The sequence below is a fragment of the Artemia sp. Qi Xiang Cuo genome, chromosome 20, assembly GCF_049724085.1.
Source record: "Artemia sp. Qi Xiang Cuo chromosome 20, ASM4972408v1, whole genome shotgun sequence".
NCBI classification, from domain to species: Eukaryota; Metazoa; Arthropoda; class Branchiopoda; order Anostraca; family Artemiidae; genus Artemia; species Artemia sp. Qi Xiang Cuo.
The window spans coordinates 40,219,438-40,363,616 of NC_142813.1; the positions used below are offsets into that span (position 1 = coordinate 40,219,438).

General features: G+C 35.8%; 3 protein-coding genes across 4 annotated transcripts in view; 2 read left to right on the plus strand and 1 right to left on the minus strand.

The window, feature by feature from the left end:
- Positions 1-3,751: 3,751 nt before the first annotated feature.
- Atg9 (autophagy-related protein 9) lies at positions 3,752-59,656 on the minus strand. Its single transcript, XM_089106095.1, has 9 exons — positions 59,439-59,656; positions 49,218-49,395; positions 45,027-45,246; positions 36,344-36,468; positions 16,905-17,032; positions 13,132-13,316; positions 12,003-12,181; positions 9,808-9,939; positions 3,752-3,866 (listed from the first exon to the last, which is right to left on the minus strand). The coding sequence occupies exons 1-9, from the start codon at positions 59,563-59,565 to the stop codon at positions 3,752-3,754; spliced, it is 1,389 nt and encodes a 462-aa protein (XP_088962221.1). The 5' UTR covers positions 59,566-59,656.
- A 92-nt stretch (positions 59,657-59,748) lies between these two features.
- On the plus strand, positions 59,749-112,754 carry LOC148940194 (eEF1A lysine and N-terminal methyltransferase-like). Its single transcript, XM_089106236.1, has 7 exons — positions 59,749-59,881; positions 75,237-75,359; positions 76,684-76,888; positions 87,273-87,497; positions 95,339-95,601; positions 103,044-103,684; positions 112,352-112,754. The coding sequence occupies exons 1-7, from the start codon at positions 59,790-59,792 to the stop codon at positions 112,729-112,731; spliced, it is 1,929 nt and encodes a 642-aa protein (XP_088962362.1). The 5' UTR covers positions 59,749-59,789; the 3' UTR covers positions 112,732-112,754.
- A 7,717-nt stretch (positions 112,755-120,471) lies between these two features.
- The window catches only part of LOC148940195 (uncharacterized), a 37,062-nt gene continuing 13,354 nt past the window's right edge, over positions 120,472-144,179 (plus strand). The window contains exons 1-2 of one of the 2 annotated variants that reach the window (XM_089106502.1): positions 120,472-120,492; positions 126,659-126,850. The gene's annotated coding sequence lies outside the window, so the exon portion shown is untranslated. Of the gene's footprint in view, positions 120,493-126,655; positions 126,851-144,179 lie in introns of both variants that reach the window. The other variant, XM_089106501.1, reaches the window with a different exon arrangement.

Sequence of the window (144,179 nt, forward strand, 5' to 3'; positions counted from 1 at the left end):
AATTTCAAGCCAAGTTTACTAAAAAGACTTGCAGGTGGTTTTGGCTATCCACAGAAATAGATGCTGTTGTAGATGGTATGAATTTTGTGAAAACAATTGTAAGCAAGGGCGACTAAAGTAGCTGATTTATTTATTTATTTATTTTTTTCTCACAGTTAGTATTGAGTCCAATTAAAAGGAAGGCTTTACTGTAATGTAACTCACACAGGCCTGGCCATCCTCCAGAAGAATTTTTTTTAGCTTAAGGAGCTTGAAAACACTTACCTAACCCCCTGACAATAAAGACCAATATATCAGATTTTGGCGTGTTAGTATCTGCTACAATAGAGGATACTGCCAATGTGAGCCCCTTGACTTCTAGGAAGACAGTCCAAGATAACCTCAGACTGTGGTGTTAAGGATTTATCAGACAAAAATAGCTGTCCTTATGTTTTATAATAAGGCTGAAAAGTTGCTAACTTTTGACTGCAAATTGTGGTTTTAATGCTTAGAAAGGAGGGAAACTGATAAATAAGCGTCAGATCCCACGTCTTGAATATGTGTAGCTCACAAGCTCTTTAATAGAGACAATTTGGCGTTTGCTAGTAAATTCTTTAAAGAAAGCAGAGGTCTTTCAAGGCACAGTATTGGAAATACAATCGATAAATTCGATATACCTGATGCAGTAAAAGATGTTCTCCAGGCCAATAAGATCCCTCTAAAGGAAGAAAGGAACATATTTTGTAAAGATGCTAGAATACTTCAAACCTATAATGTTATCTTAAGTATTGATTGGGACATTTTTGACTGCTTGTCATGGTCTTAATTCGGTTTATTGGGATGGCCAAGAACGGACAACGGATAAAAAGATTTGAAGGAGGTATCAATTAGATTTGGATAAAGATGAAGTGATTTGTAATGTTAGAAAATTTGAAGAAGGTCAACGGACATCCTTGAAGAAGAAGAAATTTATTGCTTATTTGACTGGTGGAGAGTAAAATTGATGAATATCCATCCAATTGGCAGAAGAAGTTATCCGTCTTTAAAAGTTTATGTGACAGAAATTCCCCTTAAATTTTGTTAATGTCTATTAGAAAGGTCTCAGTTAACTTAAGCTAGTAAGCTCTTGACTGTAAATGGATTTGCCTTCTACCCTTGGACATCTACGATAAAGCAGTTTGAAGTAATAGAGATGCCATGGGATTGCTTTGATTATCCCATTCTATGATTACCTAATGCGGTTTGGCGTTGAAAAAATTTCGAAGTCGGTTTGGGTCATTGATTAGGCAAACATGTGTAACACAAAACCAAAATATTTAAAGTTAGTGTGGGAGTGTATGACAAAACAAGTATGAGAAATAATCGGGAAAGTAGTTGGTGTCTGAATAGAAAAGCAGACGTTTGATTTGGGGTAGATAGCTAGAATATTTGTAAATCCATGTGGCTGATATCTTAGATCTGGGAGGAGGGAGCTTTTGGTTCTATATGAGACGCTTCACTTGCAACTATGCAAATTTGACGATAAAAAAATTATTTCATTACAATTTCTCAAATAATCAATCTAAGGTAGCAAATTTGTACTTTTTTATATATTTTAAAGTATCAGAATAGGAGGTATCATGCTAGACCCATCTAAAATAGGATCCATGTCCCCCCTCTCCCCCTATTCACTCTGTGTTTACGTTTGTCTTTTAGATAATGTTGCTCTAAGCTCAGGCTTCCTTTTGGATTAGATATTTTAGGCTCAAGTTGCTTGAGTTGCTTTTAGGTTAAAATTGTATTTCAGGCCAAGAAACACATTTTCGAAATTCAGCAATAAACGGGATGATTTCTGAACCGTGCATCGCTTTTGTACCCCCTTTCCTCAAGTGTTTCTGAAAGGACATCCTTGTTTTGAAGTTTAGGGGAACTTGAAAGTATTCAATTCATATATATCTATTGACGTTAAATATGTCTTGGATTCCTTTAATTCATAAATTTTTTTTATTATTTTAGAAAAGTTAAAACTTGCTGCTGAAGAAAAGCCCAAAATCTATAACTTCGATCGAGTTGGCAGAAATTGTAAATGGCTTCAAGATATTCTTTTGCTAACAGTTCTGAAGATGAAGCATTTAGTGACTCAGATGAAATAGAATATATGAAAGAATGTCAACAAATCCGTGATTTTCACAAGAAAAAATTTGTCACGAATCCAGAAGTATGTTGCTTTTTTTTTCTATTTCCTGTGTAGATATAAACATATTTTTATGGATTCTGAGGTGTTTTAGTTTTGATGGTGACTTTTTATCATCTTAGACACCAAGCTTTACTACCGTACCAAGACTTGGGATCTGCATATGTAATTTCTACAAATTGATAGAAAATGTAAAATACTTGGAAACGCATCCATATTACAAGTACAAAAAAAAAAAAGAAATTAGAGAAGATTTTGATATGGTAAAAAAAATAAGGCCGAAGGTCCTGGCTGAAGGATAAATGAGTTTTTGAGACAGGATAATTCCGAAGTTAGAAATAAGGCTTAGCAAATTATGAATCCCAATTTTAAAGAGCAAGCACCTTGTGACTTTGGAAAACTGTAATTAACCCCTATTTAAGAAAGAATGTCAACCGTTTTGGAAGCAGCTCCAACGAAATTATAATCAAGTGGCTGGTCAATTTTGCAACCATTTAATTTTTGTAAGAAAAAAAAATGATTTAAGGATTTTTTTTTAACAGAATAGCTAAAAATACGTGACACTGCCGAGTGTTTCACACAGTGTCGCAAGTCAAAATCCCAACAACCAAACATTAGATCAAATACTTACTTATGTTGATTAATATTAAGTGATCCTTATATAGTGCGTTTTTAATGTCCCAAGAAAAATTTCAAAGCACTCATATCTAAGCAAAAAGCAAGGGAATTCAAAGAAAGCATCCTTTACAAGCCAAAGAAAAGACAAGTACCACTTGAACCAAATGTTGGCAACTGTGAGAACTGTCTAATTTTTCAGTTTGCAGGGAAAACACCAAGTCTTTAGGGAACAGTTTGAGCATTATAAGTTACACCATCTACACAGAGCTGACAATGTCATGCCCTTGTGTCTTTTGTAGACATGCTTCCCCAGAAAATTGGAAAATAGCAACCCAAAAATGGACCTTTTCAAGCGCAGTTTTTTTTATATTCATTTTTGACCTTAGCCTACTGCAAGAAATGAAAAATAGGGTATTCGAATATAATTTCAAACTAAAAGGTACTCTGATTTAAAATAATTAGTTTGACTTGCTGTCTTTTCGAGCTGGCAACTTATGATATAAAATATAATTTGAAAGGTCAGGGGTATTACATTCCGAAAATCTAAAGTAGTTTGAATTATCAAAATCAGAGCCTAGTCAAAACAAATTTTTTGGCATTCTTTAACTGCCTTTGAACAAAAACCTTATACCACTAGGCTCTGTGTGACAATCCACGGAGATAATTTAATGTTCCAATGGGCAGAACTAAGCATATTGAGATACGTTGTGATTCTCTTTTCTAAGTTCTAAATATTAAGTTCTTACTTCAAAGATTCTTGATTCAGACAACCTGCCTTGGAAAGTGTCTCTTGAGCAATGTTACAGTTTATCCACAGACATCATAAGAAAATTCACAAAAGCCTTTTGAAATGATGAAAAATTTCTCAAGTTTTTTTTGTTTCTTTTTTACTGTCACACTTATTTTAGTCTAGAAAGCTACTTCAGTGACCAGAAACTACAAAATCAGAAAATCTGGAAAGCTTAATAGGCAGAAAAAAAACTATTCGTCTTGACCTTTACCTTTTTGAGCTTTGGCTTTCAATTTGACATCCTCAAGTTCCTTATGAGCTTGGCTTATTTCAGGTTCTTCTTTGGCATATGTGTGGTCAGAAAGCCTAAAATAATAAATATCATTCATAACAAATTTTATCTAAATTCAGAAAGGAGTTTGCACAAATGGTCTGAAGACCATTGGTCACCAGAAATGTAATTTGACTGTCGATAAATTCATTTATTATCAGGACCATTAAAAGTATATAATTCAATTCAAAGACTTGTTGAATGTATAGAAATAAGATCATGTGAAATTATAAATTTCGAACATCACAAGATAAAATGTAATTTCTTAAACCACATTGGTTTGACATAACATAAAAAAACGAGCAAAAATGGGGTTTTTAGAGGCCAAATGAAAATACTGACAAAACACAACAAAGCGAATATTTCGATGGATAAACGCCTCTCTTCTTCAGCACGAAAAAAAAAAATATAATCAATGAGAGTGCCGAAGAAAAAAACAAGAAATAAAACACAGAAAGTCAATGTAAATATGAAAAAAACAATGAAAAAAAAACAAAAAAAATTAAAAGATGAATAAAATTCAATAAAAGCCAAAAATTGGCTTTTTATATTTTTATATTGGATTATATCTTTTCGTTTCGCCCTGAAGAAGAAAGGCATTTGTCCCCTCAAAATATTCGCTTTGTTGTGTCTTGTCAGTATTTTCATTTGGCCTTTAAAATCCCCATTTTCGCTCGTTTTCCTTGCTTTATAAAATATAATTAGAATCTTTTATATTTGAAATACCTAAAGTCTACATAAAAAAAAGTATAAAATACAGATGTCAAACTAGCATATCCTGCAATTACTGGCATATTTAGGATTTCAGTTCGCAGAGGGGGGAGGGGGGGAGAGGGCAAAATCTAAAAGCTACCAAAGTCCAGGAACTTTCCAGCACTAAGTATTCTTGAGCTTATTTGTAACTACACTACTACAAAAAGATAAAATAATCAGCTCAATTTACCAAATTGAAGAGCTCTAATCTTGCTAATCCTTGAATCAGATAGCCTAAAAAAACGACATGATCACTGTTAATACTCCTTAAATTTTAATTTGTCTTGATTTCCTCCCACAGTTGCTTAAACCATTATCAATATCTACCTTGACATCATTATTGATAGACACGTGCATGAAACCATTCAAGCTGCTCTCTTCTGTCTGATTTTGGAGGCATGTTTTAAGCCGTTTTAGCGTGCTAAATGAACACTGCTGATGCCGTGGCAACAGGAAGGGTGGAGAATAAAATCATGAGTGAACGCATATTTGGAAAAAACAGTTGTTGCAGAAACAAAGAGTTTCAGGAAACTATCAGGATGATCAGACTCGGCTTTAGACCTCCATTTGATGTACCAGAGAGTCAGCTCAGCAAGGAGACTAGTCTCAGACAAACAGCACGGCACATAGTTTAGCTGCGTCGTCACAATCTTGGCCATTACAGCAACAACAATAAAACGAAGAAACAGAAGCTGGATACGAAATGCTGTAGCTCGGTGGTTAAGAAATCTCATTTTAAGTTCCTCAAATAGATGATAGAGGTATGTGGAAAAGACGAAGTCCCTCTAAAAAACAGAAGTTTATAAAATGGGGAATATCCTACAATAGCGTCTTGGCACTGAGGCGAGAGTACCAACATTTTCAGCTATCAGTGCTGTTTTTCCATAAATAGAAGGGAAATTCACCTTCAATACTTCTTTTACAGGCAGACTTGCACAAATTGATAGGTTTACAGCAGACAAGTAGATCTGAATTTTCCTTTGGTAGAAAAACAGAAGTTGAAACCAGAATCAAACTAACTTTTTCAACAGAAATCAGAGAGAAAATGAAGTTGAACCTGGTTATGGCTGCTAGTAAGGAGTTGGATTTTGCCATCAGAGCTAAATCGGACTGGTCGTCAACAAAGCTCTCAAGTGCTTCAACAACAGTAAGGAAAAGCTCAAGAAAAGTGATAATACCGAAACAACTCATGTCTTTCAACTCACTATGGGTTGCAAAATCTAAGGAAGACAGTGTTGTATATATTTACACTTTATGCTGTATACAGTTTACATTTCTATGCAATATGTTGTAAGACAGTGCTGCAATGCTGCAATCAATTTATTTTTATGATCAATTTATGTTTATTAAATGATATTCATTAAATGAGAATATGATTAGAAGTGAAAAGTAATAACAAAAAATTTCTGCCCATTTCACATGTTATTTTTGAATATCTTACCTTAAATCGCACTGTCCATCGAATAAGGTATTGTCCTGTAGGTGCTGGTTAGTGAAGATGTTGAGCCAACACGTCAGCTACATCCCATTCTCGAAGCTATGGCTTGGACAACCTACATCAATCATATTGCAGACAACACTACAGGCTTAGTCATGAGAGTAAAAACTCAAACCACTTTCTCAACCCTATCCCCCAGATATTTATGTGTCCTCCTTTAAATAACTTGGGATCACAATTTCTTCTACTTTAATGTGGGATATCCAAATTAAAGATATTGTCCATAGAGCAAATGCATCCATTTCCGTCCTTAAGCTCTTAAATAAATTTAAGGCCCCTCCTCTCATTCTTTAAGGATTTAAACTTCCTTCGTCTTTCCACACCTTGAAAATACTCTTCCAGTTTGGCATCTGCCCTGAAGAATCAGAAAAGAAATGAATCCATTCAAAAAAGAGTCCTGAGAATAGTTCTCAAAAAAGTTAAGGTTCCATACTTGCTAGTTCTAAAAAAGGCCAGGTTGGAGACACTTGAGCACAGGAGAGGTATGTTGTGCCTCTGTTTTACCAATAAATGCAATAACAAAACTTCACACAGAAAACATTTTCCCCAAAAGAAAATCTCCATTCAAACACCACCTGCCATGAACCCATTCCTATCTTGTACCCCATTCGTTGCTTTACCTCCAAATAAAAAAAAAATACTTTGTTCCCTCCATTACTCATAAAATAAACTGTTAGTTTTCCTTTTTTTGGTACTTGCGATACCCAAGTTTTATGCTTGTTTGTTTTGTTCCCTCTCCCTTTTGATACGTTCTTTGCTAAACCTTTTTTAATGTATATTTGATTTCTTTCTTTTTTTTAGTTTTATCAGTTTTTACCTTTTTACTTGCTGAAATTTTGCAGTTTAATATTTTTTACTAACGAATGGATTTTCATTCTGATATTGTTGTTTTGGCATTGTTTGACAGTTTTTTTTTAATTGATGTGGTTTTTTTACTCATACTGTTTTTTATGACTCTGAAATGCAAATTAGGCCCTTTGGGATTGTGACAGCAATTTTTTTTAAATAAAGAAATCATATCTTATATTACTTTTTTTTAGAGCTGGAGAGGGACTACACCAGTGGTTCCCAACCGGTTTTGGGCCAGGCCCCACCTAGGTATTTCTGAAATCCTGACGCCCCCTTGGGATATTTAAATTTAGTTATTTCAAATTTCAATTACATTCTCCTGAAGGAAGCTTAAAAGGACATTAACTTGGTGTAAATAATGCTCAGAGCAGGGGCCCCAACCCTTGGTATCTTTTTTTTTTTGGTTGTCAAATATACATAAAAAATCAAAATTAGACAATTAGTTCCATATATTTGTACTGTAACTGCAATCAGCAGTTTGCGTGAAAGATGCATGAATAACATTTTTACATGTAATTAGATTCTCCAGTCATATTCCTTTCAATTCTAAAAATACATAAGTGTATAGTTGACAATAGCTATTAAAAACCCATAAAATCAGAGAACCATCTATAGCTTTAGCCTATTTATCTTACTTAATTAAATTAATCACAAGTGGTGCTGTTTTTAGAAGCCCAAATCTGAAGACAAAATTTTTCACCAGGTCTTATTTTTCCTTGTTGGTTGGTAATCGATGAAACTCCCTTACTTGAAAAAGTACAAAAGCTAAGTTCTGGATAATTGCATGTGCTCAGACCAATTTAGTGGTGTCTGAAAATTACATCTTATTGTAGGAGGTATTTATTTATTTATTTATTAATACCAAAATACAGTAAGCTTTAACAAGCTTGTCGCACTAAACAATTATAAAAAAGTCTATAACAATGTCAATGACATAACAAAAACATACAGTAACTGAAAATATTGAAAACATAATAACTGAAACCTACAGTAGCATACCAAACTAACTGAAACAGAGCTGTTGATAATTGAAACATACCAAAAAGTAAGCCTACAAAACAACTGAAAACACACTGTCACAAATCAGCTAATACAAAAGTAAAAATATTCTCAAAATGGATTGTGATACGACCTAGTATAGAAATCTGTAGAGGCTAAACTGCTTTTAAAAGACTGGATCGTGGTACTTGCAACTATTTCCGATGGGAGTGAATTCTAAGTCTTCCACACTTGGCTAGACAAAGAGTTTTGGCCTATTCTTTTATGTGAACATGGTGGTTACATTTTGTGTTGGTGTTGATGGGTACTACTGTATCCTGTAAAAGTGAAAAAGTGAGTAGGGGTGGTATTATCAATATTCCTAACAATGCGGAATGTATTTGTTAGGTTGGCTCTATCACGTCTGAACTGGAGAGAAGGCAACTGTAGTCTTTGCATTCTCTGGTAGTAAGGTAGATGACTCAGGTATGGTATGAGTTTGGTGGCCCTACATTGCACTCTCTCAACCCTTTCTCTATCTCTCTTATTAAGGGGATACCATACTGATGAGCAATACTCAAGTATTGGACGCACATTGGATACATAAAGTGAAATCAGTGAATGAAGATTAGACTTAGAAAAAGTACGCTTTAGACGTAGTAATTGGTAATTCGCCTTATGGGTGATATCCGATACATGTTTATTAAATATGAGACTTGAATCAAAGCAAATCCCAAGGTCACGAACATATTCCACACTTGAAATTGATTTACCAACAACAAAGTAATGGTAATGCTGAGGGATTCTATGCAAATAGTCCACAGCATTGCACTTGGTTTCATTAATGAAAATAGAGTTTGCAGTACACTGGATGAATGACAACTTGATCTAAATACAAAAATCAGTCCAGTCGACATTGTCCGTCATGAGTCAACCCCAAAGTCTCGAATATCCCTAAAGTTCTATGACTATCTACCTTAGTTCTGCCATAAGATGGAAAGATGGATGATAGACTATCTATCAACAAGTGAAAATGACATCATTTTTATACATTCCAGAAAAGAGCTTATGCCAGCTGTGCCTCTCGCTCAGACTATCTGTCTTGGCATTTTCTCCAATTAGCCATGGATTAATGACAACTTGATTTAAATTCAAAAACCAGTCCAGTCGACATTGTCGTCATGAGTCAACCCCAAAGTCTCGAATATCCCTAAAGTTCTATGACTATCTACCTTAGTTCTGCCATAAGATGGAAAGATGGATGATAGACTATCTATCAACAAGTGAAAATGACATCATTTTTATACATTCCAGAAATAAACTTATGCCAGCTGTGCCTCTCACTCAGACTATCTGTCTAGGCTTTTTCTCCAATTAGCCATGGATGAATGACAACTTGATTTCAATTCAAAAATCGACCGACTCTTTGTTCTATCAAAGGTAAATTTAACTTCAGAGAGCACTCAACGACTGACATATGCCGTGTCACTTTCAATTTAATCAATTTTGCATCCATGAGGTTTTAAAATACTTTTCTGAATTACCTAGTCAGACCTCCAACGTCACAGTCTTCCTCCATATCAAGACAACTCGCAACCGAAATTTTTTCTAACTTGGTTTATAATTTACTAATTTTAAATATAACATATGACTTTATATACTCTAATAAACTCCCGACTTTACTTTTAATTTTATAGTTAACGATTTAGCAATAATTTACTTAGCAATACCCAAATTTTCTTTTTTTCTATTGAAGTTAAAGTCAAGATACGAGAGGAGTTGAATTTCCCATTGTAAGCAGTTTTACGTGTTTTGCGTAAGGATTTTACGATGAAAATCTTGCAGCCTGATATCTTATAAACGAAAATTTAACAAAGAGGGTGGAGCCAAACAAATACCTGCAAATAGCAACAATTCCTCCAAGACCCGACATCAAAGTAATGACGTGCTCCACTGTGATGACATCTTCGTCCCATAAGGTCAGGCAAATTAATACAAAAAGTAAAGATCCACATATAAACTGTAAGTGCCTGTAAACAAAAGGAAAAAGTATTACTAAAAAAGGTAAAGTATTACTAAAGGAAAAAGAAAAAGGACACAAAAGGGAAAAGTCTTACTACAAAAAAAGATATTAAAAAAGTATATAGCAGAAGAGATAATTGACCAGACAGATTTCCATCAATTGGATAAGTCAATAACAAGGAATTAATCTTGTACAATTTAGGCTAAATAATTTTTCAACAATTTTGACAGCCAAGTTTATATGTTGGTCGCACAACTGGGGAAATTAACTGGATTTGGCACCAATGCACAACAACATTAAAATAAAAAGTGTTCCCCTTTATTCCCCATAATAGCTACCATCGGATTGTCAATTATATGCTAATACACTAGAATACACTTATCATACACTTAAAACAAACTCAGGAATTAAAATTATGCATATAGTCAGGCCAAGATTGGAGCCCCGCCCAAAAAAAAAATCGTCCGACTAGTAAAAACGAACAAAAATGCACATAAACATATCTTTGATGCGTTTTATAATTTTTCTGTACCCCCTCCCCGATCAAAATTCTGGATATACCCTTGTAGTAAGGTAAAAATGAGAACAAGTATCAGTTAAGCGAATTAACAGGTGGCAGGCTTAACCTTTGAAGACTAACGCCCAGGGTAAACTGTCTAGTACAGGGCTTCAGTCGTAAATCTGACATATAATCAGGAAAAATATCTCAGTGAGTTCAGACCACAGAATTTGAAGCATTGAGCTCCTAAAATATGCATACCAAGCTTTATATTTTAATTCTCACCGAGCTTTGATCGGTCTCCAGTAGGCTACCCGACACGCAGTAGGCTAGTATATATGTGATTCTCTATGTCATTTGTCTTCTAACTGCAGGTTAATGTGAATTCTAAAGTAGCTACATAAACTGTACCATAAACTATATTTGCGTTTGGGATTCCTCACGCGGCATGATTTTTCAAACTGCAAATTTCGGTTTGCAACATTTTCATTTACACTTCAGTGTGACTTTCGCTGTCGCTTTTTCCATGTCTTTTTCTTTATTTGTTACGGAGTCAATCGTCACCTTGTAGAATTTAGCATGTGTCTGCTTCCTGTTCAATTGATCCTACTCGTTGTTCCATGTCTTCTAACCATAGACTTTGTTGTCTATCATTTTCACTTGCCATTTGTTGTGACCCTCGCTTTTGCTTGTCTTCTAACACTAGATTTCGTTGTTCATCATTTTTATTGACGAGTCGTTTTGATGCTTGTCGTCACAAGTCTTTTAAGCGTATGTCCCATTGTGCATTATTTTCGTTTGGATTCGTTGTGATTCTCGCTGTTGCTTCTCTTCTAACTTCAGATTTAGTTACTTTTCATTTTCGTATTCTCGCTGTCCCTTGTTTTCTAACGTAAGTTTTCGTTGTTCATCATTTGTCATTTCAAATGATACTTGTTGTTTCATGTCTTCTAACCGCAGATATTGTTGTGCTTCATTTTCGTTCATCATTACCATAGACATTGGTCCATGCCTTTTGTTTTAGCTGTTCAGATTCATTCATCATCTTGTATAATTTTGCATGGCGTTGTAATTTCGGTTGGTCTTCTAACAACAGATTTCGTCATGCAGCATTTTCGTTTGCGACTCATTGTGATTCTGGCTGTCGCTTATTTCATGTACTTTCCGTTCGGAGTCATTCATCGTCTTTTATAATTTTACATACGTCATAGGTACTAAAAATCATACAAGCACCCCCGGGAAAAAATTTATGCAAGTTGCTATTTATTTGCATATAAATATAATGTCATCCAGATGTAAAATGTTATTCAAGAATTAAAGCTCTAGACGGATTTTCCCAAACTCGTGACCTAACTTTATGATTTATAAAGAGATGGCAATTCTTCCCGCAAATTTGAGCACAAAAGGTGCCATGAGGTTAGTACTTTTTTGAGAGGAATAATACTTTGGTGGTACCACCACAGCCTTTGATGAGGATTAACGTGAGGTTAGTAACTGTTTATCATGAACCAATACAGTCTTAAAAGTGCAGGCATACTCAGTTGAAATTGAAATAGGAGAAGTGCCCCTACCTTGCAACAATTGCCATAAAGGGTGAAATAAAGGCTCTTGTATATCTAGATGCATGGTTGTAGGCACGTGACAGGCGAGCATCGAGCTCGTGATCCAGCTCGTTAAAATGGCGCACATAGAACCGACCATACATCGACCACTTTCGGACCCCAAGTAATGATGGATCTCTTTTCAGCTCCTGAAAAAATATTGCACTTTAAAATATAAATATAAAATTGCAAAATATGAAAATATAGATTGATATAAATTCAAGACAAATGAAGACTGACGGCATAAGAATAGAAAAAGCCAAGCAACAAGGAGATGGATTAATTGAAAGGAATGGATAGTGTAATATTTTACTTTTAAGAGAAAATAACTTTTAAGTTATTTTTCGATAACTCTATGACAAATGTCACAAATCATTGAAAAAGGAAAAGAAACTGTATTATGTAACTTTGAAGAGTAAATAACTATCAAGTTACCTTTAGATAACTCTGGGACAAGTGTCATAGCTCACTAAAAGGTAACTGAAAGGAAATTAGATTGTGTTTAGAAACTTTTAAGAATCGGTCCTACTCTTTCGGTAACTCTAGGACTAATGCCATAACTCAGTACGGTTACCATTATAATAAGAAAAATACGACGCCTTACAGCTACAATAAACAACCAACGGTAATCTTAAGTTAGTATTATCTAAATTAGTCTTAATAGTAAAATATTATTTTCAAAACAAATTTAAGGGAATTTAAAAAATAGCCTGGAGCCCCTTAAAAATAGCGTCGAATGGAAACAAAAGTACACCATTGGAATCAACATGGCAAAAAACTTCCACAGGAAACTTACAGTCCCCTGGTTTGAGCATCATGGTGAAAACTGACAACATAACCGGAAAAAAATAGAACTTGACTCAAGGTGTTAGGGAACGAAAATCACATATTTTCAGATTTATTCAGACCTATTTTCAACAACAACAAAAATTTAAGCCAACGCTCAATTTAGAATTTCGTTCATAAACGCCCTAAAGAGTATCAAGTGTCCATCAATTTGAAATTCCATGGTTCACTCAGTTAGAGAAACCAGAATTTGTTTAAGTACGCAACATTATTCTATTTTATTATCACCCAAGTTCTTTCTCTCAGAGTTTACCTCAGCATATCTGAATACTGAATGAAGAAGCTGCCAAATAACAACAAGTGGTGACAAAACTAAGTTGACAAACCCAACAGTGCGCATGCGCTTTGATAATCTATCCGCAAGCTCTTGCCGCTTTGAAGCTCTTTTATATTCTTCCTTTAAATGCCAACTGCTGTCAAACGGTGCACCTGATCCCCCTGAAAGAAAGAAAGGTTAGAGAAAAATTGAAGAAAGGTAAATCAAATGTGATAAAAAGTATAAAATATTACAGAATGATTACACAGTGTGTAAAACATTATTTTCTCAGAAAGAATTAAGAGGCAGAAATTTAATGACAATTAAATTAAATTTTGACGAAAAAGTAATTAAATTAAAAAAAAACAGAATTGAAAATACTAAAAACCACATTGACTGGACACAACAAAAGGTTAAATGACCAGGAAATAAAACAAAACTTAGATTATCCTAAACCACAGCTGAAACTCCCCTAAAAAAAGAGGGCTTAAGAGAAATAAAAAAGAGATATAACAAGGGATAAAAGGGTATAAAATGAGGTAAGATAAAAAGATAGAGAATGAAACAAAATGAGAATAAAGGGTATTAAATGGAATAAAAAAACAACAACATTTAAATGGAATGTATTATTAAATAAAAAAAAACAAACAAACAAAGGTATCACACTCCTCAAAATAACAGAAAATCGATAATAAACTGCGAACATTACAGCTTAAATTTGTAAATGTAAGCGTTGGTTAAAATTTTTATTCGATGAAGAGTGAACAGCTGACATTTACGACTACGTCCTTTTCCTTTTACGTCAATTTTTTCTTAAATATTCTAATGCATCATTTACCAGAAGGATAAACTTACCACAGAGGATAGTCTGACAACTATTCCAAGAATCATTTAAGAAAAATAACAAAACTCAACATATTTGAGCTTTAAGATTTTCTTAACATCAAAGCCACTATTGTAGGATACAATTAAAATCGTATTAGGAGTAAGTTTTTAATGCGATTTTTGCTTTTCCCACGGGAAAGCAAACACGAGAAACACGGGACAACGCGTGACAAGACGGGAAAAAGAAAAAGAGACATTATAGAAACGAGTTTTTACCTCTAGAATAACTTGGTAATTTAACATCACAATTTAGTAACGAGTTTTTACAGTTTTTCAGAATTGAATTTAAACAGCTTTTGGAGGCAATTATTCACTCTAATATAACGTATAAACCGTTACCTATAGTTTAAATAGCCACGACACATAAGCTGTACGAAAAATATGATTCAATCCCACTTTCTAGGGCTACAATAAGAGAAAGGTTGAGTTGGCTAGGACCCGTTCTGTGGATGAAAGATGACAGAACACAAAAAATCACCCTTTTCAGCCAACCATCTAGGGCCAAAACAAAAGCAGGTCGTCCCCATATTGATTGGGAGGAAATTTTCAAGAAAGATTTGGGGAAATTAGAGCTTCCTGGGAGGATGTAAAGAAGGAAGCTTTAGATAGATTGGGATGAGGGAGGATCATGCGTAGCTGTGTTGGCCACAGGCGGTTTGGTAATGAAGCGAGTAGTTAGTTATAGTAGTTACATATACAGCCGTTACTGTAAGCCGTTACATAGTTTTTAATCTACTCGTTTATACCGTTCTGAACTTCATACTATATAATTATCAAAAACTCAGTTTTTTACATAGTTCAAAATTTGTAAATTTCGTACTGAAGATAAGTATTCATAGCATAGGTTTCATTCTATGTTGCTTGGTTATGGGGAACAACACCACAGCTATTTATATTCTGTCTTCGTAAGGATACATACTTGTACAGAAATGCGGATTTGGATACGTAACCTCTATGTAGACAATTCTTACTACCGTCAAAAACTGTCTATGCTAGAAAATCCACCCATTACGCCCAAGAATGCATCGAAATACACAAACTTCGAGTTTACCTATACCCATCCTTATTAGCTGCTCTTCGTTAATGATCATCAGTGTTCATGTAAAATAGGGCCCGACAAATATCGGTCGACAGATATTATCGGGTCGGTATGGGGGTCAGTATCACTTTCGGATATCGGAAAAAATGTCGGATATCGGCCAATTTTTTCCCCTTTTTAGTTTTTAAGCGCAAATTATCCAGAAGATGGCGCCATATTTCCCCTTGTAATTTTGCTTGTTCAGTCCTTGTTATCCGAGCTACCAGCTAATTATCATCATGGTGGAGACAGAGAGCAGCAGAAGTGATTAAAAAGAAGTAGAAGTATATTTGTTGTCAATACACACCTGGTGCAGCAATGTTCAACTTTTAAGAACGTACATCTTCTACCAAAACAACTTAAAAAGATTACAATAAACCATACATTTCTGCTTAATGAATGTTCACTTGCGTGAATGAACGATTCAATCGATTAAAACTATAATAGCCAGTCAAGGGTGTAGATAGGAGGGTGGAAAAGGTGTTGTAAGGTGGGGGGAGGGAGCTTCAAGGTGTCAGCGAAGTGTGCCGACAAATTCCAACTCCGCAGTGAGTTGGAAAATCTAACTATATACCTTGGAAATTTAGCTTATGTGTTCGCATTTCTCGGCATACTGGATGGTTTTTTCGACACATTCTTTAAATCCCTCCTCCAAACTTAAATCTCTAGATGCACCCCAGTAACCAGTGTGCCTAGCATGAAGTCATTAGTGAGACACCATATCATATGACTGTAAAGTTTTCACATTAATGTGTGAATGATTAAAATACAAATTCCATCTATTGAAAATTGAGTTTCGAATAACGAATTTCAATAAATATCTTACACTTCTTTCAATCATGTTTTTACGTATTTGAGTTTCTAAACCGGCTTAAAATAGTTTAACTGTCCAAATTAGAAATTTATTTGGTTTAATGCTTTTTGTAAACAAATATTTTTTGTTGCATTATTTGGAATCCACGGTGAACTACTGAGACTGTTCTTTGGTGTGTAATAGAGCAGGGAGAAACGTGAGAGTATGAATATGGGCAGAGAATACGGGGTTTAAACTTTAGGTAAGTCTTTTTTTGTTCAGAGGGAAATTTATCGGCAAATTATATCGGTACCGTATCGGTACGATACCGATATATCAGTATCAAGCCCCAAAAATCCATACTAGTCGAGCCCTAATGTAGAATTGGTAACTGTCTGTAACACAAAGCTATTCCTTAATCTGAAATCAATCACCTGGTGCTATACGACGGATAGCTATTCCTCCAAAGCAATTTTACATTCAGAGCCAGTTGGTTCTCTGATGCTCAGAGGCGGATGTTTTTTTTTATGCCTGAAACCAAAAGGCAAGTAGGAATGCATTGTAATGGATATTGCATATCATGAGTAGGTTTCATTAAAATGTGGCAAACTTTATTTGGTGAGTATACCCTGTTTTATCACACGGCTAAGATATCAAGGTTACGAGGTTATGTTCTTTTCGGGGTAAAGAGGGGTAAGGGGAATTATAATTTTGTTTTTCCGGCAAAGGGGCAAGCTTTTTTCCTCTATCACTCACAAAAGAGCATACACCAACCTTTTTTTACCTGTCTTTGGCAAGTTTGGTATAAAACAGCAGACTCAGTTAAATTCTATACTGATTTATTTTTAAAACAAATTCAATCTCCAACTCAAAACTTACTTAGGTTAGTGTCAGAATTTTCCTTTTTCATGCAAAGAAACAGAGTAAATGTGGATCTTAAATTAGGTAACAAAATAAATATGGACTGAAGGACTTTCTTTCTCAATGATAGGTCTAGGGTCAAACATTACTTACAGAATAAAATAAGTTCCAAATTGTACTTCAGTCCTTTTGTCAAGAAAACCATTTCACCGAAAATGGGGACTTGGAACGTAATTGGTAAAACATGTTTGTTAACCATTGCCACAAAATAATTTGTAAATCTGAAAGAAGTGTTAACTGCTATAATGGCAGAAACAGATTATCTTCATAGAAAGAGGAGGAGGGGACGTTGATATTATTATTTGTTTGACATTATATAGGTTGTGCTTGTGTCATTTGTTGCGCAGCCCACTGAAATATAGCATTTAAATAAAATTAATATTGCACTAAATTTTTTTGGTAATTCATACGTAGAATTTCTTCATAAAAAGAACCCCCTGCTGTTCTATATGATAAGTTAATAATTTATGTAAATATTAAAACCCAAACTAACAAGATATGAAAATGTATACCTTGGCGTTCTGGTAGGGCAAGGCTCTTGCACCTTTTGGACAGGGCCAAGTCATAAATCTTTGGTCAAATGCAAAGATAACAAGATAAAAATTTTAATTGGTAGTGTAAAAGATTATGTTTTATTTATTTGCAAACGAAAATCGTCTCAAGCTAAATAAAGACAGATAGACGAAACTGATTCTAAAAGAAGAAAAAATTATCCATTCATCATGACCCAAATGAACTTCCCTGCGACAGGCGGGATTGAACCGGGAAACCAATAATTGAGAAACTCAGTCTCCTCCACTGCGCTATCACAAGGTATCATAAAGTATGATTTTTCTAATATTATGTTCATATACTTTTGAAAAACTATTACAATGACTCAGATATTTTTTTTTGGGTGGGGGGGGGGGAGTGTGGACAAAGTAATGGAAGCTTTAGTGATTATTCTATTCAGAAAACATAGAACATACAAAAAAGCTATTATTTGTAAAAATAATCATTCCTTATCATTCCATTTTATTAGCAATTACTAGTATCCATTTGACATATAGTATTATATTGTAGACGGCATAATAGTAAAATATTGTACTGGCACGTTAATAAATTGAGAGGTAGTTGTCAATCCGGACTTGTCCCAGTTAAAGATAGGAATGGGGTGGCAATTAGCGATAAGGAAAAAGCTAAAGCGAGATGGGCCGAACATTTTGAGAACTTGCTTAACCGAGATAAGAGTTGCAGGAAAAAATATAGAGGAAAATGAAAAAGTTTGTGATACCTTGGATGTGAAGGAAGATTTGTTTTGTGAGGAGGAATTAGCAACAGTACTAAAAGGATTAAAGAATAATAAGGCTCCAGGTGCTGATAGGGTAGTAAATGAGTTTCTTAAATATGGTGGCTCTGAGGTTAGAACCTTAATTAACCTTAATTAAGCCACTTTATAAGAAAGGTGATAAAAGTAAGTGGGGTAATTATCGAGGCATTAGTCTGGTCTCTGTAGGTAGCAAATTGCTTAGTAATATGATACTTTTTAGACTGAGAGATGTCGTAGACAAAGTTTTAAGAGAAGAGCAGTGCGGTTTTAGAAAAGGCAGATGATATGTTGACCAAATTTTCACTCTTAGGTTAATAATTGAAAAGTGCCTAAGTTTTCAAACACCTTTGGTCCTCAGTTTTGTAGATTATGAGCAAGCGTTCAATTCTGTTGATAGAGGAGCTTTAGTAAAGGTTTTATCCTTGTATGGTATACCAGACAAATACATTAAAGTGATTAGTGCTATATGCAAGAATAATACTGCTTCGGTTAAGGGAGTATATGAGGTTGGCAGCTGTTTTCTTATTAAATCAGGAGTTAAGCAGTACCGTGTTCTTTCTCTATTGATGTAGATTATTTTGTTGGACTTTGTTTTAAGAAGCACAGGACAGTTAATCGTAGACCATGAAACCAATTGCGGATAAAAAGTCTCCTGGACTTGGATTATGCTGATGATTTAAGCATCCTAGATGAAAGTGTGAGCAAAATGAATGAAGTTTTAGAGGTTTTGCGAGTTCAGGGTACAAGAATTGGTTTGAAAATTAATGTTAAGAAAACTAAGTCACTAAGGCTAGGAATAAGTGAAAATGAAAAAGTGACGTTGGGTAATGAAAAGATTAATCAGGTGGGCAGCTTCACTTACCTTGGTAGTATTATTAGTAAAGATGGTGGGAGCAGTGAAGATGTTAAAAATAGAATAGCCAAGGCTCAGGGTGTTTGTTCACAGTTAAAAAAAAGTCTGGAAGAATAGGAAGATAAGTCTGCAAACCAAGATTAGAATATTAGAAGATACAGTGATGACAGTGGTCAAATATGGCTCTGAAGCATGGACGCTCCGAAAAGCGGATGAAGATTTGCTAGATGTTTTCCAGAGAAATTGCTTAAGGATTGTTCTGGGTACCCGGCTGACTGACCGTATTTCAAACAATAGGCTATACGAAAAATGTGGTTCAATACCGCTTTCTAGGTCTATAATGAAAGAAAGGTTGAGGGGGTTAGGGCATGTTGTGCGGATGAAAGATGACAGATTGCCGAAGATTGTTCTTTTCGGCCAACCATCTAGGGCTAAGCGGAAAACAGGTCGTCCCCGTCTGGGGTGGGAGGACGTCATAAAGAAAGATTTAAAGGAAATGGGAACTTCGTGGGCGGGTGTAAAAAGGGAGGCTTTGAATCGATGGTGGTGGAGGAGCGTGCGTAGCTGTGTTGGCCTCAGGCGGCTTGGTGCTGCGATGAGTTGTTAGTAGTGTTAGTAGTATATAGTATTTATTACAGAATGTCGAATCAAGAGTTGTCTGTAATATATTTATATTTTCCTTTGTCCACACCCTTTTTCTGAAGTCTTGTCCTGGCTGATCTTGCAACGTTTGACTATAATTGCCGTAAAACTTTCAAATATTGAGGATGAAATATAGTTAATTACTTTTATAAGCAAAAACAGGGCTAATTTTACATTGTTGGACGAGATAGCTAAGAAATAAATATACATTTGATACGCCATTCAGGCCTATCGTAAAATCCCTTCCTGTGCGAATTCATTTCATAAATTTATAAAATTCTGTAATTTCCTAATTCTGGAATTTGAAAGATCAAGGTTTTATTCCGTTTTTGGCTTGCTCGGAATTCAGGTCTAGAATAGGATTTGGAGTCTGGAAATCCCAGTTTGCAAAGTCAGAGATTCGAAATAAACTGTTTAACGATGCTAAAGGCCACACCAAAATATTGAGGAATGTACCAATCAATACATAAGGGTAGGTACACAAGGTAGAATGTGTGTTAGATTTGAGGCAGAACATGGTCCGGCTTAATTTTGGCCAGTTTTTCAAAGGCACTGGTGTACTTTTTGGTTCGCGATTTGGCAACACTGAATAGAACTCTGCCTTTAGTGAATTGAATTAATAAACCAAATAGTTATAAAAAATACATATCAATAGAATAGTAATGAAACAAAATTTATTTTGTTGGCGTTGGACCCTCAAGGATGTAGAGAATTTTATTTTGTCAGTTATTGTTGGGTGATAGGAGGGTCGCTGTTTCGTGTGGGCTGTCGGTGAGTTAACTTCTTTTCTTATAGATTTATAAATTAGACATTGTTTAGAATTGTTTATGCCAAGTTTCAATATTAGTATTTTATTCTATGTCGTCTCCCAAATAACGGGCCATTGATCCCTTTGGGATATTGTTTTTGTTATTGTTATTTATGGAAATAAATGGAACTTGAACTTGAAAGTTGCTTGCCATAGCAGTGGCTCTGTAAATTACGCAATTTGCCCATTGTCTCCTTATGGTATTTGGTTTAAGGTATTTACCCCCCCCCCCCACACCGAATATACCCCCCGCTGAAAATACACCGTAGAAAATACCCCCCCCCCCGGAAAAAGCTCCCCCGAAAATACGCCCCCCTTGTGGAAAATAAGGCTTTCCAAATTTGAGAGTTTTTTTTTATTTCCGTAGGGGGGGGTGGTATTTTGGTACTTGTGTACAATGCGCCGCTCACTCAAGTTTACGCTGTTTGAAACTCAAGAACACACCCATTTTTACGTTAGTTTCTTCGTTGCTTTAGAAATAAATTTTGGCTATAGATTTGCATATTAGGGGGGGGGGGGGTAAAGTATAGCGGGTCTGCATGCAGAATGTGTTTGGTACAAGTATGCTTATTAGATAGATAGATAGAGAAGTGTATTCTAAAGCCAAATATACGGCCATGAACATAGTAAAATATCATAGATGAAAGGCTCAAATAACAGAAACTTTGATCAGCGATCATCATAAAACTCTTAAATGAAACACTACATTAACCTAATAATAGTACTTAATGCTTGGAAAAACGGTCATTGGAAAAAAAAACACCTAAAACTTGGAAAAAACACTTAAATAAAACATTACATTTACTTTATACTGGGATTTTTTTTTTTTTTTTTTTTTTTTTTTTTTTTTTTTTTTAGTTAACACAAATTCCAGATACCCCGCTATTCTTCTGTAATTTTTTAGCGTCCATACCTAGAAAGAATTTTTTTCTGACTACAAACTGTCCAAGTGCTTTATCACCCCCCCCCCCTTATGTGCACATATATAGCCCAAATTATATATTTCCCATATATTCTGTCAATTTTCTTTGTGTTGTCTCGCGCTACGCTGAAAAAAAAAAAAAAATTAATGAAGAAACAGGTTTGTTCTCGAGTTTTACACAGTGTAAACTTGAGTGAGTGGTGCATAATACACAAGTACCGAAATTCCTTCCCTCTACGGAAATAAAAAAAATAAACTCAAAGAAAATTCTCAAATTTGGAAAGCCTTATTTTCCACGAGGGGGGGTTGTTGTTGCCGGGGGGGGGACGCCGGCCACCATGGTGTTTGTTGTTGGAAATACTCGGAATTTTTTCATGGTGTGGGGATTTTCCACGGGGAGAATTTTACTTGTCGAGGAAAATTTCTGGGGGGAAGCTTTATAAGAGGGGGGATTTCCAGGCATGAATTAAAAGCAGTAAGGAAATACATAATAAAACAAGTTTTTTTTCAGTTGAAGGTAAGAAGCAACATTAAAAATTAAAATGAAAGGAAATCGTTTTCTTTTTCAGGATGGCTGCCCCTTACCCAACCATCACTTCTTATATCAAGTTTGACTTTTTGTCACCATTCTTTAAGAACGGTTCTTGAAACAAGAGGGCCGTTAAATTTGAATGAAAAGTATTTTGAAGAACTTTCAGAATTTAGCATGAATAACGAGGGTTGAGGAAGGGAAAGCCCCCTCATACACGGAACTAATTCTGTTCTTTTTAAGTTTTAATGCTGCTCCTCACTTTCAGCTGATTTTTTTTAATTTAATTTTGCGAAAGGACATTGTAATTTCAGTTGAAAAAAAAAGATATATATATATATATATATATATATATATATATATATATATATATATATATATATATATATATATATAGAATACTAATTGCTCATTTTATGACTAGAAAGTTCAGGGTATCAGTTATAGTAGTATACGCCCCTATAGAACCGACTGATGGAGATACTAGTGACTCAGATGAATTTTACTTACAGTTACAGGAGCAAATAGACAAGGTCCCAGGTAGAAATATGATGTTATTACTGGGAGATTTAAACGCCCAGGTTGGTAGAAATAAGGATAGATGGTATCCCAGCTTAGGTAAATTTGGTGTAGGAAAAGAAAACAGTAATGGATACAGACTTTTGCAATTTTGTAGGTATAACAATCTAGTTATAACCAATACGGTGTTTGGTCATAAAATGGCTCATAAGTTAACATGGTATTCACGTGATTGTATGACAGCTAACCTTATTGATTATGCTATAGTAAACCGAAGACTGGCGGGATCAATACAAGATACTAGGGTGTATAGGAGTGCCGTTATTGATATTAAAAGTAAAGATCACCATCTAGTAGTGTCAAGGGTTAATTTAAAGCTGAAATTTCGGAAGGGTAACTACCTCCCGGGAAGTTATGATGTTAGTAGACTCCATGATGAGAATTTGAGAGAAACTCTCCAGGAACAGTTGAATACTAAACTTAAGAGTTCAAAATTTGATAATGTGGAAGATGGTTGGAATAATTTTGGAAAAATAATTTGTGAAGTTGCTGAAGGTGTATTAGGGAAGAAAGCTAGAACTGCAGCTAAGAATATTAGTGAAAAAGCTTTATGTTTAATAGAAAGGAGAAAGGACTTGTACAAGAAGTATCTAAGTGATAGATCGCATGAAAACAAAAGAAATGTAAAGAAAGTGGAGAAAGCATTGAAATATGAACTAACGAGGTGTGAAGTGGAGGCCATGGATAAAATTGCCGAGGATTTAGAAGATGCAGCTAGACGGCATAATAGTAAAATATTGTACTGGCACGTTAACAAATTGAGAGGTAGTAGTCAATCCGGACTTGTCCCAGTTAAAGATAGGAAAGGGGTGGCAATTAGAGATAAGGAAAAAGCTAAAGCGAGATTGGCCGAACATTTTGAGAATTTTCTTAATCAAGATAGATTTGCATGAAAAAATATAGAGGAAAATGAAAAAGTTTGTGATACCTTGGATGTGAAGGAAGATTTATTTTGTGAGGTGGAATTAGCAACAGTACTAAAAGGACTAAAGAATAATAAGGCTCCAGGTGCTGATAGGGTAGTAAATGAGTTTCTTAAATATGGTGGCTCTGAGGTTAGAAATAAGTTACTGAAGATTATGAATATGATTTTTGAAAAAAGGGGAAGTACTTAACGATTTTGGGAAAACCTTAATTAAACAACTGTATAAGAAAGGTGATAAAAGTGAGTGTGTTAATTATCTAGGCATTAGTATTGTCTCTTTAGGTAGCAAATTGATTAGTAATATGATACTTTTTAGACTGAGAGATGCCGTAGACAAAGTTTTTAGAGAAGAGCAGTGCGGTTTTAGAAAAGGCAGAGGATGTGTTGACGAAATTTTCACTCTTAGGTTAATAATTGAGAAGTGCCTGAGTTTTCAAACACCTTTGGTCCTCAGTTTTATAGATTATGAGCAAGCGTTCGATTCTGTTGATAGAGGAGCTTTAGTAAAGGTTTTATCCTTGTATGGTATACCAGACAAATACATTAAAGTGATTAGTGCTATATACAAGAATAACACTACGGTGGTTAAGGTAGGAAATGAGGTTAGCTGCTGGTTTTGTGTTAAATGAAAGCAGGATTGTGTTCTATCCCCCTTTATATGGATTATTCAGATGGACTTCGTTTTAAGGAACACAGGAAAGGAAATGGGAGACCACGGAAACAAATGGGGAGGAAAAAGTCTGCTGGACTTGGAATATGCTGATGATTTAAGCATCCTAGATGAAAGTGTTAGCAAAATGAATGAAGTTTTAGAGGTTTTGCGAGTTCAGGGTGCTAGAATAGGTTTGAAAATTAATGTTAGGAAGACTAAGTCACTAAGGCTAGGAATAAGTGAAGATGAAAAGGTGACGTTGGGTAATGGAAAGATTGATCAGGTGGGCAGCTTCACTTACCTTGGTAGTATTATTAGTAAAGATGGCGGGAGCAGTGAAGATGTTGAAAATAGAATAGCCAAGGCTCAGGGTGTATTTTCACAGTTAAAAAAAAAGTCTGGAAGAATAGGAAGATAAGTCTGCAAACCAAGATTAGAATCTTAGAAGCTACAGTGATGACAGTTGTCAAATATGGCTATGAAGCATGGACGCTCCGAAAAGCGGATGAAGATTTGCTAGATGTTTTCCAGAGAAATTGCTTAAGGATTGTTCTGGGTACCCGCTGACTGACCGTATTTCAAACAATAGGCTATACAAAACATTGGTTCAATACCGCTTTCTAGGTCTATAATGAAAGAAAGGTTGAGGTGGTTAGGGTATGTTGTGCGGATGAAGGATGACAGATTGCCAAAGATTGTTCTTTTCGGCCAACCATCTAAGGCTAAACGGAAAGTAGGTCGTCCCCGTCTGGGGTGGGAGGACGTCATAAAGAAAGATTTAAAGGAAATGGGAACTTCGTGGGCGGGTGTAAAAAGGGAGGCTTTGAACAGATTGGGGTGAAGGAGGAGCGTGCGTAGCTGTGTTGGCCTCAGGCGGCTTGGTGCTGCGATGAGTTGATAATATATATAGACCTCTTCCCACTGAATTTTAAGCAGAAAGGTGGGTACGGCAGCTTACTTTAATTTCACATATAATCTAAATTACAATGTAGTATTTCATTTTTTAAGCCAAAAATAAGGAAAATACTGCAAATGTGATTTATAACTATGTCACAAATCTAGCAGAAATCAATATAAAGCATAACAAAATTGACCACAAAATAAGAGTTGGGCTGCATCCCATCAAGCCCCTTTCAAAAGACACAAAAGTCATTTGCGATTTACAGAAAACAACATATATTCGGAGCTGACATTTTTTTTGTGATAGCCATTGAAAAAACACACACACACACACAAAAGAGAAAACTATGAAGTTTTCAGGAAACAACAAAATAGTTCTCGGAATAAATAAAATTGGGGTAATCAATTTAGTTTCACTATTTTTCTTATAATTACATTTCATTCAAAGTATGGAAAACTGATATCTAAATAAAAATTTAAAACTCAAAAGTGCCAATTTTGAAGGAATCGGTTGTTCCCAGTAACGCGCGTGCCTACATTTGACATGGAATGCCCCCCCCCCCCTTGAGGCACACGCTTTGCTAGTAGTTTACTGGGAACAACCGATTCCCGATTTCCTTCAAAATTGGCACTTTTGAGTTTTAAATTTTTATTTAGATATCAGTTTTCCATACTTTGAATGAAATGTAATTATAAGAAAAATAGTGAAACTAAATTGATTACCCCAATTTTATTTATTCCGAGAACTATTTTGTTGTTTCCTGAAAACTTCAGTTTTTTTGTTGTTTTTTTTGTGTGTGTGTGTGTGTTTTCAATGGATATCACAAAAAAGATGTCAGCTCCGAATATATGTTGTTTTCTGTAAATCGCAAATGCCGTTTGTGTCGTTTGAAAGGGTCTTGAGAAGTTTTAGCCCAACTCTTATTATGAGGTTAATTTTGTTATGCTTTATATTGATTTCTGCTAGATTTGTAACATAGTTATAAATCACAATTTATGCATCTAGTCATATAGCACCATCACAGGGAGGCACACGAGACAGCCTTTCGTCGAGAGGCAATGCAGTAGAGTTGTCAACTACGAGCGGTAAAGCATAATGCGGTAGACAAAACTTGAAAATACTGGATTTGCGTAAGGATTTGATTGGATGAGATTGATCGTTCCTGCAGTTGCAGGTGGGGGAAGTGACCAAAAGATCAACTGTACTGGGATTCTCTTGGAAATTTATTCAGTAGGTACCAGGGCTTTAGATACAGTCTTAGAGAATTTCTTCAAAATACGATAGATTGCTGACATTTGTGATCGTGAATCTAGGAGATTTTAAAGTTAATCATAATTGTGATAAAATTCCAAACATTAAAGGGATTTGGTCAAACCGGCTTGTAAATTAGTCACTTAAAAGACCGCGCCCTCGCTTTTGACGTTCGCTGCTATGATGTCTAAACGGGGAAGCGTTGGCTCCTCTCCTAAACCATGTGACCAGAACACCAGTTCCTGCTTCCCAATAATTTTGTAGCCCAACTAGCCCTTATGGAAGATGTCCTCGTTACAATAACTCTTTGGTCGAATTTTGCACTTCCACTCATATAGGGAAAGTCCAAAGCAAAGAAAACGCGATACTTATTTGGGTCTTAATTTCGTCCCTAAGAAAATATAAAACCACGTTAATCAGCAAAATCATTTAATTAATCATACTAACCTAAATAGAGACGTTGTTTTTCCTAGAAACGATGTTGTTTTGTCTACTTTACGTTGGGTGGAAGAGTAGAGAGCCTCTTTGGGCGAAAGAGCATGATATGTATATTTATTGTATATGCTAATGTAGCTTAAAAATAAGCTTAGACCTCTAATTTAGATCACTATTTTAGTAAAAAAGTTAAACTCGCTTTGAATTTTCCTAGTTCACCGGCCTAACGCTGCACTGCTAGTAGTGCGAGTAATATTCAAGTCCTGTTGGCCCATTGTTTGGGCTAATGTTTCCTCTAATGAGTGTCCCATAATCATTTGTCTAAAGTGTTGCTAACTCAGACAGGGTAACAGCATATATACTCAGAAAGGGAACTTATAGTCTAGAGTCTAGGCCAGTGGTTCTCAAACTTATTAAGACACTGTACCCCTTTTTACCCACAAAACATTTTAGGTACACCTTTTCAGTTGCGGGTAGGCCACTAAGTAAAGTATACCAAAAATATAAATAAAATTGCCAGTCCTGGAGATACAGGGTTGGATTATTTTTTTTTTGTTGACCGGCCGTGTACCCCTTAAAAATTTCGTACCCCAAGGGGTACACTTACCATAGTTTGGGAACCACTGGCTAGAGTGTGTGAAAATTAGAATTGTCTTCAGCGCTGTCTTACTAAAGTTAAAGGTTTTCTGGTCATTGCTATACGTTTAAACTTAGGTGTACTTAATATTTTCTGGATGTATTCCAAAGCCCCCCTCTCCAGTTCTAATGGAATTCGTTACCAACGAGTCGTTAAGCATGTCTATAGAAGAGCCAGAGGATTCAGTTTCTATGGCCGTTGTAACCAAGGAGTTGTCGAGGATGTCTGTAAAAGAACAACAGGCATACTCATCTTCTCAAATGCGAAGACGACAAAGTTATGAGGACGCAAGTAATACTCAGCTACATTCAGAGTACGTGAACGACATTTATCCGTACATGCTGAAATTGGAAGTAAGTCTTTTTTTTCTGATTGAATCTTTTTCCGAGTTATTCGAGCCTATTTCAGTTTAGCATTGCCATGCAGCTTGATTTCTATTAAATCCGCCTTTTTGTCTCAAACACCACTGGCTATGTAATTCATTAATTTGGGGGACTAGGTTAAGGCTAAAGTGCAACGCTGTAAATGTCAATTCCACTTTATTCAGAAGTGTAATACTCATCATTGTTTGCTGTATAAAATTGTTTCCTAAGAATATTGACATTGTTTAGCATGGTTGGGAAATGTAAAATTATTCGCCAAAAAATTTTTACAACATAGTAGAGAGGGTTTTCAACATTATAAATTGTAAGAAAAAAACCCCTTTTGAATGGCCAAACAGTTATTTTTCTGATCGCTTCTTATAAACTCAAGTATACATGATATGAATGACTATTTGATGCCATTCATATCATGCCATTCATGCCATTCAATCTACAGCCCTAAGGGTATAGATTGAACATTTGTCTTGCACGTTCTATCTATTATCTATAGATGTCTATCAAACAGTTCGTGGTAACGAACTGTAAGTAAGGAGCGAACCGGCTCAATGGTAACCAAAACTCTAAAAAACGGAATTTTGATACCAATAGATACATCAAAAGAATCAGATTTTAATTCTGATTTCAAATATATAAGTTTCATCAAGTTTAATTTTATCCATCAAAAGTTACGCGCCTGAGAAAATTTGGCTGATTTTCGAAAAAAGGGTGAAAGACCTCCTAAAATTTATAGAACCTTAATGAATATCACACCATCATATTCAGCGTATCAGAGAACCCTACTGTAGAGGTTTCAAGCTCCTATCTGCAAAAATGTGGAATTTTGCATTTTTTGTCAAAAGAAAGATCACGGATGCGTTTTTTTTTTTTTTTTTTCAGGGGTGATCGTATCGACCCAATGGTCCTTGAATATCGTGGGAGGACTCATTGAAATGGAAATTAAAAGTTCTAGTGCCCTTTTTAAGTGACCAAAAAAATAGATGGCAACTAGGCCCCCTCCTACGCTCATTTTTTCCCAAAGTCACCCGATCAAAATTTTGAAATAACCATTTTGTTCAGCATGGTGGAAAATATTATAACTATGTCTTTTAGGATGACTTAATCCACCACAGTTCCCAGGGGAAGGGCTGAAAGTTATGAACTTTACCCAATGTTAACATATAGTATTGGTTATTGGGAAGTATACAGACGTTTTCAGGGGGAATTTTTTCTGGTAGTGCGGGGTGGGGGTGGGCCGGGGGTTACATGGGGGGATCTTTTCATGAAGGAAGTTTTAATGGGGGAAGGGACATTGCTATGAAGGGGGCGCCGGATTTAAAACAAAAGCCAAAATAAAAGCTGCATAAACAAAAAAACGATCAGAAATTAAATAAAAAAAAACAAGCTTTTTAAACTGAAAGTAAGGAGCGACATTAAAACTTAAAACGAACAGAAATTATTCCGTATATAAAAGGGGATGTCCCCTCATCAACGCCTCGCTCTTTACGCTAAAGTTTTTCATTGTTTAAAAAAAATAGAGTCGTGAGAAAGTCAAACTTTAGCGTTTGGATTTTTCAGAGGACACCTCTGAAAAATTTGTTTGGCTCAAAAACACGTGGGTTAAAGACCTCCCCCCCCTCAAATACAATAAATTCCGTCTCTCCAGAACACATATGCACAGAGACACAGCAAAAGTATTATAAGGAAAGACATAAGACCTCACATTCTGTCTACACGTCTCAAGCATATATAAAACACATATTTGGCTTTTCTTGGACGGAGGGGGAAATTTATTCAAAATGCAGAGAATTTAAACGAAAATTATTCAAAAAATCATAAACATCACGAGATTTTAGGAATACAGGCCCGAGGTATCCGTCGTCTCCCCATAAATATAGAAGAAGATTATTATGAGCCAAGACAAAGAAGGTTAGGACATGTCCGTATCTAGGGGAGGGGGAGTGTACCTGGTTTGAACCTCCCCGATTTTTTTTAGTCCGATTCCTACACAAATAGCCAAATTAAATATACACAGCTATATTTTTTTGTGTCTTGGGGGGAGGAGTAGATGAGATAAGCAGCCTCTGCTCATTCGTTTGGAACAGTTCCCCCAATTCCTATCATCATCAATAACGTCAACAGTCTTAGGCTCAGTTGTCCGCTTTATGATAAACTTTATTCACGTGTTTAGGTGAGGAATTCGTTGAGGAACAGAGGAACTGACCAGTTTAGAGGAGCCTAACAGTGATTCTGATTGTCTCATTGTACAGTCCTAATTTAGCACTCTTTGTTCACATGAAATGATTAAACAATTTAATAAGAATATGGAAATATTTGAAATTAAATATTAAACCCTTTGTATATTACAACATAGCATATGGTAAACACTATACTATCTAAATTGGTATAAGTTGTGAAATTCAAACTCTGCTAGACATAGACATATCTATTGACAAACTCGACATAGCACCAAGAAGTACTAAAACTGAGTTGTTTACAAGGTACGTAAAATTGCACAAACACGAGTTACACACAGACCTGTGAAAAAGGGTATAAAAGAATGCTGCTACCACGTTGTGCGGCAAAATACTGGTTCCAACTTTTTCTGTCTTCTGGTGAGTGTGTTTGGGGGGAGGATTCACCTGTGTTTTAAGGTTCTTAAATATTGTCCTCTTAATAAGCTTCTTATATTGTCCAAATTTGATTATAAGATTTTGGCAGCTGTTGTTCGGTGATTCAAGTCCAAGTAATTGAAGGGCTGAAGAATTACGCATAATATTCCTCGAGACTTCTACTATAATTGTGTTTTCAGGTTATATTATACGAAAAAAACAAAAAATATGGGTGAAGCAACTATCGGATTGGTAGTTAAGTATTATAGCGACCACACCTAAGAAGTGAAATTAGGTTAATCCCAATAAAATTTACCAAAATATGATGAAAATATAATACTTCAGTACCAAAATTATGGGAACTACAACAGAGAATTATGGAAATCAGGCCGCACACAACACATTATATTGAATACCTAATTGAACCAACTCTATATATTAAATATTTAATAAAAATATACCTACATAGTAGTTTATCCCACTCAGGCTAAGCTAATTATCTCCGACTGCACATTCTGAAACTTGTTTTACAACAGATCAAGAAAAACATTGTGGTCGCTATAATACTACCAATGGATCATTCTCATTCAAATTGTCGAAAAATTCAAATGTACTTGTGTATTATTCAGCACACACTCGAGAACAAACCGGTTACATAGCCAGAAAACTCATTTAGTTTCCAACGTATAATGATAGAAGATAGGGTCTGACCATGGATGTTCAAATTAACATTTGGGATTTCTACCTAAAAAGTAGAGAAAATGTGGGGTTCCACAAAGCGGAGGAGCAAACACCACCAAGACATAGTCCGCCCTCATTTAAAGTAATATCTAGCGGAAAACATGTGGCAGGTGATAGCAACGGAAGAAGGCAAAGTTCATTTCAACGCGATTCTTAGTGACATTTATGCGTTCTGGGCGCATAATTCTCGGTTATAGTACCCATAATTTTGTTAATAAAGTATTATATTTCATCATATTTTGGTTTATTTAGAATTAACCTAACTTCACTATTCGAGTGTATACTGAATAATATATGCTTACCAATTCAAATTTCGACGGATAACATCCTGTAATGTCTGAAATAAGAGGATTGAACATTTTTGTGCTCCCCCCTCTCGCCTTTATAAGCATTGACTGTTTGGACTTATGAACAAAAATCATGAGTGCTCGAGAATTCTTCTTTTTTTTAGTATTAAGAACTAAGCACCAAGTCCTTAGCTCTGTGGAAAAATATTTTGACGTGATTTCTAAGAGAAATAAATGCAGACTTCCAATTACATAAATTATTGATTTTAGTGTAGAAAAATATTCTCGTGTTTTATTTTAAATCAATAGATAATTTCGACACTTCAGTGGCTGGATGAGGTAAATAGTTTAGATACTTTTTAGAAGTAGTTCCTTTCTTTATTCTCCCCTCATTCATTTCTTCCCTTTTTTGGGCTAAATTAGAACCTGTATTTCTTTTTTTTAGGCTTTCGAATTCGATTTTCAATTTTATTTTTTGCATTAGGCGTTTTCTAGATAATAAAAACTGCTGAGAAATGAGAAATAAAAGTGGAATCCGCTTTCTTTGCTTTAGTTTATTTCTCTTTTTTACCCACAGATAATACTAATTTCCGCAGGAAGGATGCAAAATTCGAAATTGATTTACAAATCGCTTTTTCATATAAATGGATAAATCTATTTGGATAGTCAAAATAGCATCAGTTGCAGTTATTCGTGTCGAAGTGCTAATATTTACTGTATTTGCCATAGATAATTGTAACTAGTAAAATTACCAATATTCAATTATCCCACTGACATTGAAAGAAAGTGCTGCCGTTTAGCGTCCGTTGTGCTGTATGATTATGCATTGCATTACTTCATGGTTACTATATTACTTTAATTCCTGAAATGCTTCGGCAGTATTTAACTTGTGGTAACTCAATAACAATACGTGATAAAGCTAGATGGCAATACGTAATAAATCTAGATGGCAGACGAAGTATCTTTCATGGCTTCATATTTGAAGTATCGGTAAAATTATCAGTTGTAATAATCTGTGCTGCGTAATTTTGCTTCGAAAGACCGATTGCAGTTGTTTTAAAATATACAAATAAGTAAATAACTAAATTAAGTTGTAGTGATACATAATGAGTGGAATAGCTTTGGGCAGAAATACCAGCTTCTTAGTCTAGTTGGACATAACGTCAAAATATTTTTTTTCTACAAGTCTCACTTCTTGGATGCTACTAATACTACTAACAATTCATTGAATCCCCAAGCCACCCGGAGCCAACGTAGCTGCACACGCTCCATCTCCACTTCAATGTATTCAAAGCTTCTTTTTTGTCAATTCAAATGAAGTATCAGTTTCCTTTAATCCCTCCTTATGAGATCTTTCCAACCAATTTGGCGGCTACCTTTTCGTTCGAGCCCATATGGATGGCAAAAAGCCATAATCATTGGAAATCTGTCAGTCTTCATTCATAAGACTTGTCCTCGCTATCTTGACCTTTGCTTCATCTCAACACTACAAAGTTGGATTAGGCAACTTCCTTTGTACATCATTTTGTTGGACAGACGGTCAGTCGGACGAATACCCAAAACTCTCTTTAGACACTTCCTGTGGAGGATTTCACAAATCTTCCTCTGCCTTTTGAAATGTCTACGTTTTAGAATTAACAAATCAGCTTTCTTAAGCAAATATTCTCTTAAAACATAATACATTTTCCTATATTGTAAGGTCAGTGAGAAGTAACAAGAATGATCTTTCAGAAGTCATGTAGCTTAATTTAGACATTTACAGACAACTTTCTCCTGTGTAAGAGAAAGTAAGTTTGAATTGAACAAGCAATGCTAATACTCAAATTGAGCAGGCTTGAATAAGTAGGGAGCAAAAAAAACCTTCTGCAGATATTGCATCTGGCTTTTTTTATGGATAGTAGTAATAATTGCATCCGAAAAAAAATATGAACATTTTTTGCAATGAAAGGCTAGAAGTATTGCTTTTCGCTAACTCGAAATGCTGCTGTGCAACATGTGTAAAAATTACCAAAATAGCCCTAATTAGGACAAATTAAGATCAGAAAAGGTGTTTTCAAGCTCTTTTTTGCACCCTTTCCTACCGCTTGGTATATGGTATTTTTCATATTATTTCAACAGAGCCAATGAACCACGACTTTTTCAAATCTAAAGACCAAGTCTCTCCTTTTCTAGAAAATTTTTGTAAGTACTGGTATTTAAACTCTAATGAGATATAATCACGCAATAGGCAAGACCGAAGAGTATGGGTGATTTAGAAGTGTGAGAACTTGTGCTAATGTAGACAAAAAACTACCGACGCCATCTGGTGTTTGGCGACATTTGGCATATTTTTCTGTATAATAATAAAAATATTTAACTTCGTTAGTGAAATTGGTAAAATTAAGGTAGCAAGAAGTATTTGATCTCAGTTCCTAACAGAAAAATAATTAGAGCTTGAAGACATGCCAAGTATCGCCACATGCTAGATGCCACTGATGTTTTATTTTTATCTACACTAACACCAATTCCAATTCTTATAACTTACCCATACTATTTTGGCAAGGCTTTCCATCATGAAAAGGAGTGCTCATTGCTATTAGCAAATAACTGTAATTTCCTTATAGGTGTCAAATAACAGTACAGAAATAAATAACAATGTATAAAACTTAAAAAAAAAACCGAATGTTTTGTTTTCACATCCGGAAATCCTTATCAACGGAAAGGCGACTAAAAAAACAAAATAGAAAACTATAAAAGGAGAAAGAAAAAATGAATGAAAAGCTTTGTAAATAAAAATATTCTTGTGTCGTCCGTGTGCACCATTAAGAGGATTTCTCATTACTGTTGGCAAACATCAGTAAATCTTTTTTAAGTGTGTCAAATGACAGTATAGAAATAAATCACAACGTGTAAAATTTTAGTTGGCATAGTAAAAAAAACACTAAGCCCGAATGTTTCCTTTCTGCATTCGGAAATCCTTATTAAAGAGAGTGACCAAAAAAAAAAATAATAGAGAAGAAAATGAATAAAATTTTAGAGTCTAGTCTTGCAGAACTAGAGTCCATTTCAAATTTGATGATGATTTGTTTTGCGTGAATGAAAAAAAATGAAAAAAAGTAGAAGAGAAAAAAATATCTGAAAACAGACATAAATTGAGAATTCTGTCTGCGACAGTAATATTCCAGGCAAATTGCGCTTGTTAGCTCTAAACTGTGGGTGGAGAAAATAACTTAAGAGAGAAAAAGAGGCCTCCGCCCTCTTAAAAGTAAGTAGATATTATCGAAAGGTAGGGTTTGAGAGGCTACAACGTTTTTTTAAAACTTCGGGTGGTATTAAAAATGGTTTGGATTGGTAAGACTTGGTAAGGGGGTTTAAGCTGTGTCTTGTCAACTTTCTAAAGCACTGACCCCGATTGCGGGGGATTAGTCCCTCCAGGAGATAAGAGCTAACTGTCAGCTTTCTCAATTCATAACTGTTTGCCCAGTTGTGTTTAACTTATAGTGGCCTAGTCTTTCCAAACTGTAGTCCCTGGGAGAAAGTCTCTCCCATTACCAGTCATTACCTATTCTCCCCCAATTATTACCACGTAGCCCCATATCCCATTATTAACCTGAATTTGCATCAACGTCTATTCCCTAAGGGACTGTCCCAAGGGGCGGGATTCAGAAGAAGTTACTTCATCAAGTTAAAATCTATCAGAAAATGTATGAATATCCTATTCAGTTACTGCTTACATTAAGCTTATTTTATTCAGCTGAAAGTAAGAAGCAGCATGAAAACTTTAAACGAGCAGGAATTATTGGCTCTATGAAGGGGTTTGCCCCCTCGTCAACGCCTCGCTCTTTAAGCCAAAGTTTGAATTTCGTTCAAATTCTTTAAGAACGACTCCTGAAACACAAAGGTCGTTTAATTAGAATAACAAGACCTTTTAAAAGTTATTAATAAAACTTTAGCATAAAACGCGATGCATTGAAGAAAAGGCAACCCCCTCATATACGTAATAGTTTCTGTACCTTTTTGAGTGTTGATGCTGCTCCTAATTTTCAGTTGAATTTTTTTTTATTTAAGACTAAAAAGCACGAAGTGTCTTGACAGCAAGTTCTCGTTCGATAAAACTTTTTATTTTTTTGTACAACTAAGCGAATGACAGCTTAGCGAAGCAGATTTCCCTTGATAGGTTGATTCGTAGGTAAAAAACAAATTGAGTCCCTCACACAACTTGTTTTTGCAAGTTTGACTACCTTATCAAAAATCCTTTATTAAGCAATCATCAAAGGGAGGGTGAGCTGGGATATGTATGTTCAATCCCAATATGACCCTTCTAATTTAAACTGATCCCCCTTTTGGGAACAGGATTAGCAAATGGGTTTTGGCTATCACCCCAGACGCATGGAAAATACGAATGCGAGCTATAGGCTGAACAGGAATGATATATGGAAAAAACACTTTTTTGAGGGTTTCAGAAGCGATTCCCTAAACAAATTTTCAATTAACCCTGACACTTGACTATTTAATATTTAACTGAAGCTATTTATTTAATTATATTTAATTAAAAGAATTCTCCCCCTCTTCAACTTTGAAAAATGCATTTTAGATCTTTGTGTCATGGAAAAGTTTAAAATACAGAAAAAAACACAATAAAATACAGAACATACAGAAAAAAGCGGCTAACCCAGCTTTTATTTTTCGAAAATAAGAAAAAAAATAAAATAAAAACAGAAGAAATAAAAAAAGAAGAATTTTTTTTGCTAACACTCAACAGCTGAGATCCAACTTTATTCATCCATAGAATTACTCTTTGAAACTTGTTTTAAATTTTTTTTTTCGTTAAATAAAAAAGTGCATCGAAAATTTGCTGAAAATTGTTGAAAAATAAGGAAAAAAATCCCGTTTTCTAAGCAAATTTAGATCATTCTCAATGTAAAATTTAAAGTATTATCCTCATTATGGCTTCATGAATGGAAATGTATGAAACTAATCATTCCAACTATATAAGCATATTGTCCTTTTGGAGGAAGTTACAGCTGTAGGCTTGCCGCAAAATGTCTTTTTTCAGAGGGAAAATAAACTATAATCAATGGTAAAACTAAAGCAAAAAATTTATTCCAAACCTCAAAATTCTATGATGTATATCTAGATCGCTCAACTCAGCTTTATGAATGCACATAAGATGGTCTTTTTGCGCCTGCCTTAGCCTGGATTGCACTTCGTTCCATGTAAAATTATCTAACTCGCTCTGAAACACAGTTAAAATTAAAAAATAAATATGAATATATCGTCAGAGCCAAGGAAAAGAAAGAGAGAGAGAGAGAGAGAGAGAGAGAGAGAGAGAGAGAGAGAGAGAGAGAGAGAGAGAGAGAGAGAGAGAGAGAGAGAGAGAGAGAGAGAGACGGAGAGAGGGAGAGAGAGAGAGAATAAGTGTCGTGAATTCTTGGCTTTTTTTACAAATTATTACGTATATGAAAGGGACTGTCCCCTCCTCAATGCCTCGCTCTTTACGCTAAAGTTTTTATTCTTTTAAAAAGTTGAGTTGTGACAAAGAGTCAAACTTTAGCGTAAAGAGCGAGGCGTTCAGGAGGGGACAGCCCTTCCATATACGGAATGATTTCTGTTCATTTTAAGTTTTAATGTCGCTCCTTACTTTCAGTTAAAAAAAAATTGTTTTTTTTTATTTAGTTTTTGAACGTTTTTGAATAAATGCAGGTTTTGATCTTGGCTCACAGTACATGAATAATTAAAAAAAAAATTTCATATTAATTTACTTTTATTTGGTTAAATGGCTTTCTCGAAAATTGTTTCATTTTATTTACGAACGTTTTTATTAGTAATAAATATACGTAACTTACGAATTAACTTAAGTAACGAACTTCAATATTCATATTTTTTAATACGTATATTAGGGGGTTCGCCCCCTAGTCAATACCTTGCTCTTTAAGCAAAAGTACAAATTTTGTTCCAATTCTTTAAAAATGACTGCTTAATCACAAAGGCCGTTAATTAGAATAAATAGCTCTTATGAAAGTACAAAAAAATCTCTGGCTTAAAGAGTGAGGTATTGACTAGGGGGTGAACCCAATCATATATGTAATATTTTCTGTTCGTTTAAAGTTTTGATGTTGCTGCTGTTGCAGTTGAAAAACTTGTTTTTTTATATTTAATTTCTGATCTTTTTTTAAATAATGCTGGGAAGTCCGGCGTCCCCTTCATAGCAATGTCCCTTCCCCCATGAAAACTTCCTTTATGGAAAGATCCTCCTACATATCCCCCGACCCCAGGCACGTACGCAGGAATTTGTTTCGGGGGGGGGGGGGTAATTTGTTTCGGGGGGGGCGCAAATCCTTTAAACCCATTATTCTGTGAGAAAAATCAGAAAATTATGGGAAAATGAAAAAATCGTGAGATTTCGGGGCTCGGGCCCGGAGGCCCCCTCGCATACGTCCCGGCCCGACCCCCCCCCCACTATTAGGAAAAATCTCCCCTGAAAACGTCTGTACTGTATACTACCCAATAACCAATACTATATGTTAACATTGGGTAAAGTTCATAACTTTCAGCCCTCCTCCCGGGAACTTTGGGGGATTAAGTCATCCTAAAAGACATACTTATGTTATTTTCGAACATGCTGAACAAAATGGCTATCTCAAAATTTTGATCAGGTGACTTTGGGAAAAACAATGAGCACGGGAGGGGGCCTAGTTGCCCTCCATTTTTTTGGTTACTTAGAAAGGGCACTAGAACTTTTAATTTCCATTCCAATGAGCCCTCCCACGATATTCTAGGACCACTGGGTCGATACGATCACCCCTGGGGAAAAAAAAATAATAAACACGCACCCGTGATCTTTCTTCTGGCAAAAAATGCAAAATTCCACATTTTTGTAGATAGGAGCTTGAAACCTCTACAGTAGGGTTTTCTGATACTCGGAATATGATGGTGTGATTTTCATTAAGGTTCTATAGCTTTTTGGGGGTCTTTCCCTCTTTTTTCGAAAATCAGCTAAATTTTTTCAGGCGCGTAACTTTTGATGGGTAGAATTAAACTTGATGAAACTTATATATTTGAAATCAGCTTTCACATCTGATTCTTTTGATCTATCTGTTTGTATCAACATCCTGTTTTTTAGAGTTTTGGTTACCATTGACACGGGTCCTAATAGCCGATGCTATATGTTATCATAGGGTAAAGCTCATAACTGTTAGCCTTTGTCCTGGGGTATTCGAGGGTTTAAGTCATCTCAAACGACATATCGTAAATATGTCGGATCATGCTGAACAAAATGCCTATCTCAAAATTTTGATCGGGTGACTTTGGGAAAAAAATGAGCGCGGGAGGGGGCCAAGTTGCCCTCCATTTTTTTGGTCACTGAAAAAGGGAACTAGAACTTTTAATTTCCGTTCCAATGAGCCCTCCTACGATATTCTAGGACCACTGGGTCAATAGGATCACCCCTGGGAAAAAAAAATAAATAAACACGCATCCATGATCTTTCTTCTGGCAAAAAATGGAAAATTCCACATTTTTGTAGATAGGAGCTTGAAACCTCTACAGAATAGCTCTTAGATACACTAAATATGGTGGTTTGATTTTCATCAGGGTTCTATAGCTTTTAGGGGGTCTTTCCCCCTTTCTCGAAAATCAGCAAAATATTCTCAGGCGCAGAACTTTTGATAGGTAAAATTAAACTTGATGAAACTTATATATTTGAAATCAGAATTAAAATCTGATTCTTTTGATGTATCTATTGGTATCAAAATTCCGTTTTTTAGTTTCGGTTACCATTGAGCTGGGTTGTTCCTTACTTACAGTTCGTTACCACGAACTGTTTGATATCTTTGTATTCCTAAATCTACAGCAAAGAAAGGCAGAAGGAAAGGAGGGTAGAGTGAGGATGAGGGGGGGGGGGACGGGTACTACAATACTCCGTTACGGTTTGGAGCGACTTATCAGAAAGAAAAGATTAAAAGAGGAGAGAAAGAAAGAAGAGAAAGAAACAAGTTATTGAGAAAGAAGAAAAAAATACTTTGGCCAAAGGTCTTTTGTCTTTCTCTGTCCAGGTATAAAAATTTATTAGTATATAAATACTAGTATATGATATAAATATATATTAGTATTGCAAATTTTACATGATAAGCAAAAATAAATGAACTATGTTTTCTTTCTGAACTTCCTAGCCAATTACATAGTCATTCTTTTATTGACAAAAATGTTTATAATAATAACAACATTAAGCAAAAATTATTTAAGTCTCACGTTACTAATTTTATTTTGTTTATCTAATTTCTATTTAATGAGTTAAATTAGTTGATATTAGATGGATGATTATTAAAAAAAAAAAAAAATAATTAAATATAGACTTCTACCCGTCGGCACAACTGAAATGCTTCTAAAATCATTCTAAGTTATGTATTCTTTTCATTTCACTAGATTCGTTAGCTATAATTCATTTGATTAATATATATATATATATATATATATATATATATATATATATATATATATATATATATATATATATATATATATATATATATATAATATATATATATATATAAAAATATATATATATACGGGAATAAATTTCTATATTCTAGATAATTTCGAGCCTTTTGAACTAAAAGCTCACACTTAATCTTTATTACATCAAGCGGGTCCTTTATTCCATACATATATTTTAAAGAAGTATTACGAGCACTTAGCGGAAAACCTAGTAGAAATTTAAGATATCTAAAATACACAACTTTAATTTGAGATGAAGTAGAAGATGGAAAAGTTTTCAAAATCACCGCTGGAAAGCTAATGAAAGGTAGAACCATTGACTGATACAGTCTAGCTAATACATCCCTTCTCATATTACCCCGCATATGAACGAGGGAACGGAACGTCTTTCTTATCTTAACTTCCTGATGGCTTATTATTAAAAGAGGTGATAGTCTTTTTACAGAAGAATATGGGACACCGAGGTATATCACCAAGTCCAAAGCATGAAAAATCCGATCATTACCGCAATCAAGAGGAGGAGAGCCAAGAGGGTCATTAATCACAAAATACTGGCATTTTGTGAGGTTAATTTCTAGACCTTTTTTCTTCAACTCATTCGCTAAAATCTTAAAATTTTCAATCAACACAGTCTTTGACCGACTAAGTAAAATAATGTCATCAGCATAAGCCAAATAACTAATTTCAACTGCTAAGTAAATCAGAGAGGTTTTTAATGAAGCAAAACAATCTTTTAGACACAAATTGAAACTTCATCAGCAGAAATTATAGATCCCGAGGAAATGCGAACTTTAAGTCCAGAATACCACGAACGAAAAACATTAACCAGGCTATGTGGTAAACCCTATTTAAGTAAGCTAAGTAGAGCAGATGCATGAGAAAGATTATCGAAAGCTCTTTTAATATCTATTAATAAACAATATAACGGGTCTGCTTCAAGCCATGAAGAATTTAAAATTTGAAAAAAAGTAGTATGTGCGTGATCACAACCCGTACCCCTAGTGAACCCCAATTGATTCGAACCGAAATCAAGCAAAACAAAAAAGAGATTTAACACTAAGTTCAAACATCATACTTAATTGAGAGCCCTAAGTAATAGGCTGAAAAGAATCGCAAGTCTGGTCGCACTTGCTTTTTCCATGCTTTGGAACCGGCGCAATTATCCCTGTTAAAAAAAAAAAGTTGGCACTTGCCCAGACAAAAGAATCAGATTAAAAAAACTCAAAAGCTTAGCAAAAAATGAAGCCGGGGCAAGTTTCAGATGATTGAAAAAAATTGCATCATGGTCCGGAGCACTTTTATTTTTAAGACTCTTCATAGCTACACTCAGATCATAACTAGCAAGAAAAAACTGAGGATCTCGACGAGAAAGTAGTTCATCAACCTCTCGGGATTATCATTACATATAGACATTACATTCAAAAAACGGTCAACCCACATTTTCTCTGTTGGGGCTTTATGAGAGATTTTATTTGAACCAGCTCTTTTCCTATTTTTTAAAGTTCTCCACAATGACTGCTGATCATCATCAACTTTGTCTGAAGCAAGTTTTATCAGATTATCTTTATGCCGCCAGAATTCTCTTTGGAATGCCGCCTTACTTGTTTTCATCTCAAAAAACGCAGGGTGATCTGGGAGCTTACCAATGCCAACGGAGATAATTAAGCTTAGCTAATTTGTTCACCGCTACCAAATCTGCGTTAATAGACCAATAAGGTATCTCAGTTCCTACTTAATATATTTTCTTCTCATAAACTAGACCTGGATTAAATTTAAGGCAATGGACAATCTGGTGAAATGTACAATCTATATCTAATAGTGTAGACTCTGCAGGTTTAAGACTGGAATACTCTGGTACAATAACTTTCGAAACTTCAGAATCTACAGAGACCCTATAAAAATCACCTTAGTTCTCCAAGGTTGATTTTTTCTTTCATTTCTTTGCTGAGGAATTCCAACAAGTGAAAGCGAAAACTTTAAAGGTCTTTGATCACTAATCGGGAAATCTACAACCACTTCAATCGAACCAGAAACCGAACCAGAAGTAAGAACAAGACCGTGATCAAGATTACTTGTTGACCTAGTATTATGAAAACAAGTAAAAGTATCTGTTTTATTTAAGATTGACGGATTTTGTAGTGACGAAAGGAAAAGAGAAGGACCCACACAACTTGGATTGAGTATATTATAGTTCAGGTCACCCGTTATACAAATATTATAATTAGGTGAGCACTTTGGTACAAAAGCGCTCAGTTTACCACACGCATCTTAGAATGAATGGTCAGACAGGTCATTCTGGTAATCTGTTAGAAAATAACAATTAATCAAAATAGATTCAGAAATACGGCATGCAAGAAAATAATTATTATAAAATATCAGGTGAGAATCAAATGTATCGGGTATACGAGTAACTAACCCTCCCGACGGGTGTCCCCCAGTTGTTATAGCAGGATTCGAGTAATGTTTATAACCAGGAAGAAACGTATCAAAAAACGGCAAAGCAAAATCAAGGAGGTGATGTTCCTGTAAACATAGTATTACATTAGTAGGCAAAGGCAGCCTTAACACTTCAATTTTACCAAAAACTGCGCTCGAATTAAAAGACACTACGGGAACAAGCAATTGATCAGGTAAATTTTTACTTTGCATTTATACGCTTACGAATCTGAGGACAAAGGAAACTGAAAGACGGACGGCCTTTAGAGTCACTAATCGCACACTGAACCGGAAGAGAGCAAGGTTTGTCTCTGGAGTCTTCGTGGTCACCCCAACAGCGCGCGTATTTCATAGCACTTGATTCGCACTTTTTAGTATCGTAGGACACACTCTGTCAACGCTGACACCTCCTCGGGAGCTTCCTGTTAGCAGTAATCCGAAAATGCTCATAACTTATGTTTAAAACCATGGCACAAATAATGCTTCATAAAAGATTCTGAATCGAAAGTTATTTTCACCAGATAAGATTGTCCAAGCCGCTTGAAATCACAAATCACCGAATATTTTACTTGTAGGGCTTCCAAATCACAATCTTTCTCAATCCCGTGCATGATACCGGCAAACTCACGTTTTCTCGATTCGACGCAGCAATCCGGATAAACATATTTCATCAAGCTCGATACAGGTCCCAACTTATCCGCTTTAACTTTTAATGTACCAGAGTCTCTATTGCGTCTGACGTCATAAATGTGAGTGACTCCTAATTGATCTAAATCTGCATTCCACCGTAGCGGCTCTGACCAGTAATTGGAAAATGAACTAAATTTCCGAAGTTCAAATTTTTGGCTTGGTCACAGTAAATTTTGCCATTCAGTGGGAATTTCACTAAGGGATGGGGACCTATCGGTGACGATTGCCTGTGGATGCAGGATATCTTTAGAAAGGTTCGTTAACTTCTGTTCACACAAGGACGCTTAGCAGTCAAGTCTAACTGATGATTCACTTTTCAGGACTGGAATTTCACGTATATTCTTTGGCACAATAATAGGCCACACGAAGCCAACCGAATCATATTCAGCCATGCAATCTAGAATTTCATTTAGTGTATTAGTGGCAGCAGCTTTACCCCTCCCCTCGATAGGCTTTATACAACATTTTGTCATATTCCATACCAGCGTCTTTAGGGAGACGAGATTTTCCAAGCTTATAAAAGAAGAGGCAGCCTTAATAATTTCTTCTCGGTCTATTCCACTAGAAAAGCCATCTAGTAGAAAAAAAAGTCCTGAATTAACGACCACCTTTGATTTTCCATTTTCTGTGATATAAGTACCTTGGAAATCATCCGTCATTCTTGATGTCCAATGATGAATGTGCGAAAATATCAATTTATTATTTCACTAATTGCGAAACTGTCCACTGTAATTTATTCTAAATTTAATCCGGCTTAAAAATAAAAAATAGATGTTTACAGGTCAGATGCCAAACAAAAACTGATATATATATATAATCATTTATATATAAATTTAATCATTTATATAAATCATTTATATAAATCATCATTTATATAAAAATTTGATTATATATATATATATATATATATATATATATATATATATATATATATATATATATATATATATATATATATATATATATAAATCAAATTTTTTTTTACCCGTCGATACAACTGAAAAATTTCTGAAAGGATTTAATATTTCCATTTCACTATAATTCTTTAGCTGTAATACATTTGATTAGCGTATAGTATATAAATAAAATAAAGTAAGATCAAATATAGCCTCACCCTTTCGCTCAACTGAACAGCTTTCAATGCATTATAAGTTACTCAACATTTTCATTTTACTAAATTATCTAGCCGTAATTGGTTTACAACTAAAAACAGAAATACATTTTCCAACTGGGGTTAATTGATAACGCCAATCACTGCTGTGACAAGAGGAGACTGAGGTTAAACATTTAAAATCGTATCCTTACTTTCGGAGCAAGATGCAGTTCGGTAAGTTAACTATTTGCATTAATAAAATATAACTTAACAATATACATATTTGAAAAACAACTTTTTTCACCTAAATATTCTAGACTGCCCATGAACTTGCAAAAATAATTTATCCTAAGGGCGTGCCAGGCAGGGACGCGTTCAGCCTCATTGATCTTCCTTGGAATGCGCATCATTCTTCATCCATTATACGTGACAAAACCATCATAGTTTTTCTTTCATTATAAAAAATATTTCATTGTAAAAAATTCAAGGAAGATCACCTGTCAAGTAGGGACATTTATAAGACCTAGAAATCAGAAGAGGGTTAACATAGAAGCTTGACAATATCTTCCCATAGTATTTTTTTGCCCTGGATTCATTACCGAAATTTTCATTTTCCTAATCTAACCCCATTCCAAGAGAGCAAAAAGTAGCTAAACTAGAATTTTACCTCTTGGTAAAAATTTGAAGACTATCTTCATGGTTATCTTCCGTACTGTTGTCAAGTGTTAAATAACACATATGTGCACTCTGCTACACATCTGCCATTTTGCTACAATTTTGATGAATATCGAGCAAACCAGAATTTTAAGGAATTTTAAAGAATTTTTCTTTATTTCTCTGTATCCCTTTCTCTATCTCTTTGCAATCCACAACCACTAACAATTTGACCAAATAGAAGGAAATTATGCAACCTAGTTTTTTGTTTTTTTCTTTAAAATGGCGACATTCAAAAAAAGTGATTAAGTGGAAATGTCTAAGAAACTAAAAAAATAACTATGAAAACCACTAATTGATAACTGAATGCCTAAGACACACCACCAATAAACTAAATAACTAAAAAGAAAAAAATAAATAAATACCTCTTTAATTTTAAGTACTTTCAGGTAAAAACTTCTTATTTCCCAGTAATAAACGATATGATAAACAAATCGAGCTGTTCTAAAAACCCAAAATAGAAACGACACAACAATGCAACCAATCAATACCGGTGGTAATCTTCTTGAACATTCTGAGAGAGGTGTCAAAGCATCCCCCAATCGAATTTTTCCGCCTGGATTTGTGTCATTTACCAGCTTTTCTCTGAAAGAAGCAACATAAATTAGCAGGAGTAAGACATCCAGACTGGCAAATTGTATTATCATGTTTTCTAATAATACTTCCAAGCGTAAAACTACCGCAAATCACTATCAATAAATAATTGACACTAAAAAAGAACAGAAATTGAAATAAACAGCCGAGTCAAACTCAAAACGAGCAAAATTAACATAAGTAAGGCTGATAACCCCTATGCCTTCTCAAGATCAGGACACAATTTGCGGTTTACTGGAATAAACAAACAGACAAATGACCGTGGATTGTCTGGTAAATTGACATATACTGGCATTTCTTCGTTAACGTTTTGATAATTTTCCATTTATGAAAGTAAGAAAAGTGAAAACATTTCAAACGTATTTAGTTTTCAGGAAAGGGCAAATTATGCTCTGGTCTTGAGAAGGCATAGGGGTTATCAGACTTACTCATGTTAACTTTGCTCGTTTAGAGTTTGACTCGGCTATTTATTTTAATTTCTGTTCGTTTTGAGTTTCATTTATTTATTGACAATGATTTGTGGTACTTTAATGCTTCGAAGATTATTTGACTTTCTATTTGCTTATTCTTCGCTTAATGAAGCTCTTTACTTTTCTTTGAAAAACTTGTCTTGCGGAAAACGCTGTTTAAATTAATTTCTGTTCGTTTTTATTGACATAGTCTTTTTTATGAAAAAAAAAATGTAAATCTTTCCAGTTTTCTTCTATAAGAATCCATAATGTGGGTTGCTATTTGTATGTTGGAAAAACTTTTTCAACAATTTTTAATCCTGACACAAGCTGTATTTAATAATTTTATTTTATAGCTTCTGAAACTGACCTGAGAAATAAAAGTTAATATCATTCCCAAACCCTTCAAACTATACTCTTTGACAGCATGGATACACTTACACGCTTTTTATTTGTTTAAACCATAAAATTAGAAGTAGTAATAATTGTATCCTCAAAAGATTCCATTAATTACCCCCAGTCCTTCTTGATATATTGCTGAGGTGTCTTATTGGGGACCATTTAACACAATGTCTTTTGATTTATTTTAAAAGCAACATTTAGTTTTAAAGCGTAATGGGTCAATTACATAATTGTGGTGCCTAATATCCCTAAAGACATAGTTGCTGGACCGTTCTACAATGCTGAACGAAATGGGTGTCTCAAAATTTTGACTGGATGCGTTTGGAAAATGAATGGGCTTGAGGAAAGGACTGCTAGCCCTCCAATCTCTTGTTACTCTTAAAAAGGGCATCAGACACTCGCGCTGTATTTGGAGTGCAAGGAGGTGGACTTCCCCGTTCATATACCTATTAAAAGCATTTTAAACAAGTAAAAACAAAGTGAAAACATTTTAACTGTATTTTGTTGTCAGTAAAGTGCAAATTATGTTTAAGGTATGGGGGTTGTCAGCCCTACTCATGTTTATTTTTGCTCATTTTGAGTTTTACTCGTTTTGAGTTATTTATTGTATGATTTAAAGAAACAAAATATTTTTTATTTTTTTTTTACTTTTTTAACTTTAATAAATTACAAATTATTAAAATTTTAAGGAATATATATGAGTGTGTGTATACTAAACTGAAAATCCACAGCCATTTTTTTCAGTAAAGTACAAATCATGTGCTTGCCTTGAGAACGTATGGGGATTGTCAAAGACATAATTTCCAGACCTTTCAACTACACCGAACAAACTGGCTATCTCGAAATTTTTATTAGATGTGTTTTGGGAATTGAGGGGCATGGGAGGGGGGCGGCTTGTTGCCCTCCAATAACTTTCACTAATAAAAAGGCACTAGCCCTTTCAATTTCCAATCGAATGAGCCCTTTTCAAAGCTTCTACAACAACAAATGGCCATCTCAAATTTTCTATCAGATGAATCAAGGAAAATACGAGGTTAGGGGGGGGGGTTATTCATCATCCGATTACTTTGAATATTAAAAAGGGCACTAGAACTTCTGATTACCAATCCAACGAGCCCCCTCTGAAGTTTATACGATCACCCTTTCTATATATACCTTACATACCCCAGGGCAAAATTACCTTGCCCTGAGGGCTGTGGAGTGGTTGTCATCCTCAAAGACATAATTTTCGGTCCTTTCAGTTATGCTGAACAAAGTGGATATCTCAAAATGTTGGTTGGATACGTTTGAGGAAATAGTGGGCGAGGGAGGGGGTTAGTTGCCCTCCAATCCCTTTCGGTGTGTGGGGGGGGGTATCGACCCTCCAATTACTCTGAGTCTTAAAAAGGGAACTAGAACTTCTGAATACGAATTCAATCATCCACCTCCGAGGTTTACACGATTACCCTTTTTATATATACCTTATATGCCCTCAGCGCACAACTTACAACTCTTGTCCTGAGGGCTGTGGGGGGGGGGAAGGTCGCCATTCTCAAAGACCTAATTCCCGGACCTTTCAATTACTTTGAACAAAATAGTCATCTCAAAATTTTTATTGGATGTTTTTGGGGAAATGTTGGCGTAGGAGGGGGGGGGGTGAGTTGCCCTCCAATCACTTTTGACTATTAAAAAGGGCACTGTCCGTTTCAATTTCCAATCGAATGAGATGTCTTCAAAATTTCTATGACAACAAATGGCCATCTCAAAATTAGATTCAGGTGCATTTCGGGAAAATACAAGGTGCGCGACAGTAGCGGGGTGTGGGGGGGGGGGGTATCCACCCTCAGATCACTCTGAATCTTAAAAAAAAGCATTAGAACTGCTAATTATTAATCCAATGTGCTCCCTTCAAAGGTTATACGATCAGATAAAACAGTAAGCATAGCACATTTTTCAATTTTGCCAATAACTAGGTCATATTTTTACTTAATGATAGGGTTTCAAAGCCAGTATATTTGGAAAAAGATTAATGCGGAATACATTATGAAGTGTAATGGACCCCAATTTTTCTCTTTTTCCTTATGTTAAAAACGAGCATGGATTAATTAAAAAAAAATTATTTGCTCAAAGTAAAGAGCAAATTTGAAACTAATAAAAAAATTTAAAGCTACTTAATACATTATAGTTTTTACCAAATTATTGGTGGGGCAACTATCCCCCGTTGCCCCCCTCAGTGATGCCACTGTTACCTACCCCCCTCTTCCAAAGAGTTTTAAGCATATGTGTCTACAGTGATATAACAAACTAAACCTGCGGACAAAATTATAAACCGTGGTAACAGTAATTCGGATTATATGCTTGACACAAAAATATACTGGGAAAACAATTATGCTATTGATCTTGATCAATGTTTTGTACACAATGCTTTCGATTCAGTCTTCCTCAAGGATTGAACGTCCTTGGGGATGGTCAATGGGGAAAATGGGCATTTATCTATGGCAAAGGGGTGATAAGTTTTTTAATATTCCTCTCCTCAAGAGGAATTTTTCCAGGAAAAGAATATTTTGTACCTAAAAAAAATCTACAGGCTTCCCCTCCCCCTGAAAAAAAATTTGTTTGAATATCCCTAGTTTGAATACATTTCAATAAAGTTAGAATACTTACTTGAATAGAATTGGATCGTCAAAACCTTGAAACAGATAAACAGAGATGCCCCTCATCCAAAAAGGAACTCTTTTTTTTTTTTAGCAAAAACAAAATTTGTAACTCGGATATTTCTGTACTTATCTTCGCCCCAAAAAGAACCCTTTAAGTATTCTATCCCTCCCCCACACAAAAATTAAAAATTTTCTAGCAAACGAGCACTTTGTATTTCAAAATTTCCACAGGGTTGTTGTTCCTCCAAAAATCTCTTTCTTTGGATACAGTTCAATAAAGCTAGAAAACTCATTTGAATAGAATTGGGCAGTAATAACACTGGAAACAGAGATAGCCTACCCCCCCCCCCAAAGGACTTTCATCTGACAAGAACCCTTCATACCTCTATAGATTTTTGCAGGTTTGTTCTCTCCTGGAAGAGAATTCCTTGAGTATCCCTGGTTTGAATGTATTGCAATCAAGTTAGGTGCTCACCTGAATAGAATAGGGTAGTCAACACATTGAAATAGATAAACAGAGAAGAATACAACAAACGCAAACTGAACCAAGTCTAGTAGCTCTTTAGAAAGGATGCAGAGGAATCCGTGACGTCTATGATAGTTATACACCCTAGTAAAGAAACTATCCAGGTCTTCTATATGATTCCACTGAGCTGAAAAAACATAAAATATATGACAATGCACATAACTTACGTATATACAGGGAAAGAGATTTCTCTTCTCTTTTTTCAAACAGCCCATGCAAGGGAAAAATTCGAATCTATAGTATGAAGCTTACTTGTGTTTTCTCCCTCTCCCTCCATTAAAAATCTGCATAAACCTTTGAAAGTAATGCAATAGAGGAGATACCATGTCAAAATTTACTGCAAATTGGATACTAAGTCTAGTAAATAAACAGAAAAAGCATTCTGCTAGCATATTCTATTAATTATGCAAAGCATAATATGAATATATAAAATAAATATATTAAAATCTAAATACATAAAAAGTGACTAGATGAAGTTGCAATCATTGTTTTAGAAGAACACCTTTGAAAAATAATATAGTAGACGAATTTACCAAGTCAAAATTTACTGCAAATTGGATACTAAGCCTAGTAAATAAACAGAAAAAACATCCTGCTAGCACATTCTATTAATTACGCAAAGCATAATATGAATATATAAAATTAATATATTAAAATATAAACACATAAAAAGTGAATAGATAAAGTTGCAATCATTGTTTTAGAAGAACACCTTTGAAAAATAATACAGTAGAGGAATTTACTGAAAATTGGATACTAAGTATAGTAAATAAACAGAAAACAGAATAATAATAATATAATAATACGAATATATAGAATAGATATATTAAAATACATAATATAAATACATAAAAATTAAATAGGAAAAGCTGCAATCATTGTTTTAGAAAAAAAATGTTGATTCATTTTGGTCACAAAAATTAGTGGCAATTTTCTTTTTAGTCAGCTAAAGATAGACAGACAGATTAATTCAACAGTTTGACAATAGATTTAAGCAATAGAAGAAAATACGTCCTCATATATCTTCTGCAAGACTATCCCCAAGAATGAAGGAAAAGAAGAAAAATGAACAAATAAAAAAAAACACACAAAAAAACACAAACACTAAAAAAGGACAACAATGAACAGACGCCCACCACTGATTGCCCACAGAAAACCAAGCCAGGACAAAGTGTCATGTACAATAAACAATACAAACATACATTTCCAACTTGGGCAAAAGACATCAACCAAACAGGGCATTAATTATCTGAATGTTAGCAATATTTCTGTTGGGTGGAGCTTCTTCTTCCCTTTTTTGATATTTTTGGGAATGTTTCACTTAGTCAGCCAGTCTTTTCTTGTAGAAAACTGCTGTTGCAGTATTGTATGAAGTAGCTCATCTATCAGATAACAAAGATTTACTCTGTCTGAATTTCAAGGGGAGATCTATACTTTTTTCTCTAATTGGAGGTTTCTGATGTGGGCTGCATGCAGGAATTGATTTGGGGTAGGGGCTCTTGACACAAACAGTATCAACAACAGTGGAAAGGAATAAATCCTAAACCTTGTGTATCCAATTAGGAAAATATTGCTGATACATTTGTTTTTGCTCCAAGTGGCAGAGATAACTTGTGCTGGTGATTTGTTGAATCAGGTATTGAATAGTTATCTCTTGACATGGTCTGTTCAGTTTTTACAAAATTCGAACAAAAGTTCTAGTAGCTCCAGGCTCAAGGTTAGCAGTCTTCAAATGTTCCTGATAAGTAAAAGAGAAGATCTAGAATATCTTATAGGGAGTCTTAAGGTTCTTGTGTTCTTGAGTGCTTTAAACCATTTCTGGATGAAAAAATCAAAATTTTTTCACATATTCAAGCAATATTAATATGTCATGGAGAATATAAACGTTTTTCTTTAAACTTTTAGACACCTCAATCCCTCCAATCCCTCAAGAGAGTATTTAAAACTAACAAGGTACCTTTTTTGTATAAGGGTAATATAAAATGCAACTTTTATTAGAATCTATTAAAAAAACAATTAAAGTTGATATTTATCTAATTTTGGTCAAAGATGAGATAAAAACTAAAAAAAAAAAAATTCAGTTATCACACTGTTTATAGTAATGAGCAGTAAATCAAAGTTAGTCCTCATTTATAACCACTAAAACTCTAAAAATCAAAGTCTATGATGTATATATTAAACAATATATTCTTATATATTCTCCCAGGCCATTGACATTTTATGTCTAGTTAGTATTACTTCCTTATAATCCGAAATACTTGCAGAGTTTTATTTACCAAGTAACATAACTTTCTAAACTAATAAAATGCTACTAGTCTGTGATTCTACCTAAGTAAAGTTTGGAGACTCTCTGATACAGGACTGAGGGGAAGATATGAATTGAACATGGATGATATCCAGCCATCTTGTGTGCGGTTTACCTTTGGGGTATTTCCTAATACAATAGGGTTAAGGTTTAACTTGCTTGACTTATAGCTCATGCTTGGTAGCATCACCAGCATAGAGGAAGCCAGGTGCCAGTGTAATTAGTCAGGTCTAGAGTGTAGGGGGCTTTATTGGGGTTGATGCTCCTGATAATTAATTGAACATGGATGATATCCAGCCATCTTGTGTGTGGTTTACCTTTGGGGTATTTCCATCCATTTACATATGGATCAAAGTTGATGATGATTCAGGCAGGTGTTTGAGCAGGCAGGCAAAGCAGATCATCATACCAAGCCAGCAAGCACAACTTGGGGCTGCTCATACAGGGGTGGCATTTTAAAGGACTCAAGTATGTCCAAGTTCTAAATACTGTCAAACCTCCCCATTCATTCAATTTTGCAGAGATGTTTCATCTGGACAGCTCCTACCTTTATCATCAACAACTGAATTACAAGTCAAGTTTCTGATGAGAACAGCACAATGCTAGTTACCAAAAGAGAATAGATTTGTGCTTTTGTGAGGCAGCTTATCTAGGGTTTGTAAAATATTGTTCTCAGTAGATACCCAAAGACAGCATTTACTTTTCCTGTCCTTGCTAATATCTTTGCATCTAGATTGCCATTTGAACAGACAAATGAACCAAGGTAAGTGAACTGCTTGACTATCAGTAGGATTCAGGTTACTTTTAAAACATTAAGTCTTTCCAAATACATTAATCACTAGAATTGAAACTGACAAAAATAGCCAGAAAAAAGTTAGGGTGAACTTGGGTAAGTCCAACCCAGAGGTAACTCTGACACCCCCTCTTATCTGGCTCAGTTATTACAGATGTCTGTGTTTCCATATGTCATCTTCTTCCTCTGGCTTGAGTACTTGACATCAGTGTTCAATATTTCCGCTATTTCCAATTGCATTGTCATAAATGAATTTCAAAATTTTTTGGAAGGTGTGTTGGCCACGAGGTAGATTGCAATTTTTAATTGATAGTGAAGAAGAATAGAGAGATGATAAAACGATTCTAAATAGCTGATAAGTTAATAGGATAGTTTAAGTAATTACTTTAATTTATTAGTATTTTTTCTCAGATCAGTCAAGAGATACAAGGGGTGTCGGAATTACCCCAGAAAAACACGAATTTGGGGTAAATCCAACATGTCAGACTTACCCCATACAGGATAAATTCTGACACAGGGGTCTGATTTACCCTTTGATTACAACTGGCTAGTTTTTCGCAAATCCCGCCTAGATATCAGTGTAATGGCCAACTATTCATAATGTTATATGTACATAAAAAGATTTTGGAAATATGTGAGAAGGAATCAAGTTTCACAATCCCCATCATCCACTTCCTTTATAAATCCCAAAACTTTTTTACATATTGATGATGATTTTGTAAAATCACAACTTTTCAATAAGGTATTTGGTTCAGTTTTTACTCAAACACGCACCATAACACATACTCAGTTTATTCCTCCAGATTTAACAAAAGAATTTGTTGATTCAGAGTTTACAGTCTAGCAGGTTTATCTGACACTCCGAAATCATGATCCAGGAAAGACACCAGATATTGATGGATTTTCCAATGTGATGTTACGTGAACTTGCATCAGTGTTTGCTGGACCACTCAAATATCTCTTTAATCTTTGTTTCTCATCTGGCAAATGTCCTTCAGCTTGGAAAAGAACTATCATTAGGTCATTGTACAAGAATGGTTCAAAGTCCCATTTCAATAATTACAGACCAATTTCAAATACATCAATCGTTTCCTGTATAATGGAGAAAATTATGGTGAGTAGAATCCAAGCACATTTTGAGGAAAATAATTTATGGCATTCTGCTCAGCATGGTTTCCGTAAACGATGATCTTGTAACACACAACTTCTTGAGGTGATTCATGATTTTCAATTGATGGCTGATAATGGTATTTTGTTTGATTGTATTTATACTGACTTTTCCAAAGCATTCGAGAAAATCTCCATTCCACTTCTGATAAACAAATGTCAACTATATGGTATAGGCTCACAAACTAAAGCATGGATAACAGATTATCTTACAAATAGAACCCAAGTGGTTGCAGTAGGTGATGCTTTGTCATCACCTATGTCTGTCATAAGTGGAGTTCCACAAGTCAGTTCTCTTGGGCCAGTACTGTTCTGCCTTTTTATCAATGATTTGCCAGGTGTTGTTAGGAATTTGACCATAAAAATGTTTGCAGATGATTTAAAAATCTACAGGCCAGTCATGAGTGAACATGAGATTTCTTTACTTCAAGAGGATTTTGTTGCTCTGGGCCAGCAGTGTACTGCAAACTCTATGTTCATTAATGAAACCAAGTGCCAAGCTGTGCACTATTTGCACAGACTCCCTCAACATTATCATTACTTTGTTGTTGGTAAATTAATTTCAAGTGTAGAATATGTTTGTGACCTTGGGATTTGTTTTGATTCGAGTCTCAAATTTAATAAACATGTATCAGACATCACCCATAAGGCCAATTACCAATTATTACGTCTAAGGTGTACTTTTTCTAAGTTTAATCTTCATTCACTGATTTCACTTTATGTATCCACTGTACATTCAGTACTTGAGTATTGCTCATCAGTATGGTATCCCCTTAATAAGAGAGATAAAGAGAGTGCAACGTAGGGCCACCAAACTCATACCATACCTGAGTCATCTATCTTACCACCAGAGAATGCAAAGACTACAGTTGCCTTCTCTCCAGTTCAGACGTGATAGAGCCGACATAATAAATACATTTCACATTGTTAGGAATATTGATAATATAGCCCCAACTCAATTTTTCACTTTTACAGAATACAGTAGTACCAGTAGTACCAGAATACAGTAGTACTATTGTATGTTTCAGTAATATTGTTTCAAATGTTTTCAGTTACTGCATGTTTTTGTTATGTCATTGACATTGTTATAGACTTTTTTATAATTGCTTTGTGCGACAAGCTTGTTAAAGCTTACTGTATCTTGGTATTAATAAATAAATAAATAACATATATATATATATATATATATATATATATATATATATATATATATATATATATATATATATATATATATATATATATATATATGTATGTATGTATGTATCAGGTGAGAAACTACCACCACTGGTAATTTTCTCAGGGAAAAACACTTGGAGTGCATGGCTACCCATTAAGACCATCCAGATGCATGTTTTTCAGCTACTAAGAAAGATGTATGACAGTTGACCCCTTCTATAACTGGTTTAAAGATGTTTTCCTGCCTCAGGTGAAAAGAAAAGCACTTCTTATTCTTGGCAGCCATGGCTCCCATTTATCCTTGCCTCTTGTAGAGCTCACTTCACAAAAGAACATTACTATTCTCAAGTTGCCAGCCCATGCATCCCATGTTCTGCAGCACCTTGACAGAGTTATTTTCGAAGGGCTGAAATTGTCCTATAAACAGAAGCTTGTGAACTGGCAATGAGCACACCCAGGTGACCTCTTACCAAAAAAAAGGACTTGTAAAAATTTTTACTTCAGATCTGGGAGACTTTCCTTACCCCTCCACTGATTAAAAAATCATTTCAAGCGACAGGAATTTATGATTCTGCTATTCCAGCATGTATCAAATGCAATGTGATTGACAAAAGAACATTACTATTCTCAGGTTGCCAGCCCATGCATTCCATGTTCTGCAGCACCTTAACAGAGTTATTTTCAAAGGGCTGAAATTGTCCTATGAGCAGAAGCTTGCGAACTGGCAACAAGCACACCCAGGGGCCAAAAAAACAAAAAAAGGACTCGTGAAAATTTTACTTCAGATCTGGGAGACTTACCTTACCCCTCCACTGATTAGAAAATCATTTCAAGTGAAAGGATTTTATTATTCTGCTATTCCAGCATGTATCAACTGCAATGTGATTGACAAGGCAAAGTTTGATCCAGCCAAGTTAAAACAATATGCTGAGATAAAGAAATCAGAGAGTCAAAATTTAACAGAAGTGACAACCGCAGTGAATACTGCAACTGATCAGATTACTATTTCAGTGTTGTCCACAAAAGATTCATACACAGGAGAAATCCCTTGAAGAGCTTCTCTTGGACTCAGCACACCTTCCTCCTTTTGATGCCTCAGCACCCAGGACATCCAGCAGGCAGAGAATTTCTTGGAAAGCTGAAATAATCACTTCTGTACAGGCTTTAAGGGTGCTTGAACAAAAAGAGAGAGAGAAAAAAAGAAAAGCTGGAAAGATGATCTTTCCAGTGAAGACTTTGACATCTCTTTTGGTTTCTCAACTGACCTAATGGACATAGGTTATACTGTTGACAGTAAGAATGAAGAAGAACAGAAAAAGAAGCTGAACATACAGTTAAATGAATACTATGCTGTAGCATACAATACAAAACATGATCAGCAAGGCTGGTATATTGGAAGGGTGCTTGATTTTCCTGACGAAAATCTTGTTTGTTTAAAATATCTTTTGTACCTCAGCCTAGCCAACTATTTATATGACTGGCCAAAAAAAGATGACATTGACAAAGTTGAAGAAGAATACTTCTTTACAGGACCATTAAAGCTTTCTGGAGCTGGTCCCTTCACTCTACCATCATTCCAAATTCGGCAGGTCATGAAGCACAAGTGATCAAAAGTTTGCTTTGTTGATTCCCTCCATTTCTGATTGAAATTGTTTTTTCAATAAAAATTACTTTAAAAAAAAAATGTTCTTATACAAATCAAAATTACAATTTTTATCCAATATTTGAAGCATGGTCTTACCTTTTCATATTTACAATAAAAATTTGAAAAATACTATTCTCAGAGACTTCTTACATATATAGGGTAAGACAAAAACTGTCAGAATTACCCCATAGTAAGCAGAAAACCTGTGTTCCTCTGTGGCACATACAAACTATTAACAAAAGTTTTTGTTTTGTATGGTTTCTCTGTACATAGAGGTATCCTCTATCATGTATTAAGATGACATAATTTTTATCTCTGTATACATAGGATCTGCCCAGGGGAGTCATATTTATCCCTGACTAGGGGGCAAGTCCAATCCCTCTGACATTGGAATTACCCAAGTTCACCCTAGTTGTTTTTGTGGGTTTGCTATTATGTTACTTGTTGGGCTTATTCTTCATCAACAGTTGTTTAATAGTGCCAAATAAAGTCAATTTGAAAAAAAACAACAATAAAAATTAAGTTAAATATCCTATAGGGTAAGATACTTAGTTAGGCAACAGGCTTAGTACTTGTCTGTGTAAAAAAGACCTTGCAATTGAAATATTGTTTCAATGACCTGTGTCCCAGCAATAGCTCTAGGGATCTTCATTTGTTTTATCTAAGATGCACAGTAGTTGGACACCTAGTCATTATCTCAACAGTTAAGTTCCAATAAAAATTTTTAAACCACCTAGATTTTTTTACCTCATAGTTTTGTCTAAATTTTATTAATGAGAAATAATTAGTTTCAGTGTTTTATTCATATGCATTGCTAACTATTTGAAATAAACTGATAGTTACTGGTAGTAACTAACAGGTACTGGTAGAACCAAATCACAAATGCACATTTTTGGCTTGAGCATATCATGGAAAATACTTCCCAATTGGACACAATGATCTGAAAGTTTGAACAACATATTTTGATCACTGACAGACAAGTGATGGTGAATATTGTACTTCAAAAGGCTAGGCTATACAGGCAGTTTTTTCCTAGGGTCAAAGGCTTAAAAAAAAAGTTTTTTTCATTATGTGAAAGATTAGTTTCCCAAATAAACTAGTCCACATTGAGGAATAACACATTCTAAATGAGATATCCAGCTTGAGCTTAGGCAATGTCCAAGTACTGGGGGATTTTATCATATAGCCTAGGGTTAAGTTAAATGATACCCCATAATATTCATTTTACCCCTTATATTCTCACAATTTGATGTCACTGGAATGACTGGGATGCAATGGTAATGGCATGAACCATGGTATTTGGAAAGAGCACTGAATGGGGATTTGAATTGTAGGCTGTAATTTGTTTTTCATCATATAATCAAGCTTGCCAATGATAAGGATGAATCCAGGAGACACTAGTCACTGACTGTCAACAGCTAGTCTAACTTAAAGGCTAAAATATTTAGATACATATTTGTTTACTTGCTAAAGGTGTACCATAGGCTAATCATACAGTTGGAGAAAAAAAAAAATGTTAGGCAGACTGACATAAACATATTTCTGGTAGAGTGCCAGGGAATGCTCCATTGTTCTTGAGGAACTATCTATTTGGAAAGTGTTCAGGATGATCTTTTTTATTTATTTATTAATACCAGAATGCAGTAAGCTTTAGCAAGCTTAGCCTCTCACATTATCCTTGTCACAAATCAGTTTGCGCATCATTAATAAATTCCTTTTGCTTATGTGGGTATATGAGAGATGGTCTTTGGAGTCAGGTAGAATATGACAAGTTGTGAACACTCCTTATGCATTTTGTTGCTGCACAGCTTACAGAATTGCTTGATCTAATTATTTAACTGGAGTGGCTATGCACATCCTGAATTCTAATTTTGGTCAAAGCAGACCAAATGGATCAATTGGGTGTTTAATAATCCATATTGGGGATATTTCTGTTTCTTTTTTGTCAGTGTTGATTCAATTTAGGCTTATGGGTACACATGTTGAAACATGAGAGATACATAACATAATGGATGAGAAATGTATAGTTTGGATGAATATTGGTAAAATTCTACTTCAGCTACTTTTGGCTGTCTTGGAAAGGGGCAAGGTTAGGAAAATGAAACTTTCAGGGATGGGTCTATAGGCTAAAATACTTCCCCGGAAGGTATTTTGAAGTACCTCCCTGCACTCCTTCTCTCTCTAGAGGGTTCTGAAAATTGCCTACATCACCTATTGAAATTTGGACAAACAACATTTTACCTTAATTTTCAGTTATAAGTTTCTTTTTCTCTAGCTCTAGTTTTCAAAATGCAATTCCTGTTGTTTGTCTAGAATTTTAAGCCACATCAATCTTCTTTTTTTCAAAATTTAGGAAATGTATTTGCATATCTTCAAAACCTTATAAATCAGGATTGAGCAAAGTTGTGAAGCTGAAAACAATTTTGTTGTACTTCATTTTAAGCAGAATATTTATTTTACAAGGTTTCACTTTTATGAAACACAGATTTTTAAAGGTCATCAAAGGTCAGGGTCCTCTAGAGGGAGAAGGAGCAGAGGTAGGTACTTCAAAATACCTTCTCAGGACATACTTTAGCCTGTAGATCTATCCCTGAAAGTTTCATTTTCCTAACCAAACCCCTTTCCAAGATAGCCAAAAGTAGCTAAAGTAGAATTTTACCTGAATATGCCTATTTATAGATTTGACAGATGAAGTTTAGTGAAAGCACCTTCAAACTGACTCAACTGGGCCTACAATTTTTCTGCATAGGCTAGCCTATTAGGCTATGAAGTAGGCTAGGCTACCCTTCATCTAGGCTAGGCTAAGAATTGTTTTCTTAAAATGTTTCCTTTTCAATAGGCCTAGTCTCAATTCTAGGCTCATACTCTCTAAACTTCTACCAAGGATCAAGCAGCAACAGGTTGTCATCATCTCTATAGCCTAGCCTATCTAGTTGGGAAGTTCACTGTCTGATACAAAATCCTAGAATATTTGTTTCTATCCAAATTACTTAGTCAGATCAGAAACAAGAAAGTATAAATAGGAGTCCAATACAACATTAATGAAATAGAAGGACAAAAAACTGCAACAAAGCTAATTACACTTTTGATTTGTGGGTACAACATGGATAATGGTTCCATCTTCTTGATCATTGACATCTAATGCATCATTAGTATTGCATCCTTCTAATCTCTCATACATATTTCTCGGGCTGCTTGAGCTGAACATATTATAAACTTCCTTTTTAATATCATTTTAACCATTGCTAACTTCGCAGCATTTTTGGCTCGAGGTAGGCTAATTGTATGTGCGCATAACAATGAATTTGGTTTTCATATTTTTTGCGCTTTTCCTTCCAAATATTTTAGCGCCAGCTTTTTTTAATGCTTTTTAAAAGGCAAAACATTTGGATTGTTTTCTCATGGAATAGCCTAAAATTTAAATTTATCAGAATGTCATTGCTACCTCAGCTGTATTCTGAATTTAGTGAAGCTGAATATTGGGAAAAGTTTTTCCATAAGCGTGGTGCCAAAGAGTTTGAATGGTAGGTACATGTTTGATAGGCCTATAGGCCTAGCATAATTTTTTTTGAAAGATGTGTAGCCTAAGGTTCTAGTTGAGGGGCTTATTTTTTTGGACAGTAGTTGAGTTATACAAATAAAACCCTCATAAATAAATCCAGTGCTTAAATATATTCAAGACAGAATAATTAAGATATTATATCCACCATTTCCTTATTTCTAGAGCTTTGAAGAACTTGGGGTAAATTTTTCACAGTTCATAGGCTGTCAACTTACAGGATCCTTAGTGCCTTTAGGGAAGCATCCCTGTTACAGCATCTCTATATTGCTGTCAGTTGGTTCATCAAGTCTTGTTTCTCTGATACTTGGCTATCTGGAATTCTGCAGGTTTCCATGATAAGTGTTTGTGAGTGAAGTGTGGTGTATTTTTTGGCTTCCTTTGTGTTAACAGTTTTAAGTCAATAAAGTCAGATGTTCAAGAGTTGTGTGTGTTCATGTGTTCTTTCCAGAATCAGTTGAGTCCATTTTTGAATGTGTTTAGAGTGTCTGCTTTTGCAACACTTTCTGGGAGACTGTTCCAGTCGTCTACAGCTTTTACGCTCCAGAAGTTGGCTCTTGATTTATTTAGGGTGTGTGGTTTGAACACCTTTACTGAGTGACCTCATGTAGTCTGGGTTTTGGGGAGCTGAAAGTAATTTTTAAAGCTAAGTTTTTCCAACTTGTTTTTCATTTTGTACATCTGGATTTGGTCTCCTCTTTTTCTTCTGTACTTGAGTGTTAGAAGTTGCAGTTTCTGTAACCTCTCTTTGTAGCTCATCTCTTTGAAGCCTGGAAGAAGCTTTGTGGCTCATCTTTGAATTTTTTCTATCTTGGCTGAGTCTGTTTTATAGTGAGGCCCCCATACAACATTACCATACTGAATAGTAGTTCTTACTAACCCATTGTACAGCTTTGCAAAGGTCTGCTGGTTGAGATGCTTAAAGCTCCACCTAATGAAACCAGTGAGTTGAGAGGCCTTTGAAACTATTTTGTTCATATGGTTATGAAAGTTGAGCTGAGAGTCAATAATGATTCCAAGGTCTCTTTCTGATTCCACTGTCTCTAATGGTACCCTTGCACCTGTTCTACTTTTTATAGTTAACTGTGGGACTGTTTCTTTTCTCGTGCCAATCTGTATGACTTTTGTTTTGCTTGTGCTGAAGTTTAGCCCAAGGTTTTTCAGTTTTTCTGTCAGTTTTTTGACGTCTTCTTGAATAATGACTTTGTCTGTGTGTGATGCCATTTTTCTGTAGAGTTTAGTGTCATCTGCAAAAATCTTGGTTGAGCTTGAGATACCGCTGTTAATTTTGTTGACAAATAGTATGAACAGGAGGGGCCCAAGAACACTACCTTGAATGGCTCCACTTGTCACTCTGGCTGGTTCAGAAAGGGTCTCACCAACCCTGACTCTTTGCGTTCGGTTTTTCAGGAAAGACTCAACCCAGTTTTGTAGTTGTGGCTAGAGTTAAAAACCTTGTAGCTGTTTGACAAGATGTGGAAGGGAGATGCTCTCAAATGCTTTTTCAACATCAAACAATACTGCCAGGATACTGAGACCTTCTTCCAGAGCTTGGGTCCATTCATTCAACATGTCTAATAGTTGTGTGGTGCAACTTTTGTTTGGAAGGAACCCATACTGATCTGGGTTTATCAGGTTGTTCTCCAGGACATGATGTAGTATGTGGTATCTGATACACCCTTCCATTAGTTTACCAACCAGTGACATGAGACATACTGGTCTGTAATTTTCTGCATTTGCCCTTTCCCCTTTCTTATGGATGGGTACAACAATAGCTTCACGCCAGATTTTTGGCATCTCCCCTTTGTCTATAGATGTCCAAAAATCTCCTGCAGTGGCTCAACAATGTACTCAGCACATTCCTTTAGCCATACTGCCTCAATTCCATCTGGGCCTTTTGACTTGTCTGTCTGAAGTTTCTTAAGTTGGTTTATTACTTCCTCTTTTCTGAGTGTAATTTCAGGGGTTTACCAAATCATATTATTTAGTTACAACTAAATTGAATATACAACTCAATGCCTTTTTATGCTCTTTACCAGTATAATAGGGCCTAATCATTTTTGTTGGAAATGAATTTTAGTCCCCACCCCTATATATACCAATTCAGGGTATATATTTGCCCATTAGGGGAGTGGAGGAAAAGTTTAAACTTACCTCTCCTTTACATAAGAAATAAAATTAACCCCACCCCCTAATGTGCAAATATATACCCTGAATTGGTATATATAGGGGTGGGGGCTAAAATTCATTTATGACAAAAATTATTATTATATTCATAATGAGCATAAAAAAAGGCATCAAGTGGTATATTCACTTTAGTTGTAACTCAATAATATGATTTGGTAAATATTTACTGCCTTTTGCATGCTCTTTACAAATATAATAATTGTTTCTATCAAAAATTCAAATTTAACCACCCCATCCAGCTAATATGCAAATATATACTTTGAATTGTAATGGGATACCACTAGATGGTTAATTTGAAGTGTATATATATATACAAATCTTTAAATTAGCCAACCAGTATTTTAAGCCTAGGAGTCCAGCTGGACATAAGGAAATAAATTAAGAAAACAATTCTTACTCCATAATATATAGAATAATCCTAGTTAACACATTTTGCAGTGGAGAGCCTTTATCTTCACTTCTTTTCTTCTTTTTTTCTAAGAAATTCATGAATTTCTTAGGACCTATATATTCACAGAATATATACCCCCAACCCCCTAATGTGCAAATATATACCCAGAATTGCATCCTCAATCTAAATGTAGCATGCATTTGCAGCATAGATGAATTTTAATCCCATATTAGCCGTATGGTGGATGTCCAATTGTAACCACACAAAGAAGTTATCAACACTAGTCAAGCTATTGAAAAGTGGTTAAAACATAACTAGTTTACTAATAAGTTGTTCAAGAGTAACATATTCCAAAAATACTTATTTATAACAATTCAAACCTACTCAAATATAAAATATTTTCCTACTGTTTCAAGTTTTTCAAATGCCATCAACAAGAATAGCACTGAATTCTGTGATTGAAAACTTGGCTTTTGAAAATTTATGGTATTTTCCAATTCAGGGTATATATGTGCACATTATGAGGGTAGGGGGTGGATAAATTTGAATTTCTGATAGAAGCAATTATTATATTTTTAAAGAGCATAAAAAAAGGCATTGAGTGGTATGTTCACTTTATTTGTAAATCAATAATATGAACTGCAAAAAATTTACTGATTTTATTGGCCTAGGTTACATGAAAGGTCTATAGGCTTGCCTACTGTTGAGGTTTCACTCCTGTTTCTTTTCTCAGATGAATGACCTGTTTTTGTTTCCTTAATAAAATTTACTTTGATTTGCCTATCAATGATATATTAAAGCCTCATTGCTAAGCTAGATTCTTTTGCAATAAGTAAGCTTTCAAGTAAAATTCTATTTTTGTGTCCCTGATCTGGGCCATTGAAAGATAATATTATTAAAAAAACCAGGGATTTGAACTTTAATTTAGCAGATTGGCCAGGGCCAATCTAAGGTCCACCCCTACATGAAGTTTATTGTATAGAACTAGTGATTCAGTTCTTACTCTAGAATCTAGATTGAAACCCCATTTAGGAAGTCTTTTTTTTCAGAATTGATATATCTATGTTTTGTCAAGTGACCTTTGGAAGAATACATATGAGTTATTTTCTACAACTGTGTATATTATTTTTCCAGGAACCCAGGCAGGGTAGGAAAAGAGCTTGCAAGAAATACTGCCATTAGTATATCAATAGGGGGGGGTCTGTTTATCCTCTAAAGAGATAGCTAGAGATATTAGTGGTGACCCAGGTTGTGGCACCCATGGCCAAGAGCGGTTGTTTGATTGTTCAATCACATTACCATACCTTGGAGCAGGGTATACCATAATAGGGTATTACTGTATCCTATTTATTTACATTGTAATAGTGGTGGCTACAAGGCATTCCACTCCAATACCTACCCATCTAGGTTTTGACAAAAAATGTTTGATCTTAATTTTGGGCTTTCCTTTTCTTTTTATTGCTCTGATTTTGAAAATACAATTCCAATTGGACAGGATTTTAAGCCTTATCAAGGCTTTGTCCCTTAATTTATGACTTACATTTAAGCTAAAAATCTTTAAAACCCTATAAGTCAGGACTGAGCAAAGGAAGAGGCTCAAAATAATTTTGGTTGGTGTCATTAGAGCAGTAAATTAGTTTCTTAAGATTTCAGTTTTATAGGCTAAGACAAGGATTTAAAGGTCAGTGCCATTTGGAAAGGGAAGGAGTAGCTATGACTATTTCAAAATATATTTCTGGGGGATCATTGAGTCTCTAGATCTACTCCTGAGAGACTTATTTGTCTACCTCAGCCACTACCTGAGATCAAGCTCCTGATCTAAAATTTTTCCAAAAGATGGACTGATTTGTAAGTAATTTGTAGACAACTCCACTATGTACATAGTGACAAGGTGAACACAATGCTCAATGTGTGTCAAAATTTGTGCTGTTACATTTGGTGAGTATTTTGTGTTGGTATAAAAGTATACAAATAAAAGTAGTACCATTAGTTTCCTTATTTTATACTATCTTCAAACATCATTGCTGCTTTCCTGATAGTTCACCCTGCTCACCCCAATGGTCACAGGTATAGTTCTAATAATGTATGTGTCCTTTAATTGAACTTGTGATTCTTCATAGGCTCTTTTTTAAGATGGGTCTTTGCTGTCTCAACTCAACTTATGCCAGTAATTGTTTGCAATAGTTACCAAAATATTATTTGAAATGGTTTTACTAAGTAAATAACACTAGGTAGTCAATTAATAGAAGCACACTGTATATTATAAAGTGAGAACGTCATTGTTTTAGTTTTCTTTTAATTGTTATATATTCCTAGGACCATCTTCAGGACCATCAAAGAGAAGGGGGGGGGGTAGGGGGTATTATCAGAAAAACAACCATGGTATTTAGAAATAGCATAATATAAAGAGTCTTAACAGTACTACATATGTTTGTACAGCATGTTTCCTTCAGAAAAGGCTAACCATGGAATATTGACCTTACATTTCTTACTTTAGGCTCTTTCTCAATATAATAGTTGTTTCCGTGACAATGCCCCCTATTCTCCTGACTATCATATATATAGTCCTAAATAATTATCTTAATAACTTCTTAAAATTACCTTAAATTGCAACTTGGAGCAAAATTAAGGATTTTATCCTTGTAATGCTCCGTTATGACTTCAATGGGTTGTTTGCTAAATTTTGGTTGAGGACTCAGCAGCTTCTAAGTTGTACAGGAACTCTTACTTTAGCCATTCTTCGTCTAGATTTTTCTTGAATGCACCTGTTGAAACAGCAGGTACTCTATCTTCAGAGAGTAGATTCCACAAGTTTGTTACTTGTTGGCTGAAAAAATGGCTTCTTTCTTGGACTAAGGATTTCTTGAAGATTTTTTTGGAATTGCCTCTAGTCACAGAATGTTCTGGGGAAGGGGTAAGGAGACAAGGGAGAAGATTTTTGGAAATAATTTTGTGGGTCTTTATCATGTCGCTACGTTTCCTCCTGTATGCAAGAGTAGAAAGTTTCAAGTGATCTAAATACTCTTCGTATGGCATTTGTTTGAGGCTTTTGACAATTTTGGTTGCTCTTCGTTGAAGCTTTATAACCTGATGAAATTGAAATAAGTGGCTACTAACTCTTGTTGAACATGAATTCCCCAAAGTCCTGCAGAGGAGTGTGTTTGTATGTAAAAGATAGACTAGAGGTTAGTGCCATTCATCTTAACTCTCTGACTATTGAGTGGTCTGCCCTCTCTAACCCTACCCTTTTCTGTCTGTCCTCTCTGAATACTCTCTCTGTAAAACATTATCTCTACCAGCTTGTTTCAGAGAGGGTCAATCTTCTAACATTCTTGATTTGGTTTTTCTCAGCAATATATACCTTCTTATTAGGAATGTAGCTTCATTTCCTGTTAGTAACAGTGACAATGTTGTAATTATTTCAGAGCTATGTTTACCTACTAAATAACCTTCTTCTAAACAACAAAAATATATTGATTACAGACTAGTTTCTGAAAGACTTGCTAAAGTCAGTTGGGATCAACATGTTACTGATAATGTTGACGAGAGTTAGTCAAGTATGAATGCTGAAATTTAGCATGTTCAGAAGTCTTGTCTCAGAATTTTTTTTTGGCAAAACAGGCCATAAGTTTACTTTTTTTAACTATGGTACTGAAATTAGTAGGCTAATTAACAGAAAACATCAAGGATGGTATTATTATAGAAAAAAAGAAAACCTCAGGAAATTTTCAGGTCTTCAAAAGTTTTTGTAACTTGGCAACTAACCAAATCAAGGAATTGAAGAGGAAGTTTGAGGAGAAATTGGCTGAGGATGTTAAAGAAAACCTGAAATGTTTCTGGCATTATGCCTCTAAAAAATATTGCAGTAGATGCACTTTCCCTGATAACCTGTATAATAGTCAACCTCTTGCTGATCCTGAGCTCAAATTTTCAACCAGCAATTCTCATCTGTTTTTTTCTGTGATTCCAGTACTGTTTATCCTCCTCCTCCTGTATATGATGTATCACTTGGAGATGGAACCAGTTGTTATCGAGGGGCTGGGTAGGAGCCCTGTAAATGGACTAAAATTGCTTTTTCCCTGATCAGTTTGAAATTTACAGATGTAAGTCCATTGACCATTTTCTGATCAGTTTGAAATTCACAGCTGTAAGTCCTAGGATTATTATCTGGTCCTAATTATATAGCGCCCTTTGCCTGAGCATCAATCTTTTTTTACTTTTTGGGCCCCCTGGTCCCAGAAGTAAAAGTTTCAAGTTAGAGGCAGAACAATGCACTACCTAAGTAAAGAGCCATATGCCTCCAATGTATTATTTATTTGTTGAATTTTTCCCAGCTACCTTTTATCAAAGGGACGTTTTTAGAAACTTCAGAGGGGACTGATTCAGTTGATGGCCTTTTTAAGTGTCAGAAGTGATTGCAGAGTAAATGACCTCTGTCTTGTTCCCTTTTATGCTATCCAACCCAAATTTTGAAAGCATTGTTTTTCTCAAAATGTTTGACAGGTCCAGTAAATGCACCTTCAGGGATTTCATGACCCCATATCCCCTGGGCCATAAATACTGCAGTTTGCTAATTGTTTGCACATACATTTATAATGAAAAAGGAGGGCTTGTTTGATGTTGGATGGTCCTTTGGCTTTAAATTTTAGGAGTTATTTGCTGGGTCAAAAGGATCAAACATTTTGTTAGGGTAGGAGGCCTGCAAATCAACTAAAAATAATTTTTCCTTGATCAGTTTGAAATTTTCAGCTTTAAGTCATTAGACCAAGAGCAATATAATGTACAAAAAATGTCCCTGAGCCAGGGGCGTCCCGAGGATGGAAGGGATGCGCCGCCCCCTCTAGTTTTTTGGTATTCGGTAACATTTTCGCCAAAGGCGAATATTTCGGCAAATATTTTTCAAAATCAGCTGAAATTTAGCAAAATTATTGATTTCTGCAGAAAATTTGGCATAAATCAGTTAGCAATTCGGTAAAATTTACGAAGATCGCACCCCACTCCCCAATAAAAAGAGCCTCGGGACGCCCCTGCCCAGAGCACACACCCTCCTCCTAAGAATGAAGCCAAAAGAAGGGACATTTTTTTCTGGTTGGCCTGAAACTTGTATTCTCAAGTCTGGGCTAAGGAGGCCATGGTGGAAAAGTTAAAATAAATAAAAAATCAGTCCTCTAAACAGACTTGGTATAGGGCCCCAAAGTTTTTTTTTCCTAGTCACTTCTCATTGAAAGGGTAGTTGTCAAAACTTAGGAGAGGGCTCATTTGATTGTAAATCGGGTTTTATTACCTTAACCTTAAATCACATGTCCAGCAATATAAGGTGGCGATGATCCACCTATAGAACACCTTGCTGGTGGTGTGACATGTGTATGGTTTGGCGTCCCATGTTAGGCTGCACTCTGCATTGGCCCAGTCACAATCAAATCCCTTCTTGAATGCATCTATGATTTGGGACTGGATAGTGGCTTCAGAAAGCCTATTCCAGTGAGGGACAGCACATATAGAGGAGAAGTGTTGGCACTCACGTCGATGGCAACAAGGGACTTGCAGCTTCTTTGTTTGACCTCTTGTCAGACTTGCAAGGGATGAGAAGAAAACTTGACTTGAGAGTTTTTTTCAAGCAGTTTGTGAGTAGTGATTGTGTCTTCTCTTTTCCTTCAATAGACTAGGGTGGGCAATTTGAGGGAAAAAAGCTGCTCCTCATGCAGCTTGTCTTGTAAAGCTTGTATGAGCTTGATTGCTTATCTTTGGACACTCTCAAGTGCTTTAATGTCCATTTTATGCTGGGGAGACGCTAGAGTCATTCCAAGTTCCAGGTGTAGATTTACAATAGCTTTATACAGCTTCTTGACCAAAAACAGCTTCCTGGTGGTAAACATTTATTTTATGAGCTCTAAGGCTCAGTTTGCTTAGGCAACTTGAGCTCGTGTGTGGCTGTGAAACTTGAATTCGTCATCAACAATAACCCCCAATTCCTTCCCCTTACTTACAGCCTCAAGTAGGTCATCTCCAATATGGTAGGCTAAGGTCATCTTTGGTTGTCATGTCTTAGATGAAGGACTTTGCATTTTGATGCATTGAACTGCAAACCCCTCTCAGATGATCATCTAGATAGCACATCTGAATCTTCTTGCATTGTTGAGTGATTGGGGTTAATTAAGGTCTGTTCTAGAAGCTTGCATTCCTCAGCATAAAGTGGTAATGGGTTTTGTAGGTGAGTTGTATAGTTGTCAATATACATGCTGAACGACGTGGGCCCCTGGATTGTGCCCTGTGGAACTCCACTAATGACAGGAATTTCATCTGAATAAACAGTCATATTGATGGCGTCATAAACTATGAGGTACTACCCTCTGAGTTCTTCGAGTAAGAAAGGTTTCAATCCAGGCAACTATATTACCATGCACCCTTGGGCGTAGGCAGCATATTGTCTAGGGGGGGGCAGTCGATAGTGTGATGGAGGGCCTTTTATCAACTGCTTTTCCAACCATCTGCTTTTTCAGCCATGTCTAATGTAAATTTGAAGGTTTAGGGGGCAGCTGCCCCCCCCCCGCCCCCCTCCCTACGCCCATGCATGCACCCTGTAAGCTTCCAGTTTCAGGAGAAGTAGTTTATGCTGTACTTTATCAAAGGCTTTTGCTTGATCAAGCAATATGACATCCACCAGAAGACCATCATCCAAGAGTCAAGTCACAAAGTCATATGATTCAATGCAGTTTGTGTTGATTGAGCAACCTTATGGAAAGCTTGCTGACTTTTTGAAAGTGACTGATTTCTTTAGAGATGAGAGAAAAGTCCATCATATATAATGCTCTCAAGGTCCGTCTTATATGATGCTCTTACTTCAGTTGTATGCACCTTGCATGCAACTGAAGTAAGACTTGTAGGGCAATAACTACTGGCTTGGTCCTTTCTCCCTTTCTTGAAGATAGACTTAATGTTGGCCTGGTTCCAGTCACTTGGGAGCACTTTGGAAGTGAGTGGCGTCTCAAAAATTACTGCTATTGGCTCAGCATTTTTTCAGCTGTTTTTTTTTTTTCATAGTCTGGGTTGTAGGTTATCTGGCCCTGTAGCTTTGTTTGCATCCAGTCTTTTAAGCCTTTTCAGAGCATTCTCAATTATTATTATTATTTATTTATTTCTAACCCACACTATACAGGGGTATACCATGTGGAGTATCACAAAGAATAACACATAAAAATGCAACACAAATCAATGTAGAATCTACGCTTATAGTTGTAATCTACACTGGGTCTCAGATTGCTTGCTCTGGTAAAGTGGGTGGAGGGTTAGCTATGGGCTGAATGGGGAAATTTGTACCAAAGTTAGAGTTGAGCAAATCTGCTTTTTGCCTCTTAGGCCATTTATAATGGCCTTTATAAGGGCTTAAAGTGATTTCAGGAAAACCAGCTATTGTGCTCTGTTCTGCTACCTTGCCCCTCCATAACCTCTGTGATATTACATCCAAATTTTGAGATAGTCATTTTGTTCAGAAACGTTGGTAGATCTAATAAATATGCCTCTGGTGTCAACATAACTCTATAGCTAAAGGCGTAATATCCCTATGTTAAGTAAATTAGACATTGTTCTCAAATAGGTTTAAGTAGGAGTCCTCTTAGGGGTGATTTTCTATCTCATGATTCCCATAGCTACCTAAGGGTATTTTCTGGAAACAACACATGTATCTGAGGAAATCAAAGGATAGTCTATTATATGAATAAAATTTTTCAAATCAACTAAAATGTATCAGTAATGGCTTTGGGGATCAAGTTGAAAGTTTTTAAGTATTGGGAGGGTGGGTCAAGTGGGTGTAAAATTTTGACTTGAGGAGGGGATTACTAGGTTGACAGACATCATATGTACCCATATCATCTAAATAGCCTTTTAGCAATGTCTTGGTAATGGTTTTGGGGATTAAGTTGAAACCTTCAGTTACTGTTAGTGAGCTAACAGAGGGGACTTCAAATCTGGTGTTGGGGAAGGGGGGAAGAGGCTAAAAAATTTGTGTCTCTGATTCTTTCAAACTTTTTTGTACTTTGAGCTTCTATTGGACTTCTAATCTATGCACAGTTAAGTAGTAGCATCTTTGGATATGAAATTGAAACTTTTCGGGAGTTTTGAAAGGGGGAGGAGGAATGTAGCCTATATTTGACTTGGGGGAGGAGGAAGAGTTAAATTGAAAAATAATATGTGCATCTAGATCATCAAAAAATATCATATATCTCATATCTCAGGAATGGCTTGGGAGATGGAAGTTAAACCTTTTAGGTGCTGCAGAGGATAGGATGGGGAGCGTAGGGTATGGGAACTTCGAAATTTTTGTAAGGGGAAGGGGGAAAGGAATAAACATTTTTTAATGTGATCCATAAAGCGTTTCTGAACTAAAAGCTCCTACAAGTAATTCATTGTTACACAGCTAAGTAGTAAGGAAGAACCAAAGACCCTATGGTCTGTCGGGCTATAAAAATCACATATCTGGAATATTTTGGGACACCTTAAGGTGAAACTTTTAGGGGCTGTTAAGGAAAGGTGGGAGAGTAAACATTGAAGTGTGATTTTGGGAGAAATAATTCAAAAGAGTATGCACATCCATCTTATCAAAATACAATATTTGCAATATTGCTGAAGCAGCTCAGGGCATTGAGTTAGAAGTTCTAATTAGTGAAGGAGAAGGAAGGGGAGAGGCATGGAGATTTCAAAGTTTATGTTTGGGCAAGGGGCTAAGCATGTTTTTTCTCCAGTCTGTCGAAATGTTTTCAGAAAATCAGCTTCTATGAAACATAGAATATATTCATTGTTAAGTAGTGAGGTAATTGAAAAGATGCTTTGTATTGCACCGTTATAAAAATTCTATATCTGCTCTTACTTGGAAATGGCTTGGAGAATCAATTTGGAACTTTCATGCAGTTTGTCTTCTTTTTTTGGGGGGGGAGGGGGCTGCCGAACTAGAATTTGCTGTGAATTGAGGTAAGACTTAGAGGTATAATTTACAAATTATACCTCAAATTATACTTACACTTATATACAATATTATGGGAATGGCTTTTAAGGATGCTTCTGAAACTTTCAGGTACTGTAGAGGGAGGGCAAAGGAAAATTTTGTGTTTAGGGAGGAGGGGCTGGTATAATTGTCCACCGGAAATTTTGCGCACCATAAGCCCCCACGGGAATTAGTTTTTGTTTCATGTTTAAGTAGTGGGTTAAATCAACAGACACTGTGCTGTATGAGGCTATCAAAACATTGTAGCTGTAAAATTTAGGGAATGGCTTGGGGTATCAAGTTTAAACTTCCAGGGAGAGCTAGAGGCCAAGTGGGCCTTAAGTTTTAACTCGTGGGATGGGGCAGACAATATATCTCCAGTATCCTAGTAACAGGTTTGAGAATCAAACTGAGATTTTCAGGGAGTGTTGGTGGGGGAGGGGCTATAGGGCATTAATTACTTACCTAGGGACAAGGGGAAAGGGTTTGAGATTTGGTCTCCAACCTGTTTGAAGACTTTGGCGCTTTGAACCCTGTTGGACTAGAATTTATGCCTTGTGAAGTAGCAGTGTAGACCAAAGGTAACCATGTGTACACTGGCTATCAAAATTGTGTATATGTATTTTCTCAGGAACAGATTGGGGAATAGAGTTAAAATATTCAGGGGTTCTGTTGGGCCAATCGGGCCATAAGTTTTGACTTGGGAGAGGGACAGAGGTAAGTTGAAAGTAACTATGTTGCCAGGTTATTAAAGTGATATTTCTGTACTTACTTACTTACTTGTACTTATTGCACGTTCAAGCTGCATCCAGAATCATCGTGGCGCCCAGCAGATGACGACATGTCTCCTTCCATAGGTTTCGCTCGAGGGTGGCAGGCTCCACCAGTTCCAGCAACTGGCGATCCCAGCGACGGCCGCATTTTCGAAATCCCCCGATTGGCTCCAGATCAGACTTAACTGTTGCTAGCCACGTCTTCTTTTGGTCTCCTGCCCTCTTCGTTCATGCAGGTAGTGGTAGACATTTGGGGCATTTTTTGCTTATATGGTCATCTGTTCTGCGCATTGTGTGGCCAAACCATCTCAGTCTCCTACATGGGCGCCCATAAGCTGAATTCCAGGGGGGGGCAAACTTCGTCTAATTGCTACTTTTAAATCTATATAATAGAAATCCCAGAACAAAAATATAAAAATAAGGCAGCATCATTCAGCCAGGGGGGGCAAGAGCCCCCCCCCCCCATATGGGCGCCCATGGTCTCCTATGCTTAACAATTTCAGAGACAAGTGGGCGATCCCCACATCTTCTCCTTACTTCTTCATTCAAGATTCTATCTGAGAGGCGGATACCCAGGATATAGCGCAGGCATTTGTGGTTGAATATATTCAAGCTCAACGCTTTGGCTGCTTTAAGTGACCACGTTTCATATCCATAGAGGAGGACAGAGAGAGCCATAGCTTCATGCACTCAGAGCTTTGCGCGTAGTGATATTTCGCTCCGCTTCCAGAGATATTTCCGTAATTGAAGGAAGACACTCCAGGCTGACGATATGCGGCTCCGGATTTCTTCTGAAGATTCGCCGGCAAGTTTTACCATCGATCCGAGGTATTTGAACGACTGGACGTCCTCTATCTGATTACCATTTAGGGTCACAGGGGTTTCATCCATCCCATCTGTTCGCATGGGTTTCGTTTTTGGTTTTGGATTGCCTCCTCGGTATCATCTTGAAGGACAGCGAAGCGTTTTGAGAGTTCAAGGACAAATGCTCCTCGGTACTCATCTACTTTCAGCTTCGACACGTCTATTTTCTGGTTCGGCATAGTAGTCTTCCTTGTGCTAAGTCTGTACTTTAGCCTTGTCTTCAGCAAGAAGTGGTCAGATCCATTTTTCGATCCCGTGTCAGCACCTCTTTGCACTCTCGAGTCCAACCCCATGAATTTCAATCGTCGGGATACAAGGAGATAATCTATTTGGGCCTTTACTCTTCCATCACGGGATTCCCATGTATACGTATGACACGGCTTGTGCCTAAACCAGGTGTTAGCCACAGCGAGATTGCTCTGCATTGTGAACAGTAAAAGCCTGTTTCCATTTGTGCACCTGTCTCCAAGGCCATGCTTGCCGATCACATGTTCCGAGTTATTGAGCTTTCCGCCGATTCTGGCATTGAAGTCGCCTCCAATTAGGAGGATATCTTTCCGGGGAATCTTATCAATGACTGTCTGCATGTCACTGTAAAACTGATCTTTTTGCTGTTGAGTTGCATCTCTTATTGGGGCGTAAACGCTAAGGACCGTCAGATTTTTCGTGCGACCTATTTCTTGCCCGTACGATTCTCTCAGACACAGGCTCATATTCCATGAGCCCAGTAACTGCTTTGGGGGACAACAGGATACCTACTCCTGCTCGGCCAGATCCATCTACTGGTCCCGAGTTATAAAAAGAGACCGCCTTCCCAGGCGAGGATTCAAGGGTCAAGATGCTAAGTCTATTTAGTCTTGTCTCAGAAACGCACAGAATATCAAGGTTATAAAGATGAATATCTTCAGGTACAAAATCTTGTGTCAGTTAGCATTTGATGGAGCACAGGTTCCAGCAGCCGATGTTTAGACCTTGTGCTCTTGATAGGACGGTAGCTAGCATACTTTTCGACAAGAGCGCCATTCTTGTCGCATCGAATAATACCGGGGATGCAGTAGCCCAACTTTTCATCATTAAATTTGTCATCATCATCATTAAGCGTTTCTTGGTGATAAGGTACAGCACAAGGTCTCCAGTTTTGCAGTCACCCGAAGTGCGTTGGCCATCACCTTGCTCGGCGTGAAGCTCAGTGATGTATACACCCCTTCACCACTGTGAGGTGCGCTAGCAGATTTCCTATGCTGCCCAGGGACGGAGGGTCAAGCCTCCTTGCCTTAATGCCCGCCACCACCGTGGACATTTCCCGGCTTAGCTAGTCCTTTGCTCCCACTTAGAATGAGAATGAGGCATTCAATCTCCACCTAGATTGAATGAGGCAAGAGACCTTCATGTTTTGTGTTTAGAGGGAGAAGACTTGAAGGGAAAAAACGTGTGTTTCCAATTCGCCAAAAACTTTTCAAACAATTAGCCCCAGTGAAGTAGCAATGTTGACCAAGTAGCATGTGAACACAGTTTCTCAATAGAGCATATTTGCGTCATCTCAGGAACAGCTTTGGGTATTGAATTGGACTTTTTAAGGGATAGTAGGGCTCCAAGTGAACCTTAAATTTTGGTTTGGGGGAGAGGCAGAGGTTAATCAAAAGAAACCATGTTGCAATTTTTATGCCTTGGACTTATGCATTTGTGTATGTATAGAGGGTTTAAATAAATTATATTATATGCAACATCTTAAGAATGACATCTCAACAATGACTTCGTGCTTTGTGTTTAGAGGGAGCAGATACGGGGGCAAAACATGAGTGTTTCTGATCTACCTTAAAGTTTTTTTTTGAATTTGTTCTTTTGACAGTAATTTTTAAATTTTTATAAAAAGTCATAGACTTGGAACCAAACATATCGCTGATCAAATGTTTAGGGGGGAAACAGAGGATTTATGAACTGGTTGATACTTTTTGCAATAGAATAAGAAGTGGTCAAGATTGCAACAAAATTAAAGCTAGATCAAGTCTACGAATTTCAGCATAATCATTTTATTGACCGCTCCAGCATATTTGGGGTGTCAGGGGGTTGTGTTCACCTCTCATTCAAATGTAATTTTTTTTTAGTAATTTTAAATATTGCTTTTCAGGTATGGTAATTATGAAGAATTAATTGACATATTGCATAAGTACACAAAGAAAGGGGATACTATTTTGCATGCAGGATGTGGTAATTCTAGATTGGGAGTTGATCTTCAAAAGATAGGATACAAGTAAGTCTTTTTAAATGTAGTAATTAAGACCTTGATTTTCCTTTGGCTTTGGTGGGCTAATGAGATTTAATTGGCTTTTATTAGTACTGTAATTAATCCTTCAGCCATGGCAGACTGGTTATATGGTTTCATGAGGTTGAATAAAACAGCCAGTGAAGCTGGCTGGCACTGCCTGAAAAAAGGATTGGGAGGGGTCTTGTTAGATATGTTTTAAAGTTTGACACTTTTTATCTCTAATTGAGCTGAAATTTCAATGAAAGGTTTCCACATACAAAATATATATGCAAAAAATACATGACAAAATGTTCGGTGCCGGGGGAAAAAAATATGCTCTTAAAATGCAAAAGAAATGAACTAAAACATCGGAAATGTGGTCATGATAATAAACATGTGAGAGCTGAAGGCCCAACAAAGCTAAGACACTTTTACGTTGGACAAAGATTTGAGCTCTTGACCACAGCAATTAAAGAGAGTCAAGCATATACATATATATATATATATATATATATATATATATATATATATATATATATATATATATATATATAAAAAAAAAAAAAAAAAAAAAAAAAAAAAAAAAAAAAAAAAAAAAAAAAAAAAAAAAAAAAAAACAGACCATACAGTTAACTTGTGACGTACAACTAGTTACGTGACGTGCAGTTTCATACTTCCAATAGCAAGAGACATGACTATAAAATGTCACTTTCATGACTATATAGCATGACTATATTGCATGACTATAAAATTTCACATAAAATGTCACAATGTGTATTGCAAAAACAACATAATGATAATATTAATATGTTGAGAGGCAACCAAATTTATCTTTCGGGTCCAGGAATGGTTTTCGGTTGCCCTGGTGGTCACCCTCAAAGACAATAAATTTGGATCTTTAGCGAATTAGCATGGGACATACAGATTAGAATCACTAGCTCAATTGATGGCGTAGCGTTTATTAACTTCGTTAAAGCAAAATAAAAAATAAAAGAGAATGAAAAAGTTATATAATTAATCTGCAATGTCATAGGATTAATGCTGAAATTTACTTTTATGACTAGTTGGTATTTCTTCTTGAAGAGTTATTTTAAGATTCAAGCACAATCTGCACAAAGTTAGCCTAAGTCAGCTTGGGAAAATCTTAGCAGGTTAAACAGACTAGTTGACTGTAAGCTGGTAAATCACTTATGATAGACTAAAAGAACAGGGAAAAAAATCACCAAACACTAGACGGCGTTGATGTTTATTCTTTTTGACGCTAATGCCAGTTTCCACACTTATGATTTTCCCTTAGTCAATGGTAATGCCTGCGTGTGTATATTTTCAGGAGTATATTGAATGCTGACGTCAGTCAAACAGTCATCAACCAAATGTCCAGTCAATATCCAGATGCAAAGTTTGTATGTATGGACCTTCTTGAGACAGGAATGGAGAGTGACAGCTTCACAGTAGTTCTGGACAAAGGGACTTTAGACGCTTTAGCTTCAGAGGATAATGAAGAATCACGCCAAAGAGCCATTAGTTATTTTAGAGTAAGTTTTTTTTTTACAGTGCTCTGTCTCCCTGGTTATTTTTTAATTTTCAACTGATCTAATATATACTCTGGTACAGAAATGACTATTTGATTAAAAATAATTATTAAAAAAAATATCATTATACAAAAATAATTGTTTTGAGTGCGTTTTTTGGAGTTTTTTTTTTTCATTGGCCTAAAATCGCTCTTGTTTTGGTTTCTTTATTTATTACATTTCATATCTTTACCAAAAATTTGGCTTTCACGAAGGTATTCGGAAACTATTAATTCAATTCTTTCGTTTTGCTTTTTTTTTCAACTGACTGAAAATCATCCTCGTTTCTTTATTATTTTAATAAAATAAATAAGATTCTTAATTCTTTTTTCTCAATTATTTTCTTAGTTGCTTTTGAGGATTTCTTCTTTTTCACACTAATACTGAGGGTACTCAACTGGTACTTTCAACTGACTTAAAATATACTAATAGTGCTGATCTCACTGATTATTGGATGATCAATAAAATAAATATATACACAAAAGGAAGTAAATAAAACGGATTAGTTTTTTTTCGTGATTTAGAAAAAAATTCTCGTATTTTCTTTAGATTTTGAATAGATGCTCCCTTTACATCCTCAACTCTGCAGGTAAAGAAGAAAAGCGGATGAAGGGTACTGAAAAAAAAGAAGAAGCGGATGAAAGACAAATGGATAACTGATAAAGAAAAAATTAAATAAAGCAAAATTCTTGATAGAGGCTTCTAAACCAAATTAATATGAGAGGCTAAATTCATCAATTTATGTGCCAGTGTCTCAAGAAAACGTCTCGTGACAAATATTATAAATCACCGCCCATGAAGGTACTTGGGTTTTGATCTAAGAATAGATGACCATATAATCCAAAATCCAGCAGTATACTGACAACAACAGGGATCCCGTCGCATAGACAGACTGAGAAATACCTCTAGTTATACTTAGCAAAACATTCATGAATCATCCACATCCCCTTCCAGCCTCACTTGGAGGGCAGCGTCACAAAAGCAAATTAAAAGAATGGTTGGTGGCTCCATCTTGATGGTCGGGGTGCATCTGGAGGCACAGGTCGAACTAAAGGGAAGGGCATTTGCTGGTGTATTTTCTTAATAGCTTTCAAGAATCTCTTCTTTTTCTGACTAATAGTGCTAATCTCATTGATTATTGGATGATTAGGCAAAATTCTTATTCCTCAAACAGTAGGTAGGTCTCTAGACAGCACAGATGTGGGGAATGTTATGACTACAGTCAGAAGTCCAAAAACACCAAGTATGAAACAGAGTTTTTTATTTGAAATCCAACGATTCAGAAACAGCATATCCCTGGTCTCTTGTTTTACCTTTTAAGAGAGATGAAAATAGGCCTTAGTTGTAAAACATGAAAAAAGAGAGAATAATAGAAATAGTGCCATAACTACGTTGGGGTTGGACCCTTATTAATGTTAATTTACCTAAAAATAATAATGTATTAACACAACATAAAATTAACTTGAATAATCAACATAAAAATTAAGATTAACAATTGTTACCAGACGGGGCGCTACCATTTCGACTAACCGTCACAAGCACTAAACGTCATAACATCTAAAAAGAAAAACCGTCAGAACCACTAACCGTCATAACATCTAAAAAAATTCATAAATTTCTATAATTGTTATAATTATATAATAGTTTAGAAACAAATTTCGGCTATATACCTGCACATAAAGGGGGGGGATAAAGCAAAGCATATGTTAAATACGTAACCTAACCTAGGTAGCTTTTCCCCCTTAAACCCCCAAAAAACTAAAGTTGGGTTATGACACCTTCCCTTTCCAGACGACACCTAAAATTGACAATTTCATCAGTTTAAAATCGAGGAGGATTGTTATATATTTAAAAAAAAAAAAACTAAACTAAGGTTTCGACGGTAAAACATACCTTCATATATGAATCTGAAGAATATTCGATCCTAATGCAAAATAGCCTGTCGAATAATTTGAATTTTAGCCTAGAATTTGATGCAATATATTTGTAAATATTAACGCAAATTAAAATTAAGTTATTGATATTCTTTAATTGAACAATTACTAAACAAAACATTAATCATAAACCCTTTTTCGCCAAAAATGCTTAAAACCATTTTATAGTCTAATTGACTAATCTGAGACATCCAGTCTGTGTTTCACCACCTTGGGGGCTGTTTAATAGAAATATTTTAGTTATACTGTATGTGTCAATACAGAGGCATGCGCTACTTACCTAGACCTCTCTTTCATGACACATGTACTGAGGGAGGTCAAACTACTTCTTTCATTATGATTCATATTTGGTACTTCATGACAAATCTTTGCATGTGCAACTATCCTTTGGCAATATATCTTAAAATATATAGGATATATATACATAGGAAGTCTGCTACTCTTTAGGATAGGCCAAAAATCTTAGGGTTTCAGTCCTGAGCCTTGGGTTAAAAGTTACCCATGATATATATATATATATATATATATATATATATATATATATATATATATATATATATATATATATATATATATATATATATATATATATATATATATATATATATATATATATATATACTATCACACACACACACACACACACACACTACTACTACTACTACACTACTACTACACACTACTACTACACTACTACTATCACTATCATCATCACTACTATCATATATATATATATATATATATATATATATATATATATATATATATATATATATATATATATATATATATATATATATATATATATATATATATATATATATATATATATATATATATATATATATATATATATATATATATATACGTTTGTGTGTGTGTGTGTATTATTATCATTGGTTGCAGAGTGGATTGATGCTCTCCTTGGCAATACGGGGCCTAGATCGATTTTCCGTCCCACAGGGTTGGATGACAGACTTACTATTTGTCCCTGTAAAAATAAGATCCAGCAACTGAAACATCAATTCGACGCCCTATGCGCCAGCAATCGTTTTAGAAGATCTGTATCCTTATTCTATTATTGTTATTTAATATTACTCGAGTTAATTATTTAATTTAAATAATGCTATTTTAATGTAACGATATTTTAAAGTGTTATTATTGTATTTAATGTTATTTGTATTACTTAAATATTCTAAGATTTTTCTTCAAACTTTTGGATTTTTTGCAAATCTATTCTCAGTCAGCTAGTAAAGTTAAATTGTTAATTTCACAGCGTCTTCCTTTTCTTATCACTATCCGCCGAAGAAAAAAAAGAGAAAAGTCCATTTGGGCACACGAAAAATGAGACATTACGATAATGTACGTAACAAGGGATTTGCACATAGCAGTTTTGCAACAAATTGGAAATCGAAGACAAAATTTATAATAGTTGAAATAACGAGCGCGAATTGAAAAAAAAAATCTATAATGAACACCCTCAGATTCTTAATTACAGACTTTGCGAAAATCAAGCACATTTTGTGAAATATGTACATATTGGGTCTTTATGTTGAATTTCTAAATTGCAATATTATCCTAAGCTCTGTAATTAACAAACTGGGAAACCCTTGGGTATCAATATTGGCGAGAATCAAACGCACATATGATATGTGTGACATTTATGACACATATGTATGACACATATGATATGTAACTTAATGACATTTATGACTGAACGTTTAATCATTCAAATCAAACGTCTTAAGATTCCCAAAATATACTATAATGAATCAGAAGTCAATTTTTTTTTGTGGGGGGGTTGTTGAAACTCTGCTGCGCCAATAGTCTGACTTCAGAGGTTCCAATCATGAAGTTTGAAAATCTTTTCAAAACAGTTAATTCGTCTGATTGAAAACCGTTGTTTTACTCTGATTTCCAATGGTTGTCATCATTTATCAAATATGTAAATGCTCTTGTCAAAGAGCATTTACAGACAACATTACAATTATAAGGTAAGATTTGTGAGTTGTACGTCTTAGTTTGCAACATTGTTGCCAAGAGTGCATATTCCAGTTTGGTTTAAGATGGAATGCTCCTCCACTCCTGATTTGTAAAAAGGATAGTAAAATAAAATTAGTTTGATAATTGAAATTATCAATAATTATAAATGTTTATTATTAATAATTTATTTTATAATTTTTTTTTTAATTTTTTTTTTACAGGCTTCACGGCTCCATTACAAATGATGATTTGGCGCTTGTCCCGGTAGTTACCTCATTTTTTAACGCTGAGGTACTTGTTATACCTTCCCTTGAACGCGTCAAATTATTAAAGTAATTAAAAATAATTATAATTAAAAAAATGACCCATCTTAGGTCTATTCACACCTGAAGACCCCGATTTTCTAAGATTTTCTTTTTGTTTAGGGTGGTACCACATTTTTATCAGTTTTTAACTTAAAACTTCGCTTAAAAACTTCTTTATCTAAAACAGCCAAAAGAAAGATCAAAGAGACACTAGATTTTAAGGTATGAATAGACCAAGATTGGTCATGGGGGAAGGGGAGAATTTTTTAATTTTAATGTCCTTGGTGCTTTTGGACGCATACTAAAGTGCAAAATATCTGGTTGTATCCATCTTCTTATGTTCTTCGCTCACAACTATAATACCCGCTTTGTTTTGCATTTTTACGTACGGCTAGCAGAAAGCTGCCGAACTACATTCGTCATCAAATGGGAATTAGTTATGCTTGGAAAGTCAACCCTGGCTGCTAGTGGAAAGTATTTATCGTTAGTAATTTTTTTCGCCCAAGTCAGATTAGTCAAATTACTTTTAATTAGTCAATTTTTTGATTAGTCAATTTTTTTGTGAATAGTCAATTTTGTAATTAATTTATAATTAATTTTTTAATTTGTCAATTCTGTAATCTTGTAATTAGTGAATTTTTTGCGCCCAAGTCAAATTACTATCCTCGTTGTTTAAAAAGAACTTATTAATTTCACTGTTTTCATTATTTAGTAATTCAATAATTTTTTCAAGTGATTGGTGTTTTGACATAAGCAACTCCATGCGAATGTCACAGTCCTCATCCAAGAGTGATTGGCAGTAGTGCGGCTTCCACGCACGCCAGTTCAACTCTTTCTTGAGCACAGTTTGCACTGTGTAGCGGGTGAGTCCACTTTCCCGAGCTGCCTGGCGAGTTGACTTTCCTGGACTACGCTGGAACATTGCTTGGACTGCGTGCACTGTCTCCTGGGTCGTGGATGTCGAAGGGCGTCCACTTCAGGGAACATCTACCAAAGATCCTGTGGTCGTGAGGTTTGCGTGACAGTTTATTATTGTTTTTGGATCCACTTGGGCACATGGTCCATGAATAATCCGCCACCATCGTTGAACTCGTACGACAGATTGCCAAACTTCATATCGTGACGCCAGCTGGGCACGCTCCTGAAGTGTTAACTGTTAACTGCTTAGCCATGTTACAGTTTTATATGAAATCAAAAACAAAACTATCAATAAAATTGTACCATTTGAGAGAATTATTCATAAAAATATGACAAAGCAGTAACAAATTATATACAATTTATAAGTAATTTAAAATAGGGAGTTACTTTCCGCCCACCCTGTATATATATATATATATATATATATATATATATATATATATATATATATATATATATATATATATATATATATATATATATATATATATATATATATATATATATATATATATATATATATATTGGTGTGGTGGTATTGGTATTGGTGTTGGTGATTGGTGTTTTTGTAATGCTAATTGAATCTCTGAACTTATTTGGATGCGGGAAATGCGGTTAAATTTAAAATGATCTGCTTTTTCAGTCGATATTCATGCTCATTTTCTCTACACAATTTCGCTATAAGCCAACTTCGCTCTTCATGAGACATTCGTAAATGGTATTGATTTACCGTTAGGACGTGGCGTGTCACGAATGTCTCACCCATGTCTCAAATACTGTGCCAAGATGTTCAAGAAGGTATATTTAATGTGTCCATTTAAAAGAGATTTAGAGGATTAAAACATGACCTTATCCTATACCTTAGGCTGTAGGTTTTATTTGTACGTCTCAGTACTGACTAGAGCCTCATTCACAAAATTTATTTTCTAGTGGTGTGGACGTGCGTGCTGAACTAAATTATGCAAAGAATATGGGAGCCTAATTAGAGGAGATACTCAAGTTCATCTTTGAGGGGAAAAAAACCTTATAGCGATATCCAGTGACATCAAAAATTTGACTATAAAAATCTAAAAAAAATAACTGAACATTATTTAGTTTCTAAACTTTTCTTTATAAATTGTAAAATAGTTTGAGCTATGCAAACCGTATTTTTCATATACTAGGAATATTTGACATAAACCCACAAAACCTACTCATATTTCTTTCTTTGAGAGAGAAAAAAAAGACCTTTAAGCAATGCCCGGTGACCTCGGAAAGTTAGCTATAAAAATCTAGAAAAAAAGAATTTAAGGGACTTTTTCAAATTTTTAAATTCATATAATTTTTAGATGTTTTTTATTCCATATTTCCATTTACTTTGCACTAGCTTCTACTTTACTTTACTGCCTTAGTCTATATGTGTTTTGTTGCACGTCTTAGTCCTGACTAGAGCCTACTTCACAAATTTATTTTCTGGTGATGTGGACGTGCATGCTGAACTCAATTATATAAACAATATGGAAACTCGATAAGAGAGAAAACTCAAGCTCCTCTTTGTGGAAAAACAACGGGTTCTACCAATACCTACTGACATAAGCAAGTCAGCTACAAAAAGCTAAAAAAATTAACTTTATATTTTCATTCGTTTTTTTTTCCGGGGAGCATTTTGAATGCTCATCTTGAGACCTTTCTTCCATAGGGCTTTTCCGTTTACTTTACATTACCCCGAAGATAAGTAAATCAAATTTGCTAGAAACAATATTTTTATACTTTTTTAAAGCTAGCCTATGTTTCGCATACTGACCTAGCTCTAACTATTTTGTAGTAATAAAGAAAAGTTTTGATAGAAATAAACCTGCCTACTTTCACATTTTATGTTAACTCCAAATAAACGTAGCTGGTTTGCAATATGCTGTTGGTGGTGCTAGCAGTTTTCAATTCTTATAAAATCCATACTAAAGCCCATTTAGCACATTAGCCCATTATAGCCCAGCTTACTGAGCCCGTGCTATATAAAAGTCTAGCCTACTCTTTTACCAGTTTCAATTCTAGACAATTATATAATTTTACAGACCAATAACATGACATGACTGTGGATCTGGGCTGTACCCAGGGGGCATGGGTTACGAGATTTACACCCCCCCCCCCCAAAAAAAAATTGTACGATTCGTAAAATCGTAACAAAAATGTATATAAATAAGTTTTTGAAGCGTTTTTAAAAAATTTTTATTGTAAACCCCCTCCCCGAACAAAATCCTGGATGCGCTCTTGCTGCGGATGGACTTAAAAAAAAACTAGTATCCTTTTCGCTGTATTAACAGCTATCGTTGTTGCGTCAGCACTGTAAAAATTACGCTTGGACAGAACTACTCAACATGCGATAATGCATTGAAACAGGTCAACTTCAATCCACTGGACAGTTGTAGACATGATTAAACATATTGTTCTGGAATGACGTGTTTGAACCTTCCAACTCATCGTAGTCTACTACCCGGCCTTGAGAGCCCTTACACTAAGGACCAAACACTAGACTCCAACTATCCAAAGAAAAGACTGTCCGTAATTTAATTATTTACCCAGATTCTAGTACTGAGAGATATCGTAAATCGTTTGTCCCTAATTTTATTTTGCATTTCAGTCATAAAACTTTGGGAAGTATTTGATGCTTGATGTTGTTTATTTTGAGTATTTGCCCTATAAGTGTTAGAGCACAGATTTATGTGCATTTAGTGTTATTGATTTTACTGTATATATGACGTTGCTATTTTGGTTAATAAAGCATCTTAACTATTGTAGTAGATAGGCTATTGTTAAAACTGAATTATATGGTTTTAATTGTAGTGGCGTCAATTGTTGAAATTTTACGGGGGTGGGGATGGGGAATATATATTTTGCAGTATTTGGGAGGGAGTAATTTTTATTTTATTTTCCATTAATTCAACGAAAATATATATAAAAATGAGTACTTTCAATGAAAATACCCCCAAAAAGGTACATTTCAAAGGCATGACGGGGCCATTGGCTTCTCCTTGCTCTCCTCCTCAGTTGATATAAGTTTACACAACATATATATATGTATATATATATATATATATATATATATATATATATATATATATATATATATATATATATATATATATATATATATATATATATATATATATATATATATATATATATATATATATATATATATATATATATATATATATATATATATATATATATATATATATATATATATATATATATATATATATATATATATATATATATATATATATATATATATATATATATATATATATATATATATATATATATATATATATATATATATATATATATATATATATATATATATATATATATATATACATATATATATATATATATTTATTTATATATATATGTATCTATATATATCTATATCATATATATATATATATATATATATACACACATATATATATATATATATATATATATATATATATATATATATATATATATATATATATATATATATATATATATATATATATACATATATATATATATATATATATATATATATATATATATATATATATATATATATATATATATATATATATATATATATATATATATATATATATATATATATATATATATATATATATATATATATATATATATATATATATATATATATATATATATATATATATATATATATATATATATATATATATATATATATATATATATATATCAGTAGCACCCTGAACCCATTCCTTTATAAAACCGAGGAATTTTTTGTTGTTGTTAAAGTAGACAGAATGGTAGTCTATTCAGTGTATGCCGACAGATTACTAATATGAAACATCTGAAGAGCGCTTTAGTGAGGTATGTAGCAAATTGTGAAGCTCGGTGAGCAGATGACTTAGTCAAGATCTTGAGTATATCATAGCTGGTGATCTAAAGTGTGACCTTTCTGACAGGAATAATCTTCGTTCACAAATGTTCTTGGCCTCCTGCGATGGTCTTAGTGTAGCTACCCCTGACCATTGTTTTACGTACATACACACAACTCGGGCTCGACATCCATCCTCGATTTCATGCTAAGATCCCCGAAAGCCCCAGCCTGTGGCCTATGTCATGTCGATGTAAGAGTCTCTGCATCTGACCATTTCCTGATTATGAATGCTTTTCAAGTCACCCGTAGTCTACCTGAAAATCCTCCTAGTGCTAGGAAGTGGGCAGTCAAGACTGACTGGAATAAAATCTATATGTATACTTACCATGCAGCATTAGACGGGATTCTTGTCGAGAATAAAATACCTTTCCAGTTATTACAGCAGAATGCACTGATTCAAGAAGAAGAAAAACAAATATGTCTGAATATATATTACACGGAAATTTCATATGCTTTAAAGTGTGCAGAGACAAGAAGAAGAAAAACAAATATGTCTGAATATATATTGCACGGAAATTTCACATGCTTTAAAGTGTGCAGAGACAGCTGCTGTGCCTAGTCAGAAAGTTAGTTTCGGCACGGAACTCCAGAAGTGGTCTGAAAATCATGCTCTTGGTGACGCATGTGCAAGTGCGAAATTCTGGAATCGGCATTGGATTGAGTGTGATCGTGTTTCAGAAGCTGCTATCCCAGAATAAATTTATATATATATATATATATATATATATATATATATATATATATATATATATATATATATATATATATATATATATATATATATATATATATATATATCATATATATATATATATATATATATATATATATATATATATATATATATATATATATATATATATATATATATATATATATATATATATATATATATATATATATATATATATATATATATATATATATATAAATAAATATATATATATTATATATTTATTTTATAAATATATATATATATATATATATATATATGAATATTGTGTAAACTACGATAGCCTTGCCATCGTGATTCATTCATCCTTAAGTCTCTTTGTGTATTTATATAGTACCTAAATTCTTGTTCCTTTCTGTTTATTTATTTACTTTGTTTGGTGTCTTGTACCGTTTTTTGAATGGGCAATAAATTTATATATATATATATATATATATATATATATATATATATATATATATATATATATATATATATATATATATATATATATATATATATATATATATATATATATATATATACTTTGTAGGAAATCAATCGTATGCTGAAGTTTGGGGGTCGTTTCATTTGTGTTTCCTTGCTGCAAAGTCACGTACTAAGAATGGTCCTTTCCTTCTTTCCCAATAAACATTGGATGATTAAGGTTATGCGTTGTCAGCAAGCTGAAGCAAAGGATGCTGGGAAGGATCAGTTTGTTTTCCCTGTATTCGTTGTTGTCTGTACGAAACTTAAACCAATGCCCAAAGCAATACAGGTAATCTTTGTTATTATAACTATATGTATTTATTATTTATATGGTTTTAATGTTCAAAATATGTTGTGTGTAACTAACTGTATGACAAATTCATAAATATAAACGGAAAAAGGACATACATAAACATGACCGTTTAAAATAATGACAGTTTAAACATCATAAAATAAATGTAAAATGCATATAAAATGACCGTTTAAAATCTTTTGAATATATCTAAGGGGGTATCGAGGATTGTATTTTTGGGGAGGGGTTTTTTTTGGTCTTTTTTGGCAAAAATCTGTTTATATGTTTTTTGTTACGTTTATATGATTCGAAAACAAAAATTAGAAGGAGGGTTCAAACCTGGTAAAGCCCCCCCCCCCCTGGATACTGCCTTGAATATATCTATAAAACTCGTTAATGTTTTTCTATTAAGATTGGATTTTCACTTAATGTTTTTAATGTTTTTCACTTAAAGTTTGGCTGAATATTAATTGAAAAATTGGTAGAATCAATCATGGGCGCCCATAAGCTGAATTCCAGGGGGGGGGGGCAAACTGCGTCTAATTGCTACTTTTAATGCTATATAATAGAAATCTCAGAACAAAAATATAAAAATAAGGCAGCATCATTCAGTTAGGGGGGGCAAGAGCCCCCCCCCTGCCCCTCCATATGGGCACCCTTGGAATCAATTTGCAATACCATTTCCTTTTTTAAACCTTACTATGTATAAATAATAGTTTCTTGGCATCATCAGATAGACTAGATCAAAGTATGGGCAGATTCTAATAGTTGAAACTAGTGTAAGCGTCAAGAAGAACGAACACAAACACCATCTAACGTTTGACGTTTCTTGGCATTTTTTCAAGCTTCGTAATTGTGTTTTAAACTGAGATCAGCCACTTATTAGTGCCCTAATTTTTCCAGTGATGAAAAGGCAAACAATCCTGAGGACAGCTCCAAATCTAAAAAATCATCAAATACAGAAACTCGTACCAAACTATATATAAACCCAGATCTCACGCCCATGCAGAGACAAATGCTCGCCGTGAAGAGACAACAGAAGAGGAATGCCCGCACCCAGTGCAATCGTCAAATGGAGATCGGCAGTGCCATTGGAGGCGAGGTAAAGACTCCAACGAAGAGCAACGGCAAATATAAAGTAGAATAACCAAAGCCAAACAGATGCCACCATCCTTCAAGCCTAACAAAAAAGCGACTAAATTAAAAACACTAAAGATACTACATGTAAATGCTGATTCACTACCAAAACAAATTATCAGAATTAAAAGTAGAAACTGCAGCAAAGAACCCAGACATTGTAGCAGTGGTCGAAGCTAAGCCTTAACACTGTCGACATCTCCCAACTTTACCAGAGTTGGCCATCAACGGCTACAAAAGCCACACCTTGAACATAGATCAAGAAGAAGGTCGGGGAATTATTTGCTAAGTCTTAGACGATTCATCGGTCCAGAAAGTATCATCAACAACAAATGGACAGGAAATTATTCGGCTTCAGATATCAAACACAAACCAAGCAACTCTAAATTTGGCTGTAGTATATAGACGTCCAAATAGCACAGCCGTAAATGACCAAGTACTCTTTAAAGATATTCACGCTATATGTCAAAGATTAACAGAACCAACTCTCATCATTGGAGATTTCAATTACCCTAACATAGATTGGGACCTTTCACGCCTTCTAGAGCATAGCGGGTCACTCTCATAGAGGGAATTTCTGAAGGTAGTGACCGATAATTACCTAGAACAGCTTCATAAAAAACCAGCAAGAATCCGTGGAAGCGACAAGCCAACACTACTGGACCTAGCCCTATGCAGCAATGCGGAACTAATAAAAGAACTTACTATAGGTCCTCCTGTTGGAAAATCGGACCACGCTACAATTTACTTAGAGGCGATTATAAGTTGCGAAACTATGAGAAAAAAAAGGTGGATGTATTCAAAAGGTGATTACAATACCATGCGAACGGAGCTAGAAGTTTTTAACTCGACTGAAATACTAAACAACACAGATCTAGTAGATGACATTTACATAAAGTTGTCATCCTTAATAATACACCACAAAAATAATTTTGTACAAATAGTAAAAATATTTAAACGACCGCCTCTAAAACGAGAGATCCTTGACCTAATAAAAACCAAGCGGCAAGCCTGGGAGACGCTCAAGCAGACCGATACCGAAAGTAATCGTAGAAATTATCGCAGAATTGCCACCAAAATGAGGAAAGCCACTAGACAAGAAGCAAGCGAAAAGGAGAGGAAAGTAGCCGAAAACTCAAAAATCAACCCCAAGGCGTTTTGGACTTTCGTGAATTCAAAAAGAAAAGAACAGCCGGTTGTTCCCGATCTTAGAAACTCAGCAACAAATTTAACAATCAGGGACCCAATAACTAAAGCCAACGTACTAAATCAGCAGTTTTCACAACAGAGAGTGACAAAGATGAAAGGCAAGAAGAATTACAGCCACTAGTCACAGACAAACTTGAAGAAATAGAACTGAAAATACAAATGGTCTACAAAAACTAAAAAATTTAAGCCCTTACAAATTAGAAGGTCCAGATGGCCTACATCTTAGAGTACTCAAAAAGCTGGCACAGGAAATAGCAGCGCCATTGCACTACATTTCGGTCAAGTCGCTACAAACAGGGAACCTGCCTGATACATAGAAGCAAGCAAGGGTGATACCCCTCTTCAAAAAAGGAAGTAAATCAGATCCAAGTAACTACAGACCTATCAGTTTAACCTGTATCACATGCAAAATAGTAGAGTCTTTACTCCACGATAATATATTACAGTACCTACTCGAAAGAAGCCTCATTTCACCCTTACAGTTTGGATTTCTCAAGAAAAGATCAGCATAAAGCCAGCTACTTGTCGCCAAAACGCCTGGAGAAAATATATGGATAGTGGGATGCTGGTAGATATTTTATAGTTAGATCTCAGAAAAGCCTTTGATAAAGTCTCACAAAGTCAACTTCTTCGAAAACTACAGTCTATCGGTGTTGGCGATATTATTCTAAAGTGCGTTCTCAACTTTCTGAAAGGAAGATATCAGCGAATGAGACTGGAAAGATATCTTAGCAGCAATGAGACAAAAGTCACAAGTGGAGTAGTTCAAGGTAGTATTCTGGGGCCTTTACTATTCAATATGTACATAAATGATCTCCCAAATAACATTGATTCTGAGATACTGCTTTATGCAGATGAAACGAAAATCTTTCGTGCAATAACAAGCTTTGAAGATACAGAAATACTCCAGCAAGACTTGCAAAATAGCACAATGGATGAAAAAATGGAGCATGGAAGTGAATACAGAAAAAAGTTGTCATGTTCGGCTAGGCCCAAAACACATTTCTCGGCACAACTGCTTTGAAGGACAACAGATACCTATACAAGAAGAAGCGCGAGACTTGGGAGTGACAATAGACAGTGACATGACTTTCACTAAGCACTACGAGTCAATCATCACTAAGTCATCACAAGTCTTGGGAATTACTCGAAGAAATTTCTCTATTACTGACTCAATACTGTTTGCTACACTCTTCAAATCGTTAGTGAGACCAATGATCGAATACGGTCATACAAAAACCAGATCATTTTTTCAAAAAGACAGCAATGCAATAGAAAAAAAATCCAAAGGAGGGCTACTAAATTTGTTCCATCACTTAGAGACTTATCATACCAAGACCGGTTGAAAAAATTGTCGCTCCCAAGTCTCTCATACCGATTTTTGAGAGGAGATCTTATTGAAATATATAAAATATACAACAGATACTACGACAACATCCCTCCAGAGGAAATAATAACATTCAAGAATAATTACCTGAAAGGTCACGAATTTAAGCTAACCGAAGAACGTTTCAGAAGAGATGCTGGTAGATGGGCATTCAGAACCGCATTGTCTCCGAGTGGAACGCACTACCATCAGACACTGTCAACTCAGATTGAGTCAATGCATTTAAGAACAAGATTGACAATCATTATAGTGAAAAAGCATTTTAAAATTTAAATTTTTGTAGATAGAGGCGCAAGTCTGTTTTCGCAATATATTATTATTATTATTAACCTTTTCATTACACTGAAAAAAAAAAGCCAGAAAATGCCAGATTGATTATTGACCATTTTAAATTCTTATGTTTAGTAGATTACCCTACCCATAGGCAATATGAAGCAGGTTTTATGTCTCCTTACCTACACCAGAGATGTAAAATATCTTGCACTAAGTTTCTTCGTAAATGTTTTATTAATTTACGAATGCTCACGTTATTTTCTCCATCATTCACGCCAATAAGATGTTGGGGTGTTAATTCACCTCAATTTCTCCTCCGAGGGTTTTAAAAGAACCGGCCTCACTCCTCTATATTGTAAAACAGGTAGACACAAATGTCATCTTGTGTGTCAATTATTTATCATTTATTTCCGGTTTCTTGCATTTCTTGCTAATTTATTTTGCTCATTTAGCATTTTGCTTGTTTTACTAAAGTTTTTTAATTGCTTTTTGCTTTGTATTTATCTTACCTCTTTCATTCTTCACCTTCAGTAGTTTAATATTATTTTGTTTTCCTTCAACATCTAACGTTTTTACGGTAAACCTTTTCAGTTTTTAAAATTATAGAACATTATTTTCCTTTTTCTTTAATGTATGTATACTTCCTGTCCTAGTGTTGCTTCAGTTTGCCACATTCCAGACAGGTAAATTAGGTCTGATTTGACACGCTTGAATACTTACTAGAGGAGACCCCTCATGGTGAATGCTAGAAGAACAACATTTTCATACACTAAACGTCCACTTAAAATGTTATAATGAAGGGATATTATCCCTGAACATTTTTCAATTCCTTCGGAAGGATTCTGGACGAACGTAACACTAGAAGAATAAGAAAAATTATATGCAAAGTATGTTTCCTTGTGGCCTATTAGGCCTAATTTGCTACCGGTTGGGTGCCATGAAAGAAGTTTAAGTGGATACACCCTAAGTTTGGGGAGGGGTCCAAATTCTTAGCGTGGTTTTCGAAAAATAGATTTTGAGTTGATAGTGTCTTTTTTTAAGGAGCTGGCAAAAAATTTACAGTATCCATCGCTGTCCTGATTGATTTTACCGCTGCTTTTGACCGTGTAAATAGATAAAATGTAAAGGTAAAGAATACGGCAATGGATTTTGTAATCCCTACCGGTGGTGCCGATTTCCGTTTCATGGCTCTTCAGCCAGGAAGTGCGAGGGGGGTGGGGGGCCAGCCGTCCTGTTCTTTCACACACCCTTTCTGTTTACCTTCCCCAGATTTCTCCGGGTACCCGTTTAGAGCTGGATCTACTCTGGCTGAGCTTACAGAGGTACACAACTGACCCTCGTTGAATCCAAATAACCAGCGACACCAGGACTCCAACCCCTGTCTTCACGGACAAAGGATCTCAAGTCTAGCGTGTTAACCATTCGGCTAGGACGGTAAACAAATATATCTTATATAAAAGTCTATGAAATAAAAATTTCACTAAGAAGGCGGTAAGATTCTTTTTGACTTCCTCTAAGATCGCAGTTACATATTCAGAATCAACACAGAGCATTCTGAAGTGCTCATCTTGAGACCTTTCTTCCATAGGGCTTAGCACTTAGCCTATTGCTCTTCATATTGCTCCAGGTGAATATCCCTCAGGTAGTGATTCTGCCGGCAATATGTTGACAACTTGTTTATGCGGGATGCTTATGAAGATTTGGATTAGTTATTGAGTTACTACTAACAACTCACCGCAGTACCAAGTAACCTAATACCAACACAGCTACGAACGCTCCTAGTCCATCTCAATTTTTTCAAAGCCTAACCAGTAAAATATGATAGTTGCTGGTGTTCTCAATGACTTGTTATCTGCCGATTTTGTCCATAATATTTCACAAGGAAAGGTTCCTTTTAGCCCTAGCTATGTAGCTGAGTGAAAATTTGATCTATTTTGATTTGTCTGCAAAGATTTCGGGTGTTATTTCAGACCCAGACATAACCTAGAAGAATCAAATATTGTATGTTAAATAATCTTTATAAAGAGAAGGTGGATCATGAAGGGACTACCTGGCCCAAAATGGGACAGCTCTTCCATTATGAGGCTGTATTTCTACAATTGATTGACAAACTCCAAGGTCTAGAAACGGCGAGTCTGGCAAAACTTGAAACAGTTCAGGATATAGCGGTAAAATTGACTCTGGGACTCCAGAACGAGATACTAACTTGTAAAGTCAGGGTTGTCACTGGAATGCCGACGTCACAGGACAGAAGAAACATGCTGATTATTAGATATTTTGCGAAGGTCCAAGCAATAGATCACGGTCCTCCGGTTTTAGGATTGAATTATGGTTGCAGTCGTTTGGAAGACGCTGGTATTAAATGGTGTCATGGTTGCTTTTTAAAAATTTATTTTGTCTGGAAAATCGTAGTGATTAGGTACCGTCAGTATCAACAATTTACCGAAAGGAAATTTGATGCTATCTTCCCACGTTAAATACCAGCCAGTGTAGGAGATTTCCTTCAAATATTTACAGATGATTCCATGAAAGGAGACAGCTGCGATGTCTACTATTCCTGGTTATTCTAGGCTTCTACAGGGTAAATCTATCCTTACAGCTGAGTTAGAAGTAACAATTGATGACTTGGAAGTTATTAAGGAGAAGTTCCTGGCTCCAAGAAGGCGACCTTACTAGAAGACCAAGTCAGGCTTATTGCTCATTCGCCCGGTGTGTAAGTCAGTCAAAGATTCTCATATATAAATTGGAAGACAAATATGGAACATTAAGAAAAGGGAATTCCTCAATTTTTTATCTCACCAAGGAAATAAGTACAGCGAGGTGGCTAGTCCAAGAAGGGGATCTTACTCACAGACTGTAACAGTACGCTCGGACCCTGACTATGGTAATTGACTTGACTAAAGTCAAGTTGACTGTAGTTCTGACAAGGTGTGAAAGTCAATAGTTTGCATCTTTGTCAATGAGGCAATTACTACTATATCAGGCAGGGTTTTCAGAGGGACTTAAATGGAGTCATTTGAAATACGCCCCAGACCACCTTTGTCGAAAATTCCAAAATTTATAAGTGATCCTTAAGTAACTATGCTCTGATTCTGCTCAGTAACAGTAGTTACAAAAAGTCGAGTACAGTTATATCATTCGTAAATCTTGACTGTTTTGTAGTTCTACTGCTCTTAAACTTTTTAGTGTCACTCTAGAAAGAACCGTAATAACCTGACTTTAAGTTGTCCTAGATTATTCAGAAATTATTAGGGTAATATGCTTGCATCTTTTCTCTGGTTATGGTAAGGCGAAGAGAGACTGTTATTATAGCCCCCCCCCCTTTTTCTGAATTGAAATCCTGGCTCGGGGCTGTTCTAATCTGTAGGAACTTTACTTGTAATACTCGAGAAGTACGAATATAACTACTCGAGAAGTGCTAAAAGGATAAATAATCCTTGTCGGCCAACTGTCTATGTCCAAACGAAAATTAGATCGTCCCCAAGAAGTACTAAAAGGATAAATACTCCTTATCGGCCGACTGTCTAGGTCCAAACGAAAATCAGGTTGTCCCCGAAGGGGTTGGGAGGATGTCTTAAGGGAAGATTAAAGGGGAATGGGAAGTTCTAGGGAGGGAATAAAGAGCTTTGAATAGATTGAGATGGAGGATGAGTGTGCGTAGCTGTGTTGGCCTCAGGTGGCTTGGTGCTGCAGTAAGCTGTTAGTAGTAGTAGTAATCAAAGGGATATAAATTCGAACCACCCCTAGTCCGCTTATTTGAAATGAAACCATTGTTTTCCCTATTTATTTGGATTAATTAAAATATTGGCAGATAAAATTAATTATTTTCCAGGTTTTGGAATTTTGTCCTGATGGAAACTTGCTTGACCAAAGCGAGCGTCTTTCTTCAGAAGAAGCTTTGCAAAATAGGATCAAATCAGTTCAAGACTTCGCCATGGTGGCGAATAAAATGACGCGGGTAACAGTTGCCGACGACCAGTTTATCAGTTTGTTTGACCCATCAAATTCCACAATTCCGAAATATAGTCTTTATATCACTGATAGAAAACGTAGAGTTTTGAAGAGCATGGCAGTATTCATCGTCACTCAAGGATCGTGAGTCTTAAGCTAGATTCTTGGACTAATCAAATATTCCCTTTCGGGAGCTGGGTTTCGCACCACGCGGCTTAAGAAATATGAGCGAATATTTGGTTTGCTCCTTTTTGGATTAGGTTTGAAAATAAAATCTCTACCCGGAAAATGATCTTCAAAATGAGTAAAAGGCTTTCTGTATTGGTGATAAAAAGTAGACTTTTGTTTTCTTATTTTGTGGCTATTGAAAAGTCTTCTTGCGAGAAAAATAAATAGGAAGGCTTCGAGAAGATTAATTTTTGATAAGATTCTCATTTGAATCAGCCGAAAATTTATTTCCAATTAGTAGGAAACCATTGAGCGTCATCGCCTGGTTTTAGTGGTTGTAATTAAAATTTACCACCTTCTGGTCAGGACTTGGTTTATAATATTTATCAATTAAAAAAACTTTTTCCACAACATAAGTTTTTCAAAGAAAAGTAAAGATCTCCATTAAAACAAAAATGAGCAAAAATAAAATCAAATAATCTACCAAGCGTGAAAATACCACAAATCAGCATCGATAAATAAATGAAACCCAAACGAACAGAAATTACAATAAATAACAGTCAAGCTCAAAATGAGCAGAAATTAACATAAGTTGGGCTCAAAACCCCTATGCCTTCCCAAGGCCAGAACATGATTTGCACTTTACTGAAAAAAAAAATACAAATGAACGTGCATTGTCAGTTTAATATACATATACTGATATTTAGTAATCAAAATGTTAATATTATTTGATTTATTAAAGTTATAAAAGTAAAAAATTTGTATTTTGTTCAGTATAGTGCAAATTATGTTCTGGCCTTGGGAGGGCATTTTGGGCCCAAATTATGTTAATTTCTGCTCGTTTTGAGTTTGACTCGGTTTTTTATTGTAATTTCTGTTCGTTTTGGGTTTCATTTATTTATCGATGCTCATTTGTGGTAGTTTCATGCTTGGTAGATTATTTGATTTTATTTTTGCTCATTTTTTTTTTTTTTATGGAGTTCTTTCACTTTTCTTTGAAAAGCTTATTTTGTGGAAAAAGTTTTTTTTATTAATTAATATCTGTTCGTTTTATATTGACATAGTCTTTTCAGGAAAAAAGAAAATAATACTTTAAATCTTTTCATTTTTTAAGACTTTATAGTTTGGTCTGCTATTTATATGCTGGAGAAAAATTTTCAGCAATCTTTAACAACATAAACCCTTTTTAAAATCTTGACACAAATAGTAATGTTTAATTTAGTTTCCTACCTCCTGTAGTTGGCCTGAAATGGAAAACTTGATACCATTCGAAAAAAAATCTGTTTACTTTCTTTGATAGCTTGGATACACTTACGCAATTTTGATTTGGTTAAATTTTAAGAGCAGATGTAGCCCCGAAAGTTTGAACATAATACCCTCAGTCGTTCTTGGGATACTGCTGAGATGCCTTACTGGGAATTAGCATTAACATAGTGCATTTTGATTTAATATTAAGGCAACATTTAGCTTTTAAACATAATGGGCAAATGGGAGGGGGGCGTGGGAGGTTGATTAGTTGCCCTCCAATCACTTTCAACTAATAAAAAGGGCATTAGCCCTATATATTTTCAATCAAATGAGCCTTTTTCGTAGATCCCGTAACAACTCCTTCAATACGAAGTTCTCTGGTTTAAACAAAAACAACAACAAAAAATGATGCATTATACCCACATCGATCTTTACTATAAAAATGTCAAGCCTTCTAATCACTTTCGACTATTAAAAAGTGCACTAGGCCATTCAATTTCCAATCGAAAGAGCCAATTTTGTGTTTCTACGACAAAGTTTTATAAAAAAGTCGTGTATTACCCCAGAGCGTAAATTAAATTCCTTACCCTATGGGCTGTTAGGGCGGCTCTCATCCTCTAAGACCTAATTTATAGAACTTTCAACAACGTTAAACAAAATGACTATCTCAAAATTTTGATTGGATATGTTTGGGGAAATGGTGGGCGTGAGAGGGGCGTTAGTCACTCTCCAATCACTTTCAACTATTCAAAAAGGCACTAGCCCTTTCAATTTCCAATCAAATGAGCCCTTTTGAAGTTTCTACGACAACGCTTTCAATAAAAACCTTATTTGCCCCAGGGCATAGCTTTCAACCCTTGCCCTGAGGACTGGGGGGGAGGGGAGGTTGTCATCCTCAAAGACCTAATTTCCAGAACTTTCTACTACGTTGAACAAATGACTATCGGAAAATGTTGATTGGATGTGTTTGGGGGAATGGTGGGCGTGAGAGGGGGGTGAGTTACCCTCCAATCACCTTTGACTATTAAAAAGGGCACTAGCCCTCTCAATTTCCAATTGAATGAGCCCCTTTGAAGTTTTTACGACAACTATCTATAAAAAACCTTATATGCCCCCAGGGCATAACTTAAAACTTTTGCCTTGGGGGCTCTGGGGGGTTTGTCATCCTTAAATACATAATTTCCAAAAATTTGAACTACGTTGAACAAAATGGCTATCTCTAAACTTTGATTGAATGTTTTTCGGAAAGTGGTGGGCGTGAGAGAGGGCACTTTCGACTATTAAAAGAGGCAGTTTCAATTTCCAATCAAATGAGCCCTTTTTGAAATTTCTATAACAACTTTCTATATGAACCTTATATGCCCCAAGGGCATAACTTACAACCCTTGCACTGAGGGCTCTGAGGGGGTTTCATCCTAAAAGACCTAATTTCCAGAATTTTAAACTACGTTGAACAAAATGGATATCTCAAAATTTTGATTGGATGTGTTTGGTAAAATGGTGGGCGTGAGAGGGGGGTTAGTTGCCTTTCAATCACTTTCGACTATTAAGAAGGGCACTAGTCCTTTCGATTTCCAATTGAATGAGCCCTTTTTGAAATTTCTACAACATCGCTTTCTATAAAAACCTTATATGACCCAGGGCATAACTTAAAACCCTTGCCCTGAGGGCTGTGGGGGGAGGGGTTGTCATCCTTAAAAACCTAATTTCCAAAACTTTCAACTACGTTGAATAAAATGGCTATAAAATAAATGGCTAAAAATTTTGATAGTATGTGTTTAGGGAAAAGGTGGGTGTGAGAGGGGGGTTAGTTGCCTTGAAATTACTTTCGACTGTTAAAAAGGGCACTAGCCCTTTTAATTTCCAATCGACTGAGCCCTTTTTAAGTTTCTATGGCAAAGATTTCAATAAAAACCCTTATATGCCCCCAGTTCGTAACTTATGACCCTCGCCTTGAAGACTATGGAGGGAGTGCCCTGCTCAAATGTATAATTTCCTGAGCTTTTAACTGCGTAGAACAAAATTGATATCTCAAAAATTTGATTGGACGTTTTTGGGGAAATGGTGGGCTTGAAGGTGTGTTAGTTGCCTTCCAATACCTTTCGATTATTAAAAAGGGTACTAGGCATTTCAATTTCCAATCGAATGAGCCCTTTCTGAAGTTTCTATGACACCACTTTCTATAAAAACCTTAAATGCCCCCAGGGCATAACTTACAATCCTTGCCCTGAGGGCTTTGGGGGGGGGGGTGTCATCCTCAAGGACCGAATTTCCAGAACTTTCAACTACGTTGAACAAAATATCTATCTTAAAATTTTATTGGATGTGTTTGGGGAAAAGGTCGGCGTGAGAGGGGGGTTAGTTGCCCTCCAATCACTTAAGGGCACTAGTCCTTTGAATCTCCAATCGAATGAGCCTCTTTTTTAAGTTTCTACGACAGTGTTTTCTATAAAAACATTATATTCCCCCGGGGCATAACTTACAACCCTTGCCCTGGAGGATGTGGGGGAGTTTCCTCCTCAAAAACGCAATTTCTATTTTGGAAATCAACTATGCTGAACAAAATGGCTATCTCAAAATTTTGATTGGATGAGTTTCGGGAAATGGTGGGCTTGGAAGGGGTATTAGTTGCCTTCCAATCAGTTTCGACTATAAAAATGGGTACAAGCCACTCCAATTTCCAATTGAATGAGCCCTTCGAAATTTCTACACCAACTTCTTCGATACGAAGTGCCCTGCTCTAAAGGAGAAAAATAATAAATAATACATTGTGCCAACATCGTTCTTATATGCCCCCAGGGCATAACTTAAAACCCTTGCCCTGAGGGTTGTGGGGGAGTATCCTCCTCAAAAACATATTCTTTAACTGGAAATCAACTACTCTGAACAAAATGGCTATGAAAATTTTAATTAGATGTGTTTTGGGGAATAATGTGCGTGGGGGGGGGGGCTAGTTGCCTTCCAATCACTTTCGACTATTAAAAAGGGCACTAGCCACTCCAATTTTCAGTCGAATGAGTCATTTTAGAAATTTTTACGACAACTCCTTCGATACGAAGTGCCCTGGTCTAAGACCACGAAAAAAAAAATAATAATACATTGTACCAACATCGTTCTTTACTTAGGCAGCGCTATTGCGCTGCCTATGATATATGAAAGGTTTAGTATTCGATTAAATCTGTCTGCGTTTTGACGTTTACGAAGTACACTTGCATTCGTGTTTCCGTACATTCATTTAAATTTCAATTTTAGTTCTGATTTTAAATTAACCTGAATTTTTAATTCAGTTTTAAATCTGATTTTAGTTCATTCTTACTTCAGATTCTCACAGGCCAAACCTCCGAAATTACGGTTTTCGGTAAGACCCGTATGGAAAAAGCAAAAAAAGCGGTAGACGTGAAACCAGTCATTGTCCTAAACAAGAAAAGCTAAAATTAAGGTATTATATTCGTCGATGAATATAGTTGGAAAGTTTAAAACTAAAAATAAGAAAAAGATGCATAGACGATAAAACGAAATACCAAATACATAAATGTCGGAAGTTAAATATACTGTACAACGCACCGCGATTTAAAATTACTTTAAACATTTTTTTTACACTGTGTTTACCTCAAAATATAGGGTTTTTGAGTAATTTTAAATCGTTTAAACGGATTTTGTCGCCAGTAGGCCTAGTAGGATCCGTAAAACGCCAGTAGGATCCTTAAAAACAGATTTTTTCGTCAGTAGGCCTAGTAGGATCCCTAAAACGCCAGTAAGATCCGTAAAAAACGGATTTTGTTGCCAGTAGGCCTAGTAGGATCCGTAAAAACCAATTTTGTCGCCAGTAGGCCTACCAGATTACCGTCAACTAGCCTTAGGTCTACTTTATGCAGACTTGATTTTGATTCAAAATAATTCTTGAAATAAAAATCCAAAACAGAAATTTCTATTATAGATTTGTCAAGGTTATAAAAGAAAAAACGTTTCAAATATTTTTTTTAGTAAAGTGCAAATGTTGATGTGGCCTTTATAATGCTTAAGAGCGTTAACACTACTCCTGTTTGTTGTAATTTCGTTTTTTTTAATTTACGCTTGTTTTGGGCTTCATTTATAAATTTATAGGAATTTCTGTTCGTTTTAAATTCATTTTATTTTGTACTTTATTTCTCGTCGCCTTCGGTTTAATTTAGCTCTTTAGTTTTTTTTTAAAAAAAAAAATTGTTTTTGGATTTTTTTTTTTTTTAAATGATTTCTAGGATGTTTTAATTGACATCGCTTTTTATCGAATCACAAAAGGAACACTTGTAAAATTTTATTCGGTGTTCCTGCTTTGATTTTAAGAATTTGGATTTTTGTTTGCTATTTTTACTTTGGACAAAATTCTGCAGCTAATTTTAGCAATAGTTCTACTATAGAATTTTATATGAATAGGAAGAGTGAATATTATTTTGATATCTTATCTTTCCTATCTTTTCTTCCCTTCCATTTTCATTTTCTTCTATTTTCCATTTTCTTTTCTACCTTTTCTTCCATTCTTATCTTTTTATCTAGACTAGATATTCTTATCAAGAATATTATCTTTTAAGTCTTCCATTCTGTTTGGTAGAAGCTTGCAAACGCCTTTTTCGACCCTCATTTGGGCTGTAAGTATATTTGTGAAAGTTTTTTTCCCATAGTACGTCCACTTTCCATTTTTTTCTCTCCCTTTCTCTTTTTTACCTTTGCTTCTCATTTGGGTCGGAGATGCAAGAACCATTAAATAACAGTAAAGACCACACTGCCTTTCCATCATACAAACAACAAAGAAGGCAATGCCATGAGCAATTTTTTTGAAGACAGTGAATTGCTGAAGAAAAGTAATTGAATATTCCGGCTATATAACTAATAGGTTAATAATACGGTCTGACTGACCGTATTTTATGCAGTAAGCTTTAAAAAAATATATCTTTATCCCGCTTTCTAGGGCTATAATGAGAGAAAGGTTGAGATGGCTAGGACTTTTTCTGCGGATAAGGCATGGCAAATTACAAAAAAATGTCTTTTTCGGTCTACCATCTAGGGCCAAACGATAACAAGGTCGTCCCCGAATGGAGTGGGAAGATGTCCTAAGAAAGGATTTTAAGGAAATAGGGTTTTTTTGGAGGTGTGAAAAGGAAGGCCTTGAATAGAATGAGCTGTGTTAGCGTCAGGTGGTTTGGTGCTGCAGTGAGTTGTCAGTAGTAGTGGTAGTAACTAATAACCGTCGTCATCGAAACAAAAAGAGGAATAAAGACAAAATTCAACGTACGATAAAAATATATAACCTAAAAATAAACCAACAATAAAAATAATACAACAACAATATTAAGTTGAACTAGCTTCAGCTAACTTCGACTTCAGCTAAGATTAACAAAATTCTAATTGAATTAACTTTCTGGAAGTACCCTGTACACGTTTTTTTTGACAAGATTGTTCTTTGGTAATTTTTTTCCCTTCTTGTGTTACTCCTTCGATAAGTGCATTTAATTTTCTAACAAAAATCTAAACGAACTACCCATTTTGCTTGTCTTGACTGAATTTTCACAGAGTAATGAAGCGAGAACTCTGATATTGTTGGTTTTAATTTTAGTTTCCTTGTTTTTATCATAGGTTAAGTTTTATCTTTATTCCAGTATTTTGCTGAATTGGGTACATTGCCGAAACATTCAGTTACTTCTTTTCTGCAATTGGCTCTTTGACAAATTTCCTCATTGCATTGTCTTTTTTGTTGTTTCTGTGTAAGAACTATTTTGGCCATAGAACTCAATGGGTATATTTATGAGTATTTTTTCAGAATTAGCCAATGATAGCTAGCCTAGCCCTAACTATTTTGCAATAAGAAATAAAAAAAATCAATCTTTTGGCCCAAAAAACTCAATCGTTATAGTTGTTTACATTTTTTCTTCCAAATTTACCAAAACTGTTTATACTAACCTAGTCCGAACTGATCTGCAATCAATAAAAAAAAGCTTAAGAATATTCATACTTCCTGAAAATTTCAGTCAGAATGTCAATAAACTACACCTTTAGCTGAAAATATTATTAAATTAAACCCATATTAAAGCTCAAAATTGTCTTATCCTTTCAGTTCCCTATGGTATCTGGTCTGGTTAACTTGAAGGCTGACAGATGTTTTAAATCAAGCGTTAACTGATGGTTTCTCATTTCAGTGAAACTGACTGGCTGTTTGGGACGCCTACTGGGAGAGAAGAACTTGCTACTCAAGCAAATGCAGATAGGCTAATTGTCGTCCATCTTAACCGAGGTCATAATTTCACTAACATGGAAACAGTCCAAAACGAGCTCAAACCTTATATTGTCAATCTACGTCCTTCAACTTTGCCGGAAAGTTACATCATCAATTTTCTTTCGTCAGGTGGTGAACTGGGACAAAGAAAAGTTGTTTATGAAGGACAAAGTAATTTCTCTGGTGATTTTGTCGTTGAGGATATCAAGGATGACGACGGTATTGTACGGAGACTGATATTTTTGAATAGGCCAAATATTATCCAAAGTGAATTTGATTTGGACAGTAAAATAGCGTTACCATCGTGTGTCCACCACATTGTGATGACATCTAGCCTTTATTGTTTGGATAAAGAGGACAGCAAAACTCTAGTTATTGGCCTAGGTGGTGGTGAGCTTGTAAAATATATTAGGAAATTATTTCCTAAGATAGTTATTGATGTTGCTGATATTGATGAGGCAATGGTGAAAGTAGCAAAAGACTTCTTTGGATTTGTTACTGATGAGAGGATGCACGTTCATATTGCTGATGGGCTGCAGCTGATAGAGGATTCATACAAAAAAGGTTAGTTTTATAGATTTGTTTATCTATTGTGGTGTTGACAAAACGATTCGTTATTGCCAGACATACACTGATCCAAAATCGGGTTAATTTTCATAAACCGTGGTCGTAAATTCTAACTTGGTTGTAATTTTGCTTATTTACTTATACTTACTTAGTACACTTTATTAGTACACTTATTAGTATACTTAGTAGTATACTTATTTAGTATCCTTACTGTAGCTTATTTACTATGGCTGCATGAAGTTTGTAATTGACTCTACTGAGGATTAAACGTTTTCAATGCCAGAAACGTTAAAACGATTTCAATTCGCTTTTCTGCTGAAAACGTTAAAACGTTTTCAATTTGCTTTTCTGCTGAAAAATCTGAGAGAAGTGGGAACTCACTCAATCGTCGATAGGGCTGTGTTATGATCTGTAAGCCATTCCTCTACTTTTGTTTTCGTTATCATAAGGTGGCTCGCTGGAATATCTGCTTTGTTTTATTATTCACTGGCTGAAAATATAATGAAAAGTTAATGAGGGTACTGAAACTCAAATAGGCTGCTTATTCAGTTTAGTCTATGATGCTGTCAGATCTGAATTTTACAAACACAAATAACATAGCCTGATCTGGCATAAGACTTATGACTTACCAACTGGGAAGCCTGAAGTGCATAGTTCACACTAGACAGACCTATAGGAAAAGAGGTATAAGGATATTAAGGACAAGACAGTCAGAAGCTAGGTGTCGTAATACCATCGAATGGGTTTTAAGCCCATATTTTAATGGTCAGTCTTATGAAAGATTTTCGCCTACTCTGCATCTATCCGACCAAGCTCAAGGGTTGTCTCAAGTAGGCCTATACAAGAACCGCACTTGAAAAAGGTAAGTCATTTTACCAAACTGCCAAAGGGGTTTCAGAGTTTTAAAAGGGACATTAGCTTTTATTTTATCTTGAAAATAATAATATAATTATAAAACTAAATAAACACATGCCAAAAAGGCATAATTCAGTTTTTATAAAAGATTAACAACAATATTTTATACGCAAAAACCGCTAAGCAAGGGTAGCAAATAAAAAAAAAGAAATATAGCTTTTCAACAAACGAAGTAAGAAACGATTTGTATGAACAGTCATGTTGGCCATCCATGTTTGTTTGTAATGGTAGAATTTTTTTTGGGGGGGGGGGGGGCGCAGGAGAGCTAATTTCTCCCAGTATCTTTTAATATCCCCCACCCCCCATATATTTTCAAAATACCTGTTTTTTATTGTTTTTACAAATATTAAAAAATGTAAAATTGCTTCTTGTAGCAACACTCAAGTTGAAACTCCGCTCCAACAGATCTCGACAACCAACAAAATTACATAGAAATTTCAACGTGAAGAAACTCGGAAACAAGGATGTTAGGAGACAATTCAGCATTAAACTCTCGAACAGATTCGAGGCACTTGCTGATCTACCACAAGACGTAGAAAAAGTTTGGACGACTATACAACAATACTACACAGAAACTGCTGAAGAAGTTCTTGGCTTTAAAAAGTCAATAAAGGAACAGTGGATATCCCAGAAGACATGGGACTTGATCGAAGACCGCAAGAAAATAAAACAGAGCATGATCAGTAATGATCCCTCTGCTGATGTCATGAAAGACATAGCGTATAAAAATATGGACAGAGAAGTGAAGAAAAGTGCTAGATCAGACAAGCGACAGCACCTGAATGAGAAAGCAAGAATGGCAGAAGAGGCAGCCCAACGTGGTGACACGAAAGCTGTGTACCGCCTAACTGAAGAAATCGTCGGGAAGACCAACGTACAAGATGGACCAGTAAAAGAGGAAAACGGAAGACTGCTAACCGATCCAGATGACCGGAAAAATAGATGGGCGGATTACTTCGAAAGCCTTCTCAACCGCCCGTCCCCTTCTGTTCCACCAGATATTCTGGACAGCCATTTTTGGATCTCCTCATTAATGAAGACGAGCCAACGGCGAATGAGATCCTTTCAGCCTCGAATAAGCTGAAGAATGGAAAATCTCCTGGTAGTGGCCGTATATCCGGAGAAATGGTCAAGTCATCAATCCGTAGGTCCCTATCAGTGTGGCTAGTCTTCTTTTCCCTCGTCTGGCAAAAAGAAAAAGTCCCCAAAGACTGGAAAGCAGGAACCATTGTTAAATTGTACAAAAAAGGACACATAACGATCTGTGGCAATTACAGAGGCATTGGCCTTCTCTTAATATCCGGAAAACTTTTCTGCATAATCATCCTGAAAAGACTTCAAGCTGCCTTAGACCCGCATTTAGGCGAGGAGCAACATGGTTTCCGACCAAAAAGATCTTGCGCCGATCTGATATTCACACTGCGCACCATGCTTGAAGAATCGAACGAGTGGAGGCTACGTCGCTATCTCTTGTTCATTGACTTTGAAAAAGTTCTCGACTCAATAGACCGCCCAGTACTATGGAGGATCCTGATCTTCTACGGTATTCCTGAAAAGCTTGTTCGCCTTATCACGGCAGTGTACGAAGACACGGAATGCTGCGTGAGAACCTCTGAACGAAATACAAGATATTTCAAAGTGATGACAGGTGTCAAACAAGGATGCGTATTGTCTCCACTCCTCTTTATTCTCATAGTGGACTGCATATTCAGACATTTTGATGGATATGGGATCAGAATTGCAGGCAAACTAGTCAAAGATCTCGACTTTGCAGACGATATTTGATTGATGGAGAAAGACAAAAGGAAACTTCAAGACTTTTTATGTAAGTTAGCCGAAAGAGCCGAGCAGTTTGGGTTACATATCAACGCCCCCAAAACCAAAGCGATGTCAACCACTAACTCACAGATGAATATCCAGCTGGGGACTGAAAGCATAGAGCAAGTCACCGACTTCCGATATCTTGGTAGCACAGTCTCGTTTAGTGGCGATTCCGAAAAAGAGCTGAAAACACGAATAGCCCTGGCAAGCTCGGCATTTCAACGACTTCGACCAGTCTGGAGATCAGCGAACTACTTACTCCAGCTAAAACTTTGCCTTTTCAGAAGAAACGTCCTTTCGATCTTGACGTACGCGATTGAATGTTTAAAACTCACAGCTGAGCAAGAAACACGACTCACTGCATATGAAACAACTGTCTTCGACGTATCATGAATACTAACTAGAAGGATAGGATAACAAACTTGGAAATATGCCACTACACAAACCAGCCTGATGTCGCTAATGTAGTGAGGCAACGAAGATGGCGCTATCTTGGCCATGTTATCCGTATGCCAGGATCGACACTGTCGAATATGCTTCTCCAGTGGCAACCAGAAGACAAGCGTCGACGAGGAAGGCCCAAAAACATGCTTCGCAGGACATATGAGCGAGACAGGAGAGCCCTTCATGCATCCTTAATCCCAGAGTAGGAGGACATCTACGCCCCAGCTCATTCCCGGGATGATTAGAGACTGTTAACGGACGCCCTGTGTGCCTCTGGAGGTACAGGAGGAGCTAAGGTCTAAGGTAAGGTAAAATTGCCACCCACCTGGATTTTGAAAAATACATTTTTTTTGTATCTTCATTAAAAAAACAAAAATCCTGACCCCCCCCCCCCCCTCCCTATTTGTTTGTGAATTGGCACCTTTTTTTTACTTAATTTTTATGTAATTTTCATAGAAAGAAGTCTTATCAGTTTCACATGAAATACCAGGAAAATTATTGTTTCCAATAATTTGTCAAGACTCAATTATTCGTTTAAATTTCTGCTTTTTTTAAAGTTGATTTATTAGTCTATAGCAGTATTTATTATTATTTATCTTTGATGTGTTTATTGATTTCAATTTTTTTCGTTTTGGGTTTCATTTTTTCATTGACAGTAATTTTTATTGGTTTTAAGGTTCAATTCGTATTCTTTCCCCTCGAGATCTAGTCTCATTAGTCGGACATGCAGTAAATTTTCCTTTTAAGCACATTGCTTTCTAATATGGACGCACTTCCTTCTTTTTGGGCATATTCCTTTCAAATATAGAGAATAACAGTCGGTAAATCATTCATAGATTCGTCAATTCAATACAGCAATTGTTTACTTGTACGTACTTGCACATGGACCAATCGTTTTCCGCCGAATGAAAGTTCCCTCTTCTCCCTTTAGTCCCCCCTCCCTATGTAAAAATATGTATATGCACCGTTACCTATCATTACAATTCTTTTACTCTGTCTACAATATTTCTTATTTTTATTTTTTATATTTCTATATTTCTTATTTTTATGTATCTTTTTTCTATATATATTTCTTATAATATATATTTTATATATTTCTTATTTCTATATATCTTATTTCAATATTTTATATTTCTTATATGTGTTAGATTTTAGAGCTGTATTTCAGCAGGGTTAACAAAAACTTTCTAAGTCATCCTTGTTCTAATCTAAAGTACCAAGGACAGTGAAAATAAATCTGATTATTTGAATGGGTTAAGTGGGAACTTACACAATTACATATGTCTTAAAAAAGAAGTAAGAAAAATCGCAGTTCAATTTTTAATGAGAAAGACTTCCATATGTAGTTATGCAATTTTTAGCAGTAGCAGGCGCTAAATTTGAAAAAGAGAAACGTGGATAAAAGGTTAGCTATAAACACCTGACACCATACAGCTTAAGAAGGCGGAGCTTTTCTTTTAAGCTGCATTTGTCTTTACGAAATCAACTGATTTTTAGTTTGAATTTTTACGGACTGAATGCGATGAAAAATTTAGCTAATTATTTGCTAATTCATTTTCATGGCTCAATGCGGCGGCTGTGATACTGCCCTAAAAGCTTCATAATTTTAAAACAAAAACAGAAGAACAAATCTTAGAAAATCGTGCTTTTTTGGTATGAATGCTTAGTTATTTGTACTTATAGCAGGACCTGTTGTTTTCTGCCTCCTCTGACAACTGAAATTGAGACGTTGCGTGGGAATCAGTATAGCCTAGTGCTTCTACTAACTAAACAGATTGCTTGAAAGATTACCGATGATCGTCTTAAAGTTTTATTTAGTTAAAGTTATCATCTTAAGATAATCGTCTTAAAGTTATCAATTTTGTATATATTTGAATGGAAAAGAAGCAAAAGGAAAAGTTTGACAAAAAGTGTCCTTTCAAAATACTAAAATTGAAAGTCACAATTGTCAAGTAAAAATCACACTGGTTGAAATATGTATCGTTTTCAGTAAAGCGCGAACGGCTTTTCAGCCCTTTAGATGTTTGGGATGGGAAGGGGGGTTAGCTCCACTCTTATTTGTTGTAGCTCTTATTTCTAAAGATTGATTAGCGTTGTGAGTTTCTTCTGTTGTTGTTGATGTTGTGACAAGTAAAGAACGCGCTACATGAAATACAAATTGTTTTAAGTAAACTGCAAATGACCTTCTAACCTTTACATAATTTAAGGGGGGTGATAGCCCACTCTTAATCTTTATAATATTTGTTTGTTTTAAGCTTGACTTGATTGTTCATTGTAATTGCTGTTCTAGGTTTTATGTAGTCATTTGTAGCAGTATCTGTTATTTTTAAGTTTAACGTGACTTTTCATTTTAAACCTATCCGTTTTTTGTTTCGTTTATTCATTATTAGTAATTTCTTTCCCCTTTTAGTTTTAATTATTAAAGGACATTATTTCTGTTCGTTTTAGGTTTTCTTTTCGCTTTTTACTTTCCTTTGAATTTTTTCTTTTAACTATTTTAATTGATTATCAGTCAATGTCGAGGCTGTTGAACTGACTTGATGTATTTTACGTGTAAATAATAATAAAAAAAAAAATGGAAACAGATGGCGATGCATAAAATATAGGAAAACATTGAGAAGATTCGTAATCAATCAATCAATTTATTTAAAGACATCAGTGAAAAAATTAAAAAGCTTTAGAGCCCCACATAGCCTCTTTGGCCTGTGAGAGTAGGAGACTGACCATTACATTAAATAATAACGCTAAAATTAAAAAAAAGGACAAGAAAAAAAAATTAAACAACAAAAACAAAAATACCGTGCCAATCAAAACAAGTGGATTAAACAAGTTGAAAAGGGAAGATGGAGGGGAAAAAAGAAGGGAGGAGAAAACTAACTTTTAACATAGGGGTAATACAAAAAACAAATCATATTCCTGTGGAAGGCGAGAACAAGGCCCTGGCCCGTCTATACTTATAGCCCTATGCGCGTACCTGATATGTACCCCTGATTCTGAAGTTAATGCAACTTTTCCGGTATAAGGATTAACGAATCGATAGACACTGGTAATTGTACTTGTACGTATTAAAATCTAATCAGCGATTGTGTTCTAACATTTTGTAAATCGAAGTCTTTTTTCTTAACTTATTTAACAAACCATAAACATTTTCTTTTGCTATTTCATATCTTCTTTTGTAAATGTTAAAAGTAATTAGGAAGCACAGTTTTTTTTTCGAGAAAGTTTCTGTGTACTGCTAATATAATGCCCTTTTCTGTTGAATTTGAATATGCCGCCAAAATTCTTCCATCGCCAGTGTTTTCTATTGGTGTGGTTAAGGTAAAAATGTGGGGCAGAAGTTGATTTAACTTGGAACCTGGGGTTTAACAGGGTTGTGTCTTATCCCCATTGCTGTGCATTATTTTGATTGTCTTAGTCCTAAGGAGCAGGCAAAGTTTGTGGAAGAACAGGCCATCAAATAAGAAGGTTAAGTGTTCTGGAGTTAGATTATGCAAATGATTTGAGTTTCCTTGATAAAAAACTGGTAGCGAAATAGATGAATTTTCGAAGGTTTTCAGAACTAAGGATGCGAGAATATTTATGAAAATTAATTTTAGGAAGACTAAATCGCTTAACCTAAAAATGATAAGCATGAAGAGGAGATATTGCATAACGAGAAAATCGACACAAAAGTGATGTAAAAAGTAGAATAGCCAAGTTGGCAAGGTGTTTTTTTACAGTTAAAAAATAGGAGGATAAGTCTTCGAGGTAAGATAGAATATCGAAAGTCAGGTTAATGTCAAGTATTTCTATGAAACGCGGGCGCTTCGAAAGTTTGAGAAACATATGCTACATCTGTTACATATTAGTTACAGCACACATTTTAATTTTTAAGCAATAAAACAGTCTTAGTCTGGTTCGTCTCGCTTGCCTTGGGATTCTTATTTGTATTTTGGTTTTCAAGTCACAAAAGTTGTGATTTTTATTATATTACTACTACAACTACTTACAACTAACTGCAGCACTAAAGCGCCTGAGACAAAAACGCTCTTCCTTTATCCCGATCTATTCAAAGCTTCCCTCTTTACCCCCTCCCAAGAAGTTCCAATTTTCTGTTAGTCCTTCTTTACAACCTCTACCCAGTCCATTCGGCAACGACCAGTTTTTCCTTTGGCCATAGATCAGTGGTTCCCAACAGATTTTGTGCCATGCCTCCCTTGTGATATTTCAATTTTCTTATTCAGAGTTGTAAGTGTATCCACCTAAAGGAAGCTGAAAAGGCCCTTCAATTGGTATCTAATGAAGAAATATTGTCTGAATACAACGCCTTTTATACAATGTGTAGCGTCACTTTTTCGCTCTTTAAATGCATTTGAAAGCGACATCTCTCGGTACTCCTGTACTAAACGAACTCTTTTATATACTGCAATGGAATCCAGTCACGAAAGACCCGTTTTTGACGGGTTAATTAAAGACACCGCTATAGAGCAATGCAATGTAAAGCGTGGTTTTCATTGCGTATACGATATTTAAACTGTTGTTTTTTGGGGTTTAGGGGGGGGGTACCTAGGTTAGGTTAGGTTACTTTATAATATATGCTATGCTTTACCCCCCACCCCTAATGTGCAAATATATAGCCCAAATTTGTTTCTAAACTATTATATATTCATCCTATTTTATTTCATTAGCATTAACCAAACTAGCACTATATAAAAGAGTCCGTTTAGTACAGGAGTACCCATCTTTCACCTGGAAAATGTTTTGAAAACTAAGGCTCTATAGCATAGTCACCTGAGGGGTGCACGTCCTGCTCATGACCCTCCAAAATATTGCCATGCCCCACTGGGGGGGGGCATGGGCCCCACGTTGGGAATCATGGCCCTAGATGGTTGGCCGAAATGGACAATCTTTAGCAATCTTTCATCCTTCATACACAAAATAAGTCCTAGCCATCTCAACCTTTCTCTTATTATAACCTTAGAAAGTGGGATAGAGCCACATTTTTCGCAATTTTTCGTAAAGCTTCTTGTATGAAATACGGTCAGTCAAGCGTGTACCCAATCATATCCTTTGGCATCCTCTGGAAAATTTTTTTTCATATTCTTGGAAAAAATATGAGAATAATTAAAATAAATCGTGGGAGATGTTTAAGACGTAAACAGAATCATTTTTGCTGTTGACATTGATGCTTTGACTTCTAACGTAATTCATGTACGATAGTACAAAGTATCTACGTATAAAGTATCTACGATAGTATAAATTATCTACGTATATAAAGTATCTACGTATACAGTATCTACGTATAAAGTATAAAGTGTCTAAAGTATTCAACTCACTGGGTGTATGTGTCTCTTGAGGCATATTCCTTATGTATAGCCAAAGTAAGAGCGGGTTTTTAGCATACAAAATCCCGAATTCCCCTTTCTTATGCGGAGACAAGAACTGTCTGTTGTAAATAAGTATGACTAATCTAAGCTTTTTTATGATATTTTTGGCTTTTTCTAGGAATCAAGTACGATTGCATTATGTTTGATGTGGACTCCAAAGATAGAAGTATTGGAATAAGCTGTCCTCCAATTCCCTTCATTTCTCTTGACTTCTTGAAAACAGTTCAAAAATGCCTAACAAGTTCAGGCTTATTTATACTAAATTTAGTAGCACGTGATATTGCTTTGAAGGAGGATATTAAAAAGAGATTGGAAACTATTTTTAATTTTGTTCATGCGTTTTCAATTTTAAATGAAGTGAATGAAGTTATTATTTGTGCTAACGACGCTAGTTCAGTGCTAATTACGAAATCAAAGAACAAAGTTGACAAGAAAAATTTCAAACCCAAGTTCCGTAAGGCAGTGGAAAATGCAACCAATTCTGTTAAATTTGGCTAACAAATAAAGTGATATTTTCCAGTTTTCAGTCTTGAAGAAGTAGATTTGTAGTAATGAATTTTGGTATCCCCACTCTAATAGGGGCTGTTTAGGGGTGTTCAGCCTATGGTTTGTTCAGGTCAACTGGAATTAACTGAAAAAAACTCGGCAGGCCGAGTAGAGTATCTTGTGGGAGCCCCGCGAAGATGGACAAAACAATTGAGATTTATAGACTAAACCCAGTTAGATAAAGACGAAGCACCAGTTTTAACTGAAAGTAACTCAACAACAAATTGGCAGGCCAACAAGAGAAGGCTAAGGTGTACCCGCATATTAAGAGTCTCTAAATTTCTATTAAATTTTTTCTAGTGGACTTTCAAGACAAGGAGAGCTTAAAATTTCTGTAGATTACCAATCAATTTGACATAAATGTGATGCATAATTTGCTTAAACAAGTCATTGTCTCTGTTCTATCAAAATCAAGCATAATCCTACGTAATCCTACATGGCAAATAAAATGATAATTTATTTCAGTGTATATAATATAAATAAAAAAAACATCTTTTAACAAATATACGTTATCCCAAAGTAAACCCTTCAGTTATCCCAAAATAAGCTTCACCAACAAAACCGGTTGATTTAGCTTATCCATCTTTTTGCTCAGCATCACATTAGTAATAATATAATATGTTTTTCCCATTTGATTTGATTTCTACAATCACTAGATATGCATTTTGATAAGTGTTTTGCCAATAGTACGCTCCATAGTCCAAGAACAGATTTGCTTTTCGCTAGTTACTTTACCCTATTACACCTGGGCTTCCTTGTTCTACCTCAACAAAATTCCCTATTTTATTCCCAACAGTTTTTTCCACTCGAAGATAGAGAAGAATTTGTCTCTCCTACTTATCATTTCATTTGTTTTTGGAGCCGGTATTTTCGTATGCCATATTTACTAGTTTCTACCTAATTCTTATATTGCTGGCTATTGTCCACCTGCTTTGAATTTAGAACGTGCAATGATTTTCAATCTATGTGGTTTGAGGCACCAAAATGGGTCTATGACTCCTCCGATACGCCCCGCCCATCTCCCCTTCAACTTTTCAGTAGAAAGTTGGACATGTTGCACCTTGTTTGAACCGAAATTATGCAAGACTTTTCAATGAATATAATCACTTGTCAGCTTGAATTTTGTGTGGTAAGTAAGTCTTGGCAAATGGAGCATAAGAAAGACGATTTTCATAGAATCGTCCCTGAATTTTGCACAAAGGTTTTCAGACAAACCTCAGCGGTGCCATTAATGTAGACTAGACAATATTATCTATCGACAGCCCATAAGAGACAACGTTCAAACAAGTATTGCCTGCTGTAGAAAGCCGTAAGGTGTCAGTGTATTATTTTTTCCATAGCCCTTTCATATGGAAGAAGTGGCTGTAGAGACTTGGGGGGGGGGTGGCTCATATTGACAGTTGAAAGTTATACTGCCCTTTTTTTAAAAATCAAAAGTGATTGACTGCCAACCAACACCCCTCCCTTGCCCTTTTTTGCTATCCGTAACCTCTAAAGATATTCGATTAAATTATAGACTAGACCAGTGGTTTTCAAACTGTGGTACACGTAAAAAAAATTTAGGGGTTACGCGGCCGGCCAACAAAAAAAAACAACTAAACAACCCTTTAACTCTAGGCCTGGCAATTTTATTTATATTTTAGCTATAGTTTACTTAGTACCGGTGACTGAGAAGGGATACCTAAACTGTTTTATGGGTAAAAGGGGGTCCAGTGTCTAAATAAATTTAAGAACCACTGGACTAGACAGTCGTTATAACCAAAATAGTTGAAAGATCCAATAAATATGCTTCCACGGATGATATGATCCCCATAGGCCCTGGAGCAGAAGCAATAAATAATGGAAATTGACAATTATTTAAGAATGAATTTTAAAAGGAGTCAGTAAAATATATAATAATGAACGGCTAAGTCTCATTAGTTGAAACTTCCAGATAATGTTAAGGAGGAGGCTGAATCAAGTCAAAAGACACTTTGTGCATCCAGGGTAACAAAACAGTGTATCCGCAATATCTCAGAAACGGCTAAGGGCTATTGAAAGATGCTGTGATTCTAAACTAAATCAAATTTGATAGTAAATTAAAAGATGATACCTGCATCTAGGTTGTCAAAAGAGCGTATCTGCAATATCTTAGAAACGGCTATAAGTATTAATATGAAACTTTCAAGTTGTATTGACGGGAATGTGCATCCAGGTTGTCAAAAGGGCGTATATGCAATATTTCAGGAACGGCTAGGGGTAAAAAGTTGTAACATTCAGGGAATGTTGAGGGGGGGCGCTGAACAAAGTCAAAAGATGCTACGTTTCATCCAGGTTGTAAAAAGGGATGTCTGCAATATCCCAGGAACGGCGAAGGGTAATAAGTTGAAACATTCGGGGAATGTTGAGGGGGGACTTTGAACAAAGTCAAAAGATACTACGTTTCATTCAGGTTATAAAAAGGGGTGTCTGCAATATCTGACGAACGGCTTAGGGTAATAAGTTGAAACATTCTGGGAATGTTGAAGGGGGACGTTGAACAAAGTCAAAAGATACTACATTTCATACAGGTTATAAAAAGGGGTGTCTGCAATATCCCAGGAACGGCTATGGGTAATAAGTTGAAAAATTCTGAGAATGTTGAGGGGGCACTTAGAACAAAGTCAAAAGATACTACTTTTCATTCAGGTTATAAAAAGGGGTGTCTGCAATATCACAGGAACTGCGAAGGGTAATAAGTTGAAACATTCAGGGAATTCTGAGGGGGGGACGTTGAACAAAATCAAAAGATAATACGTTTCATCCAGGTTATAAAAAGGGGTGTCTGCAATATCCCAGGAACAGCTAAGGGTAATAAGTTGAAACATTCGGGGAATGTTGAGGGGGGACGTTGAACAAAGTCAAAAGATACTACGTTTCATCCAGGTTATAAAAAGGGGTGTCTGCAATATCCCAGGAACGGCGAAGGGTAATAAGTTGAAACATTCGGGGAATGTTTAGGGGGGACGTAGAACAAACTCAAAAGATACTACCTTTCATTCAGGTTATAAACAGGGGTGTCTGCAATATCTCAGGAACGGCTAAGGGTAATAAGTTGAAACATTCTTGGACTGTTGAAGGGGGACGTTGAAGAAAGTCAAAAGATACTACGTTTCATACAGGTTATAAAAAGGGGTGTCTGCAATATCCTACGAACGGCTAAAGGTAATAAGTTGAAACATTTAGGGAATGTTGAAGGGGGACGTCGAACAAAGTCAAAAGATACTACATTTAATTCAGGTTATAAAAAGGGGTGTCTGCAATATCCGACGAACGGCTAAGGGTAATAAGTTGAAACATTCAAGGAATGTTGAAGGGGGACGTTGAACAAAGTCAAAAGATACAACATTTCATCCAGGTTATAAAAAGGGGTGTCTGCAATATCCCAGGAACGGCGAAGGGTAATAAGTTGAAACATTCCGGGAATGTTGACGGGGGACTTTGAAGAAAGTCAAAAGATACTACGTGTCATTCAGGTTATAAAAAGGGGTGTCTGCAATATCACACGAACGGCTAAGGGTAATAAGTTGAAACATTCAGGGAATGTTGAAGGGGGACGTTGAACAAAGTCAAAAGATACTACATTTCATCCAGGTTATAAAAAGGAGTGTCTGCAATATCCCAGGAACGGCAAAGGGTAATAAGTTGAAATATTCAGGGACTGTTGAGGGGGAACGTTGAACAAAGTCAAAAGATACTACGTTTCATCCAGGTTATAAAAAGGGGTGTCTGCAATATCCCAGGAACGGCTAAGGGTAATAAGTTGAAACATTCATGGAATGTTGAAGGGGGACGTTGAAGAAAGTCAAAAGATACTACGTTTCATCCAGTTTATAAAAAGTGGTGTCTGCAATATCCGACGAACGGCTAAGGGTAATAAGTTGAAACATTCAGGGAATGTTGAAGGGCGACGTTGAAGAAAGTCAAAAGATACTACATTTCATATAGGTTATAAAAAGGGGTGTCTGCAATATCCCAGAAACGGCGAAGGGTAATAAGTTGAAAAATTCGGGGAATGTTGAGGGGGGACTTAGAACAAAGTCAAAAGATACTACGTTTCATTCAGGTTATAAAAAGGGGTGTCTGCAATATCCCAGGAACGGCTAAGGGTAATAAGTTGAAACATTCAGGGAATTCTGAGGGGGGGGGGACGTTGAACAAAATCAAAAGATATTACGTTTCATCCAGGTTATAAAAAGGGGTGTCTGCAATATCCCAGGAACGGCGAAGGGTAATAAGTTGAAACATTCGGGGAATGTTGAGGGGGGACTTTGAACAAAGTCAATAGATACTACGTTTCATCCAGGTTATAAAAAGGGGTGTCTGCAATATCCCAGGAACGGCGAAGGGTAATAAGTTGAAACATTCGGGGAATGTTTAGGGGGGACGTCGAACAAAGTCAAAAGATACTACGTTTCATCCAGGTTATAAAAAGGGGTGTCTGCAATATCAGACGAACGGCTAAGGGTAATAAGTTGAAACATTCAAGGAATGTTGAAGGGGGACGTTGAAGAAAGTCAAAAGATACTACCTTTCATTCAGGTTATAAAAAGGGGTGTCTGCAATATCCGACGAACGGCTAAGGGTAATAAGTTGAAACATTCAGGGAATGTTGAAGGGGGACGTTGAACAAAGTCAAAAGATACTACATTTCATTCAGGTTATAAAAAGGGGTGTCTGCAATATCCGACGAACGGCTAAGGGTAATAAGTTGAAACATTCATGGAATGTTGAAGGGGGACGTTGAACAAAGTCAAAAGATACAACATTTCATCCAGGTTATAAAAAGGGGTGTCTGCAATATCCCAGGAACGGCGAAGGGTAATAAGTTGAAACATTCTGGGAATGTTGACGGGGTACGTTGAACAAAGTCAAAAGATACTACCCTTCATTCAGGTTATAAAAAGGGGTGTCTGCAATATCCGACGAACGGCTAAGGGTAATAAGTTGAAACATTCAGGGAATGTTGAAGGGGGACGTTGAACAAAGTCAAAAGATCCTACATTTCATCCAGGTTATAAAAAAGAGTGTCTGCAATATCCCAGGAACGGCAAAGGGTAATAAGTTGAAACATTCGGGGAATGTTGAGGGGGAACGTTGAACAAAGTCAAAAGATACTACGTTTCATCCAGGTTATAAAAAGGGGTGTCTGCAATATCCGACGAACGGCTAAGGGTAATAAGTTGAAACATTCATGGAATGTTGAGGTGGGACGTTGAATAAAGTCAAAAGATACTACGTTTCATCCAGGTTATAAAAAGTGGTGTCTGCAATATCCGACGAACGGCTAAGGGTAATAAGTTGAAACATTCAGGGAATGTTGAAGGGGGACGTTGAACAAAGTCAAAAGATACTACAGTTCATCCAGGTTATAAAAAGGGGTGTCTGCAATATCCCAGGAACGGCGAAGGGTAATAAGTTGAAACATTCAGGGAATGCTGAGGGGGGGGACGTTGAAAAAGTCAAAAGATACTACATTTCATCCAGGTTATAAAAAGGGGTGTCTGTAATATTTCAGGAACGGCTAAGGGTATTAAGTTGAAACATTCAGGGAATGTTGAGGGGGGGGGTTGAACAAAGTCAAAAGATACTACGTTTCATCCAGGTTATAAAAAGGGGTGTCTGCAATATCCAAGGAACGGCTAAGGGTATTAAGTTGAAATTTTCTGCTAACGTTGAGGGTAATAATGAACTAGATCAAAAGGCACTATTTACATACAGATTTAATAAGATAATGTAAGTTTTTGTTCAAAATAAAGTGAAAGTACAATGAATATACTGTAGGAATCCCAACAAAGGCTCCTTGTCCTGAAAAGGAGGGGAAAAAATATGCCATATCTGAATTATCTTAGGAACGGCTAAGGGTGTTAAATTGAAACTTTTGTAGAATTTGAGGGGGGTAATAACCAAAATTTAAAAGCACTATGTGCAGCCAGGTTGTGAAGAAAGTGTATCTTCAATATTTCACTAACGGCTAAGGGCATTAAATTGAAACTTCTCTGGAACAAATAAGGATATTAAGTTGAAAATTTCAGGGAATATCGAGGGCCATATTGAACTGAATCAAATGGCACTATATATCTAGGTTGTCAAAATGACGCATCCGTAATATTTCAGGAACGGATAAGGGTATTAACTTGAAACTTTCAGGGAATATTGAGGGGGTGTTGAGCTCAACTAAAGATTTTATGTGAGTACAGTTTGTCAAAATTACCTCTCTTCCACACCACATCAGCCATACGCTCGTGTCAAAGTCATAAATAAAAGATTGCAAAGAGTCAGAAATAAAGAGAGGTGAGCGATGCCTCCAATACATACCTATTCTTTTATTCTATTTTCACCCATACGTACTCCCTAAAGCATTATCCCAGGAGGATTCTTTCGAGTATGTCATGTAGAGGTTGCTGCTGTTGAACCAAAAGGACACTTAGGGTGGTTCAAGAACCGCCCTTAACTATAACTTGGAATTGAACGAAATGTATGCAGTGATTATGTTGAATATAATCAAAGCCAACGTTCAGATCACCTTATCGTCGTGTATCAAAAGGTCGTATCTCCATAATTGTAAATTTTCCGAAGAGGAAAAAAAAACACACAAATTTTTTATTTCCCCACCCATAACCGTAAAAAAAACACCGATTTGTATGTAAAATCAAAGCATATCAAACCGTTTTCTTTTACGGGTATCGAAGGGGACATAAAAAAGTTGTAAGGTTTTTTTTTTTATCTCTTCTGAAAATTTACAATTGCAGAGACACGACCTTTTGCTACCCGCCTGAAGCTATGCAACTTGAGAATTTAAGTTAGAATCTTGTTTTTGAATTCTTAAGCAGAAAACCTGAAAAAAACTTAAAAATGCTCATTGGCTAATATTAACTAATAAAAAAATTTCTAAAGAAAATTTTAAACGCCTTTTCCGAAAAAGATGTTTTTCAAAGAAAAGTAAAGAGCTATATTAAAACCTTAGAGGAGTAGAAATAAAGCTCTATAGTAATTTAAACTTGAGATACCAGAAATTAATATCAGTGAATAGATGAAACCCAAAACGAACATAAATTACAATGAATAATCACATCAAACATAAAGATAACAGATACTGATAAAGATGAATAAATAAACCCTAAAACGAGTACAAATGAAAATGAATAATAAAGTCGAAATTTAAAACGAACAGAAGTTCTTACAAACAGGAGTAGTGTTACTGCCTCCTAACGCAAACCATTTTCTGCGGAGGGGGAGCTTTTCGTAGGGGTGAATTTTCTGGGGCGATTTTCTATTGAATTTTCTTTTCTCTGAGATTGTAGCAACGCGACGGGTCAGCTAACTGTCTATATACTCTTCAGGTGATTACAGCTCGTATAATATGATTAAGAAGCTGTTTAAATCGAGAATCGCACCCTACCCCTCTCCCCTGGCCTGAGTGCTTCAAGCCACCCCTGCATTCCGGCCTTAATAATTTGTAATTTGCCCCGTTTTCGGCACAAGTTTGTAATTGTGATAACACAAAGGATATCAGTTGTATTGAGTAAGTGCTATTGTGTATTGAATCGTAAAAGATGAGGAAGTTTGCTTATTTAATAAGCAATAGGATGTGGTTTTGAGATTACGGAAAAATCTCAAAATTGATGTATTTAAATTAGGTATGTGATGGAGAATGTGGTCCATGCGGATTATTTGGAAAAAAGATCTAAAATAGTAAGTTTTTACTAGAATAGTAAGTTTTAAAAATAGTAATTTTTAGCTAAAGTTGGCGCTTGAATCATTCATTAAAGTTTGAAAGTTAAAATAGATGCTTAAACTTTTAAACCCGTTTATTAGTTAAAGCCAGAGGAGTAAAACCTGACAAAAACCCGCTACATTTATAAACCCTCTAAGCATGAGAATATAGATGCAGTTCCAGTATAAGAGGACAACATTAATAGAGGCAAAATACTGAACAGGAGGTATAGGATCTACAACTGTGTTATTGATTAATCAATTTCTGAAAGAAGCTACTTTAAAATAAACCTTACAGCCGCAAACAAGACATTTTGAGGTCTGCTATAGCCTTTAATGCCAAAAGATGGTGGATATTATTGAGGCCAAATTTGCCTGATTAAACAGTTCGTAGCAACAAATTGTTAGCAAGGAGTGACTCTGCCAAATAGTAACTGAAACTCTAAAATCGACGTTTTGAGTGGCCTTTTTAATAGTCGAAAGTGATTGGAGGGCAACTAGCCCCCCCCCCCGCCCAGCATTCCCCCAAACCCATCCAATCAAAATTTTGAGATAGCTATTTTGTACAGCGTAGTTGATTTCTAGATAGAAAATATGTTTGTGAGGAGGACACTCCCCCACAACCCTCAGGGCAAGGATCATAAGTTATGCCCTGGGGCATATAAGGTTTTTATAGAAGGTGTTGTCCTAGGACACTCCCCCACAACCCTCAGGGCAAGGATCATAAGGTATGCCCTGGGGCATATTTTTTTTTTTTTATAGAAGGCGTTGTCGTAGAAACTTCAAAACAGGCTCATTCGATTGGAAATTCAAAGGGCTAGTACCCTTTTAATAGTCGAAAGTAATTAGAGGGCAACTAGCCCCCTCTCCCCGCGCCCATCATTCCCCTAAACACATCCAATCAAAATTTTGAGATAGCCATTTTGTTTAGCGTAGTTGATTTCCAGATAGAAAATATGTTGTTGAGGAGTAAACTCCCCACAACCCCCAAGGTCAGGGTTGTAAGTTATGCCCTGAGGACTTATAAGGTATTTATAGAAGACGTTGTCGTAGAAACTTCAAAAAATGCTCAGTCGATTGGAAATTCAAAGAGCTAGTGCCCTTTTTAATAGTCGAAAGTGATTGGAGGGCAAATAGCCCCCCCCCCACGCTCATTATTTCCCCAAACACATCCAATCAAAATTTTGAGAAAGCCATTTTGTTCAGCGCAGTTGATTTCCAGAAAGAAAATATGTTTTTGAGGAGGAAACTCCCCCACAGCCCTCAGGGCAACGGTTTTAAGTTATAACCTGGGGGCATATAAGGTTTTTAAAGAAGGCGTTGTCGTAGAAACTTCAAAAAAAGCTCATTCGATTGGAAATTTAAAGGGCTAGTGCTCTTTTTGATAGTCGAAAGTGATTGGAGGGCAAATAGCCCCCCCACACCTATCATTCCGACAAACAGATCCAATAAGAATTTTGAGATAGCCATTTTGTTTTGCGTAATTGATTTCCAGATAGAAAATATATTTTTGAGGAGGACACTCCTCCACAACCCTCAGGGCAAGGATTATAAGTTATGCACTGGAGGCATATAAGGTTTTTGTTGAAATCTTTGTCGTAGAAACTTGAAAAGGGCTCATTCGATTTGAAATTCAAAGGGATAGTACCCTTTTCAATAGTCGAAAGTGACTTAAGGACAACTAACCCCCCTCTTACGCCCACCATTTTCCAAAACACATCCAATCGAAATGTTTAAATATCCATTTTATTCAACGTAGTTGAAAATTTTGGAAATTAGGTCTTTAAGGATGACAACTCCTCCCCCCACAGCCCTCAGGGCAAGGGTTGTAAGTTATGCCCTGGGGCATATAAAGTTTTTATTGAAAGCGTTATTATAGAAACTTCAAAAGGGCTCATTCAATTGGAAATTGAAAGGGCTACTGCCTTTTTTAATAGTTGAAAGTGATTGGATAGCGACCAGCACCCCTCTCACGCCCACCATTTTCCAAACACATCCAATCCAGATTTTGAGATATCCATTTCGTTCAACGTAGTTGAAAGTTCTGGAAATTAGGTATTTTAGGATGGTAACCCCTTCAGAGCCCTCAGTGCAAGGGTTGTAAGTTAAGCCCTGGGGGCATATAAGGTTTATATAGAAAGTTGTTATATAAGTCATAGGCAGCACGATCGCGCTGCCTAAGTAAAGAACGGGGACACTCGAGAACAAGACAAGAAACGGGGACTAAGTAAAGAGGACGACACTCCCCCACAACCCTCAGGGCAAGGGTTTTAAGTTATGCTTTGGGGGCATATAAGAACGATGTTGGCACAATGTATTATTTATAAATTTTTTCCTTTTGAGCAGGGCACTTCGTATCGAAGAAGATGTCGTAGAAACTTCGAAAAGCACTCATTCAATTAGAAATTGGAGTGGCTTGTGCGTTTTTAATATTTTAACGTAGTTGAAAGTTCTGGAAATTCGGTCTTAGAGGATGGCAACCACTCTAACAGACCTTAGGGTAAGGGTTGTAATTTATGCCCTGGGGGGCATATAAGGTGTTTATAGAAAGCGTTATCGTTTCCAAAAGGGCTCATTCGATTGGAAATCGAAAGGCCTAGTGCCCATTTTAATAGTCAAAAGTGATTGGAAGGCTTAACAGTTTTATAGTAAAGATCGAAGTGGGTATAATGTATTATTTTTTGTTGTTGTTGTTGTTTAGACCAGAGCACTTCGTATCGAAGGAGTTGTCGTGGGAACTTCGAAAAGGGCTCCTTCGATTGAAAATAGAAAGGGCTGATGCCCTTTTTAATAGTCAAAAGAGATTTGAGGGCAACTAATCCCCCTTCCAATCCCACTCTCCCACGCCCATCCTCCGACGCCAACCCTCCCATTTCTGCTCTTAAAATTTAACCAAATCAAAATAGCGTAAGTGCATCCAAGCTATCAAAGAAAGTAAACCGATTTTTTTGCGAATGGTATCAAGTTTTCTATTTCAGGTCAACTAGAGGAGGTATGAAACTAAATTAAACAGTACTATTTGTGTCAGAAGTACATCAGGAGATATGAAACTAAATTAAACAGTACTATTTGTGTCCAGATTTTTAAAAGGGTGTATGTTTTTTAAAATAGCTGAAAATTTTTCTCCAGCATATAAATAGCAGGCCAAACTATAAAGTCCTAAAAAACGAATAGATTTAAAATATTATTTTCTTTTTCCCTGAAAAGACTATGTCAATATAAAACAAACAGAAATTATTTTAAAAACTTTTTCCACAAAATAAGTTTTTCAAAGAAAAGTAAAGAACTCTTAAACAAAAACTGAGCAAAAATAAAATCAAATAATCTACCAAGCGTGAAACTACCACAAATCAGCATCGATAAATAGATGAAACCCAAAAGAAACATAAATTACAATAAATAACCGAGTCAAATTCAAAACGAGCAGAAATTAACATAAGTTTGGCCCAAAACCCCTATGCCTTCCCAAGGCCAGAGCAAAATTTGCACTTACTGAAAAAAATATAAATGTTTTTACTTTTATAACTATAATAGAGCAAATCATATTAAGACACTGATTACTAAATATAAGTATATTTATATTAAACTGACAATGCACAGTCATTTGTATTTTTTTCAGTAAAATGCAAAATATGTTCTGGCCTTGGGAAGGCATAGGGGTATTGAGCCCAACTTATGTTAATATCTGCTCGTTTTGAGTTGGACTCGGTTATTTATTGTAATTTCTGTTCGTTTTGGGTTTCATTTATTTATCGATGCTGATTTGTGGTAGTTTCACGCTTGATAGATTATTTGATTTTATTTTTGCTCATTTTTTTGTCTAATGGAGTTCTTTACTTTTCTTTGAAAAACTTATTTTGTGAAAAAAGATTTTAAAATTAATACATAAAAATAATTGGCTTTTTATGCTGGTTCCAATTCCAAATATATACAATTCAGTAAGTTCAATGTTACCCATCAAATGCTACGAGCCTGAGAAATTTTGCCTGAATTCCGAAAAAGCGGAAATGCCCCAAAAAGTCGAGCGATCTTAATGAAAAACAACATCAGATTCATCATATCAGAGTACACAACTGTAGAGGTTTGAAGCTCCTATCTTCAAAATGTGGAATTGTGTATTTTTTGCCAGAAGAAAGATCACGGATGTGTGTTTATTTGATTTTTACCCAGTGATGCTCATATTGAACCAATGGTCCTAGAGGATCGGTACAGGGCTTTTCGAACAGAAATCAAAAACTCTAGTCCCCTTTTTCAGCGACCAAAAATATTGGAGGGCAACTAGCCCACCTCCCGCGTCCCCTTCTTCCCCAAAGACATCCCGTGAGAATTTTAAGATAGTCATTCAATTTAGCATAGTTGAAAAGTCCAGTAACTATGTCTATGGGGATGAAATGCTCCCCCATAGTCCCTGGGGACAAGGGTGTAAGCTACGCAGTATTCCTGCTGTTTAAAGATAGTATTTGTTATTGGGAGATATACGTTTTTTTTTCTTGGGGGGGGGGCCACAGGGAAAATTTTACTTGGAAGGAGGGAAGTTTCCAGGTAATTTCCCAGGAGGACTTCTATCCGAAGGGGGAGTAGGGAAGAGGATTTCCTAGCATAATTTAAAACAGCTGAGATACTCATTTGATTCAGCATACAGTTGACATAGTCATTTGATTCAGCATACCGTTGAGATAGCTATTTAATTCAGCATAGTTGAAAAATCCAACAACTATGCCTTTGGGGATGACATAGTCCCTGGGGAAAGGGTTTTAAGTTACGGAATTTTCCTATTGTTCACGTATAGTATTTGTTATCCGGAAATATTCGGAATTTTTTCGGGGATGATTTTCTATGGGACGGGGGACTTTCCTTGGGGAGAATTTTCTTGGGGGGGGGGGCGGGGAATTTCAACTTAGATGGATAGGGAGGAGGATTTTCTAGCATAGTTTAGAACAGTTAGAAATTAAAAAAAGTTTTTTCAACTGAAAGTAAGGAGCAAAATTGGAACTTAAAAGGAACAGAAATTATTCCGTAAACGAGGGCTCTCCTTAACCCTCGTTCTTCACACTAAAGTTTGACTTTTTATCACCTTTATTTAACAAAGGCTGCACAAACACAAGGGCCTTTGAATTTGAATGTAAATTATCTTTAAAGAGCTTTAATTTAGGGAGGAGGGCATAAGATCGTTATAATTGCAAACCTAGGCCAGGGCGAGAGGCCCCTCCCATTTTGCACGAGCCTGATATACAATCACGTTCAAAGCACGAAATGTCATCTTTATTGTCACAGCGGTAATGTAGCCATCAACACCTTGAAATCATATAATTTTTAGACACTAAAAGGAGTATTTGGTGTGTATTAGCAAGCCCATACCCACCATTTTGGTTGGGACACAGGAGGGCCTGAATTTAGAAGAGGGCGTTTTTAGGCAACATTATAGTAAAAAAGTACATTTCTTACATTGATTTTCCCTAGGGGTGGGGGCCAACTTGGTACACCCTATTTTTCAGCTGTGCATGTTATTAGTATGGTAACGATTAATGTACCTATTTACATAACCGAAAGTGCGTCACTGCATAGAAGGAAACATGTTAATGAAGACGTAATGAAGTGAAATATTATGAAAGCGTTCATTCAATCGTATTCATCAAGCAATTCAACATTTCTTTGTTTTTTTTTTAGCCTAATTATATGGTGATTAGGGGCCAAATTAACCACAAACTTAAAAAAAAGAAGATCAAAGTGCGCAATTATATAGGGAAATTCCAACCGGAGAATTTAAAAATGTTTTTTTTTTCTACAATTGTGCATGGCTATCCTAGTAATTGTAGGTTATCCTATATTTTACCTTAATTTCATTTTTTTTTATCCTGAGCTAGTTTTTCCATCCTGTGTCTTTCTTGTTTTTTCATTTTTCGAAACATCTGCTATTTCTCCTGTGTATGTTTTTATTGGCCTCAATCCAGTAAAAAAAAATTTGCCAAATCCTTTGTAGTTTTATTTTGTCATAAATGACCAATTTAGTCTTGAGAATAATGCTTGTTTCTCTGCACATTTAATTGTAATATGTTTAGTCTATGTGCACTTCAATTTGCCCCAAATTAGTATAAAATTAACCTTATTATGGAAAAAATTTAATTATTTTCCCTTTAATTAGAAGTTTCTAAGTTCATGGAAGAAATACTGGGCTGTTTTGGAGTGGAGTCAGCTTTTGTTCTTCAGAAATAAGGAAACACACATAAATAGAGGCCAGTGTCTGGAAAAGATCGACATTAAGAGGGTCAAATATTTTGACAGCGATCAGTCAGGGAACAGGATTATAATTAAGAGCATCGACGGGAATATTTTCCTTGTAAGTCCTATTAAATTTTTATTGTATTTCATCTTAATGAAAAATGAATTTGAGGATGAAATGAGTAGCAGTAATGAATAAATTTGCAGCTATAAACTTTATACAGAAATATTTAGGCCTACTTATTCTGTTCTATACCTTTCAAACACGAATAATATAGAAAAAATCGTGTGTATTAAGAAAAGCAAGAAGAAAAGAATACAGGATTGGACATTGCTTTCCCTACTGATTATATATATATATATATATATATATATATATATATATATATATATATATATATATATATATATATATATATATATATATATATATATATATATATATATGTACTTATATTATATGTACTTGTCTTCTAACCGCAGACAATTTGAGCCTTTTCTTCGTGTCATGACGTCACCACGGGTTCGATACATTTGCCCTGGGAGAAATGCAAATTCTTTCTAAAAGCTCCGACCTATTTAGATCGTTCTTGTGGCCAGAAATGTCAATTTGCCAGTTTTAACTAGAAAAAAAACTATGTAGCCGATTTCTAGGTCGAGCCCCGGCATGGCTACGCGACAGGCTTATGTATATTGATTCTCATTACCACTTATCTTGTAACCGCAAACAATGTGAGCCTCTTCTTGGTGTCATGGCGTCACCATATGTTTGATACTGCCACCATTGGAAAAATACACATTTTCCCTTAAAGTTGTGACTTGTTTAGATCGTTTTAGTGGCCAGAAATGTCAGTATGCCATCTTTCCATGGGAAAATGGAGTGCTCCCTAGGGGACACATAGAACGTTAAAGGGTCCCCATGATTTGTATCAACAGTTGCGTAGTTTATGGCATCTTTGTAGATTTTTACTGGGTTTTGTGCCACATTTTGTTGGCGTTGTTCTTCTAACGTAATATTTCCTTCTATTTCACTTTCATTTTTGGCTTGTTCTGATTTTTGCCGTTGCTTGTCTTCTAACAGCACAATTTTGTTTTTCACTCCATTTTTGACACGTACTGATACTCACTTTTTCGTGATTCCTTGTAATTCTCTCTGCCGCTTATCTGTTCACGAAATATTTCCTTGTCCTCGCTGTGGTATATCTTCTACCCTTATTTTTTTTTTTTTTGGTCCTTCACTTTTGTTTTTGAGTAGTTTTAATTCTTGCTGCCGCTTATCTTTTAATCGTATGTTTATTTTTTCTTCAATTTTGTTTTTGACTCGTTGTAATTGTTGCTGACAGAAGTATTCTGACTGTATTATACGATATTTGTTCTTCATTTTCGTTTATCATTATTTTAGACATATATTCAATACCCTTTACCTTAGCTACTCGGATTGGTCATGTCACGATTGATGGTCTAGGTTGTTTATTTATCCTCTAGGCGTTATGAAACTACTTAAAATGCCTTTTGTAAATAGACTAATTACACTTGGTTTTTTATATTGAGCCATGTTCCTTTTGTAATGTTTCATGCGTCATGGATGCAATTCCGGTAATTCGATTTCATTAGTTCATTTTGTTGTGTTGAAGACTGTAAGCTTACTGGTGTTTTTTCTGTCGAATCTCTTTATATGCTATTAATTATAAAAAAATCATTTTCGACAAAATAAGTTTCAAGGAAAAGTAAAATACTCCATTAAACCAAAAATAAGCAAAAATAGAATCAAGTAATCTACCAAGCGTAAAACTACCACAAATCAGCATCAATAAATAAATGAAACCCAAAACGAACACAAATTACAATAAATAACCGAGTCAAACTCAAAACGAGCAGAAATTAACATGAGTAGGGCTGATAACCCTTTGCCTTCTCAAGACAAGAACATAATTTGCACTTTACTGAAAAAATACAAATGAATGTGCATTGTCAGTTTAATATACATATACTGATATTTATTAATCAAAATGTTAATATTATTTGATTTATTAAAGTTATATAAGTGAAAACATTTAATTTTTTCAGTAAAGTTGCGGTAGTTGTTGCGTACAGTAGTTGCGTACAGTAGTTGTGTACAGTAGCTGCGGTGGTAGTAGGAGAAGTTGTAGCAGTAGTAGTCCTGCATTAGCAGTAGTAGTAACAGCAGTAGCAGCAGTATTAATAGCGGTAGTAGCATCGACATCTTGCCTTTTGATCAGTTGAACATCCCTTTCAAGATGCCCTAGAAGGTTCATCTTGGCACGGTAAAACGTTTCAAAAATATTGCTGATTTGCACTTCTGACCCCCTTTTGACGTTCTTTTCATGTTAATACTCTTACAAGCTATTACAATTGAATTAGTAGTTCTAGTGGTTTAGCTGCAGGCAGTATTAGTAAAAGTAGCAGTGGGAGTAGTGTTAGTAGTGACAAGCATATATTACCTTTTTGTCAATTGATCTTCCCCTTTAAGTATTCTCTGAAACTTACAACTTAATACCCAAATCTTTCTTGAGATACGCCCTTTTGACAATCTGCATGCACATAGTGTGTTTTGTTCAAACTCCCCCTCGATATTCTGTCAAATTTTCAACTTCATACGCTTGGTCTTAATTGTACTAGTATCAAGCGTGCAAATATTGCCTTTTTGGTCAATTGATCATCTGCCTTACCATTTCCTGAAAGTTAACATCATTTTTTTTAGTTCAACATTCCTTTAAAGGCCCACCTTAATACCCTTCGTATTATAGGAAAGTAGTAGTCAAAATTGCATACATTTTCTCAATAACATATACTATATGTAAACCATGAACAAATTGCCTAACTTACAGTCCTTGTCCTGAGGCCTTGGGGCGGAGGGGTTGACATCCCCAAACGCATAATTACTGAACCTTTCAACAGTGCTGAAAAAAACAGGTGTCTCAGAACTTTGTTTGGGTGTTTGGTTTTGGGATATAATGGGCGGAGGGGAGGAGCTGGCTGCTCTCAAATCACTTTTGACTCTTAAAAAGGGCACTATAACTTCCAATTTCAAATCAAATGAACCCCATATGAAGTTTAGACGACAACCCATTCCATAGAAACCTTATATGCCCCCACGGCTTAACTTACCATCCTTGCCCTAGGGCTCTGGGTTTTTTTTCAACCCTGAAGTCATTGTTATATGTTCTTTGGACTATTTGTTTTAGAATGGATATCTCACAATTAAAATCAGATGCGTTTCATGAAAGAGGGGTAGTTAGGGGACGCTAGTTGACCTCCATCACTTTTGACTATTAAAGGGGAACTTTAAAATCCAATTTTCAATCAAATGAGCCACCTCTGAAGTTTATGCAACCATCCCTTCCATAAAAACTATAAATTCCAGCGCGGCATAACTTACAACCCTTGCCCCCAGGCTCTGGTGGTTTGTATCAATCCCAAAAGCCTTGTTATATGATCTTTGGACTACTTTGAATTAAATAGTTATCTCAATATTTCTATTGTATGCATTTTGGAAAAGACAACGTTAGGAGGGGGTAGCTGCCCTCTGATTTACTTTGACTCTTAAAATGAGCACTAAAATTTCTGATGACCTTTCCAATGAGACCCCTCTGAAGTATATACGACCACCCTCTCTATAAAAACCTTGTATGCTCCGAGGGCATAACTTAAAACCATTGCTCTGAGGGCCGTGGGGTGGTTGTCATCCTCAAAGACATAATGTCCAGACCCTTCAACTACGCTGAACAAAATTGCTATCTCAAAATTTTGATTGGATATGTTGGGGGAAATGATGGGTGTAGAGGGGGGCCTGTTTGCTCTCAAATCAGTTTTGACTCTTAAAAAAGGCACTATAACTTCCGATTTTCAAATCAAATGAGCCCCAGGTGAAGTTTGTGCAAACAGCCATTCCATAAAACCTTATATATACCCCAGGGCATAACTTACAACCCTTGCCCCAGGGCTCTGAGGTGTTGTGTCAATCCTACAGGCATTGTTATATGTTTTTTGGACTATTTTGATCAAAATGGCTATTCTCACAATTTAAATTAGATGCGTTTGGTGAAAAAGGGCAGTCGGGGGGAGGGGGGGCTAGTTGATCTCCATCACTTTTGAATCTTAAAAGGGAACTATAACTTCCAATTGTCAACCAAATGAGACTCCTCTAAAGCTTATACAACCCATCCCTTCTATAAAAAAAACCTTAAATGCCCCCGGGCATAACTTACAACCCTTGCCCTGAGGGTTGTGACTATGGGGGAGTTGTCATCATCAAAGGCATAATTTCTGGACCTTTCAACTACGTTGAACAAAATGGCCATCTCAAAATTTTGATTGGATGTATTTGGAGAAATGGTGGGCGTGGGAGGGGGATTAGTCACCCTCCAATTACTTTCAACTATTAGAAAGGGCACTAGTCCTTTCAGTTTCCAGTCGAATGAGCTCTTTTTGAAGTTTCTACGACAACTCCTTCGATACGAACTGCCCAGGTCTAAAACCAAAAAAATAATAATAATAATACATTGTGCCAAAATTGTTCTTTACTTAGGCAATGCTGCAATGAAGTCATTGCAATACTGATGTATATAAAAAATAATGTAACTCACATAATTTTTTTTATCCAGAATTAAGGCTCTTAATGAATTTTTCTCAAATTTATATATATGTAGATATAGATATATTTCCTATGTATATATATATATATATATATATATATATATATATATATATATATATATATATATATATATATATATATATATATATATATATATATATATATATATATATATATATATATATATATATATATATATATATATATATATATATATATATATATATATATATATATATATATATATATATATATATATATATATATATATATATATATATATATATATATATATATATATATATATATATATATACAAATATTATTTAGATTTTTTTAGAGATTAATAGGAATTTACCTTAAAAATAATAATTTCTTAGATTGATGAAATGTTGGGCGTGGAAGGGGTATTAGTTGCCTTCCAATCACCTTTGACTAGTATAAAGGGCACAAGCCCTTCCAATTTCCAATTGAATGAGCCCTTTTCCAAGTTTTTATGACAATTCCTTCGATACGAAGTTCCCTGGTCTAAAACCAACAAAAAAAAGAAGATAATACATTGTGCCAACGTCGTTCTGTACTTAGGTAGTGCTATTGCGCTGCCTATTATTATAACTGCAATATCTGAAAAATGGTTGGGGGATGGAGTCAAAACTGTCAGGCACCATTAAGAAAAGGCAAGGAGACTTCAAATTCTGTTATGGGGGAGGGGAAAGGGGCTAAAAAATTTCTCCCGTCGAATAAAATATTTTTGCACTATAAGCTCCTATATGACTTATATTCTATACACGGTTAAGTAGCGAGGTAAGTCCAAAGACATCATGCGTGGGAACCGCTTGGGGTATCAAACTGTGAAGATCAGGGGCTGTTGAAGGAGTAGGAGAGCAAGTAGACTTTCAATTGTGACTATAGGAAGAGGAAAGAGCTGAATCAGCTTGAGAAATTAAGTTGAAACTTTCTGGAACTTTTTTCGGAATACAACACATGGAAAATATTAACGTATGAAATTAGCCATAGAAGGGCTAATTGTCTCTAATCTGCCAAAAATTTTTGGTACCTTAAGGGTCTTTGGCACTAGAATCTATTTACGGTGGATTAGCAATCATAGGCAGCGCAATAGCGGTGCCTAAGTAAAGAACGACGTTGGCACAATGTATTATTTGTTTTTTTTCTTTTTTTTTCTTTAGAACAGGGCACTTCGCATCGAAAGAGTTGTCGTAGAAACTTTCAAAAGGGCTCATTCGATTGGAAATTGGAAGGGCCTGTGCCCTTTTTAATAGTCGAAAGTGATTGGAGGGCAACTAACATCCCTTCTACGCCCACCATTTCCCCAAACACATCCAATCAAAATTTTGAGATAGCCATTTTGTTCAACGTAGCTGAAATGTCTAGAAATTATGTCTTTGAGGATGACAAATTCCCCCAGCTCTCAGGGCAAGGGTTGTGAGTTATGCCCTAGGGACATAAAAGGTTCTTACAGAAAGTGTTGTCGTAGAAACTTCAAATAGAGCTCATTCAATAGGAAATTGAAACGGCTAGTGGCCTTTTTAACAGTCGAAAATGATTGGAGGGCAATTAACCCCCCTCCTACGCCCACCCTTTCCTCAAACACATCCAATCGAAATTTTTAGATAATCATTTTGTTGATTATAATTAAAATGTCCAGAAATTATATCTTTGAGGATGAAAAATCCCCCCAGCCCTCAGGGCAAGGGTTGTGAGTTATGCCCTAGGGACATAAAAGGTTCTTACAGAAAGTGTTATCGTAGAACTTTCAAATAGAGCTCATTCAATAGGAAATTTAAACGGCTAGTGTGCTTTTTAACAGTCGAAAATGATTGGAGCCTCATTCGATTGGAAATTCAAAGGGCTCTTTTTGATAGTCAAAAGTGATTGGAGGGCAACTAACCCCCATCCCGCGCCCACCCATTCCCCAAACACATCCAATCGAAATTTTGAACTTTGAACATTAACTTTACTCAATTTAAACATACAAAAAAAACCAAACACCAGGATCTGATCAATGATCCTTGGGCCTAAATGTAGTCCACGGAGAACTCGAATATTAATATAAATACTATCACTTTTTATTGAAAAACAACAAATTGACAAACAAATAAACTTAGAAAAAAAAAGAAGACGGATCAATGATCTATAGGGCGTTAATGTAATACCTGGAGAACACAAATATTCATAAAAATAATATCAATAGTTATTGAAAAGCAACAAATTTACAAACAAACTTTGAAAAAAAAAAAAAAAAAACGAAAAAAGGCACTGTACACTACATAAAAAAGATAACCATTTTGTTCATTGTAGTTAAAAGGTCCGGAAATTATGTCTTTGAGGATGACAACCCCCTCCCACTGCTCTCAGGGCGAAGGTTGTAAGTTACGCCCTGGGGGCATATAAGGTTTTTTATAGACAGCGTTGTCGTAGAAACATCAAAAAGGGCTCATTCGATTCGAATTTGAGAGGGGTAGTACCCCTTTTGATAGTTAAAATTAATCGGACGGCAAATGCCCCCCCGCCCTTTATTTCTCCAAACACTTCCGATCAAAATTTTGATATAGCCGTTTGGTCAAATGTAGTTGAAGACAACCCCCCACAGCCGTTAGGACAAGGGTTTTAAGTTAAGTCCTTAGGGCATATAAGGTTTTTATAGATAGCGTTGTCGTACAAAGTTCAAAAATGGGTCATTCGATTGGAAATTGAGAGGACTAGCTCCTTTGTTATCAGTCGAAAGTGATCGGAGGGCAAATTCCCCCGCCCCACCACGCCCATTATTTCCTAAAACACTTCCAATCAAAATATTTAGATAGTCATTTTGTTCAACGTAATTCAAAGCTCTGGAAATTATGTCTTTCAGGAAGACAAATCTCCCTCCCACCAGCCCTCAGGGCAAGGGTTGTAAGTTATGCCCTGGGGGCATAAAAGGATTTTTATAGCAAACACGGTCATATAAACTTCGTAGGGGGCTCATTGGATTGGTAATCCAAGTATCATAATAGTAGGGGTAGTAGTAGGAACAGTAGTAGCGGCAATAGTGTATTATTAGTAGCAGTAACAGTAGTCGCAGCAGTATTAATAGCAGTAGTAGCAGGTACATTTTGCCTTTTTGTCAAATGAATATCCCACTCATGATACCCCTGAAGTTCCCTCTTGAGACGATAATCCGTTCTGAAATTGTTGATACACCCGTATTATCAATCTATACGCACATAATATGCTTTGATCTAGTTCAACTTTCCCCTCAACGTTTCCTCGGAAGTTTGTTTCAAGATCCTCAGCCTTAATACTACTGGCTACAGAAATAGTAGTTTTAGTGATAGCAGTGGTAGCAGTAGTTGTCGTAGCAGTAGAAGTAGTGGTAGTTGTAGTAGTAGTAGTAGTAGCGGGTAAATATTGCCTTTTTGGTCAATTGATCATCTCCCTGATCAATTCCCGAAAGTTAACATCATTTTATTTAGTTCAAGATTCCTTGAAGGACTCATCTTAATGCCCTTCGCATTTTGGGAAAGTAGAAGTGAACGATGCATACCTTTTCTCAATAACATATACTATATGTAAACAATGAAAAAAGTGCCTAACTTACAGCCCTTATCATGAGGCCTCGGGACGGAGGGATTGACATCCCCAAACGCATAATTACTGAACCTTTCAATAATGCTGAAAAAAAAAATAGGTGTCTCGGAGCTTTGTTTGGGTGTTTGGTTTTGGGATATGATGGGCAGGGGGGAGCTAATTGCTCTCAAATCAGTTTTGACTCTTAAAAAGGGTATTATAAATTCCAATTTCAAACCAAATGAGCTCCATCTGAAGTTTATACGACAACCTATTCCATAGAAACCTTATATGCCTCCTCGGCTTAACTTACCGTCCTTGCCCTAGGGCTCTGGGGGGGGGGTTATCAAACCTGAAGGCATTGTTATATGTTCTTTGGACTATTTTTTTTAGAATGGATATCTCGCAATTTCAAACAGATGCATTTCACGAAAGAGGGGTATTTAGGGGGGGGCTAGTTGACCTCCATCACTTGTGACTCTTAAAGGGGAACTAGAACTTCCAAATTTCAATCAAATGAGCCACCTCTAAATTCTATACAACCATTTCTTCCATAAAAACCTTAAATTCCCGGGGGACATAATTTACAACCCTTGCCCCCAGGCTCTGACGGTTTGTAACAACCCAAAAAGCCTTGTTATATTATTTTTGGACTATTTTGAATTAAATGGCTATCTCAATATTTCAATTGTCTGCATTTCGGGAAAATAAGACGTGTAGGGGGGGGGCGAGCTGCCCACTGATTACTTTGATTCTTAAAAAGGGCACTAACACTTCTGATTACCTTTCCAACGAGACCCCTCTGACGTATTTACGACCATCCTCTCTATAAAAATCTTGTATGCTCCGAGGGCATAACTTAAAACCATTGTTCTGAGAGCTGTGGGGTTGTTGATATCCTCAAAGACGTGACGTCCGGGCCCTTCAACTACGCTGAACAAAATTGTTATCTCAATATTTTGATTGGATATGTTGGGGGAAATGTTGGGCGTAGATGTGGGGCTGGTTGCTCTCAAATCAGTTTTGACTCTTAAAAAAGGCACTATAACTTCAGATTTTCAAATCGCCCCAGCTGAAGTTTATACAAACATCCATTCAATAAAACCTTATATACCCCCAGAGCATATCTTACAACCCTTGCCCTAGGGCTCTGGGGGGTTGTGTCAATCCTATAAGCATTGTTATATGTTCTTTGGACTATTTTGATCAAAATGGCTATCTCACAATTTAAATCAGATGCGTTTGGTGAAAAAGGGTAGTCGGGGGGGGGGGCTAGTTGATTTCCATCACTTTTGACTCTGAAAAGGGAACTATAACTTCCAATATTCAACCAAATGAGACTCCTCTAAAGTTTATACAACCGATCCCTTCTATAAAAAAAAACTTAAATGCCTCCAGGCATAACTTACAACCCCTGACCCCAGGCTCTGGGGGTTTGTTTCAACCCCAAAAGCCTTGTTATATGATCATTGGACCATTTTGAATAACATTGCTCTCTTAAAATTTCCATTGGATGCATTTACGACGTGTGTGAAGGGGGGGGGGTAGCTGCCCTCCAATCACTATGAATCTTCAAAAGTGCACTACAACTTCTGATTATGAATCCAATGAGCCCCCTTTGAAGTTTATACCATCACCCTTTCTATATAAACCTTATATGCCCCCAGGGCATAACTTACAACCCTTGCCCTGAGGGCTGTGGGGAGTTGCCATCCTCAACGACATAATTTCCGGACCTGTCAATTACGTTGAATAAAATGGCCATCTCAAAATTTTGATTGGATGTGTTTGGGAAATGGTGGGCGTGAGAGGGGAACTAGTCGCCCTCCAATTACTTTCGACTATTAGAAAGAACACTAGCCCTTTCAATTTCCAGTCGAATGAGCTCGTTTTGAAGTTTCTAAGACAACTCCTTCGATACTAAGTGCCCTGGTCTAAAACCAAAAAAAAACAAAAAAACAATAATAATAATAGTACATTGTGCCAAAATCGTTCTTTACTTAGGCAGCGCTGCAATGAAGTCATTGCAATACTGATATACATAAAAAATGACGCAACCCATATAATTTTTTTTCAAAATTAAGGCTTTTAATGAATTTTCTCAAACTTCTGACCTGTCTATATCGTTTTTATAAGCCAGAAAATCCTAGGATACAAATTTTCCATAAAAAATATGGAGCTGTTTTCGAGAAAAAAATGCATAAAAACATAATTATTGCTCGCCTATAAAGATAGTATATATATGTATATATATATATGCACACACACATATATTACTTAGATTTTTTTAGAGATTAATCCAAACTTACCTTAAAATAATAATTTATTAGACCACACTGCTTTTCTATTTACAAAATTAAGAGAGAAAAAAGGGTATAATGTGAATAAGACAGTGGAACAAAACAAAAGAAAAAAACATCAACAAAACTTTAAATAAGAAAAAAATTCAAATATTTCAATTTCACATCCGGGAGCCTTTATCAACAGAAAAAAAAAGGAAGGAAAAAGAGTTAACAAAAAAAACAAAAAAAAACAGATCGTCTAAAGAAAAAGACAAACAACACACAAGAGGAAAAAGGAAAAACAAACAAATGAGTTCTATTTATTATCATTACTTTTATTATTTATTTATTACTACTTATAGCGAGTTCTATCATTATTTATCATTATTAATTAAAAAACTTTTTCCACAAAATAAGTTTTTTAAAAATAGTAAAGAACTCCATTAAACCAAAAATGAACCAAAATAGAATCAAATAATCTACCAATGATTCAACTACCACAAATCAGTATCAATAAATAAATGAAACCCAAAATAAACAGAAATTAAAATAAATAGCAGAGTCAAACTCAAAACGAGCGTAAATTAATATGAGTAGGGTTCTAACCCCATGAAAAAAAATGTGTACTGTCAGTTTAATATAAATATGCTGATATTTATTCCTTAAAATCTCAATTAATTTCGATTACTTATAATTATAAAAGTGAAAACATTTAAAAGATTTTTTTCTATTTGGAAATACACTGCGTTGAATAAAATGGCTACCTCAAAATTTTGATTGGATGTGTTTGGTGAAATGGTGGGGGTGGAAGGGGTGTTAGTTGCCTTCCAATCACTTTTGACTATTAAAAAGGGCACAAGCCCTTCCGATTTCCAACAAAAAAATATGTATATATTGTGCCAACATCGTTCTTTACTTAGGCAGCGCTATTACGCTGCCTATGATTATAATTGAAATATCTAGGAAATTGATGGGAGATGGAATCGAAACTTTCAGGCACCATTAAGAAAAGGCAAGGAAACTTGAAATTCTGTTATGGGTTAGGGGGAAGGGGCTAAAAAAATGTATCCCACCCAACAAAATATTTTTGCACTATAAATTCTTATCAAACAAATACAACTTAAAAACAATAGGGAAATTTTTTTCTTCAAGACAGTGCAATTTATACTAGTGAATATTTCGGCCCTATGTCCAAGGGCCGTCTTCAGCACAACATTAAATAAAAAAATATATATATAAAACCACTTACATTAAAATACGAAGTTTAAAAAACCGCTTTTAAAAAACCTTTAAAAATAGCCTAGTATCCTTACTTCAACGAAGTTCAACCAGGACTTCTGGTTCGAAGGTTCAACCTTCGAACCTTCGGACTCCTGGTTGAACGAGAGTTCAACCAGGACAGTTCAACCTGGTTGAACTTCGTTGAAGTAAGGATACTAGGGCTATTTTTAAAGGTTTTTTAAAAGCGGTTTTTTAAACTTCGTATTTTAATGTAAGTGGTTTTTATATATATATTTTTTTATTTAATGTTGTGCTGAAGACGGCCCTTGGACATAGGGCCGAAATATTCACTGGTATAAATTGCACTGTCTTGAAGAAAAAATTTCCCTATTGTTTTTAAGTTGTATTTGTTTGATATGGAAAGGCAGTGTGGTCTTCGTCAATATTTGCGTTTAAATTCTTATATGACTTATATTCTATACACGTTTAAGTAGCGAGGTAAACCCAAAGACATCATACGTGAGAACAGCTAGGAGTCTCAAATTGTAAGTATCAAGGGCTGTTGAGGGAGTAGAGGATCAAGTAGTCTTTCAATTGTGACTAGGGGAAGTGGAAAGAGCTGAATCAGCTTGAGAAATTCAGTTGAAACTTTCTGGAACATTTATTTGGAATCCAACACATGGAAAAATATTAACGTATGAAATTGGCCATAGAAGGGCTAATTGTCTCTAATCTGCCAAAAGTTTTTGGTACCTTAAGGGTCTTTGGCACTAGAATCTATTTACGGTTGAGTAGCAATCATAGGCAGCGCAATAGCGCTGCCTAAGTAAAGAACGATGTTGGCACAATATATTATTTTTTTTTCTTTTAGACCAGGGCACTTCACATCGAAGGAGTTGTCGTATAAACTTCGAAAAGGGCTCATTCGATGGAAACTGGAAGGGCTTGTGCCCTTTTTAATAGTCACAAGTGATTGGAGGGCAACTTTGTTCAAGATAGCCATTTTGTTCAACGTAGCAGAAAGGTTCAGAAATTATGTCGTTGAGGATGACAAATCCCCCCAGCCCTCAGGGCAAGGGTTGTGAGTTATGCCCTAGGAACATACAAGGTTTTTATAGAAAGCGTTGTCTCAGAAACTTCAAATAGGGCTCATTCAATAGGAAATTGAAATGGCTAGTGTCCTTTTTAACAGTAGAAAATGATTGGAGGGCAACTAACATCCCTTCTACGCCCACCATTTCCCCAAGCACATCCAATCAAAATTTTGAGATAGCTATTTTGTTCAATGTAGCTGAAAAGTTTAGAAATTATGTCTTTGAGGAAGACAAATCCCCCCAGCCCTTAGGGCAAGGGTTGTGAGTTATCCCCTGGGGCTACCACCCTCAGGTTGAAGGTTGTAAGTTACACCCTGGGGGCATATAAGGTTTTTATAGACAGTGTTGTCGTAGAGACATCTCAAATTCGATTGGAATTTGAGAGTGCTAGTGCCCCTTTTGATAGTTGAAAGTAATCGGACGGCGAATGCCCCCCGCCCTTCATTTCTCCAAACACTTCCGATCAAAATTTTGATATAGCCATTTGGTTGAAAGCAGTTGAAAAGTCTGGAAATTATGTCTTTGAATATGGTAACCCCCCACAGCCGTCAGGACATGCTTTTAAGTTATGCCCTTGGGACATATAAGGTTTTTCTTATAGAAAGCGTTGTCTTAGAAATTTCAAAAAGAGCTCATTCGATTGGAAATTGAGAGGACTAGCTCCTTTGTTATCAGTCGAAAGTGATCGGAGGGCAAATTCCCCCATCACCACGCCCGTCATTTCCTGAAACACTTCTAATCAAAATTTTTAGATAGTCATTTTGTTCAACGTAGTTGAAACTTCCGGAAATTATGTCTTTCAGGCTGACAAATTGACAAATCTCCCACCCCCAGCCCTCAGGGCAAGGGTTGTAAGTTATGCCCTGGGGACACAATAGGTTTTTTATAGAAAGCGTGGTCATATAAACTTCGTAGGGGGCATTGGATTGGTAATCAGAAGCTCTAATGCCATTTTTAAGAGTCAAAGTGATCTGAGGGCAGGTAACCCCCCCCCCAATCCCACACACACATACGTAGTATTGTCCCGATAATGCATCTAATAGAAATTTTGAGATAGCCATTTTATTCAAAATAGTCTAAATATATTATATAATAAGGCTTTTGGGGCTGAAAAAACCCCCAGAGCCTGGGGGCAAGGGTTGCAAGTTATGACCCCGGGGCATTTAATATTTTTATGGCAGGGATGGTTGTATAACCTTTAAAGAAGGCTCATTTGGTTGAAAATGGAAAGTTCTAGTTCCCCTTTAAGAGTCAAAAGTGATGGAGGGCAGCAAGTCCCCCCCAACTAACCCCCTTCACCAACCGAATCTGATTAAAATTGTGAGATAGCGATTTTGCTCAAAATAGTCCAAAGATCACATGACAATGCCTCTAGGGTTGACACAACCCCCCTGTGCCATGGGGATAAGGTTGTGTCACATCCTGGGGGCATATAAGGTTTGTATAGAAAGCGTGGTCGTATACAATTATTAGGGGGCTCATCGGATTGGTGATCAGAAGCTCTAGTGCCATTTTTAAGAGTCAAAGTGATCAAAAGGCAGCTACCCCCCGCCCACACACACACGCGTAGTATTTTCCCAATATGCATCTTATCGAAATTTTGAGATAACCATTTTATTCAAAATAGTCCAACTATCATATAACAAAGCCTTTGGGGTTGAAACAAACCCCCAGAGTATGGGGACAAGGGTTGTAAGTTGTGCCCCGGGGTATTTAGGGTTTTTATGGAAGGTATGGTTGTATAAACTTTAGAGAAGGCTTATTTGGTTGAAAATGAGAAGTTCTAGTTCCCCTTTAAGAGTCAAAAGTGATGGAGGGCAGCAAGCCCCCCCCCCCAACTAACCCCCTTCACCAGACAAATCTGATTAAAATTTTGAGATAGCGATTTTGCCCAAAATAGTCAAAAGAACATATAACAATGCCTCTAGGGTTGACACAACCCCCCAGTGCCCTGGGGATAAGGTTGTAAGTCGTGCCTTGGGGGCATAGAAGGTTTTTACAGTTATGGGTGGCCGTTTAAACTTCACATGGGGCTCACTTGATTTGAAATTACAAGTTATGTTACCCTTTTTAAGACTCAAAAGTGATTTGAGAGTAACCAGCCCCCACCCTCACTTGTCATTTCCCCAAAGAGGTCCGATTAAAATTTGGAGATAGCAAATTTGTTCATTGTAGTCGAAGGGTCCGGAAATTATGTCTTTGAGGAAGACAATCCCGCCCCCACAGCTCTCAGGGCAAGGGTTGTAAGTTATACCCCGGGGGCATATAAGGTTCTTATAGAATAGGGGTGGTCACATACACTTCGGAGGGGACTCATTGCATTGGTGATATGACTTTCTAGTACAATTTTAAGAGTCAAAGGGATCTGAGGGCAGCTATACCCCCCCTCAACCCGTCTTTAGGTTGATATAAACCACCAGAGCCTAATGGCGAGGGTTTTCATTATGCCCCTGGGGCATTTGAGGTTCTTATAGAAAGGATGGTTGTATAAACTTTAGAGGTGGCTCATTTGGTTGAAATTGGAAGTTCTAGTTTCCTTTTAAGGGTCAGTAGTGAGGGATGTCAATTAGCCCCCCCCCCCTCCAACCACCTTCTTTTCACCAAATGTATATGATTGAAACTGTGCGATGACAAAAATATTCCAAAGAACAAAAAACAATGCATCCTAAGTTGGAACATCCCCCAGAGACCTGGGGCAAGGGCTTTAAGTTATGCCCTGGGGGCACATAAGTTTCTTATGGAATGGGTGGCCGTATTAAATTCAGATGGATCTTATTAGATTTTAAATTGGAAGTTATAGTGTCCTTTTTAAGAGTCAAAGTGATTTGAGAGACCCCCCCCCCACACACCCACCATTTTCCATTACAAACATCCAAACAAAGTTTTGAGAAATAAATTTTTTTTATAGGTTTGGCGAGAAAGAGTTATCTCTTCTTGGGTCCAAATTAGCGGAAAATTCGTGGAGCTTGCTTGATAATGATAAGGATTTTTTCTTGTTTATTTGAGTCCTTTTATTGAACCATAAAAGAGGCTATTCTCAGCATTTGTAAAGTACCACTTTCTAATCATAGGTCTAAAAGGATTGTTCCTCTAAACCCATGGATGACATCCGGACTTCTCAAAAGCTGGAGGAGGATCTCTGCAGAGCTTATAAATGCGCTGCACTTTCAGCAGGTGCTATTTGTCTTTGTCATTTCAAAATCTGACGAAATATATTTAAGTCCTTGTGTAGGAAAGCAAAATCTCTGAATTATCCAAACAACTTTGCTTCTTGTGGCAGTAATATTCGTAAAACTTGAAAGGTAATCAATTCTGTACTTACACCTAGTTCTCAATATAGCTCTTTACCTATGAGTCATGTCATTGGTGATGGAGCTGTGGAGGGTGAGCTTAATGTCCAAGAGGCATTCACTTCATTCTTCGCTAATATTGGTAAGAATATTACTTCTACAGTTACTTTGTCTCGGCCTAAGCCGGACTTTAGATCATACCTCGGGCCATCTTGTGTTAAGTCTATGTTTCTAGCGCCAGTAACAGTAAGTGAAATTACTAAAATTGTTAATGGCTTAAAAAACTCGTCTTCATCTGGGCCAGATTCTATCCCTACTAAGGTAGTTAAATCTATTCTTCCTTCAATAGTATTGCCTCTAACAAAACTTGTTAATCTTTCATTTAAATGTGGTGTTTTTCCGGATGCTCTCAAGCGTGCTCGGATTATTATTTTGTACAAAGGTGGACCAAGAAATGATCCGGCAAATTATCGACCAATTTCAATTTTATCAATATTTAGTAAAATATTTGAAAAGGCTATGCTTTCTCGTCTCCTTACTTTCGTAAAACCTAAAAATTTTCTTCATGATTTTCAATTTGGTTTCCGAATGAAGCACTCCACTGAACATGCCTGTATGACCCTTTTGAATTTTATTCATTCTCCGTTAGATTCGGGATTGGTTCCGGCTTCTGTATTCCTGGATGTTCGTAAGGCTTTCGATTCCTTAACCCATGAAGTTCTTCTATCGAAGATGTCTCATTTTGGCATAAGGGGAACTGTGTTTTTTTGGTTCCAGTCTTATTTGAAGGATAGGTTAATTTCTGTTGATCCACTTTTCCGGTAACCCTCACAAGTAAATTTTGGTGTCCCCCAGGGATCAGTTTTAGGGCCTGTACTATTTTTGATTTATGTAAATGATCTTTATTATGTTGTAAAAAAGCAGAAACATTAATTGCTGTAGACTTTGTCATCCTAAGCCTTCCCTCGCCCATAGTGGCAACGACAGTTCACCTTCTTCTGATGTCCTTATTTGTTTTGCTGATGACAGCACACTTAGCACTTTGGGAAACTGCGAATGGGAAGCTCGAGGGTGCCACTCATTCGGTTTGTTTAAAAAAATTGGTAAAAATTCTTTGGCTTCATAGATGTTATTTTTATTTATGTTTTTATTTTATTTATTTTTCTATTTTTTTATTATTTTTTTAGTCTATTTTAATCTAATTAATTATTTTAGTTTATTTATTATATTTTTTCTATAGTTTTCATTTTATCTATATTTTCTTTTCTTCTCCTTCGTATGTGAGTAAGTGATCATTTTAAATTTTCTTTTGTTTTTCATCTCTGAGTAAGCAATTCATATGTTTTCCCCCTTTGTACAGGCCAATGAGCCTTTGGGG

What these genes read in the sequence shown, in the direction of transcription:
- Atg9 (XM_089106095.1), bottom strand. Translation starts at nt 59,565, where the DNA reads ATGTTCAGCTCAAGCAGCCCGAGAAATATGTATGAGAGATTAGAAGGA. An exon ending in AAGTACTTAAAATTAAAGAG is followed by an intron (nt 36,469 to 45,026) that starts GTATTTATTTAT and finishes ACTGTGTTTCAG; the next exon opens with AGCGAGTTAGATAATTTTAC. An exon ending in TTTGGAACTTATTTTATTCT is followed by an intron (nt 13,317 to 16,904) that starts GTAAGTAATGTT and finishes TCTTTCTTTCAG; the next exon opens with GGGGATCAGGTGCACCGTTT.
- LOC148940194 (XM_089106236.1), top strand. Translation starts at nt 59,790, where the DNA reads ATGTCATTGCTACCTCAGCTGTATTCTGAATTTAGTGAAGCTGAATAT. An exon ending in CTTCAAAAGATAGGATACAA is followed by an intron (nt 75,360 to 76,683) that starts GTAAGTCTTTTT and finishes GTATATTTTCAG; the next exon opens with GAGTATATTGAATGCTGACG. An exon ending in TTCATCGTCACTCAAGGATC is followed by an intron (nt 95,602 to 103,043) that starts GTGAGTCTTAAG and finishes TTCTCATTTCAG; the next exon opens with TGAAACTGACTGGCTGTTTG.